This window comes from Ambystoma mexicanum, chromosome 3p, assembly GCF_040938575.1.
Source record: "Ambystoma mexicanum isolate Mex_15411 chromosome 3p, UKY_AmexF1_1, whole genome shotgun sequence".
Lineage (NCBI taxonomy): Eukaryota > Metazoa > Chordata > Amphibia > Caudata > Ambystomatidae > Ambystoma > Ambystoma mexicanum.
In genome coordinates, this window is record NC_090925.1 from 32,897,193 (window position 1) to 33,041,371 (window position 144,179).

The 144,179-nt window shown below is 46.4% G+C and overlaps 1 protein-coding gene and 1 pseudogene across 1 annotated transcript; both read right to left on the reverse strand.

Annotated features, from left to right (window-relative positions):
• Positions 1 to 17,116: 17,116 nt before the first annotated feature.
• LOC138579688 (trypsin-like) lies at positions 17,117 to 83,977 on the reverse strand (the record flags this gene model as incomplete). Its single annotated transcript, XM_069649928.1, has 5 exons — positions 17,117 to 17,272; positions 29,802 to 29,938; positions 32,433 to 32,686; positions 79,196 to 79,334; positions 83,929 to 83,977. Coding segments are annotated over 5 exons (735 nt in total), but the record flags the coding sequence as incomplete, so codon positions are not given.
• Positions 83,978 to 113,281: 29,304 nt separating this feature from the next.
• Positions 113,282 to 133,810, reverse strand: LOC138579465 (trypsin-like; annotated as a pseudogene).
• Between the last annotated feature and the right edge of the window lie 10,369 nt (positions 133,811 to 144,179).

Consider the following 144,179-nt stretch of genomic DNA (forward strand, 5'->3'; position numbering starts at 1 on the left):
CCCCATGGCCCCCTAACCCCCAACCAAACACTATGTCCCATGGCCCCCACCCCCAACCAAACAGTATGCCCCCTGTCCCTCACCCCCAATCAAACACTATGCCCCATGCCCCCCTCACCCCAACCAGACACTATGCACCAAGCACACTCTCAAGCATGCACCCATACAGACCCGAACCCCCCACCCCCCAAATCAGCACACTCTCAAACATGCACCCATACAGACCCGAACCCCCCGCCCCCCAACTCAGCACACACATTCTCAAGCACGCACCCATACAGACCCGAATCCCCACCCCCCAAATCAGCACACTCTCAAACATGCACCGATACAGACCCGAACCCCCCGCCCCCAACTCAGCACACACATTCTCAAGCACGCACCCATACAGACCCGAACCCCCACCCCCCAAATCAGCACACTCTCAAACATGTACCCATACAGACCCGAACCCCCACCCCCCAATTTAGCACACACACTCTCAAACATGCACCCATACAGACCCAAACCCCCCAACTCAGCACACAAACTCTGAAGCATGCACCCATACATGCATCTCAACATACAGAACACATACATTCAAAAACAAACATTCATGCACATCCGACACCCCCCACCCCCACATCTCAACATACACAACACAAACACTCAAAAACAAACATTCATGCACATCCGACAAACCCCCACACTTACCGGAGATGTGCTGGAAGTCAGGTAAGCTGGAACGCTGGCGAGGTAACTTGAATGGTACTACGGCTGGCGTGGCAAGCAAGGCTGAAATGCCTTCTGGCATCAAGCCTTACTGGCCACGCCAGCCGTAGTGCTGGCACTCCATTGGTGCAGCACACACGCACTACGTGGCTTGTAGGAGTGATGTAGTGCATGTGTGCTGAGCCAATGACGGCCAGTGTTTTGTCCAGCCCGGAAGACAACAAAAACTTTCCTAATGGAGGGCGGCCGATGCTGCTTGTGGGCCGTCCTCCATTAGGAAAGTCTTTGTGCCTCGCGGGCCGGAAAAAACAGCATGGCGGGCCGCAACTGGCCCGCGGGCCGTATGTTGTGCACCCATGGCTTACATGTATAAGCTGTTGCCGATGCCATAGCGTTTATTTGTTTGCTTAGAGTTAGTGTAGAGTCAAGGTAAATGCCTAGGGTTTTAACTTCCTTTGCAACCTTAATTATATTTCCATCAATGTTGAAAGTAGTCTAGTTGGTGTTAAGTCTTTTCAAATTGGCAGTAGATCCCAGAATGAGAAGTTCCGTTTTGTTGTCATTCAGGCAGAGGCCATTGGCTGCCATCCATGCCTGAATGAGGAGGTATTTACAAGAGCCATGTCTTTATTGTAATCGCCTGAAAAGGGCATGAGGATCTGGGTGTCATCTGCATAATTAGTGTAGATGATGCTCAGACTATCCAATGTGTCAAACAGAGGCTATGTATGCAGTCCTTGGGTATGTCACATGTAGTCGGGATGGGGTCTGCTGATGCTGATGGGGGAGAAGACTCTCATAGTCCTGTTATTTAGGAAAGATTGGACCCAGGATATTGCATTCTTAGAGAAACGAGCAGCAGAGGCCAGATGTTTGCGTAAGACTTCAAGGTCCACCAAATCAAAGGCGGCGGACAAGTCAAGGAGGCGTAGCAAAGCTGTTTTCGCTTTGTCCTTAAGCTCATCAATTTGAGTTTTTAAGTCGATTAATGCCGTTTCAGTGCCATGTTGAGGCCGGAAGCCAGATTGGGATATTGGGTGTTAGGAGTAGCAGTATTATTTAGTTTGTGGAGGGAATTGACTCTAACCGTATTTTTATTCGCATGTAGGCACAGATAAGTAGTACTGCTAATTCGTGGATCGTAGAGGCAGGTTAGTCTGGCACGGAGTCTATTATATCTTGAGGGTGGTAGGCAAGGTAAAGATGCTATATTGATCATTTTCTGAGTTTGCTGGTCAATGTTGTGGGTCCCTGTGTCTAGAGTCTTTTGGATGTCCATTAGTATAGTTGACAAAATTAGTGTCAACTTGTCAGTCATAAGCGTCATCTTTCAGTCCAAAAAGAGAAGTCACAGTCTACAGAGGGGCCTTCTATGTGGCAGTCATGGATAGGTAGCAGGTAGGTAGTGGTTGGCGCCTAAGTATGTGGCCATCAATACATTCACCAATGTAGTAATAGGCAGCAATTAAACAGCTGTGTATGCGACAGAGTATGCAACTTGGAACGCATATATCATAAGGGGACACCAGCTAGCACAGAACACAGCGCACAGGTCTGGAAGTCGAGCAATAACTAGCAACAATCATTTGGAGCACAGATGTAGTTCTAGGGCAGCAGTTAGGCTATGGCATATGCAACAGCCATTGGGGGCGCGGTTGAGGTAGTTCGGCAACAGTCAACAATCATATTGCACACAAATGTCACAATTAGGCAGCCTTTAGGCAATAGAGTAGGGCCGAGAAATAGACACTGAGCTATAACAATTCGGCAATGCTCAGGCTGGCATATTCATCTGCTAGGCATTTTAGGGTGGCACGAGGCAATCAGCGTGTCAGGAGTACATCGGTAATGCTTGGTAGGGACTGTAATAGCAGAGAATATAGTGTACTAAGTAGTAATGACGATACAGGATTACAAGGAATCATTTGATCAAGTTAGTCATTGGAATTGTATAGTTTACCGTGCGTGGGACTAGGTGATCAAGCACACTTTTAGTGGTGATGACGTAATACAGATTCGAACTCGGAAGGTAAGGCAGTATGGCAGCGTGGAAAGCCTACCTTTGTGGGTCGTAGTTCACAAAGGAGGGGCGGCACCGCGGACCAGTGCGCAAACAAGCACAAAACAGGGAATTTGCTTTGCGGGCCTTCGGTGTGGTGGGCCGGCTTCCGCCTCGCTGTCGGATGTGCGTCGGGCAATATTCAGATGGCGTTGCCTAGAAACGCGAAGCTAGATCAGCCGTAGATGAGGCGGCCATTTCAAAAACAGGCTCCCATTCTATGAACGGGCGAAAGGGTCAGAGAGAGGCGATTAAGTGGATTGAGGCATGGGCCTTTTAATGGCATTGACCTGCTCACCTTTGCATAGTGATGTTTGGTGGTTAAGCTGCTCCCTTGCTCACGTCTCAGATTCTTAGCCCCCATATCTGGATTTGTCCACTCTCTTGTGTGTGTTCGGTTCACAGGCTCTTCTCTTCGGTTCTTGGATTCTTGGGTCCAGTTCACAAGCCCCTCGTTAGCTCTGTTCCCATATCCTCACCAATCCCCAGGTCTTCTCTTTCTCTGTTGGGCCTCGATTTTGCCCCTGGACCTTTTGTGTCTGGTGTCCCTATCATATGTCTCACATTCTCAGGACTGTACCATGCGTCATCTCCATTGGGTGTCTGGCAATTTTACTCATTGTCCCCTCTTCACTGTCAGCTGCTGGGTCAGAGTCAGACATCCACCAGACATTTCATCTTGTATCTCCGGCCTCTTGATCTGGGACCACCATTCACCTGCCACGTGTTGTAGTGCTTCGGGGACTATGCATCCCAACGTGCCCACTTTGCGCCTTCTCCTGTGGTCCTTGAACTTATTGGAGTTCTGGGGCTCTCCCGCCATAGAAATGCCAGAAGGCTTCCTGTAGCATGGTAACATGTGCTGCACTGATGTGGAATCTACAGGGATTCTGGAAGGAGAATGTGGAGGTGGAAGTGGAACACTGAAGAAACAGTTGGAGAGACTGAAGCAGCTCCCTTCAGAGACTCCTTTCATATCCCCTTTTAAATATATCTATCTTTGTAATTGGAACATACAAATAAACCCCTTAATTATATTATACCTTCCTGCCTCCTCATTGATACTACATTTGGCGACGAGGGCGTTTTGGAGAGCAGTTACCATATCGAAAGTGAAGCAGTCTGAATCGACAGGTGAGTGTGAAATTACCCTGAAAGTATCCTGTCTTCATGCATATTTAAGAAGAAAAAAAAAAACTGTGTGTTTATCAGCATACTTATGTCCAATTGGACCCACGGTTGTTGTTTGATTGTGCGCGTGTGCATCTCGCGCTGCAAAGTGAATCATAACATCATCCGGAGCTTACCGCGAGCTTGCAGAGTTGAAGGAAGTCGAGCGCGAGCGCTTTAAAGTAAAGGACCCGCAACGTCGTCACGCGTGTCACGCAAAGGCGGCCATATTAGATTGGATTAGCGGTTGCTACGGCGATCGTAGATGGTTGTAGGCCAGAACCCGGCCCTCTGAAGAAACTGATAAAGTGGCACAGCAAATTATATTTATATTTATTACGGCAGCGCATGTGGAGGCGCTTATATGTAGCCATATATATATATATATAAAAAATAAATAAAAAAAATACATTTAAATGAGGATCTAGCAATTCGCTCATGCTCCTACTCGTCCCAGTACCTGTACAGAGCAGTAGCTAAGTGAGATACATGGTGATATTCAGGAAGTTGTACACAAAACACAAAAGGAAGTGTATTGAATGTGAAAATAAAAGAGCCTGGCAGTGATATTGCAAAGAAGTCTGCAGCAATCATTAGCAACAGGGGAGCAGGTGACCAGTCTGCAGCTGGCAATATGTCGATTCACAGTGTCCCGCCACCAGCCGTGTTTCTGCTCGAAGCTGGAGAACCGAACTTACCATGGAAGAGATGGTTGAAGTCGTTTGAGCATTATGCTTCAGTGGTTTGTGGAACAAACTACAGTGTGGAGAGAAAGAAAGCACTGTTACTTCACTGTTTGGGACCGGCAGGACAAGAAAAGTATGAGGACTTACCGGAACTACCTGATGATGAAGGGGATATGAATGAATACGAAAAATGTATTGCTAAGTTGAATAAACACTAGGAGAAGAAAATGAGTACAATATTGGAAAGGTATAAGTTTGGCAAGAGATCGCAAGAAAATGGAGAGAGTGTGGAGCAATTTATAACTGTATTGAGAAAATTGGCTAAGAACTGCAAATTTGGGCCACAACTAGATGAAAGGCTCAGGGATCAATTCAGGCTGGAGTGCAATAGTGCTAAAATTAGAGTGAGACTATGGGCTGAAGATGATCCGGATTTGGAGGTGGTATTGCATATAGCCAAAGAAGTTGAACACATGGAGAATTGTGTCAAGACACTGGAGGATAGGGTGAAGAGTACTACTCTGAAACCAGAAAACCCTATCAATGCAATTCAAGTGACAAAAGGTGATAATGGGAATAATCAAAATGCTGTGGTGAAACGGAAAGAAGAACCCAAGAAGCAAAACTCTTACAGATACAGTAATGATGTAAGGGGTAGAGGATTCGCACGACGTTATGGAGGATACAACAGAGGACGGTTTAGGAGCAATAGACGGCTCAAATGAGTCAAATGAACCAGAGAGGCAGAGGAAGGATTAGGACATGCTTCTGGTGTGACAGTTCCATGCACTTAGCTAACAGTCCTGATTGCCCAGCTATTCACATCATATGCAAAAACTGCAATGGAAAGGGCCATATGGCCAGATGTTGTAGGGTTGATAAAGGAAGTATGAATTGGATTGGAGGTCCAGAAGAATATGAAGAGGAAGAATGTGTCTTTGCTGTTAGTGATACTGTGAATGGCATGGAACTGGAGAGTCCCAAGACCATCATCATGATAAATGATGCTCCAGTAAGAATGATGACTGATTCAGGAGCAAAATACATGCTGTTGCCCGAAAAGATATGGAGAAGAATGGGTCCAAGATGGCTTAATGAGTCGGATATTAATCCAAGTGCTTATGGTGGTGTGAAAATAGACATTATTGGATGGTTCGAAGCGAAAATAGCATTTAAGGATAGAATTACCAAAGGAAAAGTCTACGTGTCAAGAAAGGGAACAATGCCCTTGTTGAGTTGGACACATCAGGCATGGCTGAAAGTCAGATTGGATGCCAGTGCTGAGGAGTCTATATATATGGTTGAATCTAAAGAGATGTCTACCGAGACAGTGAAGAAAGAGGTGTTCAAAGATGAAATAGGATGTGTGAAAGGGATTATGCACAAGATACAGCTTAGAGAGAATAGTAAACCAGTTGCGCAGAAACTGAGGAATGTACCCTTGTCCATGAGAGATGAGGTCAAAAGCGAATTGAAGAAATTAGAAGAACAGGGCATAATTGAAAGGATTGATGCTTCAGAATGGGTATCACCGTTGGTGGTGGTGAGGAAGAGTTCCGGAAAAGTTCGAGTGTGTATTGATCTCAGAGAACTAAACAAGTGCATCATTCCTGAGAGGCACCCACTTCCCAACATTCAAGAGTTGCTATCAACAATGGGGTCGGCAAAAGTGTTTTCGACTTTAGACCTTACCTCTGCATATAACCAAATCAGATTGCACAAAGACTCAAGGCATCTGACGGCATTTATAACCCCGCAGGGTTTATATCAGTATAGGAGGATGCCATTTGGTCTTATATCGGCAGCTTCAGTGTTTCAGAAGACCATGCATCGAATTTTTGATGGTGATGAGGGCATTATATTTTTTCAAGATGACATTCTTGTATTTGCTAAAGACCAAGTGGAGCATGATAGAATTTTGGATGGAGCATTGAGAAAATTGCACAAGATGGGCATGACGTTGAGCAGAGAGAAGTCGAAGATTCATAGAAAGGAAATTGAATATCTAGGTCATGTTATATCAGAGAAAGGAATTACACCTAAGCAGGATTTGATGTCTGCAATCAATAATATGGCCACACCGGGCAATAAGGAACAATTGAGAACATTTCTAGGAATGGCCGAGTATTATTCTAAATATGTTAGAAGATTTGCAGATCACACAGCTGTATTGAGGGATCTCACCAGGATGAATGTTAAATATGAATGGAGTGAAAATTGTGAGAAGGAATTCAATTATATAAAGAATGCTCTGACAACTGCACCTGCACTGAAGAACTTTGTAAGAGGACAGCGTATGGTGATCACAACAGATGCCAGTAATGTGGGTATGGGTGCAGTATTGGCGCAACTACATGATGGAGAGGAAAAAGTTATTGCATTTGCTTCACGTCTGTTAAAGGGAGCAGAAAAGGCATATGCAACTATCGAAAAGGAGGCTTTGGCTATTGTATGTGCAGTGGACAAATTCAGAAGTTTTGTCTGGGGGACACAATTTGAGATAAACACAGATCACAAACCACTTGTGGAACTATTTATGAACAAAGGTTTGGACAAAGTGTCGGCAAGGATACGAAGATGGGTTCATAGAATGCAGGAGTTCAATATAGTGGTTAAGTATATTCCAGGAGTGAGGAATTATGCTGCAGACTGTTTGTCTAGGCTTACGAATGTCCAAGAGGAGACCGGAAATGGAAGTGATGAGCATCAACAAGAAATGATATGTATGTTACAGGACACAGCCATTGATAAGGAAGAATGGTTGGAAGCCATGGATAAAGATGTAAAATTGCAATTTGTGATGGAAAATATGAACAATAGACATGTTCCTGTAAATAAGATCAAGGAGGCAGATGTGCAAGGATTATAGAGTGTCAGAGATGAGTTGAGCGTACAAGATGGATACTTGTTTAGAGGAGACAGATTAATTCCACCTGAAGATGTCAGGAAGAAAATAATTGAGTTGGGACATGAAGGGCACCAAAGCATTTCCAAAACCAAGTGCCGGATAAGGAATACATACTGGTGGCCGGGATGTGATGCAGAAATCGAGAGGATCATAAGAAACTGTATCCTTTGCAATAAGTCTGATAAGAGTTGTGTGAGTCGTGAGTATCCGATGGTTATGACTGATGTGCCGAGTAGACCATGGATGAAAGTAGGGATTGATATAATGGGACCCATATGGAGTGAAGGAAGTCAAACGTTTGGTGTGGTTATGATTGATATTTTAACAAGATGGGCAGAAGTGAAGATGAGGCCCAGTGTCACTACTAAAAATATTATCAGTTTCATAGAAGAGGTATGTGGTCGGGAAGGATATCCTGGAGTTATCCTATCTGACAATGGTCCACAATTCGTCTCGAGAGAGATAGAAGATTATTTGGTGAAGAAATCGATTAAACATGTGACTAGTGCAGTTTATCACCCACAGACAAATGGTGTAGTGGAAAGATATAACAGGATTCTGAAAGAGGCCATTAGATGGGCATGGGCTAACGGAATGAGCTGGAAAGAAGCAGTTAGAAATGTCATTATGGCACACAGGTTTACACCGCACACTTCTACTGGTGTATCACCATTTGAATTGAGCAGAGGTAGAAAAGCAACCACCAAATTATGTCCTGGATGGATGGGTGAGGTGGTAAATATGGGAGTGAGAACCAGTAATGCTGTTGATATGATTAGACAGAGACAAAGTAGAAATAAAGCATGGTATGATAGGAAAAGATTCAAGTGTAATGAGGCATTGGAAGTAGGATGTTTTGTGAGAGTGAAGTTGCCAGAGGCTTTGAGAGTAAAAGGCATGAAGTGGTCTGATCCTATCCAAGTTATTTAAACATGCTGTACGAACTAGTAATGGAAGACTATGGAATAATGGAAGAGTGATGGGAGTGAATAGGAAAGCTAATGGTGAGTGTGAGGATAAAAGTGATGTGGTTGAAAATAGAGATAATCAGAAATGTTCCTTACCAGTAAATTCCATATATGTACCAAATGGAATGAAGATGTCAGTATCAAGGTTTGGAAGAAGATACCAGAGACCAATGTACTTAACAGACTATGGAAAGTAACGACTTGGCTAGAAAGAAGAGGGATGTGTAGCATGGTGACATTTGCTGCACTGATGTGGAATCTACAGGGATTCTGGAAGGAGAATGTGGAGGTGGAAGTGGAGAGACTGAAGCAGCTCCCTTCAGAGACTCCTTTCATATCCCCTTTTAAATATATCTATCTTTGTAATTGAAACATACAAATAAACCCCTTAATTATATTTATACCTTCCTGCCTCCTCATTGATACTACACTTCCTTTGGCTCTACTTCTTTTCCCTGGAATATCTCGCTCTTCCCTTTCAACACATAACACATATGATAGTATATTTTACTGTGGAAACATTGTCATGGCATTTTTTAAACAATCATCAGTTTTTCCCAAGGCAAGGTAGAAGCATCTACATTGCGCCGAGAAAACAGATATGCCAGCCTCAACCATGCATTAGTTATGGTGCCCGATATAAGAGCCTTTCTTATGGGACATTTACATTGCCCCAGAATGACACCATTGCCTTCTGATTTGCCTCATGTTGATGTTATTACCCCCAAAACTGCCCTCCTCATTTCCCCTATGGCTTTCCCCACTGGGTCCCAATTTGTCCCATGCCTCTCTCATTGCCTCTAGACCTGCCACATGGCATATCCCAATGCACCCTCGTTTTTCCCATTGAAATCTAATTCCACCCTCAACTGCCTCATCGTCCACTAATTTGACATTGTCACTCTCCTTGCTCCTACAACAGTCCCATGATTTTCCCCATGTCTCTGTAATTGCACCCTAAATTCCAATATTGACCCCGGATTTTCCACCTTAGATGATCCACTGCACCCAATTTTCCCATGTACCACCCAACTGATCCGGTTACCTCTGATGTGCCTGTTGTCACTCTGGTTTCTCCCAGACCCTACCACCATTTGCCCTATGTCACATGTATCCCCCCAGACCCTTCCTAATGTCGCCATATTCGTGCCATGTCACTTTCTCTCCTAGTCAAACTGCTGCATGTCCAATCCCGTTCGTTCCAGATGTTTCATCATTTTCATGAGTTGTCCTCAGAACTCGCCTGCTGCGCCCTGATTTGACCCATGTCTCTCTCATTACACCAAGAAGGGTTCAAGACATGTCCTGCTGGTCCTAAATGTGCTTCACTTTACAGTCATACCTCCCAGAACTGCCCCGGAGAGCCTGATTAGCCCCATTGCCTCACAGCCTCACTGCCACCGAGCTCTATGAAAAGATGCCCCGTTGCCCGACTATTTGCCCTATGACATTCAGATTTCCCCCAGAACTGTTTTATTGCACCCCAAGTGGACTATTTCCTGCCCATATAACTGTCCCATGCCACCTCATACAGTCCCTGATTGTCCCTCGTTTTTTTTCTCCATCAGAATAGCCCCACGGCCCTGCAAATGGCCCTATGTCAGTCTCATTGCTCCAAGATGTGCTCCATGCCATTCTCTGTGGACTCCTTTCTTTTTTTTCTCCTTATGCCATTGTCAATGCCACAGACCTGTCACATTGACCTCTGATTTTCCCCATGGAATATCCATGTGCTTCCTGAATTGACACATCACTCCCATTGGCCATATAACTACCACGTGTCATAGCCAACTGAGCCTGAGGTTTCCCATGTGACTCCCTTTGTCCCATAATTATGCTATTGCCCCGGATGTTCCCTATTTCTTGACCTAGAACTGCCAAGTTGCCTCTGTGTCACATTGATAGCCCTGGAATTTCTCATTGTACGCCATGTACCACAGTGCAGGCCCTAGAACTGACTTAGTCACTACCAAGGCACTCTTGACTGCTCTATACCACACCCATTCCTGCTCACACCTGACCACCCTCACAATGTTATGCACACCTCCAAGACTGTGCACACATGCACACGCACACACTTGTTTGTTCTATCGTAATTTCTTCAAGTCATCAGTAGTCCAGGCCTTAATCTTTTCCCGCGGCTCCTGAGTAGTCCCTCCGCTGTCACCCATGGTAGTCATCAGGGAATCTGGACTGACAGTCCCACACATGCAAAACCCAATCAGAATGCACAGCTTGGCATAGCAAAGAGTTTCATCCAGTCTCCTGTGGGGCAGAGCTCTGCCCACCCTCAGCAACTATGGTGACTGCCAGATGAAGGGGAGGGAACTAAGGTTGGTTCTGCTATAGTCAGTTTGCTCACCTAGAATCTATGGTGTCCTGATCTGCTGGTGATCATATATATCCTTTTGTCAAAATAAGTGGCACGGAACTGAGGCAGTGCCAGTAATGTGATAGCCTGAGAGGTCAACAACAGAGAACGGCAGGGCACAATTTTGCCCCTAAAAACATTTAATCAGGGGCGTGACCAAGATGGCGGCAAGTGTGGGAGTGTCTCCACTGAGAGCCTTGTGCACTGGCCTGGGAGCGCGGTTCTCCATGGGCTCTTTGAGACCTAGAGCCTGCTAACAGACAATAGAAAGCCTTGGCATGTGAGCTGTGGTGTGGAGAGCATACAAGGAATGATCGCACCGGAGTGCGGAGCAGTGAGAGTCTTGGAGACTCGCTGAGTGCGCTGCCCACACAGGAGCTTCGAGGGGAGACCAAGCAGAGAGACAGTGAGCGAGGAGCAAGGGAGAGTGTGGGAGCCCCCCCAACCGACCTAACATTGGGACGATTGAGGGTCTTGGCATGCGAACCTAGTGGACGCGCTTCCCAGGCATTAGTAGGATGCCGGTGGCCATCTTTGATATGGGCAGTATCCCACATTTTACACATGCTCAACGAGGCATGAATGGGAGCGGACATTACTTATGAGGGCCGTCCTTTAAGCCTCCACAGACCAGAGCATAGGAAGAGAGCTGTGTAACACTGCAGCTACAGAAGCACAAAGCACCTCTGGAAGTAACAGTATGAGGACACACCACCACAGGAACGGACTACGGTTGGTATCCTATTAATCACTGACGATTTTCTTGAGCAAGAAGGGTGTGTACTCATTATCTGCAGCTTTGTGTATCTTATAACCCATGCAAAAGAATCGGTAAAATGAAATCTGGAAAACCAGATTACAACAAAGGGGCCGATGCAGACTTCTTCATGTCAAATAACAGGCAACCGAGTCAGGAAAGTATACAAACGTACTACCCCCCAACCCCTAGGATCTGGTAATTGCGGCCCTTGGGCCCTTCGAGGAGTCAGTATCTGGGCTGGAACACAAGTTTGACAAAATGAATGAGAAAGTGGCACGACTGGAAACTAGGACCAACACCCTCAAAGAAAGAACCTCAGAATTAGACCAACAATGCTCCTGAATAACCCCAATGGTGGAACGGATGGGAAAGGGGATGGGCGCTCTTAACAAGGGGAACAGAATTATGGAAACCAAGCTTGAATAACTGGAAAACGTGATGCAAGATAAGCAGATCAGAATCCTTGGCCTCCTGTCTGGCAAGGAGGGGGATGAGACAGTCACCTTTGTGTCTACCTGACTCCCAGACCTATTAGAGCTAGAAGTTGAATAAGACCCCTTATGATACAGAAGTCTTACAAGATTAAGATGTTCCTGTCTACTAAATCTTCAGAATCTATGTCCGGATCAACCCTCATTGTCAAGCTGTCAGATGGTAGGGATTAAGAGAGAATCTTAAAAACCGCTGCACAGAAAGACAACCTGGAATCCCAATAGCACAAGGTTGACAGTAAAGAGGAGGAAGAAACTCAACATGCTTTATAAAAAGCTCTTCTAGCCCAGGGCATGAAAGCAGGACTGCTCAGACCAGCTAAGCTGAAGGTTACATGGAAAGACAAAGTATATATTTTCTGAGACACTGATAGAGCCGAAGGCCTGTAGAAGTTGATCCCTGAGAAAGTTGCAGCTGTCAAAGATAAAGGATGAGGGGACTGGAGACTGGGCGTTATTTCCTTTAACTTGGTTAAGTGTGAAACAGAGTTCTAGTCCTACTGTTTAAAGTGAATGCTAGTTCCTTCAATATAGTGCTACAGGCTCACAGGAGTTCTACTGGGGGAGGGGAAGCGATGCAGATACAGGATACCATGCAACAGTTCGGGGGCGACCATAGAATCACTCTGGCCGATGGTTCGGGGTTCGATAAAGGGATTTGGTATTTATCGGCTACTATTACGTATTAATCATCTTCCGGTGTTAATGGTGAATGGCTGTGAACGAGCAATTCCTAAAGCTGAACGTTTCTGTCGGATTTGCAAAAGGAGAACTTTATTTGAAACTGCCAGACATGTTCTAATGTTATGCCCAAAATTGGGCTCATTATAAATCCACCTTATGGCAGTTACGTTCATGACCTGAATCACATTAAGGAAGATACATTCTGGTATATGTGCTTAAACACCTTGAATGCCAGTCTCCATTTAGCACTATACAGAGTATGGTGTAATGTTGATAAATGACTGAGTAACACCTAACTATTAATGCTACGAGGTCTGAATTGTCGCTCAGAATAGAAACTATCTACACCCATGGGGGCGGAGCCCTGTTTTACTCTATCTGGAAAAAGCAGTGAAAGATACCTGCAAGAGTTGAATATATGTATTACATCCCTATGATGTGAATAACTGAATAATTGATGGTTATGTACATATTTATTGGTTTGTCTGTTTGCCTAAGTAGTTTCTGTCTCCTCTGATATTTTCCTTTCATTATCATTATTTTAGAGATTGTGATTTATTTATATGTAACAAATAACATGTTCTTTTATGTGATTATTTGGAGATGATGAATTTGGATTTTAAGGAATGACTAATTGTGTTCATTTGTTGAATTATATGTGTAAAGTTTTTGTTTATAAAACTATATCACTTTAATTTAAAATAATCAAAATAATCAACATAGAATCATTTTAAATCAACATTCTGCATTGTAGCTCTATTTTCCACATCCTGAACACAAACTGAAAGACCCAAAATGCAATGTTACTGTGAGTCTAAAACACTCTTCTGTTCACACCACTATTTGTTCAGCATTTTAAGACATGCAAGAACAAGTTTTCTGTAATAGGGTTACCCACCTATAATAAATATGCTGCACAAATGCCCAGCTTGTTGTTAAGCATGATCTTAAGACAATTCGAATACTCATATAAAAGCAACCCCTTGTTTAGTTTTGGCTATAAGTTGGCTCTTATGTGCCATCTTTAAGCCAGACCTATTGGCTTGTAGTACAGCTAGGTGGAGGGGGCATCTGAGGAAGGACATATAGCTTGTGGGTGTTGTTTATTTACCCACCCATTGTCTGCCCAAAGCAATGCTGATCGCTATTGGCCATTTCCACCCACTTCATCCCTGCCCGAAAAACATCCTGCTGGGATATCTTTGTGGAAGCTCTGTCAAGCAGTAATATCAAACTTTGGCTTGCCTGTGTTATTCCTAAATAGCCAGCTGACACTTAATGGCTGAATTACAGTTGTAAATGTGCTACTAGTCTAATACAAATGTCTTAACAATGTGTGCATTTAGCCACTTTAAATCTGTTCAACAGATTTGAATTGTGTATCGCTATTAAATCGGAATTTGCAAGGCTCTGCTAGCATATGCCTACGTATCACACCATTTTCCAGCTGTTGCCATCACAGCAGCCAAAACTGTTGGCTTTGCCAATAGCTGTTGTATGTGCCAAACTAGTAGCCATTATGGATATAAACTAAGTTTTCAAAATAGTGTCCCACTTTTTATATCATGGAAGAGACACGGATTTGTTAGAAGCTGTGGTTCGGATTTCAGCTGGAAATGGCCCATCAAAGTTCCAATCGCGTAATCATTCACGCATAAGAAAAGGTGCGGTTGATAACAGAGAGGGGTGTCAAAAGAGTAATTGACAGGCCTTTGCTAAGGTGCTGTCCACGACGGTGTCACAGTCACTGTTTATCAGCAGTATCCTGTCCTCTGCTGAGAGGTCAGCAGGTGAGCAAAGTCCTGTCAGCTACGGCCCACAATATCCCGGCGCTAACGTCCAATTTAGCCCAAAGATGTTGGGCATCTGGGATGGGTCCCACTGGTGAATGCACTGACTGTTATTTTACCGGCTGCCTAATGCATTAGACATTTCTCTTGTTCTGTGAGTTGTTACCACAATGGGATATCTCTTGTATGTTGATCTGCTTTATTGCTCTTAAGTGTAGATTCAGGGTTGTCCAACTCTAGGCCTCGAGTGCCGGTCCATGCCAGGCTTTGACGATACCCCTCATTAATATTCATGGATACATTTGCAAACAATGATTCTAAATGCATGTACATTTTTCCTTATGAATCTTAATGATGGATATGCTTATAACCCATCAGGATTTCAGCCCTCAAGGTCGATCTATATAAGGAGCCCCCCCTACACTTTAATGACTAGATTTGAAAAGAAAATGGATAAAATCAGTTTACTAAATCATGCTTTCCCCCCTTCTCACAATGTTAGCTGCATTGCTGTATCCTGCACCATCTAAATGGGTCCTGTGGATGGTGCGGGGGATTGCAAAGAATGAGAAGACATGATCTCCTGAAATGTGCAAAGCATCTTAACACATTGAAAGAAAGGATGTGTTGGATGAAATACTTTCAAACTGAAATTGGCTTCATTGTGTAGTTTCATGAAAGCCTGAAAAGCTTGATGCACATGTTATCGTCTTCCAATTATAATTAAACTCATGGTAGCTATTGTCAACCCCCAATTTCTGGATACCTTGAATCAACTCATCTCATAGACCCTTTCCAATCTGGTTTCAGACCCCTGATGGGCACAGATTCAGCCATGATTTCCTTTCTGGACGAACCGGCTTTGCTTCAGGACTGCAGTATTGATTCTCCTTGACCTCTCCGAATGCAATGATACTACAGACCATGGTATCCTTCTTCACCACCAGCAAATGTCTGGCAATCCAGTTCTTCCTTATCCTGTTCCTCCTCTTTTCTCATGGATCGCACTCAAACGTATCTTGTTTTCCTTTTCGCTCTACGCCTGTAGCTCTATCATGTGATGTCCGTCAGGGATCCTCTCTTTCTCCTCTTCTATTTAATCTCTATCTTTGCCCTTATGTGACCTTATTGCAGAACCTGATGTGCTTTTATACACATATGCAGATGACTTCCCAGTTGCTCTTTCATCTTCATTCTCCTGAGTCTGGTGCTCCATCCGAACTGAGGCCATGTTCATCTGCTATTGGAGACTGTATATCTTTGAACTGTCTAAAATTAAATGGGGACAAAACTGAGATTCCTTTAATTGGCTCCCCTGACTCTAATAAGGCCTGGAATACTGAATACAGGCCTGCTTCTCTGGGGCCCTGTCCTGCACCCAGTGCATATGTCAAGGGCATTAGGATTAATCTTCTGCCTTCAAGCTCAAGAGAAGCTCAGATCGATTTGGTTTGTAACTCAGGTTTTCTTAAACTGAAACTTCTTAAAAAGATATTTCCTTTTATAGAGCCTGATCTTTGCCCTACAGTTGTGGCTTCTTCAATCATGGGATCTCTTGATTACTGTAATCTGGTGCTCTCTATCTCCAATCCAAATTGACCCGCTATACTCCTCTGAGATTCTTTTACCGGGCCTCTCAATTTCTATAGACAATTCTGAGATTTTGCAAAACACGAGCTGGAGGACGCTCCTTTTCAGATCTTGCCCTACCCTATGGAACTCTCTACCCTAACAGCTTTGTGAAATTACTGATCACTTTAGTTTTTGTAAAGCTCTTAAAACGTACCTGTTATAATTATTCTACGGCTTTTTGTGACATTTCTCAGTGCATAGATGCTCTTGGGCGACAGTTAGTGCTTTACAGATATAAACACACACATACAAGTTGCATTCATCATATCAAAGACAAAAGTCTTACAAAGCATACATTTCCATTCTACATCAATGGAAATGTGTGCAACTGAGCCCAAAATAGAATGACATCATTTTCATGCATTTGAAAAATCCAACTCTGACTTGGCCTTGTACATTCATGTGTGCCTCTTTCGAAAAGAAAGCAACTAAACATGATAGTTTTACATTCATGGCAGGTTTAGATTTGACTCAGTCATGAACCTTCTGCATGAAACTCCATACAGTCAGGACATGAATGGAGGAATTGAGATGGTAATGTTTTTGTATTTTTGTGAATGCCTGCACAGTATAACCAAAATTTGGTGTAAAATTCTCCGATAGTCCAGGATTTTCTAGACATTTTCGTGTGTATAAAAGTCACATTTCAAACTTTATTTGAGAAATTCTGTGATTTAAGTGAGACTATTAAAGTTGTTGACTGCACAAATCCACCATTTTAGATTCATATTTGAAGAATGCAAAAGATTTATTCAAGACTCGAAGTTGTGGACAACACACAAGCATTAACTACACAATCAAGAAATGATATACTATTTTATTCCATCTTCTGCATTACTCACAGCACACAGGCTGCTTGGAGGCTTGAGCGATATCCCCGAGTCTCCTAGATTGATTTAGCAGCGATGGTGTCCGCGATCCAGGTGGTGTAGTTGCACACCTTAGTGTACACTCCAGGGTTGTCCTTCAGAGCACACCCGTATCCCCAGGAGACAACACCCTGGAGCTCGCCCTTGCAAACGACTGGGCCACCTGAGTCACCCTGAGGAAGAGAAAGGAATTATTAGTGAATATTTCAAGTTGTTGTGAATGGTAGAGTTGAAATGGATAGATATTGCTTCATAGAAAATCTCTTTTCTTTCTCACTTGAACGGTCAGACAGTTATTGTGTTTCTGTCTCGGTCAAGGCAAAACATACTGCATTATATTGGGAGAAAGACTCAAACAGATATATTGATAGATCAGGGTCCTCTAATTATGTTTGTTAGATGGTTTTGTCAGCCACCCTTACATTGTAGTAGGGACAGAACTATGTTACCATATTCAATATGGTACAAAAGGTCCTGTTGTACTCGTTAGAAGGTTACATCCACCTTCCGTTAAAGCATTTCCCAACTTTTTAATGAAAAGTCCAACTAATGTCCCTTCTAACAATTTTGAAAATCAGATTTTCTTTTTTTATGGCTACTGAACACATTTTTTCTTTCTGCATCTTGTCACGGTTTATTGGACGTTCACTCTCAACTCGGGGAGTTTCCCCCCAATCAAATTGTCATACAACAATGCGTTTATCAGATTCTAATTTGGTTAGGTCTCCAACCTGTATAATACCACTCAACTGATACCCCCTGTATCACCAATAAGCCAGGAACCAGGCCAGTTTATAGAAATAACAGTATATATTTATTTACGTTTACACAATTGATAGTATGTTTTTTACAATAACAAAAACCACCAACTCTGCGGCACAATACAATAATCACTTGTGAAATTTGTTTGCATCAATATGAACACCATGTATTTTTGAATAAACTTTCAATTGCAATAACAACACAGATTGAAATGCACATCAGCACAATGGGATTCCTCTGCACTTTCACATATAAGACACTTTAAAAATGCAAAATCTTCACTTCATTCATCAACATGCTCCTGTCTCCCAGCGCCCCCTTAGGCATCAGTCATCTGTGACACCCCTGAGTTCAAAGACGAGGTTCAGGGAGTGGGAATAGATAGGGAATTGCATTTGGGGTTTTATTTGGAAACGCAGGGTTTTGGAAATAAACTCAATGGGAACATTTGTTTTGGAACACACTGGGGGTCATTACATGGTAGGCGGTAAGCAGTTAACGGTGCCGGTAAGGGTGTCAGAGCCATCAATGCCTCACCGCCTCATTACAAGTCTTCTCGCGGGACCCGCTAAGGACGCCTGGTTTTACCAGGCACCCTTAGGGGGTCCCACGAGCAGACCAGGGTGCTAACAACGGGCCCGTTGTTAGCACCTCCCCATTCCCATTGAGCCCTATGGGGGCTGGAATGGGAATGGGGATGAGTTCCTTGAATGAGTAATTACAGGGCCCTCCAAGGTCGGAATGGCCCGGTAATTCCTCATTCAAGGAACCCGGACCCGGTACCAGGTAAGGGGGTAGCCATGCCGCTAATAACGGCATGGATATCTCCTACCTTGTTATGACCTTCACTATATTCAAAATGACATGCAGGGCTTTTTGGGATTCTCGTTTGGGAATAAATGGGAAAATAGGGTCACCCACATACTTTATCGGCTATAGTGGCAGTAACACACTGGGAATGAGATATGCTAGTTTCAAATTTTAACAAAACTCACCCTGTGATCATTTCTATATCGGGATTAATTGAATTAACTTTAGTTAAATGTTCTAAGGGTCTACACAGTTTCAGCCCCCCCCACTCACAATTAAATGGAAATGATTAAGGCAGGTGGTTCCCAACACAATGGATAGCATTGTGGACATATCTACTTACATAGGACATTGCTATTTTCAACTCAGGAGGCCAGCCAGGTCTCAGACCCTGATTTGGAAACAGGTAGGCAGCTCAAACTTCAGGCCTCTGTCCACAGCAAGGTCCCACCAGCCACAGGACTCTCTCAGATAGGGCTCCCAGCTTGCCAAACAGAAGTCCCCAGAAAAAGTCCCAGGGTTTCCTATCTGTCTTGATTGTGCTTATATCTCCCTTATCTCCCTCCTCTGGTTGTTTTTTCTCTCCTTCTTTTGGTCTCTCCTTGTCTCTCTTGCTAGTTGTTTTTTTTCAGATTGAAACTGATATTGTATAGTGCTGATGACACATACACATTATCAATATTTCCACGCTTCGGATTGGACACTCTCTTCCCCCCTCCCATTAATCCCCTGTTGCCAGCCGATAGTGCAAGGAGTTTAGGAGGTATGGAATATGGATAATGAGGTGAGGAGAGAAATGCATCATTTAAAATGACGTTTTTGTTTTACATATTTGGTTTTCTCAGAATGTCATTACATGGAAACTATCTTCTCTTTTCAGATAACTCCATAAACATATATATTTTTGAATTCTACAATTTATGACAAATCAGGGGACACTAATTGTATTGTGGTCTGACCTTCCTGGGAGGAACTATCATTTTCTGTGGTTTATTTATGAACTGAAATAGTTATAAATATCAAACTTCACAAAACACACATACATTTTGCTTTTTATCAGTTCACTAAGTTTCTGATTTTTCTGATTTATTGGAGTGTCACAAACCCATTTTCTTCTCTAACTCAAATTACAAGCATGAGATATGGTTAATATTTACATAGAACTGATAGGCTTTTTATGATCTTCGAAATGAGCCCTGAATGAGCCCATATTGGTGTAGGTTTCTTCTATTATTAATGAAAAGGTGTCCAATGTGTTTAAAATAGTAGTCATTAATATAGAAGACTGCAGTTTAACATCTAGCTCACCCCCAATGAGTTTCCATTTCTCCAAAGTCACATGACTTGGACATCTGCTTATCAGTAATGTCTGTTTCTACACAGTCTTTGAAGATCCATTAGTTGCTCTGAGGGGCAGTTTGTTGGGGTCAAGACAGTCGTGAAAGGTCTTTTGGCTGCTTCATCTGACCCTTTCACAATTCTGATCTAGAATCTCTGTATTTCTTTGGATTTAACTGAAACGGACCTGTTTTCCTGGTGGGCCCCAGGCAAAGGTATTTGAGGTCAGAGTTCCAGGGACACAGCATTTTAAGTTGAAAAGTTGTGTTTTACACATTACATTTTGTATTGCATCTGGGCCGGCTCTCCATGAGTAAAGTTTTTCTTTAAAATAATAGTTGAACATACATGAGTGTCCCTTTCTGCATTGTTCACACATAGGTCACAGTTTACCATGGGAAACCAGTATTCACCTTTAAAAACAAGTAGGCCTTTCCTTTTGAATTATGCCATTTTGGATGTTGGAAAGTAAGTGTTTTTATTTGTGTCCAATGCAATATGCTCGGCTTCACTTAGATTCATGGATCACACTCTTATGTTGCATAGAAATTGGGCACATTCAGCTGTTTTAGGTTTTCAGGCACACTTTCCTTCACTTGAGTGCCTGTCCACTTTGGTAACGTTAAAAGAGGCCCATTTTTGTTCATTCAACAGGCCTTATGTCGGAAATCAATGTTTTGAACTGGCCTGTATATTCCAATGGGTTTCTACATCACCCAGCCACACTCTCACAATAGGGGCCTTGCATGGCCTCTCAGTTTCTGTCATTCTGGGGCTGTATTTGCAACCCACAATCTGGACACTTTACTTGTCTGCCCAATGATATCATTTTATCCCAGCTTTCGTAACTTTCATGTTCTACCTCTACTCACACTCTTGAATGTTTCTATGTAAATTCTTCTACAGGCATTTCCACTTTGACACGCATCCACGCTTAGAAATCAAACTCAGTTATTAAGCATGTTATAAAAAAACAATACAATTAAATTAAAATAAATCTACTGCCAGCACATCTATAATCGTTGCAGTCTGCTCATCACAAGTTTCCTGGGCTACTAATACCCTTGCACATGTTCATCTTCATGATGAACTTCTTGGTCTTTCCATCTTTTACTAGGCATGTCCTTGATTCTTCTCCTCTCCACTATTAGCTCATGTTCCCCTGCTCCAGACTTCTGTACAATGCCTCACTTTGCAACTCTTGCCTCCACTGTTTTCCAATGTATGAATACATTTTCTGTACAAAGGTCGCAGAGCCCCACCGAGAATGAACACGGACAAATAACCTGATCTATGGGTATATTACCACTTGCAGGGTATACAACCATGTTTTGGGTCACTGTACCTTTCACAGAGGAGAAATATCCATTTGCATATCAGTCTGGTCCCACCTCCCTGAGCAGCCCAGAACCGAAATGCTCAACAATTATCTTCTGAACAAGCATACCCACAGCAACCCCAGACATGTGTTTCATCCTTGTTGGGCCTCATCAATTAGGTGAAGCTATGCCTCTCTAAGCACAGTGAGCAAGAGGTCCACATCTGGATCACGCTGGGTAACCTAGAGTGAAACCCCTTATAGAGAACGAACACTGACACATTACGTGTTGTATGGGTATGTTCCCACTTGGGAGGCTCCACAATCATGTTTTAACTCACTGTACCATTCACAGATAAGATAAATGTATTTGTGAGGCTCAGATTCACCGCACTGAGGATGCCCGACAAGGCCAAAACACCTGTCAGGGGTTGCAGAATCTACTCTTGTTCAGAGGATAATTACCTAGCATTTTGGTGCTGAATTGCTCTTGTGGGTAGGAACAAACTGATATGCAAATGGATATTTCTATTCTGTGAAGGGTGCAGTCAACATATTGTGGGTGTAGACCCTCCTGAGTGGAAGACATTCCATAGAGCAGGTTATTTGAACCATGTTCCATCTCAGTAGAGGGGCTCCCACACCCTTGCTTAATTTGTAAAACTTTGGGTTTCAACCAAAGTAGCTCTGGGTAATCCAGATGTCGAGCCCATGCATGCTTTTCCTTAGAGAGGCTCGGTTTCACCTCACTGAGGATGCCCAACAAGGCTGAAACACATGTCTGGTGTTGCTTAAGGTACTCCTGTTCAGAGGAGAGTTGCCTAACATTTCGGTTCAAGACTGCTCTTGTGGGTGGGACCAGGCTGATATGCAAATTGATATTTCTTCTCTGCAAAGGGTGCAGTGAGCTAAAACAAGGCTGTAGACTCTCATGAGTGGAAGAGGTTCTATAGAACAGGTTATTTTAACCATGTTCAGTCTCAGTAGAGCAGCTCCCACACTCTTGCTTAATTTATAAAACTTGGGGTTTCACCATTAGTAACCCAGGGTAATACAGACTTGGCCCCTTGCTCACTGTACCTTACAGAGGCTCGGATTTACCTTAGTGTGGAGGCCCAACAAGGCCAAAACATGTGTCTGAGGGTGTGGATGGTACTCAGAGAATTGCCAAGAATTCTGGTGCTGGACTGCTCTTGTGGGTGGAACTAGACTGATATGCAAATGGCTATTTCTCCTCTGTGATGAGTGCAGCAAGCGAAAATGTCATTGTAGATCATCCTGAGTGCAAGAAATTCCACACAACAGGTAGCTGAACCATGCTCGGTTTCGTAGAGGGGCTCCCATACACTTGCTTAAATAATACATTTTCTAACACTCTCTTATCTGACTCTCAAATGTGTCTCACTGCTGGAACACAGCCTAGCTATTCCCGTGGTCCCTTCTTCTAAGTTACAGTTGTCTAGAAATTAATTTCTTGCCTTTATCTTTTCGTAATCGATTTCCTGTTTGAATATCCCTTTTTGTTTCTAAATTCTTTTCCACAAATGTTGGGATTCTCTGTTTTTGTACTACTGCTAAATAGTTTGTTAGCATGTTTTGGTGAAGATGTTACATACAAACATTAAAATAAAAATACATTTTGAACAGAATAGCAAGTTATTCTGTATAGTATTTTCTAGACAAAAGCTCAGGATGATAAACTGAGTTATCCCACTGGCATTCAATCCTTTAACAAAGGAGTGATATATTGAGCTCCACAGTGTGTACCAAAAGTTCTAAACTCTATAACGTTATCTATAACTCCCTTTTCATTTGTGAGTTACCTTTTACTCTTTGTGAACCCATAGATAGAAACATCACATGACACAACTGTGTTGCAATGTTTACACTTCACCTAAAATATATGTAGTAGTAGCAGATGCAGTTGCTGCAGTAGTATCAACAGCAGAACTATCAGTAGTATTATTACTAGATCCAACATTAGTAGTAGTATTCAACTACTGCATCTTCTACTAATACTACTAATGGTACTGCCATTGCATCTACTAAACTGCTGCATCTACTATTACTGGTTCTGTGTCTGCTGCTACTGTACTACTTCTACTATTACTACTATGGCTACTGCATCTACTAAACTGCTGCATCTTCTACCACTGGTACTACGAATGCTGCTACTGTTCTACTTATACTATTACTACTACGGCTACTGCATCTACTAAACTGCTGCATCTTCTACTACTTGTTCTACGAATGCTGCTACTGTTCTACTTATACTATTACTACTACGGCTACTACATCTACTAAACTGCTGCATCTTCTACTACTTGTTCTACGAATGCTGCTACTGTTCTACTAATCCTATTACTACTACGGCTACTGCATCTACTAAACCGCTGTATCTTCTACTCCTGGTACTACAAATGCTGCTACTGTTCTACTTATACTATTACTACTACGGCTACTGCATCTACTAAACTGCTGTATCTTCTACCACTGGTACTACGAATGCTGCTACTGTTCTACTTATACTATTACTACTACGGCTACTACATCTACTAAACTGCTGCATCTTCTACTACTTGTTCTACGAATGCTGCTACTGTTCTACTAATCCTATTACTACTACGGCTACTGCATCTACTAAACTGCTGTATCTTCTACTCCTGGTACTACAAATGCTGCTACTGTTCTACTTATACTATTACTACTACGGCTACTGCATCTACTAAACTGCTGTATCTTCTACCACTGGTACTACGAATGCTGCTACTGTTCTACTTATACTATTACTACTACGGCTACTGCATCTACTAAACTGCTGCATCTTCTACCACTGGTACTACGAATGCTGCTACTGTTCTACTTATACTATTACTACTACGGCTACTACATCTACTAAACTGCTGCATCTTCTACTACTTGTTCTACAAATGCTGCTACTGTTCTACCTATACTATTACTACTACGGCTACTACATCTACTAAACTGCTGCATCTTCTACTACTTGTTCTACGAATGCTGCTACTGTTCTACTTATACTATTACTACTACGGCTACTACATCTACTAAACTGCTGCATCTTCTACTACTTGTTCTACGAATGCTGCTACTGTTCTACTTATACTATTACTACTACGGCTACTACATCTACTAAACTGCTGCATCTTCTACCACTGGTACTACGAATGCTGCTACTGTTCTACCTATACTATTACTACTACGGCTACTACATCTACTAAACTGCTGCATCTTCTACTACTTGTTCTACGAATGCTGCTACTGTTCTACTTATACTATTACTACTACGGCTACTACATCTACTAAACTGCTGCATCTTCTACTACTTGTTCTACGAATGCTGCTACTGTTCTACTTGTACTATTACTACTACGGCTACTACATCTACTAAACTGCTGCATCTTCTACCACTGGTACTACGAATGCTGCTACTGTTCTACTAATCCTATTACTACTACGGCTACTGCATCTACTAAACTGCTGCATCTTCTACTACTTGTTCTACGAATGCTGCTACTGTTCTACTAATCCTATTACTACTACGGCTACTGCATCTACTAAACTGCTGCATCTTCTACTCCTGGTACTACAAATGCTGCTACTGGTCTACTTATACTATTACTACTACGGCTACTGCATCTACTAAACTGCTGTATCTTCTACCACTGGTACTACGAATGCTGCTACTGTTCTACTTATACTATTACTACTACGGCTACTGCATCTACTAAACTGCTGCATCTTCTACCACTGGTACTACGAATGCTGCAACTGTTCTAATTATACTATTACTACTACGGCTACTACATCTACTAAACTGCTGCATCTTCTACTACTTGTTCTACGAATGCTGCTACTGTTCTACTAATCCTATTACTACTACGGCTACTGCATCTACTAAACTGCTGTATCTTCTACTCCTGGTACTACAAATGCTGCTACTGTTCTACTTATACTATTACTACTACGGCTACTGCATCTACTAAACTGCTGCATCTTCTACCACTGGTACTACGAATGCTGCTACTGTTCTACTTATACTATTACTACTACGGCTACTACATCTACTAAACTGCTGCATCTTCTACTACTTGTTCTACGAATGCTGCTACTGTTCTACTTATACTATTACTACTACGGCTACTGCATCTACTAAACTGCTGTATCTTCTACCACTGGTACTACGAATGCTGCTACTGTTCTACTTATACTATTACTACTACGGCTACTACATCTACTAAACTGCTGCATCTTCTACTACTTGTTCTACGAATGCTGCTACTGTTCTACTAATCCTATTACTACTACGGCTACTGCATCTACTAAACTGCTGTATCTTCTACTCCTGGTACTACAAATGCTGCTACTGTTCTACTTATACTATTACTACTACGGCTACTGCATCTACTAAACTGCTGTATCTTCTACCACTGGTACTACGAATGCTGCTACTGTTCTACTTATACTATTACTACTACGGCTACTACATCTACTAAACTGCTGCATCTTCTACTACTTGTTCTACGAATGCTGCTACTGTTCTACTAATCCTATTACTACTACGGCTACTGCATCTACTAAACTGCTGCATCTTCTACCACTGGTACTACGAATGCTGCTACTGTTCTACTTATACTATTACTACTACGGCTACTGCATCTACTAAACTGCTGCATCTTCTACTACTTGTTCTACGAATGCTGCTACTGTTCTACTAATCCTATTACTACTATGGCTACTGCATCTACTAAACTGCTGTATCTTCTACTCCTGGTACTACAAATGCTGCTACTGTTCTACTTATACTATTACTACTACGGCTACTGCATCTACTAAACTGCTGTATCTTCTACCACTGGTACTACGAATGCTGCTACTGTTCTACTTATACTATTACTACTACGGCTACTGCATCTACTAAACTGCTGTATCTTCTACTCCTGGTACTACAAATGCTGCTACTGTTCTACTTATACTATTACTACTACGGCTACTGCATCTACTAAACTGCTGTATCTTCTACTCCTGGTACTACAAATGCTGCTACTGTTCTACTTATACTATTACTACTACGGCTACTGCATCTACTAAAATCCTGCATCTTCTACTATTTGTACTATGAATGCTGCTACATGTTATGAAGGTGAGTCACACATCAGGAAGATTGAAAGTTGATTTTTAAATGTTTTTGTTTTTTAAACTTTATTATAGGTAACAGGCAGACAGGTAGCACATGACATTCAATCTTTCTCATTAATACAATTATTGACTTTCTTGCAGGTGCACAATACGTGTATAAATCCAGTTGCTCAGTTGCATTTTATCACATTTTACAGCTGCGCTTCCTTCACGTACTCCTGAAATGGTCCTCAAATATCCTTAGTCCTACTCATTGCCGCTACTGTTCCGTTATATCACTCCTCCCTTTCATGTACATAGGTCAATTCTCTGAGCCATTCATGCATTGTTGGTGCTGATTTAGATTTCCACTGCAATAATATACACTTCTTTGCTATAACACATCCCATGTTCTATGCATTTTAACATTCACCTTTCCGATATCTCCCAACAGGTATTTAAGGGGAAGGAGGGTAGGGTGTGATCTCTGTCATTGCATGGAGTGCCTCATTGACTTCCCGGCAGAATAGCTCCCTCTGCTCGCATTTCATAAATTGTTCTGACACATCCCAGGAAAATCGTGCCACCTTCTCTGGGGTATAATGCCGTCTATTTAATGCTTTAAATTGCATGAGCCGTAGGCAGGCATTGAGAGAAACGTCCTTGGTTAGCCAGCAGTATCTCTGCCACTTCATCTCGTCTATACTTGCTGCACTGTCCCTCTCCATGTTCCCTTTGCTGCGTTGTGTTGCAACATGCTGTTCTGTATCACCCCCTACAGCCTTGAAATCAGCCCCTTCTGCTCACCTCCCAGAACTATAACCTCTATGCAATTGCATGCCTCTGCCTCCTGGGGAAACGATGGCCACCTATTTCGCACCGCTACGTGCATTTTAAAATATAGGTTATCTCCCATTTTTATTCCTCCTCAGTTATGAATCTGCCCTCTGGGTATAGATCTCCCAGCTTTATTACCTTCCATGGATCCGACGACATTTGAACATCTATATTGAATATTGGGTGGAGGCCTGGACAGTTCCATAAAGGAATTCTGCTACTATATGGAGCAGGTATACACTAGCATTTAAATATTCATTGCTATGCATTTACTGTCATTCTCACCGGATCAAACTTTCATGAATCGGCATAGTGGTCATCTAAGATGACTGCTTTAAGATCTGTTGGGGCCACTACAGAGTACTCCAGTGCTCGGTATCATAGACTGGTATCCAGCCGGTACCAAAATCCTGCATAATGAGCCTACACCACCAGATAGTATAATTCGAAATCTGGGGCAGCTAGTCCCCCCGCCCCGGTTGTATGGCTCGGTCAATGCCTCCCAACTCATGCAGGCCTTCCCACCTTCCCAAACAAAGTGTCTTTCCAATGACCGGAGCTTCACAAAGAATTTGCACCTCCGCTATATGTATCCCCCGGTGCCTGTGCTGGTCTATCATTTGTCGTGCAAGCGGTTCTATTGTTAGTGCGAACAGGGTGAGAAAGAGAAGCCCTGTCATGTTCCTTTGCCCACTGGATTTGACCCTGATATAACCCCATTGGTACGGACTGTAGCCATCAGATTAGTGTAAAGTAGTTTCACATACCCACTGAAACGATTCCCCAGCCCAAAACACCCCAAATACAAAGTTTCAAGACACAGGGCCTCATTATAAGTTTGGCGGTAGCCATGCCGGTAAAACCGGCAGGCTACCGGCAAACTTGTGAAAAAATCCAGCACCTGGCAATGAGGAATTACTGGGTAATTCCAACATTGCCGGATCCAGTAATTCCGACATTGCCGGGTGCCGGTGCCTGTCAATCCCCAAAAGTAGATTTTTTCTGATGTTTGGCAGAGCGCTCTCGAGGAAGCAGAGTTCTCTGCATGCGCTATTTTACTTAGATAAAGTTATACTTTTACTTTCACCCCGCACTTGGTCCTGGTCTCATTCCCTCCTGAGGTGTGTCCATTATTGACTCTCATTGGTTAGATTTGTCTTTTCACTGTATTTTGGAGGGGCGCCAACTTACAACAGCAAGACTTATTCTTGGCATCAAGCCCAGGGACCGCATCTCTCCTGTCCTAAAACCTCTTCACTGGCTGTACAGATTAAATTCAGATCCCTCTGCATCATCCACAAGAATGTCTAGGGCCGAGGACCATGCTATCTGCAACTCTCTCTTACTAAATATTCCTCCTCTAGACCTCTGCACTCCTCTGGCACCAACTCTCTGTGTGTGAAGCGTTTCGCTAAACAGAGGGCCGGAGGCCGATCACTCTCCTCATCTGGCTCCCTCTTATGGAACAGCCTCCCCCTCCTCTTCATCTTGAGCCGGAACTCCTCAAATTCCAGAAGCTCCTCAAGACTTTCCTTTTAACTTCCCCCTTCCCTTCTTCGCCCCTCTGCTAATCTCACAGTCGCTATGCTGGGTGTCCAGGGCCCTTATGTGTCCTCTGGGCCCCAGCCTCCCACACACAATCGCCTCAGCCTCTGCCCACACACAGCACTTGCCTAAGCACCCAATGGCCTATGCCACTGTAGGCCTGCACTTGCCTATTTATTGCAGCTCAACGCCCCCTAGCACTTACTTTACTTGTCACTTACATCTGCTGCTCACCCACAAGCACGGACACTCCAGCACTTACCACCCTCTTCCCTCTTTCCCTCGTCTCACTCTCTGCACTTGCATGTTCTGAATACTCACAAAACATAGTAGGTTTCAATCTCATGTTCCCTCCCTGTTGTCCTGTGGACACTTTGAAACACAATTCACTTACTGTATGAGCGCCTTAAAAATTAATAATAAAACATAAAAACATACAACTTGCTGTCCTTGGGGTTTCTGGGGGAGAAAAGGGTTGACAGGTTGTGGGCAAGTATTACAGATCGTCACTTCTTCAGACAGAAACCACAGCCACACTGCATCTTACTACTGCCAATGCACCCCTCTCCAGGGTTTCAATTCTTGATGCCCATTATAGCAATGTATATAACACCAGGAATTTTGGACTACAACGTCTATGATCTGCCACTATGGCTATTGCTGAGAGGCTTGATGTGAGTTGTAGTCTAAAACCTCTGGAGAGTCGAAGGTTGAGGAGGTTTGGCCTATAGCCGTGATTTCCTCTCCTCTCGCTTCTCCCCTTTCATTGGTATCTCTAAGAGACTTTAAGAGGTGAATCGCAATCCTGCTCAAGGATCTGGTGTTCACCCTTTGCCCCTGTTCACTGCATAATTGCCCTTATTTTACAATCCTCGCACACACTGAACATGGAAGTGGGATTCCCTCTTAGGGAATAGCCAGAAAGACATAGGTGGCATGCAGAATTCGTGGGTTACCTGGCAGGAATCTTTGCCACCCTCTAGGTATCCCACGCAGATCATGTTCTCAGTGATTTCACCAGGATAGGAGGCATGGCAGTCACTGTCGCTCAGGATTGGCGCGCACACGCACTGGAGGATATCGGGGTAGTTACCTGCAGAGTGGGATTTAAGGACACTCATTGTTGGGGGTGTATCAGTATCACCTCTGCGATGCCCGTGAGCCCCCAACCCCTCCCACAGACTCAGGCATCAGACGTCTGTTGGGTGCGGGGCACTGTCGCGGCCGGCCACGCCCCCTTTATTTATAGTGCACGGGGCGGAGTCCAACGTCACTCCGCCGCATGCTGAAGCCCTTAAAGGGGCAGCACCACACTCATTACCTTTCAGCACTTGACACACCACAGCAACATCAAATTCATTCAAAGGGGAAAATGGGGTTGACCCTTAAGCCTCTCTACATCTCGTACAGGGCTGACCCCGGAACATTCCTCCAGAAAATGCATTATAGAGCCCAACCTGTTTGGTGCAAGGAAGGGCACCTTGTCACACTTTCCTTAATAGCCGATAGCCTCTGCTTCCAAGTTAAATAGGAGAGTTCCTCGTCTGCTGGGGTGCACTCCCTCTTCTGTGGCAACTGAAACCATTCTTCACCTGACATTTTTCCGATGACATGATATGCATTTACTAGAATGTGTATTTCTGGGGTCCCTCAGCCATGGGCCGGTGTTTTATTTCCCCACGAACCGCAGAGCCTTGCAGCACTGTGGGAGTCAATGAATGGACTAATGTGACTGCCCATGAAAGCAGCAATTTAATTTAATCTAGTTTAGCCACACCACTCGTCAGTATCCCGCTCAGGACCTCTCTCTGACGAATCGAGAATTTCGAGGTTCACAAGTGTCCACATGCTGTCCCAGAGGAGACCGGAGCACTTTCTGAGCAACCAGCAAGAGCCTGAACCAGGTTTCTTCACCGTACCCAGGAACATCGAATGCAATGAGCAACATGAGTGCTCTGGTGCTCACACAGCGTGACCCAACACACAACTAAATCGGGGCTCACCTTCAATAAACCGCACATACCAGCACAGACAGCACCTCTGCCTGCCACCTGGCTCAACACCCATGAAGTCCTCCGATATCTCTGATCATTTTAAACATCCAGCTTCCACGTGTTCCTTTTTTCCCCTGAAGAAGGCCTTATGTGGCCCACACAGGCATCGTCACCCCAAATGGCCGAAACTCGAGTTGGCGTTAAACAATTAGTTCTGTTTTTTCATGAATAGTTTTTTCCAACTGCATGAGCATTATCTATAAGTCATAGTGACTTGGGTGTTATACTCCACGTTTTGCAGAGTGCCGCAGAGTGTTCATTACTAAAAGCGCTTGCTGGAATTGTACACAAATAAGGGGAGCGGATTAGGTTACTCAGCCTTCTACTAAGTTAACTTTCTATAGTTTTATATATTATTTTATCTTGTCCAAACTTCATTATTTGTACATGTTTTTTTCTTTGCCATATAAATGAGAGGGTGGTTGTGTGAATGTTGGCTGTTTGCAGTACCTCCCACTAAGCAAATTGTAGATCTTGTGAGGCTATGGCGGAGGGACAGTCAGAATGTTTTGTTCAAATTAGGAATTGCTTTGTCCCTCATGTCTGAATGTAATGAAATAATTTTATTTGATGGTTTGACTCTTTATAATTCCTTTTGAATAAAATCCTTGAATTGTCAAAATCATGCAGTGTTCTATATTTTACTAACATGATATTGTGAAACAGTACAGGGGCCCCACTTCCGTGTGTTACGCTTTTGTCCTTTTAGGCCCCTGTGTTTACGTAGTGGTTTGAACTCCATTTTTTGATGCTATTTCTTTCTTATGCCAGGCGGCTTTATGGGGGGGCTTGGTGTGTCTCATGGACCTTCTGATTCCCACTATATCACCCATTGACTGCGTGGCCCCTTGGAGCAAGGGGCTGGCTGTGCTTCACTGAAAGACAGGCTGGTGGCACTAGTGCACACACAAGCGGCTCCAGCAGTGGCCCCCCACCTGCAACACTCTGAGGGCCTCCATCATGCTATCGGAGGACTGATGGGGGATGTAGTCCAAAACATCTGGAGAGCCAAAGGTTGCAGACCCCTGAGAAAGGGTGATGAGTGAGATCATCACTCTTTGAGGGAGCTCCAGATACTTTGCACTCAGTAGGCCCCTGAATGCGCACCCATAGAGTTAGTTGTACAATAGGAGGACAACCTGTGAAATATTTTCAAATTAGTAACATGCCCATAATAGTTTGCTGATGAAACCGACGTGTCCTTATTTGTTTTTTAAGAAATTGGAATGACCTCATAAGTGGCATTCTTGACTACATCACGTGGTGCATTGCTTAGTTTCCTAACACTACTTAAGACTTAGTCAACTAAATTATTGCTGCGAGTACTTATCTTCATGAATGCAATACCGTTCGAAGAGGAGCTTCTGGGAATGTAATTCGCTGGCTGTAAAGGAGGAGTTGCCGTGACGAAGCATATTAAAATCTATGCTATATCTAAAAGACTAAAGAAACAAAAATAGGACTCTGGAAAACCCAGACCTTTATGGAAGATACATTAAGTATTTGTATATTTTATGCTTTGATGTTACTTACTGCCACTACTGAGGGTGTTGCCCCAGCCTGAGATCCGACATTTTGTTCCAGCCTCGGCGCATTTGGTGGGCAGTGCGACGGGCTGGATGCTAGGACTGAAGATGGCCGGTGTGGAGAGCTTGATGAGCATGATGTCATTATCCAGGGTCCTAGAGCTGTACTTGGGGTGTCTGATCACTTTAGCCGGGTAGATGAACTGTTCAGTTCCTTCCGGAACTGCAATGTTGTACTCCCCGAGTCTGACCTGGATACCGCTGTAGAGGGAGCGTTAAAAGACCAAATTATTCTCGTATTTGGGTTGCTCAACAGCCCTTTCAGCGAACTAAGACAACGTTTGGCACCTTTGATGCAAAGTTTTCATCAATTGAGAAATACTTTTCATGAGTGCAGACTTCCCCCAAATATGCTTGCTTGTAAAAATGAAAATGTGATTGCAGCCATTAGCAACTGGATTCACTAATTTCCCTTTTTTTATTTCTTTATTGTTTATCTAGTTTTAATACTTGTTAAAACCTTACATAAATACATCCAAAATGTCATGAAATAAAACACATTAATACAGTACATAAAACAAACCTCACATATCAAATGTAAACTATAATATAACAAAACTTTGTCTTTAAGACCATACAGAGAAACCACAATATTTGGCCTGTCACAAACCTTTAGAAGACAAGATAGAATTGACATCATCAGAAAATGAGAACTGAAAACGGTTTTGTCTACTTGATTTAATTCACAGGCTTATTCTAATTCCATTATTCTACTAATTTACTCAGACATAAAAATATCAACATATGTTTACCCAGATAGTACGGCAATTTTGACCAACATAATTTCCCTAAAACCTTCCTGGCATGGTTACCATGGATATTCATACATTTTTTAAAACATCTTAGTCTGTGCAACTTTAAGGCCTCACGATATAGAAATACATGTTCCAAAGTCTCTCTACTTTCAGCACAAAATCTACACAGCCCAGACATGTTTTCTTGCCTTTTCCATCTAACCCCATTTACCCTTGTAGGTAGGGAATCAATCCTGAATCTGAGTAACGTGTATCGTACTTTCCACAATGGATATTTACAAAGGTATTCGGAAACCACTCCTAACTTTTTGTAAGTTAGACTAATATTCTGGAATTTATGATAACCGCCCACCTTATCACACGTGCAGCACCATCATTTTTGTTTATAGCATCTAGTAGGGGTATTCCACAAATCTCAGCCTATTCAATGTGCCAGTGAAGATCCACTTTGCTCATAGCGTGTCATTTTCACAGAATTCCACACATTTTGTGTTAGGAGGACGAATTTTGAATAAATCACATAGCAGTATTCTTCTCCATATAATATGAGCCTCTAAGGACAGAAGTCCAAGCTCCAACCTAATAGCACTATTCAGAATAGATTTATGAAGCCTAAGGATCTTCTTCCAGGGGAAACCTTCCAAATGGAGAAAATCTTCGTGCAGTAAACATAAGTTAATTTCTGCCCCATAAATCAACCTGGAGATTATCTTTGATTTGTAAAATTTTAAGAGGGGAATGATAGAGAATTTACCTAATTTTATATCAACATTTCTCATTTGTGCCGCAGCCACTAATGCCTTTGCATAGAAACCCTCCATTATTCCCCTCCTTCTTGGGGTACTCATTATATCAGAACCAAGATACCTCATGCTGTTCACCTCTGTAACTTTCTCTCCCCCCCAGTCATAATGATTTCCTTTTTGCACGTGTCATAATCTGTGCTGGGGCAAGATTATGGCTATGTGTGTTATGATGGTGTCGTGATGTCACTGACATTCTATGTGGAGTGTGGTGTGGTGATGTCACCGACATTCTATTTGGAGTGTTGGTGGAGGTTTGGAGTGCTGGGTTCTACTGGTGTCAGTTGGACCTAATGTGCTGGGCTGGATGGATGTGCCAGTTCCGTCTCTACCATATAACTACAGAGAATAAACCTACATGTAAACCACTTACCTTCTGGTGTTCCTGTTCTGTGAAGGAGGCTTAGTTTACCACAGTACACTTCCCTGCAGTTAGGGTAATTAAATAAGTTTTATGTTTGTTTATAATTAAGCCATTTTCTTTACAATATTCTTCAATATTATTCAACATTCTCTGTATTCCCACCTTAGTACAATCTAGGAGCATAATGTCGTCTGCGTACGTAACACAATGCATTTTAGAGCCAAACACCCTTGGGGCAAGAAAAGAGGAGGACTTGAGGAGGTACTCCCCCAGGTCTGCCATGTTCGTTTCCATCTTAGAGAACAATGCTCCTTCATAGTTCAACCTAATTCGGAGGGTTGAAGGGTCATGCAAATGGGTAAGAGGAGCCAACAGTCCATAATAACCTCTTCCACAGTTTATTTGCACTCATTTCCTTGACACCGGATGCACAATGTATCAGTATTTTTTCAGACATTCTCTATTATGGGCAGAGAATAAGCCAGAGAGTCAGGTAGATATACTTTAAAGGTTCTACTTTCTGGTCTTTCCGACCACTAATTTACGATACACAAAAAGGGTTTTCTGTATATTTTAATACAATTACACTAATAAAACATCAATTCACACCCTGGGAAGGGTGCTCAGCTACAGTCAAATGTGGCCTACACACCAATATGTATCTTTTGTTTAGGAATACTGGTATAGTAATTTAATGGTAGTATAGGTGCGGGAGAGAAAAACACGGCTCTGGCACTACTCAAGAAGCTCACAGCATTATCACACAGTTTTCAGTGATTATAGCATTCAATCTATACAGTTCAGCTGACAGGCATTACTTGGAAATACACAACACCGTTTACACGACTCGTGACGCTCTCGCGTCAGACGTTCATGATGCAGTATAAAGAGAGGCTATTTTGGACCACTCGCTAATGGCGAACTGGTTAAAATCGGACAGCGGACTGCTCAGGTATGTGTTCTGTACTACTTTGTCTGAACTTTCCATTGGCAAATGACTACACTTCTCTACAACTCAACACCACAGTGTTCTGATCTTTAAATATAACCTTTTACAGATGGAGTGACCACCAGTACCCTGGAAGTTTATAAACTCCAGTGCAATGGTGAGTTCTTACATCAATTTCTCTATCAAATCACTACATTACATAGTGACAATCACATTCAAACTCCCCTTGTTCTTATTTTCTATTCATTATGAAGAGACCCTTGGTGTGAAACAACTTGGTAATCCCTCATATGCAGTAGCATAAGACATACAATGGATCAGCATATTTTGAACCCCTTTCAGGTATAATGAATTAGAACACACAATATTGTCCCAGGAGGATAGCTCAGCGGAAACGTTTCCACCTTGGAAGCAAGACAACACAAAGCAACACAGGTTCAATCCCCGGGTCTGCGCATAGAAACCTCTGGGTGCCTGTAACAGTGCCTCGATCCCGCGGGCGGGCTGTTCGAGCGCTTTAAAATAAATTTAAAAATTATCTATACTGATAGTGAAATATTAGAATAAGTACTATTTTCCTTTACATACATTTTTACAGTGTGATAACTGAAACTTAAGACAGGTCCAGATTGTGGGCTAGATGATGCTTACGACTACTTGAAAAGGTACCCAACAATGATTTCATGGTTCTCAAAGCTAAGGCAGTGCAATCCAAATCAGTTGAGTGACAATAATGTACTGTTAATTTGTGATAGGCATCTATTGGACCCTGATCTGAGTTCTGTGAGGGTAACGGACCAGCACAGACATTAGAACCACTCGCCAACCCATTGAAACCATTGAAGACAACAAGGTGATCACATTGGGAATCCTCCGTCATGAGTATGTGGCAATACAATATTCCATAAGATTCTATCAAAGTAACCAATGAGTGACATTTGTTAATTTGGTACTTATTTTTTTATGGATTGACTACATAACGCAGAAATATAATTCTCAAGAAGAATTTGCTCCTTAGGAAGGGCCAAGCCCGAAACTCGTCAAGCTCACAATTGTATGTTTTACTTTACTCCTATTGGTTAAATAATGTGCTTATTGAATGAAACACTAAGCGTCTTTTTTATAACTGTTTGCTGATGGAACAGTATGGTTGAAAGCTGTATATTATCTGTATTACCCTATGCACTATTGGACTGATTCCAGTTATTGAGGTGGGCAGGGGGCGGGAGTGTCCATAATCATAGGACACTGTTTTTGGGAAGGGTGCTCTGCTAATCAGATGGATGGAAAAGGGGGTGAAAACTGCCAGTGTCCATGCACGTTCCACCAGACACCCGTGCCCTTACCAGGGTGCATCCATCTTTTTCTCGATGTGCTGCCGCCATGGCCCTCAGTCCCGCCCTGAGCTCCTCTCTTCGTTCTCCCTAGGCCCCAACATCCTCCCCAAAGGCCCACCTTCCTCCCACTCTTACCTGCAGGCCTGTCCATGTACAGCATTGCCTCCCCTGCCTGCGTCGGACTTCTACAACAGAAATAGAAAAGGGACTTCGCCACTTTTCTATTTACTATGCTGGCAGCCACCCCCTTGTCAGAGGTGTACTGGGGTGGTAACGTTGCTGAGCCCTTGCCAATGCCTTCGCTTTTCTCAGGCATTCAGGCTCAGGTGGGAAGCCATTAATGCCCACATGCACACCCCGACATGGGGGTGAATTGTTCATTTGCTGCATCATTTAAACAGCGCGGACGATTGCCTGAAACTCGGCACCCCTATAAATATGGGTCTTGTTTCAGCGCTATAAAAAGTAAAAAATAAAACTCATTTTTGGTTCCAGGCCAACTGATATGTGTGTTACATTAATCAAAGTTCAGGTACTTTGTAACACAGATTTTTCCACGAGTGAAAAAGTAGTACCTTCAACTTCTGCTCTTGTATTTTATTTTATTTATTTGTATTTATAAAGGGCACTACAGCCCACAGGCATTCAGGTGCTGTTACATGAAGTTGTAAGTGTGCGTGAATTCGGTTCGATTGGTCTTTGGTACAATATGTTGGTCATTTGTACATTAGTATGTACACACAAAAGGACTCACCCAGCAGTCCCACAATCTGCATGTGAAGGTAGTGTTACAGTCACATGGTAGAAGTGGACTAGGAAAAGTGGGAATTCCTAGGGGTACGGTGGGAGAGAGAGAGAGAGAGAGAGAGAGAGAGAAGGAGAGAGACAGAGAGAGAGAGAGAGAGAGAGAGGAGAGAGAGAGAAAGAGGGAGAGGGAGAGAGGAGGAGAGAGAGAGGGAGAGAGGAGGAGAGAGAGAGAAAGAGAGAGAGAGAGGGGGGAGAGAGAGAGAGAGAGAGGGGAGAGGGAGAGAAAGAGGGAGAGAGGGGGAGAGAGGAGGAGAGAGAGAGGGGAGAGAGAGAGAGAGAGAGAGAGAGAGAGAGAGAGAGAGCAGGAGAGAGGCGGGGAGAGAGAGGGAGAGAGAGAGAGAGAGCGGGAGAGAGAGAGAGAGAAAAAACACGTTAAAGTGACCCTAGAAAGGGCTGTGAATGCAGGGAAGTTACACATGAACATCCCAGCTCGACACTTTAGATGAGAGATGTGCAAGTGAATGAACATAAAGCAAATGTGTTATCTGCGCGAATGTGTGGTGTCAAATATTTTGGAGTGAAGGAAAGTTCTAAAAACATTTCTTGCACATGTTTTTATTTGTCAGGTTTCGCGTGAAGTAATCACACCCTCCATTAAAGTGTCATCGTGTTTGATCACTAATTGTTTTTGACAAGATGTTCCTAATAATGCTACCTTGACTGATTTCTTTCTGGAGACTAGTTCATGGTGCTGCTGAGAAGGAGCTGACAGAGTAGCTAGAACGAGATAGTAGTGTGTGGTCGGTCGTGTGCATAGTTTAAAGCAGTGGGGCTGCTGGATGTCGGAGGGTGTCAATATTTAGAGGGCCCGATTCATAGAATTCAGTGCAGAAGCAGCACAAGTGCTGCGCGCCGAGAGTGAGCGTGCGCCGCGCATGAGCCAGCCGTGGCGCAAAGCATCAATTGCGCGCCACATGTATTCATGGATTTGCAGAGGCATTACTAGCTGTGGCACACTGAACAACAAGCAGCACCAGTTATGCCCACGTGCGCATCAAAAAGACCAGGGAAATGCCCAATACAGCGCAAGGCCCCGCACCATCCCTGGCCCAGCACACAGCCCCCATCGCAATAGCGTGGAAAATGTACATGTACCCCACTTGCATCAGCCAAATCACGTGTAAAGGCCCGTGTGTACCCTGTCCAGCAACCCAGCGAAATCCTGTACCTGCTCGCTCTAGTCAAAATCGCGTGGGAAGGCCCATGCGTACCCCATCCAGCACCCTAGCGAAATTGCGTACTCCGCTCACGCTAGCCCAATCGCGTAGGAATGCCCACACCTACCCCGCCCAGCTCCTCAGCCAAATCGCATACAATGCTCGCACCAGCCAAATCGCGTGTAAAGGCCCACGCCTACCCCATCCAGCACCCCAGCGAAATCGCGTACCCCGCTTGCGCTAGCCAAATCGACTAGGAAGGCCTGCGTGTACTCCGTCCAGCACCCAAGCCTAATCGCGTATCCCGCTTGTGCCAGCCAAATTGCGTGGGAAGGCCCGCACGTACCACATCCTGCACCCCAGCCTAATCCCGTACCCCGCTCACACGAGCCAAATCGCGTGGAAAGGCACGCCCAATATCCCCTGTAAGCAGATGCCATCCCATGGGACAGCTACACCCTAGCAGCAATCACCCGTGGCCATACCCCGTAGGCAGTCCACACCACATGGGACCCCACATATCAACATACCCTACAGGCAGCCCACATCACATGGGACCCCACATATCAACATACCCTACAGGCAGCCCACATCACATGGGACGCCACCCATCACTATACCCCGCAGGCAGCAATCCACATGGGAACCCACCCGTCAACATACCCTGCAGGCATCCCACATGGTACCGTACCCCGCAGGCAGCCCACACCACATGGGACCCCACACATCAACATACCCTGCAGGCAGCCCACATCACATGGGACCCCACTCATCAAAATACCCCACAGGCAGCAAACCACATGGGAACCCACCCGTCAACATACTCCAAAGGCAGCCCACACCTCATGGGACCCCACCCGTCAACATACCCTGCAGGCAGCCCACACCACATGGGACCCCACCCATCAACATACCCCGCAGGCAGCCCACACTACATGGGACCCCACCCATGAACATACCCCACATGCAGCCCACATGGTATCCCACATGCAGCCCACATTGTACCATACCCCACAGGCATCCCACACCACATGGGACTCCACCTGTGCACATACCCCGCAGGCAGCCCACACCACATGAGACCCCACCTGTCAACATACCCCGCAGGCAGCCCAAATCACATGGGACCCCACCCATCAGCATACCCCACATGCAGGCCACATGGTACCATACCCCAGAGGCAGCCCACATCACATGGGACCCCACCCATCCACATACCCCACAGGCAGCCCACACCACATAGGACCCCACCCGTAAACATACCCCGCAGCCAGCCCACACTACATGGGACCCCACCTGTCAACATACCCCGCATGCAGCCCATATGGTACTGTACCCCGCAGGCAGCCCACACGACATGGTACCCCACCCGTCAACATACCCCACAGGGAGCCCACTCCACATGGGACTCCACCCGTCAATATACCACGCAGGCAGCCCATACCACACCCCACCTGTCAACATACCCGACAGGCAGCCCACACCACATGGGACTCCACCTGTCAACATACCCCGCAGGAAGCCCACACCACGTAGGACCCCACGCATCAACATACTCCGCAGGCAGCCCACACCACATGGGACCCCACCCCTCAACATACCCCGCAGGCAGCCCACACCATATGGGACTCCACCTGTCAACATACCCCACAGGCAGCCCACACCACATGGGACCCCACCTGTCAACATACCCCGCAGGCAGCCCACACCACATGGGACACCACCCATCACTATACCCCCATGCAGCCCACATGGTGACCCACATGCAGCCCACATGGTACTATACCCCGCAGGCAGCCCACACCACATGGGACCCCACCCGTCAACATACCCCGCAGGCAGCCCACACCACATGGGAACCCACCCGTCAACATACCCCGCATGCAGCCCATATGGTATGGTACTGTACCCCCGCAGGCAGCCCACACCACATGGGACCCCACCCATCTACATACCCCGCAGGGAGCCCACACCACATGGGACCCCACCCATCAACATACCCCGAATGTAGCCCTCATCACATGGGACCCCACCCATCAACATACCCCACAGGCAGCCCACACCACATAGGACCCCACCCGTAAACATACCCCGCAGTCAGCCCACACCACATGGGACCCCACCTGTCAACATACCCCGCATGCACCCCATATGGTACTGTACCCCGTAGGCAGCCCACACCACATGGTACCCCACCCGTCAACATACCCCACAGGGAGCCCACTCCACATAGAACTCCACCCGTCAATATACCACGCAGGCAGCCCATACCACATGGGACCCCACCTGTCAACATACCCCACAGGCAGCCCACACCACATGGGACTCCACATGTCAACATACCCTGCAGGCAGCCCACACCACGTGGGACCCCACGCAACAACATACTCCACAGGCAGCCCAAACCACATGGGACCCTGCCCATCAACATACCCCACAGGCAGCCCACACCACATGGGACCGCACCCGTCAACATACCCCGCAGGCAGCCAACACCACATGGGACCGCACCTGTCAACATACCCCACAGGCAGCCCAAACCACATGGGGCTCCACCCATCAACATACCCCGCAGGCAGCCCACATGGTACCATACCCTGCAGTCAGCCGACACCACATGGTTCCCCACCCGTTAACATACTCCGCAGGCAGCCCACACCACATGGGACCACACTCCTCAACATACCCCGCAGGCAGCCCACACCATATGGGACTCCACCTGTCAACATACCCCGCAGGCAGCCCACACCACATGGGACACCACCCATCAGCATACCCCGCAGGCAGCCCACACTACATGGGACCCCAACCATCAACATACCCCGCAGGCAGCCCACACCACATGGGACCCCACCCATCAACATAGCCCACATGCAGCCCACATGGTATCCCACATGCAGCCCACATGGTATTATACCCTGCAGGCAGCCAACACCACATGGGACCCCACCCGTCAACATACCCCACAGGCAGCCCACACCACATGAGACCCCACCTGTCAACATACCCCACATGCAGCCCATATGGTATGGTACTGCACCCCCGCAGGCAGCCCACACCACATGGGACCCCACCCATCAACATACCCCGCAGGGAGCCCACACCACATGGGACCCCACCCATCAACATACCCCGCAGGCAGCCCACACCACATGGAACCCCAGCCATCAACATAGCCTGCAGGCAGCCCACAACACATGGGACGCCACCCGTCAACATACCCTGCAGGCAGCCAACACCACATGGGACCCCACCCATCAACATAGCCCACAGGCAGCCCACACCACATGGGACCCCACCCAACAGCATACCCCGCAGGCAGCTCACATGGTACCATACCCTGCAATCAGCCTACACCACATGGGTCCCCACCCGTTAACATAACCCGCAGGCAGCCCACACCACATGGGACTCCACCCTTCAACATACCCCGCAGCCAGCCCACACCACATGGGACCCCACCTGTCAACATGCCCCGCATACAGCCCATATGGTACTGTACCACGCAGGCAGCCCACACCACATGGGACCCCACCCATCAACATACCCCACAGGGAGCCCACACCACATGGGACGCCACCCGTCAACATACCCCGCAGGCAGCCCATACCACATGGGGCCCACCTGTCAACGTACCCCACAGGCAGCCAACACCACATGGGACCCACCTGTCAACATATCCAACAGGCAGCCCACACCACATGGGACTCCACCCATCAACATACCCCGCAGGCAGCCCACATGGTACCATACCCTGCAGTCAGCCGACACCACATGGTTCCCCACCCATCAACATACTCTGCAGGCAGCCCACACCACATGGAACCACACCCGTCAACATACCCCGCAGGCAGCCCACACCACATGGGACACCAGCCATCACTATACCCCACATGCAGCCCACATGTATCCCACATGCAGCCCACATAGTACCATACCCCGCAGGCAGCCACACCACATGGGACCCCACCCGTCAACATACCCCGCAGGCAGCCCACACCACATGGGACCCCACCCATCAACATACCCCGCAGGCAGCCCACACTACATGGGACCCCACCCTTCAACATACCCCGCAGGCAGCCCACACCACATGGGACCCCAACCATCAACATACCCCACATGCAGCCCACATTGTATCCCACATGCAGCCCACATGGTACTATACCCCGCAGGCAGCCCACACCACATGGGACCCCACCCATCAACATACCCCGCAGGGAGCCCACACCACATGGGACCCCACCCATCAACATACCCTGCAGGCAGCCCACACCACATGGGACCCCACACGTCAACATACCCCGCAGGCAGCCCACACCACATGGGACCCCACCCATCAACATAGCCTGTAGACAGCCCAGACCACATGGGACCACACCCGTCAACATACCCTGCAGGCAGCCCACACCACATGGGACCCCACCCATCAACACACCCCGCAGGCAGCCAACACCACATGGGACCCCACCCATCAACATACCCTGCAGGCAGCCCACACCACATGGGACCCCACCCATCAACATACCCCTCAGGCAGCCCACACCACATGGGACCCCACTCAACAGCATACCCCGCAGGCAACTCACAAGGTACCATACCCTGCAGTCAGCCCACACCAAATGGTACCCCACCCGTTAACATACCCCGCAGGCAGCCCACACCACATGGGACTCCACCCGTCTACATACCCTGCAGGCAGCCCACACCACATGGGACACCACCCATCACTATACCCCACATGCAGCCCACATGTATCCCACATGTAGCCCACATAGTACCACACCCCGCAGGCAGCCACACCACATGGGACCCCACCCAACAGCATACCCCGCAGGCAGCTCACATGGTACCATACCCTGCAATCAGCCCACACCACATGGGACCCCACCCGTTAACATACCCTGCAGGCAGCCCACACCACATGGGACCCCACCTGTCAACATGCCCCGCATACAGCCCATATGGTACTGTACCACGCAGGCAGCCCACACCACATGGGACCCCACCCATCAACATACCTCACTGGCAGCCCATACCACATGGGACCCCACCTGTCAACGTACCCCACAGGCAGCCCACACCACATGGGACCCCGCCCATCAACATACTCCACAGGCAGCCCACACCACATGGGACCCCACCCGTCAACATACCCCACAGGCAGCCAACACCACATGGGACCCACCTGTCAACATACCCAACAGGCAGCCCACACCACATGGGACTCCACCCATCAACATACCCCGCAGGCAGCCCACATGGTACATGGGACCCCACCCGTCAACATACCCCGCAGGCAGTCCACACCACATGGGACCCTACCCATCATTATACCCCACATGCAGCCCACATGTATCCCACATGCAGCCCACATAGTACCATACCCCGCAGGCAGCCACACCACATGGGACTCCACCCGTCAACATATCCCGCAGGCAGCCCACACCACATGGGACCCCACCCATCAACATACCCCGCAGGCAGCCCACACTACATGGGACCCCACCCGTCAACATACCCCGCAGGCAGCCCACACCACATGGGAACCCATCCATCAACATACCCCACATGCAGCCCACATTGTATCCCACATGCAGCCCACATGGTACTATGCCCCACAGGCAGCCCACACCACATGGGACTCCACCCGTCAACATACCCCGCAGGCAGCCCACACCACAAGGGACCCCACCCGTCAACATACCCCGCATGCAGCCCATATGGTATGGTACTGTACCCCCGCAGGCAGCCCACACCACATGGGACCCCACCCATCAACATACCCCGCAGGGAGCCCACACCACATGGGACCCCACCCATCAACATACCCCGCATGCAGCCCACACCACATGGGACCCCACCCGTCAACATACCCCGCAGGCAGCCCACACCACATGGGACCCCACCCATCAACATAGCCTGCAGACAGCCCACACCACATGGGACCACACCCGTCACCATACCCCGCAGGCAGCCAACACCACATGGGACCCCACCCATCAACACACCATGCAGGCAGCCAACACCACATGGGACCCCACCCATCAACATACCCCTCAGGCAGCCCACACCACATGGGACCCCACCCATCAACATACCCCTCAGGCAGCCCACACCACATGGGACCCCACTCAACAGCATACCCCGCAGGCAGCTCACAAGGTACCATACCCTGCAGTCAGCCCACACCAAATGGTACCCCACCCGTTACCATACCCCGCAGGCAGCCCACACCACATGGGTCTCCACCCGTCTACATACCCCGCAGGCAGCCTACACCACATGGGACCCCACCAATCAATATACCCCACAGGCAGCTCAAATGGTACCATACCGCGCAGGCAGCCCACACCACATGGGACACCACCCATCACCATACCTCACAGGCAGCTTACATGGTACACCTGCAGGCAGGCCCTGACCCATATGCCCCACCAGTGATGGCAACCTGCAGGCAGGCCCAGACTCATGTCCCCCCAACCCCACCAGTGACGGCAACCTGCAGGCAGGCCCCGACCCATGTCCCCCCACCCCCACCAGTGACGTCAACCAGCAGGCATGCCCAGACCCATGTGCCCCACCAGTGATGGCAAACTGCAGGCAGGTCCTGACACATGCCCCCAAAACATTGTCCTTACATGCAATCATGTAGCATATGTCCACCAAAATGCCACCACACGCTGCCCCCCACCCCCACAGTGCAACACAACACCCATCCATTGGTCCTACTCCCCAGTACATGCCCCATGGCATGGGAATCACAAATTCACACATGCATGTTTGCACACACATGACCAACATTGCTCAGCAGCAGGTACACGTAACAGAGCCAAAGAAGAGTGAGGCATGCACAAAACCATTGAGAGCAGACACCAATTTTATTTTAAGGTATAAAAATGTATTAATGTATAAAACTCACACTAACTAAAAGACAACCAGTAAAATCAACATGGATCGAATGGAAATGAAAATGAAATTGAAAACAAAAACAAATGTGATGTTAAAAATTGTTCAACTCAAAAAAGTGATCCATGTCCATTGATGCTCCTCAAATTGCAAACAGAAATCATAACAAAATCATTCCTCCATGGTGAACAAAAATGTGTAAAATTAAATGTGTCCAACTATATACAAAGGTCCAGGGTCCATGATCCCAAAACAGAAATTACCCTCCTAAAGTACCCTAAGAAGAAAGAACTATTTACAAGATGTGGAGCAAAGTCCATGAACTCCAAATTAAAAAATAAATAAAGGAAACCTACCCTTAAATAACTATTTGCAAAGGCAGCGGGCTAGTCCTACGACTCACCATTTCCCCCAAGAGTTCTGGCCAGGGCATCATCGAACTCTGCGTCAATTTCCCTGAGGCGGGTCTGTGCTCTCCCCTCGAAGGCCCGCAGGGACTCCCCTGTGCTCCTCTCAAACTCCCTGCGAGTCTCCTCGAGGAACTTGGCCCGCCTCTCCGCCCGACGCAGGGTGTTCTCCGACCTGGTGATGGTGAGTCGTGCCCCTGTGCCCGCTGCCACTCTGCTCCGATATGCTGGCTTGTTTGCTGCAACACGGAAGACATCCTTGTGTTAAGGTCAACGTTTCCCTCCTGGCCGATACCTGCCCCTGTGATGTTGAGGGCCCAGAGTCCTGTCACTTCCTACATTGAGCCTGCTGCCACTGAACAGCGTGGTGCTTGCGCCTCCGGGACAGCCTCCAGGATGATGACAACCCCCGGGGCTGTCGTGCATGTGCCCTGCTGCTTGGTGCCTGCACTACCTCCATTGCCAGTGGTCCTTTTGCTGGGGTGACCACCTCTGCTGATCCTCATTCGACTCCCGACTGTGGCAGGGATGTGGTCTCCACCAGACTGGCCGCCATAGTTGGGACAGGTCCACAGGGGGCCCTGGTGGTATCTGGGCCGGAAGACGTCAGGGAGGATGACTGGCGCACAGTGGAGGAAGAGGAGTGGGTCGCATCAGTGGACAGCTCATGAGGCGACAGACCTCATCGTGATGATGTCAAGCCCCAAATTGGAAGCCTGCACATCATCCCGAATGGCACCTGTACGCCTCACAATACACCCTGTCAAGATTTGCCTCATCTGCAGGTAGTGGAAGATCTGTTTCTGTGGCTACATGTGATACCTGCGGATGGGTCAGGCCTGAGACATGCCCACTGGTGCATACTGGTTCAGGTGCAGTTGCAGGGACAGTATTAGGCACAGGCCCCTCCATGGTGACCTGAACTGCCTCCGGCCCCTGGACTGCACCAATCACACCTACCTCATCACCCCTGCCGGGCCGCATGTGCTGGGCTGATTTGGCCTCCTCCTCCTCGTCCACAACCAACCTGGATGACTCCCCATTGTCTTCCGCATCGGATTGCCCCTGTGTGGGCTCACCTGTCCCTCCTGCTGCCGAGGTGCCCACAACCAACTTCACCCTCTTGGGCCTCCCCTCAGCAGCTGCGGCCATTGTTGCAGACGCGGCACCAGCGCCTCGCTCCCGGAAGATGTTGTTACCTGGGAGGATGAATGGGCCCTGTGTCTGTGCCTGGTGGAGGCATCCCTGCTGCCGTGCTCCACAGCGCCTTCTCTGCCCTCTTCCTCCATTGTCGCCGTTGATAGAGAAACATAGAACACAAACATCAGGCTACTGAACATATGTGTATCTGTCACAATGCAAATGCGCATCAGTGTCACTGTCAAAGGTCACAACCATCATCATCCTCCAATACACACAGGGAAGTGACATTCACAAACATGTCTGTCATTCACAACATACATCCACATCCATGGACTAGGCACTGACACAAGATCATAATTGTGTATTCAGCTTGCACACACATCATGGGACGTACACATCTCATCCACACACATCACATGGCAGTCATGAGTCAGGCCATGGAGCTATGACTTCACAGTGTACTTGAGTGCAAATTAGCAGTATGAGGCAATCACAAATGAAGAACTCAAGTAACATACACACAGAGTGTTGTGTAGTCACACAGTCACCACTCAGACACACGCACATGTACACCATGCATGTCCATGATGGTGACATAGGCACCCATGTGTCACACCTCTCGCACGCCCCAGTCCAGACACAGGCATGCAAACATGTGCACGTCGTTACATGCCGGTGTACATCGCACATTGCAGCACAGACACCATTGATGTGGGACACGCTTGAATGGACTCACATGCAGCACTGTCAGGGACAATCACACAGACATCTGTACAGGAGGGTTGCCAGACATAAGGCCAAGGTGAACACTCCAGCCACACGTCAACATGCACATGCACTATGCTGGACAAGAACACATGGACACTTACCAGTCGGCTCTGGATGGAGCTCCAACTCCACGACCTGGGTGTGCAACACTGGGTTGATGCACTCCAGGACCCTCATCTCATTGTTGGACAACCGGCCCCGGGCCTTTTTGAGGGTCCTGGACCCGAAGTCTTCCCAGCGCTTGTGGACATGTTGGTGGTTGCCGGGTTCCACCCCATCCGCGTTGATGGCACCCATGATGTCTGCCCAGATCATCCTACGTCATTCATTGCAGACTTGCGATGGGCCGTGGAAGAAGCATTATAGTGCCCCAAGACTAGCTCCAGGACTAGCTCCACCAGGATGCCAACTTCTCTAGGAGAGAAGCTGACAGCCCTCTGCCTCTCTGCTGGGAGGTTTCCACTTGACTCGGATGCTGTTTGGTCGGACATCGCAGCCCCCGAGGCAGGTGTAGGTGGGCAAGGTGGTCCTGCGGCTGGGCTGTGGAGCAGTAGTAAGGCAGTCGGGAGTCTTTTGGATCAGCAGATGGGGTCACAACAACAGGATCACTGTCAATGGCTTCAGTGCAGGCACCAAAATGCAGGGCACATGAGCAGCAGGTGCACAGAGTGGGCTGGCAGCAGCAGATGGCTCGTTGGAGGCAGCCTGGGGCAGTTGGAGGCAGGTAAATGGCCTTGTGGGCAGGAGCGTGGGTCTTCCGTGTTCATTCACATGCCCAGCCGGAAACAGCGCGTTAGCGTGTAATCAGAGGAAAGGCCCAAAGCACGTAAGTTACATGATGCGCGCTGGACATTGGGTGTTGCCGTTCAGTACGGGTTAACGGTCTAGGTGGGACAACAGTGCACTGTATGTGCTTTTCGTGGGCACCGATGTGTGAGATTCATATTTTTGTGGGTTCCCACGCGAATTGTTCACTACTGTGACAGTGCGTACTTCTTGTTTTGGCAGGGGAGTTGCCTATGTGCACATGCGCATGTGTTTTTCTTCATTTTTCAAGGCAGATGGTGAGTCACACATTCCTTTTTCCCATTGTGGTTGCCCCTGTGTGTCGCATACCCCATTTCTAAGGACATAGTAGCCTACTTGTGCCTCGCGTATGCATTTTTTGTGTTGCTGTAAAGTGTACTGCAGAAAATGTTTTCCTCGCACATGGGCTACCGAGGGGTTGCGTACACTTTCATTTTTGTTTTTTGGGTGCCTGAGCGTTGCGTGACCTGTTATTTTTTCCCCAGGGGTCACATAGAGCCTTACTGGAGCACAGTGGTACGTTTTAAAAAACGTACCCAGTCCCTCATTCCAATTGCCCAGGACAATTGTTGGCTGCCCCTCCCATTATGCTAGTACATCAGTGCCATGACTGGGAGGGCAACAAGTGGTAAGGGAAGCAAAGCTGGGCAACCTCCCAGAGGTGGCCAAAGTGGGCGAGGTAGCCAGGCTGGCCATGGTGGCTAAGGTGGACAAGTTGGACGACGTGGCCAGGGTGGACAATGTGGGTGACGTGCCAGGGTGGTCCACGAGGGCAAGGTGTCCAGGCCCATGCAGGGATAGCTATGCCCCCCCCCCACAAGCGGGTCAGGGAGATGCAGCTGCTGCTGACACCCCCAGCACCTGCCGGACCCAATAAGCAGTGCCATCTGCTGTCCCAAGCAGCCAGGGTGTGGAAGCTGCAGGGGCAGCTGCAGCTACCATCACCCAGGCTCAGGGTCAGCCAGCCCGGGCTGTAGTGGTCCCGGACCATGCACTGGGTGACTCAATGGCCGATTTCCGTGTCCGGATGGCCAAGCCACATGTGGTGCTAGTTCCTGGCACCAGCACACCTGGATCTGGTGCAGCAGTTCGGGGTCCGCACCCCCTTGCAAGAGGCAGTAGCATGCTCCAGCGGTACAGGCTGGTACCCCAGACACGGCTCAGGAGTCCCACACATCAGGGAAGAGGAATTTCTGTAATGAGGAACTGGACTTGTGGACTACGTGTTGGATCACGGCCGTGACATGCTGGTGCAGGCAGGGAGCTGTAAGCGATATTCAAACAACACTACAGCTAAGTCAATGCCTAGTCTGGGATGCTGAGGAAAACCCTTATTGATGTATTTTTATATTCAGTTCAGTACTCTGGATGACAACCCTTGTATAACACCCCCCTCTTAGAATCCCCCTGACCCCACTGAGCCAAGAAGTAGGTTTGTTTTGCAAATTAAAAGGTTTATTTGGACAATTCAAAAATATATATCTATCACACTTTTATAATATATTAATATCTGATAGTACACTGAGACATATGATGTGGATCCACAATGGGTAATGTTACAGTGGTACACTTGATTACTTAGGAGTAGTATAGAGGATGATGGTAGCTGAAAATGCTTTATGGTTTCAAGGAAATGCAATGAGGAATACAATGCAGTACCGAAATACTTGATATGATTTTAGCAAAAGATAAGATAATCACTTTTTCTCTGGCAATTCACCCCCCTCCCCTATGCAATGTAAGAAATGGAAGGAGATGGAAAGAGGAGCACACAGTTCTCAGGAATGCAATCAAATACAATACAAAATTCAGTTCCCCCCCAGCAAGGAAACAGGTAGGAGTTTGAAACACAGGCAAATTACTTTAATGTGGTTTGCAAGGAAGTGAAAAGGTGCTAAAATTGCTTTTAATTCCCTCTAGAGGTTCAGGGTAGGTGATGGCTACTTTATATTAGTTCAGGCTCACTTTAACAATGCTCTATGAGTTATTACCAAGTTGCAAATGGATTTTAACAAAAGAAAGAATGGAGCTGCAATTTTGACAAGTGGAGAAATTGAGCCAAAATCGCAAATCGTGGTAAATTTCGCGAGTGCGTGAATCGTGATTGCGGCAAAAGTATCAGGAGTAGGCTTGTTGGAAAACTTAGATTCTAAACTTTCAGAGGAAATCTCGTTCCTAGCCCAAACGGTTCCAGAGATACGGACGATTTAATAAAGGTAGTTTTTCGGATTTAAAGTAAAACTCAAAATGACAGGTGACAGCTTGCAGCTGCAGAATTGACAGGTGACAGTTGTGCAGCTTTAAAAATGACAGATGACACGATTTCTAGGAGGCAGTTCTACTTAGGTTAAAATAGTTTGGATTAGATTATTTTAACTAAGAGATTGGTTCTGCACAGTTCTGCTAGGTACTCACAATATAAATTTGAACTAGGCCTCGTCACGGATCTGGTCAACACGTCCGGCTGCGGTTCTGTCTGCTCGGCGGGGCAATCAGGCACCGGTTCTGCTCACAGCGATCTGGGTCAGCTCTGCTCTGCTGGTCTAGCCTCTCTGGATTCTGGATGTAACACTGCTTTCTGGGTACTGCTACAGGTTCTTGCAAAAATTCTCGGCAAAACTTCAAACAGCTCGCCCGGCTGTTGAATAGTTTGGTTAGTTTTGAGGCCTGCCGAAGAGGATTCAGCTGGTGGATTCAGGCCTCTCTGCTACAAATTCTGGAGTTAATTTCTGCTACAGGTTCTGGAGATTGATGGATTTGAAGTCTGGATCTCTGGATGTGAAGTCGTCGGCCAGCATGCTCCGCAGCTAATGGAATTGAATGTCTCTACCTGTCCCAGCAGTCTCTTTTTATGTGTTTTGAAAATGGGTGTGTGCCTGGTCATAACTAAACCTGCCCCTCTCACTTATCATTGGCCAATTCCTCCTCTCTCCCTTGATTGGGGGAAGGAAATGTGAGTCAGAGTGATGCTGTAGGTTTTATGGTCAGAGGAACCTCCCCTTGTCAGATTGCACACAAATCTATTTCTGACCCAAATACATATTTATCTATGTACCATTTTTCTAATATTATAGGTCCAGTTAACATATTTTCTGTAGCACCAAACCATCCGATCCCTGTCTTTGTACGATGTCGTGTCCACTGATGACAGAATTCTCCCCTTTTCATCCAGATAACAACCTCTAAACCTTTCCAGATTTTACACAAATGTGCACCAGGGATATGGGTTACAGATGATAAAGTGTCAGATTTTTAACATGCATACATTTGGAGTGAGACCCTATTTTCCGCTAGCAACCCCCCAGAATACACCACAGGGTCCTAACACCTCTTAAAATGTTCACAGAAAAATCACAAAAATAATGATATTACTTATATAATTCTGACAAGTCCGCACTATGAGTTATCTATCTTTTTAAAATTATGCTCTGGTCAAAAAGGGGTGTGGCTTCCCACATCACAGGGTGGAATAACTGGTTTATCCACTTCCCCCAAGCCAGCTTGTTCACAGAGGCACAGCTGCCCCCCAGTTTCTCCCAAGAGGAAGCTATTTTATGACGCCCCCAATATAACATTTGCCTGAGTCAAGGAAGTTGCATTGTTCTATCCCTTCCAGTTCCCAAGTGCTTCACCCCTAATCTAATCAGAGAGGTGAACTCCTTTTGGCAAAGGGCCGCAGGATGCAGCTAGGCCTGGGAAGAGTGGCTGTTGATCCAGTTTCAACTCCTGTCGGGGGTAGTTGTCAGGCAGAATTCAGTTTCATTAAGCCAGGTTTCAGCTAAATGTCACTTTTTGTTCCCAGTTTTCTACATTCAAATCAAACTGACAATTTTTACCTATACATCAAATAATTACTTCCTTCAAGTCATTTCAGAATATAGTTTTACATTGTATCCACCTCTTAGCAAGTCTTTCATTGGTCTGGTTTTGTTTCATTTGTTCAGTTTTACACAAAGGTCTGGTGGTTTTAAAACGCCGGCTTTCTGATAGTGGTGAGTACTGGTAATGCATCCATTTTTGGGATTAAGAAAATGAATTCCCCCCAGTTCTGAATTGCTTTTTGGCAATCAGCATTGCCATTCCCAATGGTTTCAGGCTACTGTGTGTGTAGCCCAATGGTGGTTTTAGGCAGGGCCCTCCTGTGCTCACAACATAGGCAAAAATGGGTGGCAGCCTGTTCTTCATGTTTTCCCTCTGCACTCTCTGGGGAGTTCTGGCCATCATGATGTTTTCCATGCCAGTACTGCCCAGTTTTATGGTAGGGCTTGGATGCATGGGTAAAAACATCCCACATAGCACACATACGCCTGCTCAGCATATTGCCCACTGGCAGTGCCTAGTGGACCGTATCAGTGCCTTGGCACATGAGAGGCGCACAGCTGCTGATGTCGTTAAGCGTTAGAATGACCTCCACTGCTGAGAGAAAAACAAGCTGGCAGCAAAGTTCACCTCTACTCTGGTGACTGGCAGTGGGACACCACCAGAGGACGATGATCTCACTGGACATTGCGAGATCGCTGGTGATTTCATCGCAGTGGAACAGGTCCAAGGCATGGGAGACCTGCCAATTTATGAGACAGTGTCCAGTGAGTGGTGATGCATGTGTGTCCAGGCCATGTGTATGTTGCTTGGGTAATTTGTTATGATTGTCTGCCAGTTCAGGTTAAATTGACATGACTGCCATGTATGACCCATATGATGTTGGACTGATACGCGCTTGTCGCCATGCAGACTGCATACAAGTCATGGGTTGCACACAGAGGCAAACCTCATCACCACAGCTGCTCCCTCCTTCCATGACAATCTCTATCCAGCCTCTCTTGGCACTATTCTTGCTCCAAACTGTGGTCGCAGATAGCCTGTGATGATCTTCCACTCAACACTCACCTTCTGTCGTCACATGACTGACGTCTCTGTGAGGTCACCCTGCAAGCTGATCCTCCTCAGAGGCATTCTTCCTTACCTCTCCATCCCCCAGCACCTCACTGTCTGCAGGGGACTGGTGATTCCTATGGTGGACTACTGCAACGGGCTTCACCCACATTTCTGGGAATTTAGAGTCTTCTCTCTGCAACTCTTCCAGACCTGGACTGTGTGGTACATCCTTTGGCCTTGGTGCATAGTATCTCACTAGAACTGTGATGATGGTACAGGCGCACAGTGGCTATTAGATTGCATTACTGAACCCTGTGCATTCACAGCAAGTCCCTGTGGGTACTGGGTAAGCAATACATTCAACTCCCTCCCCAGTATTTGCTTCCTTCTCATGGTATTTGATTATCCCTTTCCTGCTCACTCAGGGTGAGTTGCTCCTCATGGCCATTAGTTTGGGGTTCTCGTCTGTTTTGAGCTGCAGCCTCCCTCTGGTACAGCCTGCCTGCTTCTATGCAACTGCTGTTGTAGCTTCTCCTGGTCTGGGATGCTTCCTCATGTTTTGTGCTTTCTGTCCTCTCCTGTGCTGTAGTCCCAGATGACTGAGAGAATGCACTTTACACCTGCCCACACTGTGTGCTACAACACAGGCCTCTGCACAACCATTTTGACCCATGCACCTCCTCCCAGCCATGCCCCGCCCTTGGGAGTGGGGTTTACTGTATCCCTACAACCCACTAACAACACTTTACACATGATGACTGCACTTGCCCTTGCACTGCCATCATGCCACGACATTGACATGAATGGTTCTGTGTTTTGATTGACGGTTGAAGCCATTCACATGTACTGAACCCACATACTTCTGAACCCTGTTCTCCCCATCAACATGCCTATTCAACTGCATGATGTCAATGTGACCTAGCATTGTTGAATCTGTGTGCCTGCCTTCACTGTATTACAACACCCTAGCGTTGTTGCACCCTGTGACACGTGTGTTTTATAACAGTGAATCCCATGTTATCTCAGCTGACATGCATTGTACATGGATCATGGACAGTAGTATTGAACTTCCACCTGGGGCTGGTTGACAGTTCAGGCATGGCTATGCTATGGCTACGTGCCATCTGTGTCTTGCCATCAGTCATGTTTGTGGAAGGACTATGCCAGTCACAAGTTTGTGTGTGATGCAGGTGCTATGCACCATGCAGTACATGTGTCATTTTGCCCTTTGACACACATGTATGTCTGCTTTCAGGCTCCCCTCCGATTTCATTGACACTGCGTGCATGCATGAGTTTGTGCCATGTGTGACATGGCTGGTTCATGTGTTGGCTGTCAACATTGTGATACCTATGTGTGTGGGCTATGTTGTTAACATATGTGTTCATGTCTTCTTTTGATTTTTTTCAGGTGGTGAGGCACCTGATGCAGATGGTGGAGGGGGTGATGTATTCAGAGCCCCAAGCAGGCACCAGTGGAGGCTGTGGTGTGGTAGCCCATTAAAATCCATCCTGGCCAGGGGTGTCTCTGAGTACACCTCTGAGGAAGCCTATGCCTCTCGTGCGGAATCGGACATTGAACCCTCATTGCTGTCGCAGGTACGTGATTCTGCTGTGGATGCTGTTCTGTCTGACACACCTACAGAGGGGTAGACCCCTCACGGGGCCAGTAAGTGTTGGTACGTCCATCTGTGGTGGTTACAGGTGCAGGGTCACACTCCACACTATTTGCTCCTGTTCCTGGGGCAGCTGAACAAGGGAGGAATGCCCTTGGGCCCGGCAGGTATGGGATCCGGCAACACAGTGGCCATGTGCCACCCAGAAATACTGTGTGGGAGAATTCCATGTATGCCATTGCACAGCAACAGGGGGCATCATGTGAGATGTTGGCTCAGGGCATGGAAAGGGTGGCCAATTCCACCCCCCACTCCCGAAAGGCAGATGGAGCTCCAGCAGCAGGCATTGCAGTCCACATGCCGCTCGCACATGCTGGACATGTTGGCCAGCAACAGGGACCAACAAGCTGAACTGGGGGTTCTGCGCACAGCCATATCTGCAGAGGCCCACATGGATGCCCTGAGACAAGAGAACACCTCCCTCAGATCTACTCCGGCTGCACTTGAGTTGGCCCACAGTAGGTGGGTGGAACAGCAGATGGAGCAGCTGAAATACAACATCTCTGCTGAACTCTGTACAACCCGTGAGGTCTTGCAGGCAGAACTCTGTGCACCATGTGAGGACTTGCAGGAAGAACTCTGTGCATGACGTGAGATGCTGCATGGGGACCTCCGGAACATCATTATGCAGAATCAGAACTTTCAGGCCCGCATTGTCACTACCATTGAGGAGCAGACCAGGGCTATACATGGTCAGCCTCCTTTACCACGCACACCTTCTAATGTTACACCAGAGGGTGATGACAGCACTCCCGCTGTAGGCTACGGGTTTTTCTTTTTTTATTCTCAACATCCACGCACCTCTTCCCTCCTGGGTGCATTCCCCCTCCCCCGGTCCACCATGGCCATTATTGAATTTTTTTCTTACTTTATTATTTGTCTATTGTGCACTCTGTGTGGCATCCGAAGGCATCCACTGTGTGCTCCGTCTGGGCCCATACAGGCTCGTCTCGTGTTTGTGTTTGTGGCTTGGGGTCCAGACACATATGCCACTCCTGCTTCCCCTTTCCATGGGCTTGCAAGGAGGGCAGCATGTGACAGTGACTTACACAGAGGCATTGGGCTGCCGTCATTTCTGTGGCCAGTCTGAAGTCCAACCTGTGTATACACCCCATGTGGGGATTCATGATTGTTTGTGCAGTGCATGCTTAGCATGCATTTTTCTTTGGATATTGGTAAATGTGTATTTTGTATGTTACATCTTCATGTATTACCTTGCCTGTCTCCATCATTGATACCCTTCATGCTGTATGTGTTACCCTGCCCCCTTTAGCTGCTTTAGCTAGCAGAGACACACTCAAGGTGGAAGGGGCCCATGTGGTGGCTTTGTCACATTGCGGCACTTGTGCTATTGTGATTGGGCACTGTCTGACATTGTCACTGTTGTGTCCTGTGTTTATGATATGTTATGCTGGTAAATGGATGTTCCTGTGTACGGTGTCATGTTGATGTGTCAGAGGGAATTGTTTCTGACCTATTTCCATTTGGCAATGTGCACTTTGTGACAGTTGTGTCATGTGTTGTCCATTTACTTTGGACTTTTTACATTGCATGTCATGGCGTGGTGTGTTGGATGGATGACATGGGGTTTAGGAGGGTTTAGGTGACATACGAGTATTAGGATGTGCTGTTTTCCATGGGGGGAGTGGCATACTGCATCTTCAATGTTTTCCTTTTGTTCACACGGGATTGGGTTGATTTAAGTAGCTAAGGATGCACAAAGTGTCGCACTTCCAAGGACACATTCTCAGGGCGGCAGGGTTGGGACAGTTGATTGTCCCTTTGTCATCATCGATTGTGACCTGGAATGTGCCAGGCCTGTGTGCACTCCGCAAGGGTGGGATTTTAGGTGAAAAATTGCGCCATAGGCTGGGTACGGTCTGCCTCGCCACGTGCCCTTCCCCCTCCCATGCGCAGCGGGCGTGCATGTGGTTGGGGATGTGGGGGCACCACCATGTCCACCGGTACGCCCCGCCGTGTTGCAATGTTGTGCAGGAAAAATGCTGCCACAATGATCCTGCACACTACTGGTGTTGCATATTGTATCTGTCCACCGGAGTGGCCAAGGGAGCGGAAGCGTGACTTTAGCACTCCGATTGTGCGCTCTGCTATGGCCCTGGTTGCAATATGGGCTGCGCTGTATCTTACCTGGGGAGGTGTGGTGGGGTTCTGGATTGGCGTCATCATGTAGGTGCCAGAGGGTAGGCACTGTCTCCTGGGGAGATGAGAATGGTTGTCATTAGTTGGCTTTGTCTATTTGCCAGTGTGTGACATGCATGCATGTGCACAGGCATTTGTACTCACCCAGGAGCTAGGTGTCACCATGCTGCCCAGCTTCCAGGTCCCGGTTTAGGGTTGACATTCTGTAAATGAAACTGTCGTGGGTGGACCCTGGATAGTTGGCATATACTGAGGTGATGACTCCCTTGGCATCACATACTACCTGTACAATGATGGAATGCCAGTACTTGCGGTTTTTGTAGATGTGCTCAGTGGCCCTAGGTAGACGTAGGGCCACATGGGTGCAATCTATGGCACCAAGCACTTTGGGGAAGTGTGCCACCCTGCAAAAGTCCTGGGCCACGGCCTGCCTTTCTGCGGGTGTTCTGGGCATGTATATGTGCCTGTGGACTGAGGGGCGTGCAGTCATTATTGCCAACACCTGGTGTAGGCAGCGTAACTGCGTCGGCTGTGAGAAGCCCCCAACTATGGCAGTTGTCCGCTGAAATGACCCAGTGGACAACAAATGCAGGACATTGAGCACCTTTTCCAAGGGGCGCAGTGCTTAGGAGCTCAGGGTGGGTGATGTGAGGTCATCCTCCCACTCAGTGACCAGGTCTAGGATGATATGAGGTGGAAACCTATACCTGCCATAGACCTGGTCATCAGGCATCCCAGAACGGCTGGTGCTGGGTAAAAAAATGTGTGCCTGGCTATCCTCCTCCTCCTCCAGTGTCCTACGATCACTGCTGTGAGGAATGGTACATTCATCGTAGATGTAAATGCGCATTTTTTGTTTCGCACGCACTTTTATGCATTGGTTTTGGTATGCGAAGGCGTTTACGCCAGCTTTCACGTGGTGTACGTGTTTCTGGGGTTGCGCGTCTTTTGCCTCGCACCGGTGAGCCCTGGTCGATTCCATGATTATGTGTTGTTAGCGCACGTGTGAGCATTGCGAGGATTTGACTGAGGTACTTCCCCCCTGATGCCCACAGTTTCGCTTGTTGTTCCCCATTCCACGTGTTCCGCCCCCTTTTTAGGTGTGTGCGCTGGACAGTGTGCGCCTTCACTGCCGGCCCACTGATCTAAGGACCACGGAAACAAGGACCTGAACCTGTACCGTACCTGCCCTCACCCTCCCACAGTCAGCGTTGCATCTCCAGAGGAGCAGGAGCTACTATCAATGCTGGAGCAGTGACCCCTACCTCTCAGATGCTTCACTATCTGAGGTAAGCCAAGGGGAACTGCTAAAAAATGCATATTTTCTCTGAGCATACATTCCACACTCCGCTACAAGTGAACCGTGCCTAATTTGCACTGCTGATATTGCCGTGCAGCCGAAAATATCCTGTGCCATTTGCCGTTAACTTTGCATGACCACCAGCAGACAAGTACCAAGGAATCCATTGGTACACACGAGGCCCGGACCTGCTTCAAGATAGCCGGCCTCGCTCTGCTGACCTGAGCCTTCCTTGCCTATTCCACCTCAACCGAGGCTTCTGCCACCGATTGGCTGAGGACACACATATATTGCCCAATCATACGCAAGTGAGGCGTAAGCCGGCCCACTGATCTAAGGACCACGGAAACAAGGACCTGAACCTGTCCCGTACCTGCCCAGACCTTGCAGACACCAGCGCCACAAAACTCTGTCGGCCGGTCCTCTATCTCGTGCCATTATAACACGCACCCTCCTCGCAGTAAGCATATGTTGTTCCCCGATAACATACTGTATCCCTTCTATGTTCGTAATTCACTGCCGCCGTATTCAGCTCCTTGCCTGCCATATTTCGTCCTGCATTCTGGCTTCATATCGCACTACCATTAATCAACACCAATATACCGCTCTTCAGGGCACCGTTAATTCACAATGCCTGACGACGGAATGACCAACTTGCGTTGCCGCACTCTCCTAATATCCTGAACCTATGATTGTCCCTATGAGCATATTTACAGCTTTCCACGAAAATGACACTGAGCGAGATTTCAACCCCCCCTCAGCATCCTTCCCATTTTTACTACTGCAGTGATCTGGCATTGCACACGAAAGAACTGTTCACTATTATCCGGTGCCTGCTCTCATCACTAGTAATCTATTTGACAGCTTCTCTACCAATGATCTGCCTGATCTAGCTGTAACATGCATCTAGGCCAGCAAGGCCTGCTTCAGCTGTGTTTTGCCTGCCTCAGGTGTTTTGCATTTAGCCATAACACTGCCCAATCTGATTGCTCATATCTTCTTTTACTGCCTGATTCAGTTATGTTTTGCCTGATTTAACTGTAACTTGCATCTCATCTAGCCTGCACGGCCTGCCTTAGTTGTGCCTTGTACTTAGCCTAAACACTGCCCACTCTGATTGATTATACTTACTTCTGCCCGACTTAACTGCCACATGCATTCTATCCAGTTAGATGCCACATGCATTAGCCAACTTGTGTATTCTCGAATCTAGATGCTACCCATTATACCTTACCTAGCTGTGTTATTTCAAACTTATGAGTCACCCCATTGCATTTTAGCCAATTTGTTTAATATTGAATCTAGATGCTACCCATTATACCTTACCTAGCTGTGTTATTTCAAGCTTAGGAGTTACCCCATTGCATTTTAGCACCAACTTTGTGAACCTCGTGCTGCATTGTATTGCTTTTGGCCTGTGACACTACCTTGTGGAAGATATTTTGCATTGTTTGGTTGGTCTTTTGCCTTGTACCACCTTGTGAACCTCGTACTGCATTGTATTGCTCTTGGCCTGTGACACTACCTTCGGAACTCTTTTTGGCATTGTTTGGTTGGTCTTTTGCCTTGCACCACCTTGTGAACCTCGTACTGCATTGTATTGCTTTTGGCCTGTGACACTACCTTGTGGACTATATTTTGCATTGTTTGGCTGGTCTTTTGCCTTGCACCACCTTGTGAACCTCGTACTGCATTGTATTGCTTTAGGCCTGTGACACTACCTTGTGGACTATATTTTGCATTGTTTGGCTGGTCTTTTGCCTTGCACCACCTTGTGAACCTCGTACTGCATTGTATTGCTTTTGGCCTGTGACACTACCTTCGGAACTCTTTTTTGCATTGTTTGGTTGGTCTTTTGCCTTGCACCACCTTGTGAACCTCGTGCTGCATTGTATTGCTTTTGGCCTGTGACACTACCTTGTGGACTATATTTTGCATTGTTTGGTTGGTCTTTTTCCTTGCACCACCTTGTGAACCTCGTGCTGCATTGTATTACTTTTGGACTGTGACACTACCCTGTGAACTCTATTCTGTATTGCGGGCTTGGTTATTTGCTCTGCATTACCTGTGAACCCCTAATTTCACCGCGCGGCTACTTGCCAGTATTGACTGATTGCCCATAATTGCTATGTTGACCACTGCATTGTTTATCTACCATGTGCGCGCATATTGAGTAACTGATAACCCGCTTCTTACTCTCCCGCTACTATGCATCACCATAGTGTAGTATACACCTCCCTTCAACTTGCATTTTGCCCGTTAATCAATTTCACAGCACATCTAGACTCAGCATTATCTTGCCCAAACTCCCTCACAGCTGCACCATCACAGAACCACAATCACATCTTCCTGTCATCCTTCTGTGCATCACAACAAACACCTAACACGGACCATCCTGAGCACGTACAATGCATCAGCAGTACCCGTGATTACGCTCATCAACAACTCCCTTTTTGCTTAACTATGGATGCCCTACTGGCTAATCCCTACCTTAACAATCCAGCGCTCTGGCTACAAAACTTCACCAGGATACCCACACCCAACCAACCGTTCCCTACATCATTGAGAAACCTTAGACTAGGATCCAGACTGTCACACATCGCCTACCATCTCTCCGTCAGCACCCAGTATACCAAACCTTCTGACATCAAGCTTACAGCTGCTCCCACCCCCTCCTTGGACTCACCCTCGCTTGACCCTACCCCTGATTCATATACCTTACCGCCCATTACACAACCCTCAACAAGTATCAAAGCAGCTCTGATCAATTCTAGGTCTCTCACTGCCCATGCCCTTGACACCCCCCCGGCCCCATATCCACCTTCACTGAGGATCTCGCGCATACACTGTCCGAAAACACCAAGACCACTTCTCAAAATCATCGTATTAGGTGATTTCAATTTAGGCCTCCTCGACCCTAATGACGCACCTGCCCATGATGTCAATAGTTTACTACTCAATCTAGACTTCACGCAACGTGTTACTGCACCTACTCACTCTAAGGGCAGAATCCTAGATTGGATTGTTGACCTCAATTGCGACGCCAAGGAAACTCGTTGGAGAAGCCACCCGACTGAATCTAATAAAGCAAGCATGGCATTAGCGCCGCAAAACTATAAAGAAGCCATACTGTCTGCTAAAAAAGAGACATATAATAAACGTATTGAACTTGCCCAATCTAATACCAAGGAGCTCTTCAAAATCCTAAAGGAATTGGAATCCCCCGCCTCTCCTCCAGACACCTGCTCCAAAGACAGCACCTGGTGCTCTAACATCCAAGAGGCTCTCCTGGGTAAAATGACCATGCTCCAAACCAAAATTAATGGAAAAAAAATAGCCTGCACTCATTTATATCACAGCTTGCTCCTCAGGTTAACCACAAATCTGTATATTCCAAGGGTTGTAAACACTTAATATATAATTCGTAAAAATCATCTGAATTACAGGTAAGTAAAAGAAGTAGTAATACACTACTAAAAATGTCCTTATTAGTAAAAGGATACTATGTCATTAGCGTCAACATTTTTTTATGTAGCAGTCATGGCTAGGAACGAAAATAGCAAGTAAAATAGAGCACCTTTCCCAAACCAAAATGGCGCCTAAACGTGATCACGCAACGCAGCATATCACGTGAATTGAAATTAGCTATAGGATCCATTATGGTCACGCGTTTGCTAGCGTGAGTGAAAACGAAACAAAGTTAGAAAGTGCTGCATTAATTAATCTCATTCTCAGAAAAGGAGGAGTGGTCAGGTGATAGAAGCTATCACATGACCGCTACACCGACCATATATAAGAACGGCAGGAAAACCAACAGACACATCAGGTTATCAGGCCATAAGAAGAACGCTGAAGAGCAGAGTTTGAAAATATCTACCAAAAATCAAGGTAAGCTCAGGATCTGATTAGATATTAGGCATTGATTGATTAGGGGCAAGCCACACAACATTAGCTAATTGAAGTGTCCATCTTTTCCTAGCCCAGAGTGTGCAATTTTCAAATTGGAACTACTGCATAGAAATTAAGATGTTCAAATCAAATGAACAAGATTGAGAGAAAATTGTGAGTTAGTATATTAGCTTTACATTAGTGTCTGCAACTCATACAGAAGGACATTATGCTGAAAATATGTTTTTTTCTTTATTCTTTAGATCCAATTTTGAGAAACAATTGTATAACGAACAAATATGGAATTCATTTCTTAGTTATTCCCTCCTGAAGATCTGTCTGAAACCTAAGACAGTGAAACACGTGTAGAGGGCACACGAATTGGAACTTTAAGTGAAAAATAAACTGAGCTGAGGGCGCAAACTATTTGGTTTCTGTCTTTTTTTATTTAAAGACAACAGAACTATATTGAATTTACAGCTTGATCAGCTTCAAGCCAAAAACCAACAAGAGCTGCCCAGCAAACTTAGAGAACAATACTAAAAATATCAACCACTGGCTTGCCAAGGAATTGCGCAAAAGCTGAACATAAGGGGCCAATTGGACCTGGAAATTTTGTAACCACAAACCTAACACTGCATCCTTGCAACCATTCTGCTTCTCACCTCTCTTCACCTTTGAGGTTGAACACATCATCAACAGCCTTAAGCCATCTAATTGTCAGGGAGACTCCTGCCCTGACACTATTATCAAGGAGGCCTCACACAACCTGGCGCCTTTCATCACCACACTCATAAACTCCTCCTTCAGAACGGGGATTGTCCCCGACAACCTCAAGGACGCCTGGGTCATTCCTCTTCAGAAAAAAACAACCCTGGACGCTAACATTCCCACTAACTATAGGCCAATCACCACTGTGCCATTCCTCGTAAAAATTCTTGATCGAGCGGCATACCTGCAGATCCAAGATTATCTCGAAACTAACAACCTCCTGGGTCTAAGGCAATCGAGCTTGAAACTGCGCTGCTAGACATAAAAACGCGAATAGAAGACTTAAAAGACAAGGGAAAATTGGCGCTCTTACTCTTATTAGACCTTTCCGCAGCATTCGACCTAGTCAACCATCAAATCCTCTGTCATCACCTCAAAACTGCAGCCAACTTCTCTGAGAAAGCTACAGCCTGGATTACCTCCTTCTTGGACAACAGATCCATGAGGGTCTTCTCTCCTACCGCCACTGCAGAACCTTCCCCTGTCACATGTGGAGTCCCCCAAGGATCATATGTGCCCCGACACTTTACAATGTCTTCACAAAACCCCTATTTGACATACTGGACCGCATGGGCGTCAGGTAGACTAACTACGCTGACGACACCCAAATTCTTATTCCCATTACAGGCGATTACAAAACTGACTCCCTAGCTATCAACGCCATTTTTCAAGTCATCCAGGCCTGGATGGCGCAGCATGAATTGTGCTTAAACGACGAGAAAACGGAGCTCCTCATCCTAGGTTCACCCCATAAACTCAGTAAACTTGACCCCTCATTCAAGTCCTCTCCATCGATGGTAACTCCATCAAAGTGGCCAAGGACACTAAGACACTAGGTATGTACCTTGATTCCACCCTCTCCTCAACTAGACAAACCAATGCAGTCTCCTCACCTGCATTTTACACATGCAAGCTCATCACAGCCTGCCACCCCTTTCTGTCACCAGCCAACAGTACTACCCTAGCCAGGACCTTGGTCCTATCCAAAATTGACTACCGCAATGCCCTCTATTTAGGTACCAACCAATGCAATATCAGAAAACTCCAAATTATCCAAAATAATGCTATTAGAGCATCCGTAGGACTTCCCTAGAACTTCACACATCTGAGAACACAGACGTAACCTCCGTTGGCTTTCAGTTACCGAAAGAATCTCCTTTAAAGCTCTGACACTCACACACAAAAGTATCGCGAACCAAGCCCCCAGCTACCTTTCCAACGGGTTCAAAATTCATTCAGCTGCGAGACCCCTCAGAAGCACACACGCTAATTGCCTTGTTATCCCACGCTTCAACCTCCAAAAATCTGGTGGTCGTAGTTTCCCAGTCCTCGCGGCTAAGCTGTGGAACACTCTACCCAACCCACTCAGAGCTGAACCTTCGTTCCCTGCTTTCAAGCGTGAGGCTAAAGTTTGGCTGTCTACCCTAGACTAGGCTTGACCTTGTCTAGAACTTTCATCTCAGCATGTGAGGCCGCTTTTGCATTATATCTTGACCTTATATTTTTCTCAGACTGTGTATCCTGTACACCTCTGTTTATGTATCATGTATATTTTGTATATTTTAAGGTAAATATTGTGTATGTATGTAACCTGCCTGTAACTAAATAATGCGCCTGGTTGCCCTCGGGGCCTTGTGCGCTATACAAATGAACAAAATACAAATACAAATACAAATACTGGGCGTATCGTGCAAGGCGTTCGTGGTGTCGCAGTGACATGTTGGACCCACGCAGATTCGACGGAGGTCTCAGGTAAGCCACGCGCAAAGGGTTCCATGAATCGGTAAACGGGCGCATGTGTGTGTTTTGCACGCGTGCGCCACGTTTTCGGCGCACATTTATTCCATGAATCACCACCTAAAGCTTGATCATTCAATTAGGCAACTGCGCGTTTGTCTGCCTGCATGTGTTTGTGTGTGCACATGACGGTGTATGCGTGCATGTGCGTGGCTGCATGTGTGTGTGCATGTGCGTCGGTGCGTGCGTGTGTCTGTGGGCCTCTGCACGTGTGTATGTATGTGTGAATAATATAACAAGCAAGGTGTCCAGTCCCAGTGAGACAGCCTCATGACTGCAGACATGTGTGTACCTTGCTGATCACAGATGTACAGCTCAGCGTTAGTGCAGTGGATGCTCGACCCAAGAAGCTGAGACCCATGTGATGATGAGTATAGGTTGCTTGTAGAGTGTCTTATCCTATCACAGATGTCACTATTACTCAATTATACTAAAGGCTTAGGCCGCCAGGAACGGACTACCTGACCCCCATTTACTCACAGATGAGGGTCTTTTGTTCTAGACGTGCTAATTTCACAGGAAATGTGTCATATTTATTAAGCTGCAAATATATGTTCCATTCATAAAACAATACCCAAAGAAAGCCTGGAGACTTGGCAGAGCACCTGCTGGTGCAGGTGGTGTGGACGTGTGCATGCTGGGTAGCTCTGCTTACCCTTGTGCCCCCTCCACCCCCAATCTACTAACTTATCTTGGAAGGCCAACACATTCCTAACGGAAAAGTAAATATCGAAGGGGCACCGCCTTCAGCTGTTTTCTTCCCCAGCCCACACCCTCCTGCCTTGATGGGCCTTGCCGTGACCAGTGGGAGGGGCAGGCGGAAGGATTCATGAGCGTGGGTGGGGTGGGTGTAACTTGCCGTGACCAGTGGGAGGGGCAGGCGGAAGGATACATGAGCGTGGGTGGGAGGGTGTAACTTGCCGTGAGCAATAAAATGAGAAGGCGGAAGGATACATGGGTGTGGAGTGTAAGTTGTTATACTTCCAAGAATGGACTCTGTTCCTCACCAGAGCTAAAAAAAAATATTATCAACCCAATGCTTCTGATACGGATTAATGTATGCCTTGAATTATTACCTAATGGAAATCAGTCTGCTGCACGTATCCCCTGCTTAATCATGACATCTACTGATATTTTACAGGACAAAGCTTGAGTCGAGCACTCATGAGCCTTTCTGACTTTATACAGTGACTCCACTTTTGGATTTAGTGGCAAATTCATTTCTCTTTCAAACCCTGAATGTTTTCCTTTGATTCCATACATCATGCTGCATTTCACTGAAAAGAAAGGAACACTTTGCAGAAATGTGTGCCAGATCCTAGCCAGACCAATTCTGGGAGACACAGAAGCTCTTTATTGTCAGGGGAAGCCTGATTGTGAAAGGAACGTTTTCTGCATTTATAAATGACTGCTACACACAGAATGTGTATGTTCAATTCATTTTATATATGTGGATTGCAAGACCAGGATTGAAAGTAAATTGAGCACAGCACAGCTAATATTACTCTAATCTAAAGGCTACCCCTGGTGTGTTTACATGTCTTTAATTTCCAAATATGAAGAGCTACATGTGAACAGATAGTCATATTAAGGTTCACTTTCTACGAAGGTTGACAGACCTATCTTAAAATAGGGCAGCACCCCGCTCAATTAATTATCCCACTTCCCTTGGACCCTCTTTTTCTTAAACTCAAGTCATGAAAAAGGTAAGTTTAATCTAATTGCATGACGACATAACATGATTATGGCCCTCATTCCAACCCCGGCGTTAACCAATGCCGCTAACTTAACGATTCCGCCATGGTGAAATGAGAATTAACACCCCATTCCAAGGTTGGCGGGGCGGTAATTCCCCATTTACCATTGGCCCTTCCCCATTCCCATTTTTGCCCCATAGGGCTCAAAGGGAAAGGGGAAGGCGGTAATTACGGTACCACAAATTGTGGTACCGTAATTACCTTCAAGGTCCCTACCTTAACGGCTGGTCCAGACCATGACTCCATACCCGCTTATGACTCCATCTCCTCATATGAGTTGATACCCTCTTATGAGTCCAAACCTTCGTATGCCTGCATACCCCTTATGGCCTGTTCCCACTCATCACACCATACCACCTCATGACAACATACCCTCTTATGACTCTATACCCCCTTATGACTCGATACCCACTTATGACTCCATATCCCCATGAATGCAACCCATCTCCCTTTCTCTGCAATGCTGTGCAGAGCTACCATCGTGTGCTTTCTCCCGGAATCCCGGCATATTCTTTCCACCTATCTATCCCTAGGCACTGCAATGATGGCTGATCCATTTTCCATTGTATTCCACTGCTACCTGATGAGCCTGCTCCGCCTCCCATTGCCTGGGTTGGTCCTACTTTAGCCAATCCCAGCAACCGGGAGGCTGGAGTCGGCCTGTTCGAACTAAGACCTGCAATGAAGACCCTGTCTGTTACGCTGTCCATTGCCTGGCTTGTCCTGGGGACCTGGCCTACACCCTCCCTTGAGCACATGGAGGCTGAGGAAAATAGCACACGTTCTGGTCACACTAACTGTAGCGAGCTACTATCATTGAAGGTTAGTTCCCTTCACAAATCTTCATTTACTCTCTTCCTTACACCTGGAACTGTCTCACCTCTCACTCCACCCTATATGGACTCCTACCTTCCTGGCTATCCTCAGCTGCTGTGTGTGCTTTTTCCTTGCCCTGCCAACATCGAATCTGGCTATGCCCAGCTGCTCTGTGTGGGCCTCACCTTGCACAGCCAAACTGAATTTGGCTGTGCCATCTGCAGCTACTACCTCCTGCCTCCTGTTCCTCCTCCCCTCCCCTTGCTGCACTACCCCACCCTCTCTGCCAGCACTCTCCTCTTCTTCTATCCTCCCTGTATGTGATGTATTGTCCCCGCTTTCTGTTTTAACGCCCCATTCTCCGCTCCCCCACCCTAATGCCCACACCTTTTACCTTACAACTGCTTAACTACCCAGAGCGAAGTTATTCCCAGCAGTCCACCTTCCCTACACTCCTCTCCCCCTTCCGCCCTACCCCTCCACTGTATGTATGTCACACCGCTATATAACTGTTTGTTCCACTTCAACTTAGCGTTGTGTAGCAGCCTGTCTGTTCTACCCTGCCCCCCTCCAACCCACCTTTAGCCAAGTTGTGTAAGGCACTTGGAAAAACTAAGGACTATTGTCAGACATGAAGGAGTTATCTGCACTGTTATATATTTTTAATTGCACTTAACATGCCCTGTGCAGGCCTGTATCATTCAGAAATTCAAGGGATCTGAATGACTGTTGTGTTCTCCCATTGTTCACCTCCCCTCCTTGAGCACTTTGAAGCACTTGTCTATGTTTAGGTGCTATACAAATAAACAATAAGATAAAATAAATAAATAAATAAATTAAATATGAATCCATCTCCTCTTGTGAGTCCATACCCTCTTATGACTCCATACACCCTTATTACTCCAAACCCCCTTATGACTCCATACCCTGATATGACTCAATATCCTCTTATGGGTCCATACCATCATATGACTCCATAACTCTCTCACCTGGCATCAGAAACTTGGAACACCCTCCTGAAAGACATACGCAATACAAAGGACCACCTAAAATTCAGGAGACTACTCAAAACCTGGCTCTAGACAGAATTGTGAAGATTAGCAATGTGTCACATCTAGACAGAATTGTGAAGATTAGCATTGTGTCACATCTAGACAGAATTGTGAAGGTTAGCATTGTGTCAATTCTAGACAGAATTGTGAAGATAATCAGTGTCACATCTAGACAGAATTGTAAAGATTAGTGATGTATCTTGCTCGCCAGCAAGATGTGCCTTGGATCAGGAATGACAAGGAGCAGGAGCCAGGCTGACCCAGGTCAGTTATAAACAGACAAGATGCTTTATTCTTCTTAGTTCCATAGTTACAGCTTAAATGTTGGGAGAGAAGGTCTTTAGCATCTGCACTGGTCCCTGTCCATACTCCAACTCCCCAACCGTCAACTTGAGAACCCCCAGGCCTCCAGCACTCCACATTCCACCCAGCATTCTAAGAGGCCTACCTTGCACACACAGTCATAGACATACATTCCAGATACCACAATTAGCTTGTGTCGCATCTGGACAGAATTGTGAATGTCAGCTTACACCACACCTCGACAGGATTGTAAAGATTAGCCTCCCTCACATCTAGAGAGAAATGCGAAGATTAGCTTGTGTTTGGCTACTAACTGTGGCTAATGTCCAAATGTAGCCCTGCCACATGGTTTTTGGCTTGTCCTTTGGACTGTGAACTGTGAAGATAATCTTGCCTCACATCTAGACAGAACTGGGAAGATTTGCATGCGTCAAATCTAGATGGAATTTCGGAGATTAGCATGCATCACATCTAGATAGACTTGTGGAGATTAGCATAACTTGCATCTGGGTAGAATTTCGGAGATTAACATGCGTCACATCTAGATAGAATTTTGGAAATTGGCATGCGTCAGTTTTGGATATAACTGTGAAGATTAGCACGCTCCACATCCAGATAGAATAATGGAGATAAGCCTGCTCCACATCTAGATAGTGATGCCATTAACCAACCCTACTACAAATCTCACCCCTCTGCATACACCTCTCATACTCAAACCAAACACAACCATTCCTCCAAGCACAACAAACCACACGCACTTCACCACACCACAACAACAAAACACGCCACACATCACCTCGCACAACAGCACATGATGGCAACCAACCGAAAAGCACACTATAAAGCTCAGTGAACGGTGTTAACCGAACTGATTCTGCCAACAGCACCTCACCGCTCTCTTGCTCTTATCCCGCTCAGTCCTACTAACCAACCCCACCTTCTTTCAGATCCGCCAGAGCGCCAGGGGACCACTATAGTAGTGATAGCGTGCAGTATAAATATCCCTTAACATAACATCCCCTTATAACTACGCACCCTTGTATGACTCCATATCCCTGTATGACCCCATACCCTCTTATGACTCCATACCCTCTTATGAATCCACACCCCCTTATGACTCCACACCCACTTATGACCCCACACCCTCTTATGGCTCCAAATCCTCTTATGAGTTCATATCTCCTTATGACTCCACACCGCCTTATGACTCCATACCCTCTTATGACTCCATGCCCCCTTATGATGCCTCCATATCCTGCTATGGCTCCATGCCCCGGTATGACTCCATAACATTTTATGACTCCATGCACCCTTATGCATTCATACCCTGTTATGGTTCCATGCCCCCTTATGACTCTGTGCCTATTATGACTCCATGCTCCCTTATGACTCCATGCCCCCTTAGGACTCCATGCTCCTGTTACACTAACCTGGTCTCTGCGGGGGTGCTGAACGGGTCTGGGAGTGGTTTCGGCTGGATGTTGTGTCTGGTCCCTCAGGTAATGAAATCTGTGTGAAGTCTGCTCCTATGGGGGCAAGGAAGGGGTTAGGGAAATGTCAATTCTCAGATAAGCCCTTGCAACGCTCTCATGTCTTTCTCCCAAAGGTTTGACTCTCTCTCTCTGGCTCCTCACCTGGTGCATATGTTTGGTGAACTCTCCGTCCTGCTGTCTGTGCATGTGTGCTATTGCAGGTTCAGTCTTTGAAGGGCCCAGTTACTTCACTGGTCCTTGTATCTTGAGTTGTGCCTGGCCAGCTGCAGCAAAGACCTGTGGTTCCTGCCTTGCGGTTTAAGTTTATGTGTCCGATTGGACTGTGGCTGTCTGTTCTGCATGTGTTCTGTTCTTGCATGCGCTTCTCTTCTGTGCTTTCTAATGTCCATATGCCCTTTCTTGCATGATCTTCTCTTCTATGCTCTCTAATGTCCTTATGCCCTTTCTTGCATGCATTTTTCTTCAATGCTTTATAATGTTTTTTGTATGCCATCAGACTTATTTGTGGTTTCTCTTTCTTGCAGGTGCTGTATGGCGGCCTGGCGGTCACAAGACTCACAAGCGAATCCTGCAGTGCGGTGGATGAATACGGGAGGTGCGGTGCCGTGATTAGCTGGGTAAGTATCAGGTGCGCGGAACACTGCGGCTGTTCTTAGGCATATCTAACCTGTTGTTTCCTGTTGCAGGTGTTGCTGGATTGTCGCTCCGGGAGGATGTGGAGGCGCACAGGAAGCCAGCCGAAGATCCGGGGCCGTCGCAAGGATTTTAAGGTAAGCACTTGCTCTAATCTTCTCCTTGTTTGTCTTGTTGCAGTTTGGTACTCCCGTTCGGGAGCTCAAGAATGCTGAGCACAGCCGGGAGTGATCGCGGTGAGCGTTATGCTTCGTTAAACAGAGCAATGCAAAGCACGTTTCCAAGCCCGGGTGGGGCTTTTATAGACTTGTCCTTACAAATCGACTTCAAGAGAGAAAGGCAAACAAAGAAAAACACGGTCATTATCACCGTAATCAATGCACGTTCTTAAGTCCCCCTCCTTCTTAGGCACGAAGAAGAGGGGAGAGTCCGCAGAAGACTTGGAGGGACGGATAAAACCATTTGCCAGGTATTGATCCAGATACTTCTTCAAATTGAGGTTTTCCTGTTCGGTGAGTGCATAGATCTGACTGCAGGGAATCTGAGCACCGGGCACGAGGTTGATCTGGCAGTCGTAAGGCCTATGAGGAGGTAGAGTATTAGCCTGTTCTTTTTGGAAGACATCCTGTTAGTCTCGGTATTCACTTGGTAGAGCACCCAATAGACCCAGAACCACTTCTTTGGTTCTTGTCTGTTCTCTGGGAGGTGTTTTCACCTTGTAACATGAGTCAACACAGTCATTGGAGAAGGTCAGACATTTTGCGCGCCAGTCAATTTGAGGATTGTGAGCCTCCAACCAGGGTATCCCCAAAATAACTTGCAATTGAGAAGCGCCGACAAGGTCAAAATCAATGTCGTCCCGATGGCCATCTTGACACAGAAGAGTAACTCCCGGCGTGCAGTGTGTCACAGGAACTGAGGATATCTGGGTACTGTCGACAGTTGTGATGTTCTCTGTTACTAATTTTTGGCAGAGGGGAAGACCTATCCTCTTTGCGAGATCCTGGTCTATATAGTTGCCAACTGCTCCGCTGTCTACCTATGTTTCCACAGCATGCATTCTAGACGGCTGTTGGTGACTGAGCAGGATCACAGGCACAGCTGGTGTGAGGTCTGCAATTGCTTCTCACAGCTCGGCAAGTGGACCCGTAAACTTGCCGGGCTTGGAAGTTTTCTAAGTCCCGTTCGACATCATCCTAGTCAATTACTCCAACTGTTTTTCTTGGGGGTTTCACTGGACAGTCCCAAATGAAGTGGCCCGGTTTTCTACAGTACAAACACAGTTGTTGTTGCCTCCGCTTATCCCTTTCGTCCTTCGTCAATGGACTTAGCACAACCCCAATCTGCATGGGTTTCTTTGAATTCTCAGATGGACGAGGTTGGTTCTCCTTGGGACGCACATATACAGCTCAACCCTCTGATCAAGCCTGGTCAGTCTTTTGGTCCTGCAGTCTGTGATCCAGCTGTACTGCCAAGTCGATGAACTCAGCGCAGTCCCTTGGCGGGTTTACAACTTGAGCTAGGACATATTTTAGTTCTCCTTACAAGCCTCGCTTGAATAACGTGGTTCTCTTCTCCTATGGCCAACCGGCAACTAGGCGATTCAAGGTGGCTATGTACGTCAGCAAGTCCTGACTGCCCTGCCAGAGGGACAGGTGTTCATTGTCCAAGGCCTGACCCTGAGTATGCCAGGCGCACAGCTTCTCCAGTTCTTTTGAAACCCCCCAAAGTCCTGCAACAGGGGGTTGTCACGGTTAACCTATGGTACTGAGCAATCTGCGGCACTGCCCACCAGATATGATAGCACGAACGCGACCCTCGTCTGGCCGTTTGGGAATGCTCCTGGTCTACAAAGAAAATGCAGGCGGCACTGCTTCATGAACACTGCGTATTTTCTAGGGTACACGGCAAAGCGCTCTGGTGGGGCCAAAGGAACTGCCCCAGGAAGAACTAACTGCACTGGAGTAGCTGATGGAGTGCGGCGGACGGCACCGTACCAGGTAATAGGGCTTGGCCGGCTTGCGTCTGGAGTAATTGTCTGGCTAACTCATCGGTGCGGTCCTTGTTCAGTATTAACTCTCTCCTAAGGACGTTGATTTCCTGCCGGGCAGCATGTACCTCGGCTCGCAGTTCTTATAGTAATTGGGCTAGTTGATCGGTTTCTTATGTCTCCATGGCACCCAGGCAGAGGATTTAGTAAAGGCTTTGCATTCTGTTATGCTCACCTGGTCTACGCAGGGGCGCTGAACGGGTCTGGGCGTGGCTTCAGCTGGATGTCGCATCTGGTCCCTCAGGTAATCAAATCTGCGTGAGGTCTGCTCCTATGAGGGCAAGGAAGGGGCTAGGGAAATGTCTATGCTCAGATAAGCCCTTTCCACCCTCTCGTGTCTTTCTCCCAAGGGTTTGACTCTCTCTCCCCGGCTCCTCACCTGGTGCATATGTTTGGTGGACACTCCATCCTGCTGTCTGTGCACTGGCGCTATTACAGGTCAGTCGTTGAAGGGGCGAGTTACTTCACTGGTCCTTCTATCTTTAGTCCTGCCCAGGCCAGCTGTGGCAATGACCCTTGGTTCCTGCCTTGCGGTTTTAGTTTGTCCGATTGGACTGTGACTGTCGGTTCTGCATGTGTTCTGTTCTTGCATGCGCTTCTCTTCTGTGCTCTCTAATGTCCTTATGCCCTTTCTTGCATGCACTTCTCTTCTATGCTCTCTAATGTCTTTATGACCTTTCTTACATGTGTTTTTCTTCTATGCTTTATAATGTTCTTAGTATTCCTTTCGACTTATTTGTGGTTTCTCTTTCTTGCAGGTGCTGGATGGTGGCCTGGCGGTCAGAAGACTCACGAGCGAAACCTGCAGTGTGGTGGATGAATACGGGAGGTGCAGTGCCGTGATCAGCTGGGTAAGTATCGGGTGTGCGGAGCGCTGCGGCTGTCCTTAGGCGTATCTAACCTTTTGTTTCCTGTTCCATGTGTTGCTGGATTGCTGCCCCAGGAGGCTGTGGAGGCGCGCATGAAGCCAGCTGAAGATCTGGGCCATCGCGAGAATTTTAAGGTAAGCGCTTGCTCTAATCTTCTCCTTGTTTGCTTGTTTGTCTTGTTGCAGGTTGGTGTTCCGGTTCGGGAGCTCGTGAATGCTGAGCACAGGTCACAAAGCCGGGAGTGATCACGGTGAGCGTTACGCTGCGGTAAGCAGAGCAACGCGAAGCACGTTTTCAAGCCGGGCTGTGGCTTTTATAACCAGTCAGCCCGTGCGGCCAACCACACCCAAAACACCAGTCTGCACATACTCAAGATAGGGCTGTGGCATCATACTCCTCCATGTTAGTTGTTCCTAGGCAATGCTGACTCCAATGTTTGCTGCTATTCACTGATGATGAGCCTGGCACCAAAGGCGCCAGGACATGGACCAGGTAGTATGGTTCAGTCTTTTGGAGGTTGCTGAAGTAGCCTTCAGATGCAGTGCCCCTATTGTGGGCTGGGGGTAGTGTCCCAGATGTCTTCCATGTCCACTGTCCATGACAGCTCCCTTATGAGTCCATGCCCCCTCATGCCGCCATACCCTCTTATGGCTCCATATCCTCTTATGAGTTCATATCCCCTTATGCTTCCACACCCCCTTATGACTTCATACCCTCTTATGACTCGATGCCCCCTTAGGCACCCATACCCTTTTATGGTTCCATGGCCCCCTCATGCCTCCATGCCCCCTTATAACTCCATACCCTGTTATGGATCCGTATCCCCCTATGACTCCACGCCCCCTCATGACTCCATACCCTCTTATGACTCCATGCCCTCTTATGCATCCATGCCCTCTTATGCATCCATACCCTGTTATGGCTTCATGTCCCCGCATGCCTCTATGCCCCCTTATGACTCCATGCCCCCTTATGACCCCATGCTCCCTTATGACTCCATGCCCCTTCATGCCTCCATACCCTCTTATGGCTCCATGCCCCCTCATGCCTCCATGCCCCCTTATGACTCCATGTTCCCATATGACTCCATGCCCCTTCATGCCTCCATACCCTCGTATGGCTCCATGCTCCGTCATGCCTCCATGCCCTCTTATGGATCCATATCCCCTTATGACTCCACATACCCTTATGACTCCATACCCTCTTATGCATCCATACCCTGTTATGGCTCCATGCTCCTTCATGCCTCCATGCCCTCTTATGGATCCATATCCCCTTATGGCTCCACATCCCCTTATGACTCCATGCCCTCTTATGCATCCATACCCTGTTATGGCTTCATGTCCCTGCATGCCTCTATGCCCCCTTATGACTCCATGCCCCCTTATAACCCCATGCTCCCTTTTGACTCCATGCCCCTTCATGACTCCATACCCTCTTATGGCTCCATGCCCCCTCATGCCTCCATGCCCCCTTATGACTCCATGCCCCTTCATGCCTCCATACCCTCGTATGGCTCCATGCTCCTTCATGCCTCCATGCCCTCTTATGGATCCATATCCCCTTATGACTCCACATACCCTTATGACTCCATACCCTCTTATGACTCCATGCCCTCTTATGCATCCATACCCTGTTATGGCTTCATGTCCCTGCATGCCTCTATGCCCCCTTATGACTCCAGCCCCCTTATGACCCCATGCTCCCTTATGACTCCATGCCCCTTCATGCCTCCATACCCTCTTATGGCTCCATGCCCCCTCATGCCTCCATGCCCCCTTATGACTCCATGTTCCCATATGACTCCATGCCCCTTCTTGCCTCCATACCCTCGTATGGCTCCATGCCCCCTCATGCCTCCATGCCCCCTTATGACTCCATGCCCCTTCATGCCTCCATACCCTCGTATGGCTCCATGCTCCTTCATGCCTTCATGCCCTCTTATGGATCCATATCCCCTTATGGCTCCACATCCCCTTATGACTCCATCCCCTCGTATGACTCCATGCCCCTTCATGCCTCCATGCCCCCTTATGACTCCATGTTCCCATATGACTCCATGCCCCCTCATGCTTCCATACCCTCTTATGGCTCCATGCCCCCTCATGCCTCCATGCCCCCTTATGACTCCATGTTCCCATATGACTCCATGCCCCTTCATGCCTCCATACCCTCGTATGGCTCCATGCTCCTTCATGCCTCCATGCCCTCGTATGGCTCCATGCTCCTTCATGCCTCCATGCCCTCTTATGGATCCATATCCCCTTATGACTCCACATCCCCTTATGACTCCATACCCTCGTATGACTCCATGCCCCCTCATGCCTCCATGCCCCCTTATGACTCCATGCCCCTTCATGCCTCCATACCCTCGTATGGCTCCATGCTCCTTCATGCCTCCATGCCCTCTTATGGATCCATATCCCCTTATGGCTCCACATCCCCTTATGACTCCATACCCTCGTATGACTCCATGCCCCCTCATGCCTCCATACCCTCGTATGGCTCCATGCTCCTTCATGCCTCCATGCCCTCTTATGGATCCATATCCCCTTATGGCTCCACATCCCCTTATGACTCCATACCCTCGTATGACTCCATGCCCCCTCATGCCTCCATACCCTCGTATGGCTCCATGCTCCTTCATGCCTCCATGCCCTCTTATGGATCCATATCCCCTTATGGCTCCACATCCCCTTATGACTCCATACCCTCGTATGACTCCATGCCCCCTCATGCCTCCATATCCTGTTATTGCTCCATACTCTCTGGTGCCATTAGACACAGAGTTATTTCCACGTCTAAATTATATAATGCCTGCAGTTGTTTCGTAAGGGGATTCACTCGCCTCTTTGAGGTTTGAATTCATTTTAGGGGGGCTATTTAACACTTATAGTTCATAGAAATAGTAGTATTTGTATTTCTATGTGCAAAGCCAAAATGGAAAATAAATGAGAGCAGCACTTGTAACATTATTGTGAGGCTCCTGCAGGAGAGGGCGGGACTTCTGGAGATTGACAGCATCTTTGCTTAGGGGCCTTCCTGACTGTGCAGGCTCCGGGAACTTGCTACTGCACCCGCCATGTGATGGCAGCACCTGCCAGGCTACACATTACATGTGGGCATTCATCAGACACACCATGGCATCTGCAGTTGACATACTGGGAGCCGATATGATGACGTAATATGGGCTTTTGGGGCAGCACTGAATGCAAATGCGGCGAAACATAGATTGACTTTGCCAAAGCTTGACGGTGTTGTCCTCAGAAATGGCACTAATGTTGTTTGGGATGGTGTACAGTGTTTATATCGAATCCTATATATTGAAATACCCATATATCGAATCTTTTATCTTGAAAACCTTTAAAGTGAATGTATTTAGGGTGGAGTAGAGCGTTACATTTTTTTGACAAACGGTCGTGATGGGTTTTTAGGCGTTGGAAAACCCACCACCCCAAAAAAAATGTATAGGATTCGATCTAAAGAGATGTGCTGTAACAGGCACTGGGGTTGGGGCAGCTGTGTAGGGGCTATCCTGCATTCCTTCTCAGGCTGTGTGTCGAACGTCTAAGAGATGTGCTGTCACAGGCACTGGGGTTGGGGCAGCTGTGTAGGGGCTATCCTGCATTCCTTCTCAGGCTGTGTGTCGAACGTCTAAGAGATGTGCTGTCACAGGCACTGGGGTTGGGGCAGCTGTGTAGGGGCTAGGGGCTATCCTGCATTCCCTCTGAGGCTGTGTGTCGAACGTCTAAGAGATGTGCTGTCACAGGCACTGGGGTTGGGGCAGCTGTGTAGGGGCTATCCTGCATTCCTTCTGAGGCTGTGTGTCGAACGTCTTAGAGATGTGCTGTAACAGGCACTGGGGTTGGGGCAGCTGTGTAGGGGCTATCCTGCATTCCTTCTCAGGCTGTGTGTCGAACGTCTAAGAGATGTGCTGTCACAGGCACTGGGGTTGGGGCAGCTGTGTAGGGGCTATCCTGCATTCCCTCTGAGGCTGTGTGTCGAACGTCTAAGAGATGTGCTGTCACAGGCACTGGGGTTGGGGCAGCTGTGTAGGGGCTATCCTGCATTCCTTCTCAGGCTGTGTGTCGAACGTCTAAGAGATGTGCTGTCACAGGCACTGGGGTTGGGGCAGCTGTGTAGGGGCTATCCTGCATTCCTTCTCAGGCTGTGTGTCGAACGTCTAAGAGATGTGCTGTCACAGGCACTGGGGTTGGGGCAGCTGTGTAGGGGCTATCCTGCATTCCTTCTCAGGCTGTGTGTCGAACGTCTAAGAGATGTGCTGTCACAGGCACTGACCACAAGGGATACATCTGTCTCTTCCAATTTGTCACATGCTATAATATATTTGATCAACTAGAAATTTCCAATTTTATGACATTGGGACAATTGTCATATATTTTCATCAGGCAGAAAAGAGTGCAATACAGCGGTCTACAGACAGGAGGCCCGATTTACAAAAATGTTTTCAAATGTGGAAGTCCCATTGAATAAAGGAAATCGGGTCCATGTTGTAAAAAGCACTTAGACAAAACCTGATTGGCTGTGGCTAGGATGATGCAGTTGGGTGATCAAGTTAGTTTCCAAAGTAGGATTTGTTCATCACAGTTAAACAATGGCAATGATCAATTGGTTTAAGAAAATAGAAATTAGAAGCGTGTTGGTGCCTGTAAGTCACATTTTGTATGCAATGATTTTTTGAAAAAAATGAACATAACAAAACACTTTTTTAAAACCTACTTATTATTCTAGGAGGCACACGTCTTACGTTTTTGTGTTGCTAAAAATGACATTCTATCGATGTTTTAGAATTATTGCTCGCTCGCTCCAGATTGGTGCTTCTGTCTCCAAACGGGTGAGCCGAGGATATAGATTCATTGATATATCCTGAGCATTTTCTGGGTTCAACATTTACTGCTCTTGGAGGCAAACTTTACACGAGCCTCACCTCTAGCTAAATAATCACACAAAAATTGGAAGTGTGCGAAACAACCCAGGTGGGTAGGTCAGTTCTCCCCTTGTGTACCAGATTCTTTCGATGTTAAACATGCTGATGGCAACTTACGGTTGGTAGCAGTGGGCAGCAGACAGGACCCACTCGCTGTGAATCAAGGACCCTCCACAGTAGTGGTAGCCGATATTCAGGGATGCCTGGTAGGGGACAGGTTTAGGGCAAGGGTGCCCCCCCACGATCTTGTCATCATCTAGGAATGGGTAAGCAGCTGGAAAGAAAAACATTCAGGGTGTAGAGTTGGTCATTTGAAAATGTTGAAAATACTTTCTGCCTGCCTCTCCAGTAAGTGAACTCCTTTCCTCTCCATGCGTCAGCTGGAGTGTACTGTACTGTGATGCGCAGCCCTTTGAACCTACTGTGTGTGAGTCGTCCTGCACCAGGTAGGGGTGTGAACCATGTGTTCCCAGACACCAGGGAGCAGTCCTCTTCAACCTGTGGCTCACCAGATGTTTTGGACTACGACTCCCACAATCCCTCACCATTGACTCTGCTAGCTAGGCCTACTACGAGTTTCAGTGCCCAAAAATCTGAAGTGCCAAATGTTGCAGACCACTGGTTCAAAAAATGGCCTCATTTTGGGTGGTCCTCTGCTGACTTTACCAATACTGTACTTCTGTAATTGACCCTGTGCCTTTGAAGTCTAGCGGAATAATGATTCAAAAAACGTACAAAAAAAATAATCCTAACGGCTAAATAATCACTGCAGCGATTTGCACAGTAAAACAAGGCCTATTACATGCAAAAGATATCAGCCAACCCAGTAGAACTGAACTGGCACAGAGCTCGTTACATCCCATGGAGTTACAACTTATATAGTGGGAGAATATCAAATTTGATCATATAAGTGACAATGTTATCCCACTAGCCTCATTGGCTGCCACCTATAGAACATACTAATATCCCCCTATAGTCCCGAAACCCACTCCCCTAACACGTGACCTTTTTACACCGTCACTGTCAGATGCAGGTATGGCATTGGTTACTTCGAGTATAAAGGCATATTGATAAATCGAGACTGTCACGTGATGTGTACCCCTCCATTTCAGATGAGTCCGGACTTAACTGGTGAGGACCAATCTGACTTCATAAAACAATAGGCCTTCTCATTATACCCAACGCCGAGGTGCACTCAAGTTGCATCCCTGACCTTGTACTTCATTTTCTGGCATCATCTCCGCCACTCCTGTTCCAAATCACAGTACGTTCCAGACACAACTCCCCCCTTTTCTCCTTGTTAGGTTAGATTTCCACAGAGTTGGTAAATCTTCCTTTCCTGGTTCAACCCCAGAACGTTTTGCTTTTCTAGAGGGATATTTTTCATGAATACCTCAGTGAGTGGGAACCTTTTTCCACACTCACCTAATCTTTAACTCTTTTTATGGGTGTCATTTTTAAGACTCTCCATAGTGTCTTTTTTAAAGTTATCATGTTTAGCAACTTATTGGCAATAAGTGCCTGTTGTTGCTGGGTTGCCCTAGGGGCTCCCCATTTAACTTTCTTGTGCTAACTTTGAGTGAACTACAGTTCCCAAGGGTAGAAAGGATCTTTGGATCCCTTTTACATTTTGTTAGGTGAAACCAGCACACCCCACCTTAAGTGGAGTGCTGGGGAGATACAGTTTTAATGTGAAAGGGGATACATTGTAACAATTCTGTTACAGTGACAGGCTTACCTTTAATGGCTGGTGGCAGTGATACCTTTTATTAATTTGGTGTACCTTTAGCATGGGCTGTAATCGCAGCTGCAGTAAAGGCACCTAAGGGTGCTCATTTTACCAAAATGGGCCCTGTCTTCTTTTTCTGCCATTTTAGTGTTCCTTGTCATTTTGTGTTCCTTCCCCTGACATCCAGGGTGGGAAATTTCTTTGTGTGAGTTTTGTCTTCGGTGGGAGTCCCCTGGACATCCCGCCCAGGCTCTAGTCAGTCTGTAAGCACAAGAAGTGGGGGAGGAATCCAAAAATTCCCCTTCCTTTGTCTTACGCCTTGCTTCAACTGGGAAAAATCCCAGTGGGGGGCTGGCTCTCCTGATTGGACAACCAGACGCCCCTTTCTTGTAAAATGCGGGGAGAAAATGCAGAGGTTGTGCTGTAGTTCCTGATAAATACTGGAAATTTGGAAGCTGAAGTCATGTCGACCACTGGAACTTAAACCAAAGAGGATGATGAAGAAAAAGCAGTGGAGACGATTTCCAGCGACCGGAGAGCCTGCTGTGTAACCGGAGCCTGCTGCAGCCCTTCCTTCCAATCGACCTGGGGTCTCCGAAAATGATGACCCGAACCCAGAGCCTGGTGAGACCCTCTAGACTCAAGAAGACCTGCATTTTAATAATAATAATAATAATAATTTGGCATTTATATAGCGCTACGAACCCTTAGGTATCTGAGCGCTGCTTAATTATTACCCACGGTGTGTGGTGCTCATTTATCGACCTCGGAAGGATGAAACGCTGAGTTTGGCGCTGCCGGGATTCGTACCTGCGTTCGCAGGCTCTGCACTGATGTCAAAGTGAGCGCTCTACTCGCTGTGCCACTTGACCGGTAAATTGTGATGATGTTATGACATCGTAGGTGATGCAGTTTTAGTACTTAAACAACTGTTTTGTATTAACACTCCGAGAGCCACGAGATTGTAATGCCTTGCACGTTGCCTATACATGCTTTGAGTCATGGTTGGATTAACTCCAGGTACTCTGGGTCTGTTTGGATCTTTTGGGACTGCCTTTACAGGGTAAAAGTAGAAGGGCCCTGTACAAACATATCCTTCAATGTATGTATGTGATATTTCAATGCAGGCCCTTCATCAAATAATTATTTATAGCTCAGCCGCAACGTTGGAAGCAAGACGACACGAAGCAACACAGGTTCGATCCCTGGGTCCGCGCTTAGAAACCTCTGGGTGTTTAAGCGCTACGCAACTAAGACAAAAATAATTATGCAAACTAAAAAACAAACAATTCCTGTAACAGCGCCTGATGTCCGCGGACTGTGTCAGCGCTTTAAAAATGTAAAACAAAAAGCAAGTCCATAACAAAATAAATGTGTATTTTGTTCTGTTATCTCAGGAAATATTTGCTGCACAACATACTATCAGAATTCTCTACCCGGCAAGGACCAGATGTAAACATTGCCCATGTCCAATCAGGGATAAGTCAGACAGTTACAAGAAAATATGTGTCTTAAGTAAATGACCAGAGTGTTCAACTATCTTCTTCATGTTTAGTTTTGGCTCAGAGTAACCCATTTACCTGAAACTATTGCACTGGATTACACTTAGGAGGGCTATGGCATGCGAGGAGGGACAAACAGTTTGTGAGTGTTCGGCTATTTACCCACCCTTTGACTGCACCTGACCATGCTAATCCAGGTGGCCATTCCAACCCATTACCTGCCCTCTCTGCCAAAGATATACCCTCCTGGCATTCCTTTAGGGATCTCTATCAAGCAGTACATCAAACAGTGATCTGCATAGCATCGGTCAGGTTTATTTATCTGCAGTTTTCTGTTAACTAATGGCTTAATTGCGGCTGAAATGTGTGACTGGCGAAATAACAATGTATTTTCCAAGTGTGCCTTTAGACTCTGCATTTATAAACAGTATATGTCCCCCCGCACACCCACATATGTTCCATGCATTGGACTCCTGGTTAAAGCATACATTGGTGCAGCAATCAGTTTTGGCTTTTGCATAGGAATTAGCTAGGCAGTTGCCAGGCACTAGCTTTTGCTGTATTATTATGGCCATGTAGTACCATTACTCGGAAGGATAGCTTAGGAGCAACATGCTCGCCTTGGAAGAAAAATGACACAGAGCCAAACAGGCTCGATCCCCGGGTCCGCACTTAGAAACCTCTTGGTATTAAGTGCGTTATAAATAACCCATCATATTATGGAAGTGCCTGGCAAGCATCCATCCTATGCCTACCCAAAGGAAGTAGCCTTTTTGGTGATGGCATGTGAGGGCACAGTGTGGCCTCAGGGGTAAAACCTGCCCTCTTTTTCTGCCATTCTGGCCACATCACAGTGCATTGTGTTCAGGTGCATGCAGTGCTGGCACACCCTGGCATGATTTCCTGGCTGCACCATTGTGGACTGCCTATGTCCTCCAATGGGTATGCAGCAACATGTTCACAAGTGGACGTTCCTTGAGTTTCCGCCACTAGATGCCAATGGCAGCCGGCTGCCACCCTCACAAGTATTACCAAGGTCAGCATTAATCCAGGAATCCTGATGGCACCCCTCCTCCAGAAGTTAGTGTGGTCTGTAGGGTGACCAGATAAAAAAAAAAAAAGAAAAACGGGACAAGCCATAGATGTAGAAGTAGGACTAAAGTAAACACAAATAAAACGGCAGTCCTACTTTTATGTTGCTGGCCTGTTGCAGGGGTTGGGGGTGCATGCTCACAGGCACACTCCTCTTATTGCCGGGGAGTGAAGGGGAAGGGAAGGAGGAGGAAATGGGGCGTGAAAAGCATTCACGCCCCCATTCACGTGCAGTAAGAGTCACGCCAGGCCTGATTTCGAAATCGGGTCCCGGCAAAAACCGGGACCGTAGCCACCCACCCTTGCAATCCCAGGATGGGGTTTATAAAATGAATACACTCCCGGTGTCAAGATTAGTCAGGCGAGTACAAAGGCAGCGAATATGGCAAGGGAAATGTGCACCCAGGAACTACGACTCAGGTATGCTAGAACCCAGGAGTGCAAATAGAGTGTGACATCAAAACCAATATATGAAAAGGGATGTGGGGTAAGCACCTGACCGCGAGAAAAGTCGGCAAGCGCCTTACCCCCAATTGCTGTTACAGGTACTGACAGCGCTAAACCCACGTGGAGGGCAAGCAATGACAGGATCTGTGTACTAACACTCTTAATGGTATTACATAAGGGAATTTAAGAACTGTACTCACGAGGACGAGATAAACCTCTTGAATGTCAGCTAGCCCACGAATCCTGTTGAAGAAACTGGGACCCCGAAAGGCTAGTACAGCAATGGAAGGAAAACTAAATACCTAAGTGGGAATAGTGTTTACAAAATAGTGAGGAAAACATAAGCATTCACACAGGAGCTAGCTACTACCGCACACCACACCTAATAATCAAAGGGAAAATAAATGCAGAAGTGCAGTGGAAAACATGGAATGGATCCTCTAGAAAGTAAGGATCAGGGAAAAAACGAAATAACCTATGCAAACTTCTCCCTACCCCTCCAAGGAAAAGACAGGAAACTAAACTAAGAGGAAGGCTAAGGCAAATGGGTAACAGCAGCAAAGGACAGAGTCAAAGAAATATAGAACACAGACAAACTGGGCTGCATCTAAAAGGGGAAAGCACTGAGAATTGCTGCCTGCAAACAGAGGAAGACAAAAAGGGAAATCAAGGGAGCAGAAATCAATTAGCGCATGAATCCGAAATTCAGGGCGGAGGAAACAAGAAAACAGGAACAAGGAAGTAGGTACAAAGGCAAGGAACCAGAAACCAGGGACTAGTCAAAAACAGGAACACTGCAAACGATGACCAGCGCTGGACTGAAGTAAGACTGAGGCTTTTAAAGCTACTTAACGAGCACACGCCTCGGGTGTGCTGATTGCTGCACCTGCCGCCACAGCTGTTACCTATCCTCCACCCAACCTTGTGTTGCAAGGGTGGAGGTGGAGCAGTGGGCCAGGCATTCTGGGAAGCATAGTCATTTGGTTAAAGAAGCATGCTGGCTGCCAAAAACCTGGAATGGATCCGGAAGGGAAGTAGCTGGGAAAATAGGGATTTAGCGCTCCCAAATCATCACAGCACTGTAGCATAAAGTTCGGAGGAAAAGTCCAGTAGGGAATAAACCCCAAATCATGCCCCCAAATGGTGGGAACGGGAGCGAAGGGAGCGAGTCGTGACAGTATACCCCCTCCTACGGCCGGCTTCGGGTGCCCGCCACCCGCACGAGACATCTTCTTTCCATGATGGGAGTGCTTTTTCTTTGGAGGTGGCACTGATGGAAATGGTGGCCTGTGGGCAAAGGCAGATGGACTTCCATGATAGGAGTGCTTTGTCTTTGGAGGTGGTACTGATGGAAACGGTGGCTTCTGGTGAGGAAGAGACTCATGGTTCGAAGAAAGGCATGAAGGACTTGCAGGACCAGAAGCAGAGTTGGAAGGTCCAGGAAGCTCAGTCACTGGGAGTGGACCCTTATAAGTCTTTGAGGAGGGAGGCAGGCTGGTGCAACATGCCTTAGGCAATGGTAGAAGCTCTGTTAGCCTTTCTGCCGAGAGTGGACATGCGGGAGGTGAGGAAAATGCTGGCTTCAGGAAAGGTTTATGCTCAGCCATTAGAGAAGGTGGTGGCTGAGGTAGAGGTTCAGATTTCCTTCTGTCATCCATCTGGGAAAAGGCTTGTGGTTGAAAGTGACTAAGGTTTGACTGCACATGTTCTACGCCTTGGAGACCTGAAAGTCCAATGGGTTGTACAAGGCTAGTACTCCTGGTGACCGTCGTGTAGCCACTTTGTTTCACGCGGGATACAACAGCAGGGATGTTTGGCATACTGATAGGAGTGATAGACGCAGTACTTGGTATTTCAGGCAGACTCGCAGAAGGAGCAATAACAGACACATCTTGAACTGCAGCAGTCATTCCCTTCCTTTGGCTACTAGCACCCGACTGGTGCTTCTTGGCGGAATTCTGTTGCACAAGTCCTGTAGGTAATACGCCGGTCTGCACCACCCCTTGTGCACACCCAAGTGAGTTGTTCTGACTCACCACTTGGTCCAGCTTGATGACTCTGAAGCGGGAGCTGGCAAAAGTCTCAAACTCTGATGCTGCATCTTTAGGAGGCTCTGATGCTAAAGTGAAGCAGTTGGGAGAATCGTCTTGTGGAAAAGGCAGGCATTCTGGTGCTCCTCCTGAAGCAAAAGAAAGGCAGGCTAGACGTTCATCGACTGTAAATGGTTGGGATTCAGGAGGAATCGCTGGAGCAGAAGAAAATACAGCAGAATCTGATGGTGTAGACAGGTATACCTCTGATATTGGCAGCGAGGCTATGCAGGATACAGGCGTCTCATGAACTGAAGGCAAATACTCAGTATACTCTGGGACTGAAGACATGCTCTTTTGATGGACTACCGGAGGCTCTAAAGCTGAAGGATCATCTGCAGGATGAGTCACTGTAGCTGAAGACAGGCAGGTCAGGGGAAACCTTGAGGCTGAAGGCATGCAAGCTGGAGCAATCTCGGTTGCTGGATACAAACATGTCCAGGTCTTTGGGACTGGCTCTTGAGTAAATGGCAGACATGGCAGCGGTTCATTGGTTGAGGACAGGTGTGCCAAAGATGACTGCAGGGCTGTGGATTGAATCATAGAAGAGTCAATGGTTCTAGGAGGACAGACAGAAGTCTCAGAAGTTGACAGACCCATCGGTGGCTCAGGAATGAACGGCACCTTTAGGGCAGTAGACTCCTTGGCACCAGTAACCAAAGACTGAGCTGTACCCTTGCAGTCCCTTTCTTTAGTGGGTGACACAGAGTCTTTTTCTTTGTAGAAGTCAAAATCAATCAGTGGAATCACCATAGTAAAGTCTCTGTTAATCAGGATTTCGTCTATTGTCCATTCCTCTGTTTTAGCTTCTGAAAGAGGCAGATTATCAATCAACAGTTCAGGAACCGCCTGACGGTTCTTTGGTTCAGTATACTGTGGAATGAGTCCATCAGAACATGAAATCTGTACTGTCTCTGACTGTTCGTATTGATCAGAATTGGCAGAAGGAAGAGTGAACCCAGAGGTAACATCGTTTTCCACATCAGCTTTAACATCTACTTCAGTCTCAGCAGCTGTATCAAGAGCAGGGCCTAAGCCTACGGTAGTGACTGAATCTGTGTATGCCACCATTGTGGATTGTGTTTGGAAATCAGAAGCTTGTATGTGTGCTAGCTCAGAATTATGACAAACTGCTACACAGGGTATTTTTGGTAAAGGAGTGGCTTGTAACTCTTCAGCTAACTGCAATCCCTGATAAACAGCAGAACAATTGTTAGAACCTGTGCCTAGATTAAGCGCTGTGCTAGACGAAAGACCTTCACTCCCAATAGATCTAACATATCGACAAATATCATGGTTTACCAAAGTCTCTGCACTCAGGGGCTGAACAGTGTTCACTTCCTCCACATCAACAGATAAAGTCTGAGGTGTATTCAGTAAAGAGTGTAAGGTTTTATTTTCCTCTTGTGCAGAAATGAGTTCTTGTCTTAACTCCTCAAGTTTAGCTCTTAGCATGCCCTGCATTAACTGTACATCACTATCAGTAGGCACAGGGGGAAGCATAGTGGCATCAGGGCTGGATCCTGCACTAGCAATCTGGATGTGCATCGATTGTACATTGTCCTCTACTGCTTGCAGGTTCTGTGATTTATGGTTTATCTTTCCAACTTGGTCTGTGTTTCCCTTAAACAAACTATTGACATTAGACCTCTTGGCATTAGGGACTACAGTATGTACCTGTGCAACGGAGTATGCGTTAGACTGAGGGTAGAAAACAGAAGTTATGCAAGAAACCCCTCCATTCTTTATGTTGGTATCATGAAACTGTTCTATCTGAGGTGAAGCACAACTGGAATCATGGGGTTCAACAGCAGAGGTACTCTCGTATAATAAGTCTAACAGTGTGTTGTTTTCTGCGGCTAAGGCTTGTGCTGACATAGAATCGGGATCAAAACCAAAGATAGAACTAGGATCAGGCCATGTAGGATGTGCAATCCTATGGGAAAAATACTTTGCACGTAAATGCCCATTCGTGACAAGGAGTTCATTGGAGTCAGGACTAGTGATTTGATTGTCACAGGTAAATGTAGGGGAAGCTTTCTGTACAAACTTGTTAGAGGCCTTGCTGCCTTTCTTTCTTAAACTTGCCATATTCAATGGGAATTTTGGGCTGGTCATACTGTCAAGATTAGTCAGGCGAGTACAAAGGCAGCGAATATGGCAAGGGAAATGTGCACCCAGGAACTACGACTCAGGTATGCTAGAACCCAGGAGTGCAAATAGAGTGTGACATCAAAACCAATATATGAAAAGGGATGTGGGGTAAGCACCTGACCGCGAGAAAAGTCGGCAAGCGCCTTACCCCCAATTGCTGTTACAGGTACTGACAGCGCTAAACCCACGTGGAGGGCAAGCAATGACAGGATCTGTGTACTAACACTCTTAATGGTATTACATAAGGGAACTTAAGAACTGTACTCACGAGGACGAGATAAACCTCTTGAATGTCAGCTAGCCCACGAATCCTGTTGAAGAAACTGGGACCCCGAAAGGCTAGTACAGCAATGGAAGGAAAACTAAATACCTAAGTGGGAATAGTGTTTACAAAATAGTGAGGAAAACATAAGCATTCACACAGGAGCTAGCTACTACCGCACACCACACCTAATAATCAAAGGGAAAATAAATGCAGAAGTGCAGTGGAAAACATGGAATGGATCCTCTAGAAAGTAAGGATCAGGGAAAAAACGAAATAACCTATGCAAACTTCTCCCTACCCCTCCAAGGAAAAGACAGGAAACTAAACTAAGAGGAAGGCTAAGGCAAATGGGTAACAGCAGCAAAGGACAGAGTCAAAGAAATATAGAACACAGACAAACTGGGCTGCATCTAAAAGGGGAAAGCACTGAGAATTGCTGCCTGCAAACAGAGGAAGACAAAAAGGGAAATCAAGGGAGCAGAAATCAATTAGCGCATGAATCCGAAATTCAGGGCGGAGGAAACAAGAAAACAGGAACAAGGAAGTAGGTACAAAGGCAAGGAACCAGGAACCAGGGACTAGTCAAAAACAGGAACACTGCAAACGATGACCAGCGCTGGACTGAAGTAAGACTGAGGCTTTTAAAGCTGCTTAACGAGCACACGCCTCGGGTGTGCTGATTGCTGCACCTGCCGCCACAGCTGTTACCTATCCTCCACCCAACCTTGTGTTGCAAGGGTGGAGGTGGAGCAGTGGGCCAGGCATTCTGGGAGGCATAGTCATTTGGTTAAAGAAGCATGCTGGCTGCCAAAAACCTGGAATGGATCCGGAAGGGAAGTAGCTGGGAAAATAGGGATTTAGCGCTCCCAAATCATCACAGCACTGTAGCATAAAGTTCGGAGGAAAAGTCCAGTAGGGAATAAACCCCAAATCATGCCCCCAAATGGTGGGAACGGGAGCGAAGGGAGCGAGTCGTGACACCCGGGACCCCAGGATTTAGGGCGATTTCCCAGGACTGACCGGAGAAAACCGAAATGTCTGGTCACCCTAGTGGTGTGACATGCTTCTTTCCCCATCTTTTCAATTTTTTTTATGATTTTGGTGAAGCTGTGTCAGTCTCAGGGTGAGTGGAACGTCAGGCAGATCGCAGAAGATCACACATGGCGATGCTTTGTCTATTATTGCCGATGTGGCCTCCAGTTCCCTGGGCGTGGCTTTTCCAGCTCATGCCTTGCTACCTACTACTTCACTGTTCCCCATTTGCCTACTGTGTCCCGCTTGCCCACCTCTCCTTTGCATGGACCAGTAGCAGGGTGGCGTTAATGAGGACCCAGCAGCCAGGTGTGGATTACTGGAATTGATAACTGTACCTCCCTATAACTGTAACCATCGCCGAGATACCTTTGTGTTCTGTGCATTTATTCGACTGTTGCTCTTATTTTGCCTGTTTGTACATCCGATGTTGCCCCCCCATACCATGAGGTTGAGACTTTACGGTCTGTGCATTCATACAATTGCCTCTATGTATGCCTTGTGTACGCCTGATGTAGCCCCCCAGTAGCATGGGGTGAGGCTTCACCAGTCTGTGCACCCTCAATCTTCCATACACTGTAACAATTTGCTTGGTCCTGCACTCTGGGGAGTTTGCTGTCACACTTTGTCCTGTAACTAGCGCATAGATGCCTCAGGGCTCTGGGAGCTACTATAAGTGTACAAATAAACAACAAAATAAATGCTTAACCTTGTGTGTTTTGCTCACAAACAGTGATTAATTTGTGGCCAAGACCGGATCATGTTTGCTTGGCGTCTCATTTGTTAATTTTGGAGGAAGACGTACATTTAGGACACTCCATCCAACACCCACACTATTTGTGCAGCCATTTGCACATCTCTCCACACACAGTTTTGTTCATTCACATTATCTTGCAAGAAGTGGCAGATGTGATCATTTTATTGGCGTATAATTGCGAAGGCCCAAGCGTTCCTGGCCAAAAAGCCATACTTTTAAGATCTCAGCCCCTGGTCTATTGCAATACCCGTAAGCTCAGTGTGTTGCTTGCCTGCGGCACTGAGAAGTTAGTGGAAAGTTGATAATTAGCTGGACTCTCAGGAGTTCTCAACCACCTGGAACTGAACAAACTAGGGCTACATTAACAAATAGCAACTATTGTTAATGTAGGCGAGTAAGGAGTTTATTCCAGAGAGTGAAGGCGCAACTTTGCAAGCTAGACACACCCGCTCTCTTAGCGTTGAACCTTGGGGTAGTGAGACAATGTTTGGAGGTGGATCTCAAGGTCCTTGCTGGGGAGTGTCTTCTGAGCCTATTTGCAAGATAAGATGGGGCGTTGCTGGAGAGACCTTGAAGTTGATTCTGTCCTTTACCGGGCGCCAGTGGGCGGACTTTCTCGCCTCTGTGATGTGGTCACGCTTCCTGATGTCAAGTGCTGCTTGCAGAGCATTGTTCTGTATTGTTTGGAGTTTGTTTAAGTTCTTGGTGGAAGTGCCACTGAGCAATGAGTTGCAATAGTCAAGTTTTGAAGAAGCAAGGGCGCTAGCCACTTCGAGCTGATTCTTGCTGGACAAGAAAGGTTTGCTGGAGGTGATGAGTTTTGTGGCACATGCTGATGTGGGGGCGATTTGATTAACCAGGCGTGTCAAATTGAAGGAGGCGTCCAAGTAAACTCCAAGGGTTTTTACAGTGGTGGCGAAGGGGATTTTGCAGCCATTGATTGTGAATGCTTTGTTTGCCTGGTAAAGTTTCGCTAGGCGGGATGGAGGGCTGATGAGGAGAAGCTCTGTCTTTTCATCGTTCGGACATAGGCTTTGCATGTCATCCAAGCCTGCATGGTTTCATAGATTGAGTTAATCCTGCGTGTGTCCTGTGTGTAGTCGCCTGTGAGAGGGACAGGGATCTACGCATCATTGGCATGGTCTGTGTATGACATGCTTAACGAGTCAATGAGGTCAAAAAAGGGTTTGGTGCATATATTATATGGGTAGGGGAGATGTAGGAGCCTTGTGGTTGGAAATGTGATGTGCGGGGGCTTTGCCGGCAAAGACCCAAAAGGTTCTGTCGGCTAGGAAGGAGATGATCCAGTTGGCTGCATCAGCCGAGCAGTGGGCTGCAGAAGTGAGGTTCTGGCAGAGTGTTTGCTGGTGAACCAGGTCAAACACTGCAGAGAGGTCTAGGAGTAGAAGAAGGGAGAGGTTGTACTGGTCGATAGACGTGTCTAGATGGTTCTTGATCCAGTAGGGCAGTCTCGGTTCTGTGCTTTGGCCGGAACTCAAATTGCCGATTACCCAAGATGTAAGGGGATTCTAGATATTCCTGGATTTGTAGGTAGGCGACTCTATCAATGATTTGTAGTAGGAATGGGACTGTAGTGATGGGTCGGTAGTTGGTGGGAATGGACGGGCAGAGGGAATGTTTTTGTAGAAGCGGGGAGATCCATGATTCTTTGAGGGTTGGGGGGACAAAGCAGGAGGCAAAGGAGAAGTTGGTGATGGCTGTGATGAGTGAGAGCAGCGGTTCAGCACAGTCTTCTATTATAGAAGCTGGGCAGGTGTTGCCTTTACATCGGGAGGGTTTAAGGCCTTTGATAATGTGCCAAGAGTGGGGATACTGGTGTGTTGAAACATGAAAGGAGAGATAGTTTTGGGTTCTTCTGGTAGAGGGTTGAGGGGTGAAACTGCCGGGATACTGGATCGTTTGGTTGTGATCTTCTCATGCAGAAGTGACATTTTGTTAGTGAGGGGGTTCTGGGCAGTTTCACACCAGGAGTTATATTTGCGTATGGTGGCGGGGGGCACTGAGGGGGCCGCAAGCTCACGAAGGATGGAAATAACTCACAGGATCTGGAGGGTGCCTTTGAGATCCTGTCGTTGGAAGTGGCTGCTTTAGCAGCATGAAGGGCCTGTCTGTAGTGGCGGGAGGCTCTAATGAAGTGCTTTTTATTCATAGTGGTATTGAAATGGTCACCATATTTTTAAATTAATTTATACTTGCTTTTTCTTTTATCTTCAGTCTGCACACCATGCATGTCGTTGGAGGGACACTCACATCCAGTATCACTGTAAGCCGTGCAATGGTTTTGTCCAAAAAACTAGCAATAGTTGTGTTTTCTTACCGGCAACCAAGAGGTGCATGGTAGTTACATATAATTCTGCGGCTTCGCATGCATGATGCGTATATTTGCCAGAAAGGGTTCTGAATGCGAAGCATGCAGTGTGAGTGAAGCACTTGTGGTCAACGATTCAGTGTGACAGCTGGAAAAGATGCCTACAGTTTTGCATTGTGTATGCCTCCTAATTCCTACTTCCTTCCAATCCGCAGGCATTTCCCCTGGAACCGTAAAAACACATGGGGTAAAAGAGAAACATATGCAGTAAATGTGCCTGTGTGCACAGGCCAGCTCCAACACACTCCAACACACTCCAACACACACACACACACACACACACACACACACACACACACACACACACACACACACACACACACACACACACACACACACACACACACACACGTTTCAAGGCTCGAAATGTATCACACGTTTCACAAAGCCTTCCTCTAGTCATCACATGTATCACAAAGCTTCTGCTAGTCCTCACATGTATCACAAAGCCTTCCTCTAGTCATCTCGTCTATCATCACGTCTATCACAAAGCCTTCCTCTAGTCATCACATCTGTCACAAAGGCTCCCTCTAGACATCACATGTATCACATAGCCTTCCCCTAGTCCTCACATCTATCAGAAAGCCTTCCTCTAGTCATCACGTCTGTCATGAAGCCTTCCCCTAGTCATCACCTGTATCACAAAGCCTTCCTCTAGTCATCATATTTATATCAAAGCCTTCCTCTAGCCATCAAATGCATCACAAAGCCTTCTTCTAGTCATTTCCTCTATCACAAAGCCTTCCTCTAGTCATCATGTTTATCATGAAGCCTTGCTGTTGTATATCACGCCTATCACAAAGCCTTCCTCTAGTCACCCCGTCTGTCATGAAGCCTTTGCCTAGTCATCACATGTAGCACAAAGCCTTCCTCTAGTCATCACGTCTGTCATGAAGCCTTCCCCTAATCATCACATGTATCAGAAAGACTGCCTCTGTCATCACGTCTATTACAAAGCCTTCCCCTAGTCATCACATGTATCACACAGCCTTCCTCTAGTCATCACGTCTATCTCATAGCCTTCATCTAGCCATCAGATGTATCACAAAGCCTTCCTCTAGTCATTGCCTCTATCACAAAGCCTTCCTTTAGTCATCATGTCTATCACAAAGCCTTGCTCTAGTGTATCACGCCTTTAACAAAGCCTTCCTCTAGTCATCACGTCTATCACAAAGTCTTCCTCTAGTCATCACATCTACCACAACGCCTTCCCCTAGTCATCACATTTATCACAACGCCTTCCTCTAGTCATGACATGTATCACAGTGCTTACCTCTAGTCATCACATGTATCACAAAGCCTTCCTCTAGTCATCATATCTATATCAAAGCCTTCCTCTAGCCATCACATGCATCACAAAGCCTTCCTCTAGTCATTGATTGGATATGCATGACAATATAAATTAAGTTTGGTCTAGAAACCATTCCCTGGTATCCGCTAGTCTTTCATCTGTGCAATGAACTCCTTTGTTGGCCACTAATTAATGATGAAATGCATGTTCTAATTGTTGCTTGTGAATGATGGTTGCCTTTGAGAGAAACCTAACCTTCTTCCCAATCATTTATTGAAATATTTTGATGGTTTCATTTGATTATATTTGAAATAATATTCCGGAAATACATATTTCTTTTCAGATCAAACCATTTTGAATCTAATTTGTACCAAGAGGTGCTTATAATTTGAACGTCAAACCGGGTTGTAGAATGCACAGCCGGAACTCCCTAACGAGTCCACTTTATAGAGGGCTGGGTGATTCAAGGTGACTCAAACTATCATGTCAATCATTTGATCCATGATTTGAGTTGAACTGTAGAAAGATTGCCCAACTCTATTGATTACCAGCCTATGGAAAAGGAGTTCAACTCCTAATGCCTCCATCATAACTGCGATTAGTTAATAATAGGTTACGTGTTCATAAAGCGTTCTGAAGTACTATTTCTAAGGTATCTCAGTAGTAACCAGGCACAATACTGGCTGTTTTTTCAACTAGACTGGTTGTGTCTATACATCGAGGTAGAAGAAGGCATAGGAGAATATTTAACAGCAGATAACAGTCTGGAGAAGAAGTCATGTAACCACTCGAACTCCACCAACTCTCAATATCCTCCACCACAGGCACTCTAGGTGTTCTGGACTACGGCTCCTATGATCCCTCGCTGTTAACTATAAGGGCTAACGCTGATGCAAATTGTAGTCAAGAACATCTGGAGAGACAAAGTTTGCAGACTCATGTTTCATGCAATGACATCTTTGTTCACTCACCAGCTGCTCCCAGGAAGGCGAATAGCAGGAATCGGCGCATGGTGGCTTGGAGTCTACCAATCAGTGGAATAATGAAGTTGAGGCCACAGGCATATTTATACCAGAGGAATTCTCATAAACAGATCAGTCAAACTGTCACCCTCCTGCTCAGTTCCCAGATTGTTGACGAAGTTTGTCTACATTCAAAATATTTCATGTTAATGACTTTGATAACATGTGTCAGAGTTACCAATCAATAGTCTTTATCTGAAATTAAAGAAAGCACCTGGGATGGAAGAATGTTATGTGCTTCAGTTTCAGACTTGATAAGCAATGTTGTTTCCATGACAGTCATTACTTCGAAGTAATTTACTTGTAATTAATTCAAAATCACTTAAAAAAAAACGCATGTAATTGTGGGTTTATTTATTTTTGTATTTATTTATACATACATTTGTAATGTGCAACAAAACCCACAGGCATCAAGGCTCTAGTTGCGTGGGGGGGGATGGGGAGGGGAAGTTCAAAACCAGAGAGGTTCATGAGTTCATAGTCTGTGGAAATGTCTGTTTTTTAGCTGTTTCCTGAAGGGTCAATAAGAAGGCTCAGAAAGCACGGGAGGAGGAAGATTGTTCCACAGGTGGGCAGCAATACCTGGGAAGCTGGAACCCCCAGCTCTGGTGCATCTGAAGCACTGGACGATCAGTCTGAGACTGTAGATAGGTCTTGTAGTTCTGGAGAAGCCATTATTGGTGATTTCCTGTGGTAGGTAGGGTGGAGCAGATTTTGAAGACATCGCTGAGTTATGATGAACATTTTGAAGTTCATGCATTCTTTGACTCGAAGCCAGTGTGCCGCTATTCTGTGAGCTGAAACATGGTCACATTTAGATAGGTCCATGGCGGCCCAGGTGACATTGTTCTGGATAGTCTGGAGCTTGCCGAGGTTACGCTCGGAAGTGGCGGCTAGAAGGTAGTTACAATAGTCCAGCCTGGATCCAGTTACTGCTATGGCTATGGTCGAAGAGAGGAGGTGTTTGGTCACATTCAAGAGTTTGGTAGGACGGGCTGCTGACGATGCGATGGTATTGACATGTCAGGTCAAGCTGAGATTAGAGTCCAAGTAGACGCCAAGTATTTTGATGGTGGAGGAGGTGGAGATGGTGGAGGCATCAATGGTGAAGGAGTGGGATCCTGGGTCAAGTTTGGCTAGGTGAGAGGGGGGCCAACTATCAGGATTTCTGTCTTGTCATCATTAAGACAGAGTTGGTTTGTCGCCATCCAGGCTTAAATAATGTCATAACGTTTGTTGTTATCGCCGGAATCTTGTTCATAGATGCCTGAGAGGAGGATGAGGATTTGGGTATCATCAGCATAGTTAGTGAATGATATACCCAAAGAGTCGATGTAGTCGAAAAGTGGTTTTGTGGAAATGTTGTATAATGTTGGGGAGACACAGGATCCTTCTGGGATTCTGCAGGGAACTTGAGTTGGGTGGTTTTGGTGAGAAGGTGGACCCCCCCACCAGATTTCTGGGGTCCCAGGTATGGGAGGCCCCAACACCTCCCATTTTGCCCAAAATGAATGCAGCAGAGTCCAAGCAAGCAGCATGTTCCAAACTGTGATTTATTTCTTGGCAACAAACAAACAAACAGGGATTTGTGCACAAAGAAAATTCAGGCACATTCTGTCAGAAGGACTGGCCTGCAAGCCAGGTTTGTAACACACCAGCAGGCATGCTGACATCACAAAATTGGGCCAGCTCCCAGAAACCTATCTCATCCTGAGATTGGCTGCTGAGTGGTTGGTCACATATGCCGGTCCGATAGCACAGCGAGTAGAGCGCTCACTTGGACATCTGTGCAGAGCCTGCTGCTGCAGGTTCGAATCCCGGCAGGGCCAAACTCAGCTTTTCATCCTTCCGAGGTCAATAAATGAGCACCACACACTGTGGGTAATAAAAAGCTACCTGAGGGTTTGTAGCACTATATAAATGCTAAATTATTTTTATTATATAGTTCCCTTATAGAAACCCTGATGATTGGACCTCTGTTGTCAGGGGGCTGGCTTGGCTGTTCTTCCCCATTACCTAATCCTAATAGTGTTGATTTGTGAATGTGTTCCCATCATTTCATTTGAGCAAGGCTCTCTGCCCCTGGGCCCTCACTGGTGATTGGCCAGAGCTGAGCCATTCTTGTTACAATTATGTTTCAAATGATATCTGGATCTTGCGAAAATGTCTTTCGTTCCCAGAGCAAAACACTGGGCTCTGGGTTTTCTGCTCTAAATTACTCGTATTTATGAAGAATTAAAAATGTTTGTCTGCCAGAGTTTACTGTCTTTCATAGAAGAGAATCTTATCTTGCTGCAAGGCCTTGAGCCGCTCCTGGGCTTGCGAGGCACATTCCTGAAGCCAGCACTGCGGCTGGTGTTCAGTGAGACAAGTGTACATGGCTGTAATTATCCTAAAGCATGGCTTTACACTGCACCATTTGATAAGGCATGAATTGATGAGTTATAGTGCTTTTAGGTTGATTCATGTGAGCACCTGCAAGCCTTTAAACAGGAGTTCTTGTGTTTTGTAGATTCTGCATTGCGGTACTGCTGCATTGAGGCTAATATAGCATGTCTGCTTAGCGCTTTTAATCAATACTGTCAATTGAAGTGTCTCTGCTGGCACCCAGAAGCTCTTCATTCACTCTGGGCAAGGTTTGTGTTACTTTTAGGTTGCAGTGTTGGCGAAGTGGGTGTCTTTCAGCATAGTTGTCACCCATGGGTGCACCGGGGCCTGATGCAGAATGATGAGTGCACTCATTATCCTTCCTGCTGTTCTTTCTGTTGATGTGCCTGGGGTTAGGGGGGCAGGAGTTTGATCTCGATGTTTCCTCTTCAGTGGGCAGCTGTGCTTCCCGCCTAGGCACAAGATGTTCTGTCAGGAAAGAAAGAGGCAATCCATTTGGCATCCATGGGCGATAAATTGGCGGCTGTGGTAAGGTGGCGGTTAGAGAGTTTGTTGGTTGACCAAATTAAATGTGGCCAAAAGATCAAGTAGTAGGAGGAAGGCTAGGTTGCTGGCATCACATATATCGCCTAGGTGGTCTTTAAGGTCAGTATCCAGTCATTTTATTGCAAACAAAACAAAGTGTTACATTTCAGAGCAGACAATAACACTGCAAAACAGTGCAAACATTAATTAAATAAATAAAGGGTAGTGGGGTAAGGGGTTAAAATGGGTAGGGATGGGTTGGGGTGGTGTTAAAAGGTAAACAAATGGGGGGCTTGGGAGAAGGAGCCCCCCAAATAAAAAATAAACAAACTTCAGGCCCTGATTCATGGAACTAGTTGCGTGTAAAACAGGGATTTGAGTACCATTCTGCGCGCAAATCCCTGTATAACGAATGGCACGCAAATCCCTGTTTTACACGCACATAATTCCATGAATCAGGGCCTCAGTGTTTTTCTGTGTTTTGCCCGCAATTACATTTACCACTCTGTAATTATTTGCAGTAAGATCACATATAAACATTAAGGTCCAGCAAGGTTGACTCTGTGCCTTGACCTGGATGAAACCCGGGCTGCCGTGGGCTGAGGATAGTGTATTGTTCAAGGTAAGTTTGAATCTGAGTGTATGCAGCATGGTCCAGAATTTTTTGTAGGAAAGGTAAAGTGGTAATTGGTCGATAGTTAGTGGGAATAGTAGTATCAAGGATGGCATTTTTAATGACTGAGGAGATCCAAGCATCCTTAAGAATGGGTGGGACAATGCTGTTGGTGCATGAGGAGTTGGCAAATGCGGTGATGATAGGTACAAGGGCCTCTTCACATTCATTAATAAGATGGGCTGGGCAGGTGCCACCTTGGCATTGTGAGGGTTTCAGACCTGCAATGAGGTTGGAGAGGTCCACTTCTGTGACAAGGCAGAAGATGAAGGTCGTGTTAGTGGAGGGGGATGGGTCATGGGGCAGGGATCCCTTTTACGTGCCTTAATGAGACTAGAGGCTTGCGTCTTTTTCTTGGAGGATGATAATTTTGTTGGATATGTTGGCACCAGGTTTCATCTTTGGTATAGTTAGCAGTTGGTGTGATGGGGGTTTCAAGCTCTTGTAGGATGGAGAACAGTTTGCATGATTGGGATTGGGCTTACAGGATTCGTTTTGATAGGGCAGTTGCTTTGGCTGTAAGAATGGCTTCCTTGTATTCCTTGGAGAAGTTCAGCAAGTTGGCTTTGTTGGCTGCAGATGGGGATTTTCCTCAGCTGGTTTCTATGATGCGCTTCTTGGCGCACACAGCTTGGAGACAGGGTGTAAACCAGGACTTTATATGCGTAGTTGGTTTGACTCTGCAAGCTTTGAGCCGGGCGATGGAATCGATGGCTGATAGGATGGAAGAATTTTAGGTGTCCATAAAGTGTAGGGTAGGATGGCTCGGGCGAGGGTGCGGTCAGCAGTGAGGGGGTAGAGGGAGGATGTTAGTTGACTGGACAAGGGTAGTAGGTAACGTGAAGGTGATAGTGTGGTGGTCTGAATAGATATAAAAGGAGGCAATAAAGGGGTGGGGAGGTTTGGGAGATTAGGGGACGCCCCCAAATAAACAAAAAAAAGAAGTAACATTTTAAAGTCATCACTTCAAATTAAATTTCTTCAAAGTAATTACTGTCATTGAAATGACATGGAACCTTACATTGAATACAAATATAGATTTAAGTAGAAAGCATTGATGTGTCATCCTCTGACAAGGGTTAGAGGAGGGAAAGGGGCTGGAATTCACTTAGACCAGTTTTCAGGTCCGAAGCGAGCTTGGCTGCTCTGTTATACTCAAGGACTGGACAGGTATTTACAAAACACATTAACTTGCTAAGCGTGAATCTACCCTCTAGAACTAAAGTCCAACCTTTGGAGACTAAAAACGAAATACAATCAGTAAATACAGTCTGAAAATAGATTGATGTCAAATCGGAAGGAGCTACATTTAATGGTGAGGTAAAGAATCTGGTTGCGACTCTCCTGGGATATAGGCCGGTAGAGAGGGACTCCCAGGACCCCCCTTGTTTTTGCATATTAAGTAGATTTGGGTTTTCATCCTAAGTTAGTAGGATAATCATGGACCACTTGCTCACTGTTCTTAGAGAGGCACAGCTCCACCTCACTGACGAGACCCAACCAAGCCGAAACACGTGTCTGGGGTTGTTGTTTGTACTCTTGTTCAGAAGAGAATTGCCGGCATTTCGGTGCTGGACTGCCCTTGGGCAGGAGAAAGACTGGTATGAAATGGAAATTTCTCTTCTGTGAAAGGATGGTGAGCTAAAGACTTTGGTTGAGACTCTCCCGGGATATAAGATATAGACTGGTAGAAAGGGACTCCGAAGACACCCTTTGTTTGTGCGCACTAAAATAAACACACCTGGAATGCTAAAATATTGGTATGAATGAAGAAAATTATCTAACATAAGAAGATAACTGAAACAAGTGCAAGTGTTGAGATACACGTTTGCAGGTCTAAGAAAACCAACTTGCAGCAAACGGGTTGGAGGCTATTTAAGAGTGTAAGATTTGAAGACACTTTATCTGATGTCCCGTGTCACTCTTCCAGAGTTTGGCATTACAGCAGCTTTGCACCAGCATAAGTGAAATTAGAGCCCTGGGGTAAAAAAAAAAAACGTTACACTGGCGAAAGCACAAAGAGCACTACGACTAACATTTCCCTAAGGAAAAAAACATCCACTGTCAGTGCATTTTTGGACCAGTAAATGACTATGACTCAGTTAGGCATTGTCCTGGTGCAAAATAATAATAATATTTTAGTCCAGGTTTTCTACATAAATCATGAATCCTAGTCACCCTACTGAGAAATGCATGCACCTGCCACAGAAGGTTGATATGTCTGGACTGGGCTTTGAAGGGGAGGGGCCATAACAAGGAAGAGCTCTTTGGCAACCATTGGAATGTACAGCACAAGACAGGCGATCACGTGAAGGCTACATTTAGGGAATGATTGGATGGGGAGGGATTTAAATATTTCAGGCGCCGCTCGCTTCGAAAACAGAACACAGTGGTTTGCACAGCCTCTAAATAAGGACTGGACTATGACTCCCATGATCCCTCAACATTGACACTGCTCACATGGGGTGACTTGAGGTATAGTCAAAAACATCTGGAGAGCAAAAGGTTGCAGAGCCCTGAAATAAGATCAGCCAGTGGCTACTTCTTAAGGGTCAAGACTCGGGTCAGTTTCCAGTCAGGGAGATGGGGTTAGGCCATTCTAAACTATTCCATATGAGATATGTTCCTGTTGCATCTGTTAGTGGAGACAGCCATTTTCTGTGCGTGCACTTCTATCTGTCACGCAAGCACCACAGTACCTGTTGGTTGGGCTTTCCCTACTCCTCCTGTTTAAGGCTGCTCACGTTTCGGTTGGGGTTGTCTTGGTTTCTGGTCTGGTCTGTGTGCCCTGCGTCCCTGGCATGATTTGGGGCGCCAGCAGCTTTTGTTGTTGGTTGGATCCCATTGTTGCTGGGTTTGTTTTATTCACTTATAATGCGCACCAAACTCGAAGGTAACCGGGCGCAACGGTACAGGATATGCGCAGTGTCTCGGCCTGCTGCCGTGTGGGGTGCAGAGGCGCTCCGGCCTCGAGGCACCTGGAGATGCAGTTTCCCGAAGTCCCAAAGTCTTGAAGCACAGAGGTCCTCCCACATCAAGATATCAAAAAAGTATCCGTGGTTGTTAGAGGATGAGGAAGGAGGCGCGTTGTACTTCGATGATTCCTGCCACTTGATTTACAGTGTAAGCCTGGGCTAGTTAAGGAAGGTGACACTTTGCAGTTATTACTGAGTGTATACGTGTACGACATGGTTGAACTGAAGTGAAAGCACGAATTGTACATTCTACAGTTAACTCTGGACGAATTGCAGGGTTCATTGAGCCAATCAGAACGTGCCTGTCAATCAAAAACAGGCAGTAGAACCAGAGCCTCAGCAGCACATTGTAGAGTATCATAATATTTCAGGTTTTCTAAAAAAAAAAGGTGAACTAACTGCTTTTAAATAGACAGCCATATGGGTGCCTCTCCCAAGATGGATGCCTCTCCCAAGATGGAGGCATGGGGCATGCGCCTCTTTTGCATGCAATAAACAAGCCAATCATGTCTTAGCAAGAGAGCCAGCAGATACCCCAGTTAGCTGTGTATTCCTTGTTGGGCTTTCGGCTGCATATCAAGCTACAGAGATTACCTTTTTTAAATCAAAAACCTTTCATAGACCATATGTAATCAAATGTTATCTTCTTAAGAGAATGTTTATGTTACACTTTATATTGTCTTGCATTCTTGAGTAAACCATACCCCACAGATTGCCTGGTTTGTGTAGCGGAGCGCTTGCAACAATTGTATCAAGAGAGTTGATTGAAAAGGAAAAGCGGCGCGAGTGAAAATAACTCCAGTGTCTGGAAGAAGGAGTGGTCAGGCGAGGGATGAATGCTAATTCGAAGGTCTCAGTGAAATGTGTTGTGAGCTGTGAAAGAGAGAGATTGTTTAAAAGGCTTGCGCCCGACCGAGGGAAGTCTAATTGAGTTTTGGGTTTGAACTTGGATTACAAAACAAAAGCAAGGGGAAGGGCACCCCAATCAACCACCAGAAAATAGAACAACATAGTTTGATCCCGGATGAGTGAAACTAAACTGAAAGTGAACCATTGCGTGAGAGTGAACAACAAGGACTAGAAAGCCTTGCTAGATCTGAGCCCTACTGAGGAAGATCTGAGATATGAGCCCGACTGAGGGAGATCCGGGGTGAACCAGGAGTCACCCGAGAAAGAATATCTTATTCTGCGAACATTGTATTAAGAGGATCTGAGCCCGGATGATGGGTTTCCAAGTTAACAAACATTGTGTTAAAGGGATCTGAGCCCAGCTGAGGTGTTCCAGGCTGAATAGTGATTTACCTAAATTGAGTACTTGTGAAAATCTGAAAGAGGAAAATAACTTATTGTTTATTTGGTCACATCAGGCTCTCTGAATGAAAAGACTTTGATAAGCAAAGAAGCTTGAGCACAGAAGGCTCTGATGCCAATGATTGAAAAGTATTCTCATGCTAACGAAGCCAGAGACTGTGCTGCGCTCGAGTGTAGCACCTTGTCCCATGCTGAAAATGTAGGGAAGAGAGGCCAACTGCCAGAACATTCTGACATATCATTTGGTGAACACATCTTTCTTTTTCATAACACTGTTTCCCACACTATTTGTATTTAGCGGTAAGGATTGGCAATAAGTTTATCACTACAGGCCCTTTTATTTTGACAGGACACCACTAGGACTGCATTGTTATAATTTGATGGTCGTAGCTTGCTTCCATCTGTAGATTTAGGATTAGATGGGTGTTTTTCAAACCCTTTTAAAGTTAATAAGCACCCTCGAAATGTGTGTATTCCCCTCATACCGGCTGTCTCTGCTGAACCCATCAGGACTATAGTCATGGGGGCTGCCTCTCTTTGATCCTTTGTGAGGTCGGGTAAAACCTCTCTTCAGCAAGACACCCCCTCAGCAGGAGCCTTCCTAAGAAACAAGAATCAAAGAGCATACCCTACACAAAAGGCCTTGCTTCACGAAAGGGTGTTGCACACCAAGGGGCTTTTACATGTGTCTGAGAATTGGACAGGATTAGTGTAGCCAAAGGGAATTGAAAACAAGTGGAGAAGGGTTACACCATCTTGCTTCTTTCTGTACCTCTCCTTCCTTCTTGTCTCATTCACTTCTTTAAGCAAAATCACTTTGGGTATGATGCAAGCAGACAAAGCTCATTTGTCACAAGAACAGGGATTGGGCCCCTTAAACCAGGTTTTCTTGTGTCCAATCACCTGTGGACATGTGCCTATAAAAGAGGGGGTCTTCCACTCATTTATTGATTCAGTTTTGGATAATCCAGGCAGAAGAAACACTGTATTTGGACTTCTTTCAGGAGAGTTGATTTGTCAAAGCCCTTAGCCTTTGAGATAAAGGATTCCCAGGCATAGGAAAGTTCTGCACTCTACCCACTCCCAGGGCACGTTGGGAATGACTCTTGCTGAGGACCAGGATCTGCCACTCTGGACCAAACCTCCTTAGTTTGGGAGAGCAGAACCTGAAAAAACTCACCTCGAACCGCTGCCTCCTCAAACCCTGCATTAGATCACCGAGGTCATTGCATCAAACTGAAGCACCTCAACTCGCACGGGTGAAGCATCACAATCACACAAACAAGTGGTTACCAATGTCTCAAACTGATTCGACCCTCGGCCGAACCTGGTGAGCCATCCTAATTACGCAACCCAAATGCTGCACTTGATTGCACTGAGCACACGCTTGGAGCTGACTAGATACCAGCTAGCCGCTTGACCTAGCACAACTCGCTGCACAGGAACATGGTTTGACCGCAATGCAGTACAGCTCGAAGCCCGTTTGGACACTGTTGAACTGCGAACATTACATTCAGGTACTTTAAATTGATCTGGTCCAGTGGTGCACCTTTTGATGCCCTAGAGACTGTCCCTTTTGCACTTTTTCCACTGAACGTCATATTCCTATTGCATTCCTTGCACATTTTTTCCAACCTGCATAAATCCCAGAGTTCTGCATCCTGTTACGCTCACCTGGACCCCACAGGGGTGTCGATCGGACTCGGACAGCTGAGGTCTCCGTCAACGTGATGCGTAGTGCAGAGATGACTGTCTGGACTGGCCCGCCTAGTCTTGTCTGCTGGACCCGAAGAAGTATTTTCCTGCAAGTGGAGACAGGGATTAGCCACCTGTGGGTTTTAGTGATGGCCTCCCAACTGTTCTCGCTCTCCCCCACTAATCACCTCGGATATCCCCTTAGTAACCTCACCTTATATTTGTAAAAGATGAGCTCTCCATCCTGCGTGTCTTGCAGAGGCGCGTAGATATTAGTTACTTGACTGGTTTGAAGGCGTTGGGAGAGTTCCGGTAAGCATTGACTCTGAAGTCCCATGCGGGATTGGTAAGTATCAAGTTCAAAGAGTTCAATGTGCCCAATGTTCACTCTTGTCCCCTTCCTTCCTTAAGTTGCAACTGAGTTTGTGAGAAGAAGGTCTCATAGCTGCTGCTGGCGTTCAGGTAAGAGTCTGTGTTACCCAACGCTGTCCGGTAACTATTGCATGCGTTAACGTGTTGTTTTTCTCCCTCTTTACAGATGCGGCATATGAAGATATGGAGAATAAGACCGCCGGTGGTAAATCAGGTAAGTCTATGGTGGTAAGAGGTATTTGTTGATTCCCTTGGCTCACCTTGTTATTCTTGTGCCCCTAGGTGCCGGAGTACGGCGGAGAAATGATGGAGACAGTGCCAGATCGAAGGATGCTGTGAAAACTGGTGAGATGGCGCCATGCTTTCCAGGTCAGGAGATGAAATGGATCCGGAATCAGGTGAGGAATATGAAATAAGCTAGTTTTCTAACCTTGTCCTTTTCTTCCTCTTTATTCTAGGAGCTCCGGATTCGAGGCAGGCGTGGCAGAAGACTGGATGCTGGCTGTAGGCACACGGGCGTGGCAGAAGACTGGATGCTGGCTGCAGGCAGGCGGGCGTGGCAGAAGACTGGATTCTGGCTGCAGGCAGGCGGGCGTGGCAGAAGACTGGATGCTGGCTGCAGGCACGGTGAGCGTCACGCTGCTGGATGCAGAATAACACAAAGCATGTGCTGCTGTTCGGGCGTGGTTTAAATAGCCTCCAAAGTAGTCCCAGGAAAGAAGTTCCCCAGGACCACACCCGAGTAAAAAATAGTCCTTGTAGTAGCCCCCCTTCTCGCACCTCCGCTCCGTAGATCAATTTAGGAACCAAAATTTGATTGTACATTTTCACCACTGATAAGAGGGAGAGACACCTGCATTTCCTATCCAAAACATGTAATTTAGTTGCTGCTGCAATTGCTTCGAGCTTGAGAGCCTTGTTCGCTAGACACAGAGACCTTTTAGCTTTCAAGAGAACACCAAGATATTTGATTTTGGAAACCTCCTCCATTCTGGAACTATTTATGTACCACACAAACTGAGGCCTGCATACAAGAGTTATATGCTGATTCTTAACGAGGATCTTAGACTTCGGCACATTTATGTCCAAGCCCAAATCCCCAAAACCGTCATCCACCATCTTTAGAGACCTTTGGAGGCCTATTGATGTGCAGTACATAAAGACAAGATCATCCACATATAGCAGATATTGCAGCTTTAGAGAACCCAATCCAGGGGGATTGGCCACAATAGGTGCCAGCGCTGCCCCTATGCCAAGAATGTAAAGATAAATAAAAATTGTGAGAGCACACTTCCCTGTCATAAACCCAACTCGACAAAGGTCCATCCCGAAAATGGTCCAGCCTGATACAGCTTAACCTTGATTTTAATATCAATGTGTAGATGTACAAAATGTTCACCGAATGTTCAGGACAGTTCCATTCCCTTAGCATCGCCCACAACCTGGAGCGATCAACAGAATCAAAAGCCTTTGCAATATCCAGGAAGGCTGGATACAAGGTACATCTATTCTGTACTTCCTGCTTTTCCAGAAGCTTAATCAACAAGAAATTCAAGTTTGTACCTGTTCCCTTGCGGAAGTCTGACTGGTTTGGGTCAAATCTACCAGAAACCTCAGCCCATCGTTCAAGGGCCTGCAGTAGAAAGCATGAGAAGATCTTATAAGAGGCATCGAGACGGGAGATCGGGTGGCAATTCACAAGTTCCGACCTATCTCCCTTCTTGAAGATCATGACTAATATTGCTTCCTTCCAAGACTTGGGAAACTGATGAGTAACAAGGATTTTCTGGAATAGGACCAAAAGGACCTCTGGCCATAGCTGGGGAGCAGATTTTAAACTAAGGTTAGAAAGGCCTTCTGACCCAGGAGCGTTTGTGGACTTAGCCTTTTTAATAGCTAACAAGACACCCTCGATATCTATATCCAGAATCTCCCAAGGTTGAATCCCATTAGGAGGGATGCTGCACTGCATCGTGCAGATGACCCTGAGGGCTGATCAGCATCCACTGCATTGGGCAGAGGACCACGAGGGCTGAGCAGCATGCACTGCATCGTGCAGATGACCCTGAGGGCTGATCAGCATCCACTGCATTGGGCAGAGGACCACGAGGGCTGAGCAGCATGCACTGCATCGTGCAGATGACCCTGAGGGCTGATCAGCATCCACTGCATTGGGCAGAGGACCACGAGGGCTGAGCAACATGCACTGCATCAGGCAGATGACCGCCGAGGGCTGAGCAGCATGCACTGCATCGGGCAGATGACCGCCAAGGGCTGCTCAGCATCCACTGCATCGGGCAGATGACCGTGAGGGCTGATCAGCATCCACTGCATCGGGCAGAGGACCACGAGGGCTGAGCAGCATGCACTGCATCGGGCAGATGACCCTGAGGGCTGATCAGCATGCACTGCATCAGGCAGATGACCGTGAGGGCTGATCAGCATGCACTGCATCGGGCAGAGGACCACGAGGGCTGAGCAGCATGCACTGCATCGGGCAGATGACCCTGAGGGCTGATCAGCATGCACTGCATCAGGCAGATGACCGTGAGGGCTGATCAGCATGCACTGCATCGGGCAGAGGACCACGAGGGCTGAGCAGCATGCACTGCATCAGGCAGATGACCGCCGAGGGCTGAGTAGCATGCACTGCATCGGGCAGATGTCCGCCAAGGGCTGCTCAGCATCCACTGCATCGGGCAGATGACCCTGAGGGCTGATCAGCATGCACTGCATCGGGCAGAGGACCACGAGGGCTGAGCAGCATGTACTGCATCAGGCAGATGACCGCCGAGGGCTGAGCAGCATGCACTGCATCGGGCAGATGACCGCCGAGAGCTGATCAGCATCCACTGCACCGGGCAGAGGACCACGAGGGCTGAGCAGCATGCACTGCATCGGGCAGATGACCGCCGAGGGCTGAGCAGCATGCACTGCATCGGGCAGATGACTGCCGAGGGCTGAGCAGCATACAATTTTCCAAAGTATTTGTATTGTATTCATTTTATTTTATATACCACCTTAATCCAAAGCGCTTTACAAGAGGAACAAGCGAATACCACAAGCAATAGGTAACAATGAATCTAAACCAGAAAACAGTACAACTAACAATTTACATTCATGATGACGCTAAGTACTAATAGAGGGATAGAAGGTAGGAGGAGAGGGTGGAGGTGGGTTAGTTGGTGAGAGAGGAAACAATTGGTGCTAGGGGGGAGAGTGGAAGAGATAGGATTTTAGAGAATCGCGAAATAAGGGATAGGAGGTGATGGAGCAGACGGGAAGAGGAATTCGGTTCCAGTGGAAAGGAGCAAGAAGTTGGAAGGAGCAGAAACGGGAGGGGGCGCAGGGGGGAGGTGGAGTAGAGAGAAGGAAGAGATCTGCAGAATGGAGAGAACGTGAAGGAGAATAGAAAGAGAGAAGGGAGGAGAGGTACAGAGGGGTAAAACCATAGGGGGCTTTGAAGACTAGGCAGAGGAAGATACATTTGAGATGGGAGTGGAATGGGAGCCAGCCTAGTGAGTTAAGAGAAGAGGAGATGGAGTCGTGAGGTGTGAGGAGGCAGAGGGAGCGAATGGCAGAGTGGTAGACAGATTTAAGGGGGGAGAGATGAGAGGAGGGGAGTCCAAATAGAAGAGTAGAGCAGTAGAAAAGTCTGGAGAAGAGGAGTGAGGAGATGAGTTTAGTAGCTTGGAAGGTTAGGAAACGGTGCATTTTGCTGATGTTGTAGAGGTGGAAACGGCAAGATCTGGCAGTGAGGGAAATGTGATGAGAAAGAGAGATGTGGGTGTCAATGTGCAGACCCAGGTTACGGGCATGAGGGGAGAAGGGGAGTTGGGAAGGAGGAAAAAGAATGCGAGGAGGAGGGGAGGGAGGAGGAATAGTGTTGGCAGGGAAGAAAAGGAGTTCAGTTTTATCTGCATTGAGAGTAAGGAAGTGAGAAGACATCCAAGATTTAATAACAGAGAGGCAGGAAGAGAGTGTATGGTGGATGTCAGGAGAGAAGGAAGAGAAAGAGAGGAAGAGCTGGGTATCATCAGCATAGAAATGATGTGAGACATCAAAGGAGGATATTAAAGGAGAAATGAGGGAAGTATACAGTGAAAAGAGAAAGGGGACAAGGACAGAACCTCGGGGAACGCCATCGTTGAGTGGAGAGATTGGGGAGGTGGAGCCACCCCAAGAAACTGAGAAGGTGCTGTTAGAGAGATAGGAGGAAAACCAGTTAAGAACTGAGTCTTTAAGGTCGAATGAGGAGAGAGTGGTAAGGAGTAGAGGATAGTCGACAGTGTCAAAGGCAGCAGAGAGGTCCAGTAGGACCAGAATAGAGGAGTGCTTAGAGTAGCAAGCAGAGAGGAGAGAGTTGAGAACAGAGGTAAGAGCAGTTTCAGTAGAGTGAAGAGGGAAGTAGGGACTCCCAAACCCAGGGAAGTAGGACTCCGAGGGAAGTAGGACTCCCAAACTGAGCCGGAAATGGGCTGTACCTGCAGGATAGATTGCACATGGCCCCCTCTTATTAATTTCGAGAACAACTTATGTTCTCCATCTCTTTGAAACAGTATGTGTCTATAACCCCTCACCCAGTTTCTGTAGACTAGCATGGATCTGATTATTGGAATTCCAGTCTCATCCAACATCCTTGCTTTCCAAATCTCTCTTCTAAGTGGTTTCTTCCTTGAACTGATCATTATATTATATTTATTAGCTAAAGGAATGCTTCTCAAGGACCCATCTTGGCATTTTACGAAAGTGAGCCCTCGAAGAAGAACCTGTACATAAGAACCAAAGGACTGGGACGACATTAAGGAGAAAGCACCATCAAACAATGCCTGACCAACCTTAATAAAAAAGCGCGCAGCTGTATTAGGTCGCCATAAAATTGCATCGTCTCTGGATCTCACCTCAATTGGAACTGGTACATGTGTCCTTAAGATAAAGACACAGAACCCTCTTAACCAGAACAAACATTGGGAGTGATCACGACACTCATTAGCAACGGCTTCAAAGAAACCAAAGCTAGAAAATAGGGCACTAGAACAGAGTACATAGTCTAGAGTGGTTCTCTTAAAGCCTTTCGTCCATGTGTAATTAGGTGGTATATCACCTTTGACATTGCTGTTAAGAATGTTCAAATCACATGTGTCAAAAAGGGTCCGAAATTGAAGCCCTCGGGCTCTTGATAAACTAGAGTGCAGACGGGTAGAACCCCCATCATAGCAGTGACCACGTAAACACTCTGAGTTAAAGTCTCCCATAATAATAAAGCGAGAATTATTAAGTGACCTGTGGGAGTCGATAATATTGATTTTAGCAAGCAAAGAATCCTCCAGGGATGTCGCAGCAGGGTTAAAATAGATATTCAACACTATTAGGAACCTCCAGGCGCTTACACCCATGTCCCTCCATAGATCATGAAGAGATCCAAAGTCACACCACCTGCTCCTGGAGAGTCCATGGGGACAGATTCCCAGAAGAGGTTATGGGAATCCAGCGAGAAAGAGACTTTGGACTACTGGATTGGACATTCCGGTTGTATATTTGCCCACCTTTCTTTCACCCTTCAAGGTGCAGAAATGATAGTGCTCGGGGCGCGGCAGAGAAGTAGACACCCTTTTGTTGGGAAGATTATGGAAACGGTAGCTCTCTCCAGTATCTAATCTATATTTATGAAACTCCAAAAGTGTTTGTGGGTTTGTATGTTCCTCAAACAATTCCACACCGTTCCACCAACCTGCTCCGAATTGTGCACAGTTACCTGTTAAGACCCTCTGGACAACACCGGCTACATTACATGTGGAGACCCCAATCCGTACCCCGGATTTCAGGCCCTGCACACATGAGACGGTTTGCCTGGAAGTGGGGGAACATCAAGGTGGTCATTAAAGGACTGGACAGAGCTCATTGCAAGCATCTGGACACGAGACACACAACTCAAGGTCCTTATTGGACCTCCAAAACCACATTTCAAAGCCCCAGGGTGCACCGTTCTGAGATATGTGCACACAATGCACTGCACCACGCCAGGGTGAGGTGGCAGGTGTGGAGAGCGCTCAGAAGGTCCCCATATGCCGCAGCACGCCAACTCTCGCCTCCACTGCACGTCTGCTCCGGGGTATGTCAGCCACTAAAACACGCCCATTCTCAATGTAGTTCACTTCAGAGTGCAAATCACATCAAGGGATAAGTGACTTGGGACAGCGACCCACAGAATCATTGATTTTCAACAATGGATGAGTGGTATCATGTCTGTCTGCAGATCCCGTGCAGAGTGCGGTCTTTCTGCTAGTCATATACCTGAACACATTCTTCTGCTCTGTTAGCAGTCTGTTTTCAGTTGTTATCGCAGCATGGCCTGTATGACTCTGCATGTTCTTGATGACATTTATTGCATCTTGGATTCCAATGATGCATGTTGCTTGTTTCTTGGTTCTATCCTCCACATTCGTCACAACACCACATCAGTCCTGACGGGGAATTCTGCGTCATCGCTTGGGACTCGATGAGGAGGTATTGCAGTGCTGCTGATCCTGTCTCTTTGAGACAGTCCTCCACCTATGTGGGTTCCTCTTGCTCGTCACAATTAGTGGTCCCTATTGGCATACCCCAAGGATGCACCCTCTCTCCTATTCTTTTTAATCTTCATATTGAACCTTTGGGTTTATTATACATAAATATAAATGTAATATTCATCAATATGATGACAGCACTCGGTTTTATCTGAAAGTGTCTCCTGGAGTGAATTTCGTTCTCTCAGGCAGTGTGTAGAGAATATCACATCCTGAATGTCCCATGCAAGTGTGGAATTCAAACCCTATAAAACTGAGTATACCCTATTTGGTAGCTCAAGTAGATTGCTTTGCGTTCAACCCTGCTTCCGTACGCCATCCGCTTATAATGGATCATTCAAAATGACTCAGCTGTTAAAATCTCTTGCTCTTCTATTGTTGATAAATTGACCATTAAAGTAAGAAGCTGCTAATTTTCAAATAGCCGTTCTCAGAAGAATGAGACTGCTCCTTACCCCTGAGCCTTACCATGCTGTGGTTCAGACTGGGTGAGGGAAAAGGGCCTGAAAAGAATGAGGAAAGACTGCCCCAAACTTTGAAGAGTATGCTGGTCTCTTGTGATGCCTTATGACACTTCTTAATTGTGAAGCCCTGCACTTCCACGTGGTATTCTTTATTGTAACTCTCTAGCATGCATGGCCACTTAGACATGTACTTATAAATGACCCTATGCAATAAATGTAATAAGCAATGTGTGCTTCCCCCTATATTCCCTTATATTCATGACAATATGTCATGTGCAGGTGATACATATTGGCATTATTGTAAAAGGCAGAGAGGAAGAGTCAGGCTAAGTGGACAATTCTCTCAAGCGGACTCAGTTTTTCATGGACATTTTACAATAAAGTCATGCAACCATACAAACATTTCTTGTACAACAATCCAAACTTCTTCAGAGTAAATGCTGTCTTCAAACAGCAATTATGAGAAGACATCAGCCCACTGCACCCACACAATTGAAGATTTTGGCTACATAGATGGAATTTCAAGCAGCAACAAAGATGTTGACTTAGGCCTTGTCTTGGAAAAGAAATGAACACAATCTACAAAGATACACTAAAGATACACTAAAGAGTTAATTAAATGGTTATATGTATTCCTCTGAATCATTCACCAAACACAGACTGTTTGAGAGATATCATAGATTGTTCACTGTACACAGCCTGCTTGAGCGACATCACGAAGAGTTAATTAGAAGACAGACTGTTTGAGAGATATCATAGATTGTTCACTGTACACAGCCTGCTTGAGCGACATCACGTAGAGTTAATTAGATGACAGACTGTTTGAGAGATATCATAGATCGTTCACTGTACACAGCCTGCTTGAGCGACATCACGTAGAGTTAATTTGAAGACAGACTGTTTGAGAGATATCATAGATCGTTCACTGTACGCAGCCTGCTTGAGCGACAATTAGTAGAGTTAATTAGATGACAGACTGTTTGAGAGATATCATAGATCGTTCACTGTACACAGCCTGCTTGAGCGACATCACGTAGAGTTAATTTGAAGACAGACTGTTTGAGAGATATCATAGATCGTTCACTGTGCGCAGCCTGCTTGAGCGACATCACGTAGAGTTAGTTAGAAGACAGACTGTTTGAGAGATATCATAGATCGTTCACTGTACGCAGACTGCTTGAGTGACATCACGTAGAGTTAATTAGATGACAGACTGTTTGAGAGATATCATAGATCGTTCACTGTGCGCAGCTTGCTTGAGCGACATCACGTAGAGTTAATTAGAAGACAGACTGTTTGAGAGATATCATAGATCGTTCACTGTACACAGCCTGCTTGAGCGACATCACGTAGAGTTAGTTAGAAGACAGACTGTTTGAGAGATATCATAGAGTGTTCCCTGTACACAGCCTGCTTGAGCGACATCACCCTGTACACAGCCTGCTTGAGCGACATCACATAGATTTAGTTAGAAGCGATGGTGTTTGTGATCCAGGCGTTGAAGTAAGACACCTTGGTGTACACTCCTGGGTAGTTTCTCTGAGCGCAGCCATATCCCCATGAGGCGACACCATGGAGCTCGCCATTGCAAACCAATGGGCCACCGGAGTCACCCTGAGGGATACAAAGGAATAACGAGGGATTTTTAGGAACTTTACGATGCAAAAAACCACAGATTTGACATTGTTAAATGCATTGATTTATTTAATACATCACTGTCCACTCTAAGGTATCTTGGCCTTGCATGGGCACCAAACAATTGGGGACAAAGAGTTCATCCTTGGATGGGAGCAGTAAGATTTTGAAAGCCTTCCCGGTGGCTCGGTGTTCGCCCAAGTAAACGCTGTGGGTAGGAGACTGCGGCCAGAGCTCCAAAGGATCCTCAGCTTTTCTGTGTGAGGTGGACTTCAGATGGAACCAACAGACCTTCGTTTGCTGGTCTCAGAGTTGTGCTTGTTCTCTTTTTTTTGGAGTTTGTCAAGAAGGAAACCATGTCTGTGTCCAGTGCAATATTTAAGCTACCCCTAACTGTTCCTTGTTTTTTGCCTTCATTTCAAACCTTGGCAACATGCCTTGTCACCAATTATATGTTTAATATTTGTGCTTTGATTAAAACATGCAGTTTTCCATTTCACTCTGTGTCCTTCCTTTCGCAAGATTGTTAACTTCTTTTACATACTTGATGCAATCAATTTTACACACATTTCAGTGGCTCGCGTCCATAACAAGGATTGAATGCACCAGTGGAGTTGTGGTGTTGGGATCCAGGCATTCTAGTTGAGGAGCTTCCAATCGTATGAAGAATGTGGTCATTTTCAGTGTCAACATGTTAGCCATCAGGATTGACATCCTTGCTATGTGCTCTCCAAGGTTGGGTCGGACACGGGTTGGAGAGCAGTCTATGATGAAATGTAGGCCAATAACCCATAGAGTTCACCACATGTAGAGTGCAGGTCCATATGGTAATGGTGATCGTGATAGCACGTAGCAGAACATTAGACTTGGGGTATGTTCACAGGTAGGGGACGGTGCAAGTCACACCGTCTGCAGTTGCAAAGCTTTTTAGTTAGAGACGACAAGGTGTAGGTGAGGATTAATTGGGGAACACATTAGGGAGTATATAGGGGTGTGTTCTAGCAGGCCAGTGGGTGCATCAGTTACCGGTATGCCAGGTGGCCTGGCATATATTAGGAGATGCAGTGTTTGGTTGATCAGATGACTATGCCGCAGCTGGTAGCCAGATTGTCGTCAGTAAATCATACTTCCTTTCTGACCCCCCCCCCCCTCGGGGCACAGGCAAGGCCAGCGGCGTTCGAGGTGGTGTCAAGGGCTGCGCAGTGATTGGCTCACGGTGCAGCAGTATCCCTGGCTTCGAACAAAGAACAGTACACTCACTGAGCAAATGAAACCCATCGAGTGGTGTCTTCGTGGTCACATGCTCTCATGGGAGGAAGGGAAGGATGGGTCCTAGAGATGCAACATGTTTCCAAACAGGATGGGAAACATCAGGGGGAGACGGGGCAGGCAGGGGGGAACGTTCTGGTTGCATGGAATTAGATGTGGTATCTGCAATTGTGGCCACACTGTTTACACCTCACAGGGATTGTTGCTTCTGAGGTACGAAACACACCTGGAGAGACTCAAGGGTGAGTTGCTTAATGGGGAAAGGGTCCCGATGCGACAAATGTACTGAAAACTACCAGCCAATGGGCAAATAGAATTCTGGTGGAGTCAGACATGAGGTCATAGACAGAGAGGCTGGACTTGTGAGGTGACAGGGATAGATTTGAGCCAATAGGGTCAACTAATGTATGGTTTTCTTCAGGGGAATAATGATGCACCCAATGAGAGGGTAGAGATTTACATGTTTCTTGCAACTGTTTCAAAGTCATCCCTGTGGTCTTTTCCTCTATAAAGCGACATTTTATGTAGGCGTGTCGAATGAAGCTTGTATTCTTACCAGCCGAAATTGCACGTAATAAAGCTTGTTTTTCTTGCAATGCGTGCACTCTTTATTGATCTTTGGATAGTTTTTGGGTTTGTTCGGGTTTTGGGCCTACCCTACAGTGGTGTATTTTTTCAGACAAGAACATAGCTCGAGTTCTCCTCGACAAGGTCACAACCCAGTACATGGACAATACCTTATTGTCGATGGCCTCTTAATCGATGATTGCATCACCTCCTCCAAGCAACAACGCAAGCATCAAATCAAATGTGATCATATATGTACAATGTTCTCTCTGCCATCCCTCCACAACTCCTCCAAGCCCCACCTCTGCCTTGTGCCTTACAATTTTCTACCAAATCAATAAAGCTACCTTATGACAACCCGAAAAGACAAACACAATACTTTGTTTCCCCCATTAACTCTCCCGGCTCTACCCATACGTTGCACCCCTATATCCTTTGCTATGACAGTGTAGGGAGAGGTGGGCACCACACAGCCGTGATGCAGTCTGAGTCGCTGTTGAATTCACATCTGCCATTCCCTAGGTGTCCCTGGTTCCCAGATACCGGGGGCAGTCGGGACAATGTGGATCCTGGTGTCCATCGATTAATGGCAAATACAGCCATGGGCAGTGGCCCTCCATCTCTAATGATTTAAGGTGTGTGCATGGCATGCACAAGAGGACCCTGGTAATCCGCAGCGAGGCTTTAGCTATAATATACATTCTTTATATACATTACACATAGTGTTTTCCCGAAGTCCTTACAGGATAAACATACAGCAGCAATATGAGGGTAATGTACATAGCCATGATATGGCATGTTAGAGTCAAGCAGCTTGAGTTCCTTCATAGCTCCAAGTGATGTCCACTTACTGCAAAGCATACCAGTGTCATTGCCACTTACCACATAAAGGTGCCCCATTGCTGTTTGCCTTGCATTAAGGTGGCATACCCACTTGCTGGGCTAATGACACAAGTGGTGCCAATCATTCTACTTTGTTGAGGCAGATGCCGCCTCTCTAGAACTGCTTCACTCCAGGAACTCATGGCTTCACCCTGGGCCTCACTTCTGATGATGACTCAAATACATTAACACTTACCTACCTGCCGTCAGGGTTGGGGAATGGAGTTATTCTCCGCCCCACCTTACGTCTACCCAACACGCTCTTCATGGCCTCTATCATCAGCATGGCACCCTGGAGACCCACATATAGTTAAGAGGAAAGAGGTTGGGTAGGGAGGCACACCAATAGGTCCGAAGTACTCAGATAAAAAATAATAAATAACCCATAGGGGGTCGACAATATTAGTGTAGGGTATTAATTCCTTTTTCTTCAAGTGCAGGAGGGAGAAACTCGAGTCCCAAGAGGCATGAACTGTGAATTTGATTTAATGTGTTTTCTCTGATCCTCATGTGATCCATTTCATGTGTTTAACAGTGTTTTAATAGCATTATGATAGCTCAAAAATATGATTACAACTGTCACATCCAATCACCACGTCACATTTTGGCGAACGAGAAATGTGTCATATATTTGATTTTCATAACACAGCTGTCACATGATATAATTTGTATTGACCTTGCCGTTGAGACGGCAGCACTATGTATACGAGACTGTAATCTTTCTGAGATTTAACTAGTTGAGCATGGTGATTGTGAATCTCGTGACCTGATTCACTTCTATTGGACAAAAAATGAGACTGTGCACGGCGACTCAGCCGGGAGATTTTAATTTTAATTCTTAATATGACACGAGTGAAGGACAGTGTCCCATGTTAGGCTCATTAATTAGAATACAGAACTTGACTGAGTTCCAACCAGCTACAAATTGAAGATCTGAATATCAATCACGCAGGATAGGTCTTGGCAGTTTGCCTCTACTACCCTGCTTATGATTTTTGTTATTCTTCAGTAACTGTGCGGGGTGAGGGGCGCTAGGCAGCCTCCCGCTGCCGACACGCCCCTCCCCCCGCCGTCCTAACATACAAGGAGGCTCGCCCCCACATCCACCCCCACATCCACCTTCTATCTGAACTCTTTCCTCCATTCTGATCGGAAGGAATGGTTTCCAAGTACGAAGCAGTCCCAATGCCCACCTTTAATTCGCCGTTCTTTTTGGGACCGAGGATCACCCTCGTCCGATTTTTGCAAAGATCTGCAGGGAAAGCAACACACACTCGGAGAACTACGCAGGCGGACAAGCGTCCCTAGCAACCCAGCACGTAACGCGCATGCGAAACACGACGTGCTCAGCTGATACAACCTGTAAGTGGCTGTACTCACTTCAACAGTGCTTCTACACCCTGATCGCACCATGTACCCGAGTACGGCTCACCTCCTGTTGGGCGCTACTTTATCTAAAAATTGGTTATTGACAGTTTGTCAGATCGTACTTGGGACTGGCAGTCCCATACCAAGATGGCGGCCGCCGCGGGGACGCGACTGCGCGGCACTCCCATGGCAACGTATTTGGCTTGGGAGTGCCTTGCAGCGCGCCCTTGCGAGTGGCGGCTTCCTCATTTCACCGTGCAGCTCACCTGTGCGAGCGGCTGCTTCTCTACTTTGGAGTGTTGTGGGCGATCCTCGCCATGTAAGTAGACATTACTCCTATGAATGCTCACTTCTTGATCACACTCACCACGTGATCTTAGTAAATATCTTCCATCTTTACATATACTTGGTGCATTAATCTCAACTAACGCCCTTCTCGGGTGTTATTGACCCATCTTTATGGGTTTACCCTATGATCGGGGAAACGTAGCTTCAATATTACCTAGAAATCCACGGTGTGTCTTTTACTATGCCTATAGAACGCATATAGTTATATACCTTAGTTGCCAGTAACTTTGATTCTTCTCCATGCCTCTAGCTACCCAATTTCGGCAATCCCGCCTGACAACACCCCTGAACCCGGCGAGACACAGCTGTCTTGTGACTGGGTGAGTACTGCCATTCAACCATAGAGGATCATTTTATGTGTTCTCGTACATAAGGTCAAACTTTTACAAGTGGTGATTGAAAATGTCTTTACCATTCTTGTGATTATGACTCGATTCTGCTTTACAAGAAGAGCAGGTCAGTGCACTTCCTTTTTTTTAGTGAGTTAAATGATAGAGTCCTCTTAATAGGTTCTAGGTCTAATTAGTGTATCCTTATACTTTGTAGGAATTGCAACTGAACATTGATGAAACTAAAAACACATCCTGCCCTGAAGATGGATTCCCTAATCCGAAACGCGTAGGCACTGATTACCCAATAAGAGTGTCTTTAGGCACTCTGAGCAGAGTGAATGTAACTGCTCAGGAGCAGAGCAACACCATGGTGGGGTAGAGCCTGCATACGAATGACCGTACCATTTTTGTTTCTTAACTAAACAGGTTATGTTTGAGTACTGGGTTCAGCTCAAATCTAATTTTGCCTTTTGTTGTTGATTTACCAATTGACCTGTACAAATTGCTTGGTTTAGACGACTACTGCTAACGCACTCCCATGGAGTATTTTGTTATAAATTAAAACTGATTATGTTTGGATTTATAACCTTATGGGCCTATTGTTTTATCTGTTTATCCTCAGCCTGATGCTTTCATGTTTGTAGATTCACAGATTAACGGAGCCCCTGAAATACTATCTGCCCTTTGAACATTAGAGAATATTTATTATTACCTTGTTACATAGTTCTGACATTTACCCTTGTACCTCAAATACTCCTGACTTGGAGTCTTGAGTATTTACAAGGCATGATCACCATTTGGGACTAGCTCCCGCCAGGAGTGCAGCAGAGGGTTACCGACTAGAAACAGTCGGTGTGTGTTTTCTGGTTGACCCACATATAGGTCCTCACCTAAGGGATTGGCTGGGCATGATGAGCTCTTGCACTACCCAAATGAAGATGGCTGCACCCCCTGGACTAGACTTCCCGTCACTCCGGCACTTTGATTCTGGAGCAGAGCAAGCACAGCTGTCTGTGTTTATACTCTTGAAGTGCAAACCTGCTCCTTTCTGGATAGGATCACCCTATAGCGGGGATCTATGATGGTACCTGCTTAATAGACATCCCTCTTTCATGAGATTCTGAAGCATCTCCCCCTACTGAATGGTAGAATACGTGTACCTCTTATGGCTGCTAGAAGTTCAAGATCTTATCTACAATGTGTTTGAAACCAGAATCCCATTGCCTCGTCTTCATTTTGCTGCACTAATGTTTGATTAATTCTAAGTGATCTCTACTGGTGCCATTGTTACTTTCGTGGCGACCTACCGGGACAGTAGAAGGCCTATTTCTGTGGTTCCTCTGGGTTCTGCATGCACAGTGATTTGATATGTGTATTTGCATCTCTCTAGCCTCCAATATTGAGTCCTGCTGCTGCCTTGCAAAGAACCACAAAGACACAGGTTGCATGCATGGTGGTCGGTTACCTGGCAGGAATCCTTGCCGCCCTCCAGGAATCCGGCGCAGATCATGTTCTCAGTGATTTCACCAGGATAAGATTTGTGACAATCGTTATCACTCAGGATTGGTGCAATGAGACACTGGAGGAGTTCAGGATAGTTACCTGTGGGAGAGGGTTATAGGAACATGGATTTAATTCTCATGCATGAAATATGGAACCCAATAACATGTTCATCCTGCTCTTTCCATATTGTCTGTGCTTTGTAGTCAATGTCTGGAAACTGTGGTGAAAAAGGACAATTCCTGCAGATGAACACCGATAAATTCACAAATGGCCTTTATGGCTCTGCGGATGACACTCAGCTCCTTGTGGAGCTGAGTGGAACCACAAACTCGATTTAGTAAAGCTCATCTATATCCATAGCCTTTTTAAGGGCTGGATGACTCAAAATTGGATGTGTCTGAATCCAGCCGAAACAGAATTTAGGATCTTTGGTGGAATACAAGCTAGAACCAAACTAAGCTCAGAATATTCTCATATGAGCGTTAAAAACAACTGCATAAAAGTCAAGGACAAAGTGAAAACCCTTGGTGTACACATGAATGTGTCTGGGAGTTCCCAAGCTCATGTTGATGGTGTGGTGAGCGGCACACAGTATCATCTTAGAGTGCCGAGACAGCCGAAGCCACTTTTGTCTCCGAAAAAGCGGACAGCGCTGGTCGGGGCAATCATTATGCCCCATCTAGATTATTGCAAGGCCCTCTTGGTTGGCACATGAAACTGCAGCATTAAAAGACTGCAGATATTACAAACCTAAGCTGTGCGCCTCATCTGTGATATTCCCAAGAGAGAGAATATCTTGTGTGATAGGAATAATCTGCACTGGCCGACCATATCTGCAAGAATACGCTTTAAAGCACTCACTTTTAAGCCTTCTCTGGTTTCTCTGATGACAAAACTAGATATTTAATAGTCAGATATGGAAGAATATTTACATCAAACCAACAGATATTTTGGTGATGACATCATGTGTCATTCTAAATGATACAATCAGGGCCGGGAGGATAGTTCAGGGGCAATGCATTTGTCTTGGAAACAAGACAACTCAGAGCAACCAGGTTCGGAATCCCGGCCCTGCGCTTAGAGACTGGTCTCCGGCACATTATAAAACATGAATTAACTTAATGAATCTGCTGTATTAAGAATATTACTCCTTTGCATTGGGTTTGTGCCTTCTGTATTGGTGCGAAAACGAGAAAAGGAAACAGGGATTCATGGCGGCCATCATGAATTCAATGCTTTCCATCTACCATGTTTAATTATTAGTATCCATTAAACAACTGCATTAGATTCAAGCATCATGTGAGTGTTCTATTTAGAAACTCCTTTCTATATGTTTCGGAACCTGTTTTTATTTTTTTTTTTATTCGGATTTGTAGGGCGCACAGCAGCCCGGGGGCATCTTGGCACTTGTTACAGACACTTCTTAGTTACAGATAAACATATTTACAATATACTGTATGGTTGCTTTAGTTACAGGCAATTTATAGTGATAGGTAAATAACAACAATTGCAATTCACAATACAGAGAGTGAAGTTTTGATTTTTCTTCAGAAGGCAAGGAAAGAGTTTTCTGCTCTAATGTCTGTGGGTAGTGCAATCCAGGATTTGGCGGCAATGTAGGGGAAGCCTAGTCCACCAGTTTTGTCCTTGTTTATTCGAGGGATGTGATACCAAGTTGGTTGGTGCATTGTGTCCTTGTGGGTCGTGTGGAGGAGGATTTGGTAATTGTATCAGAGAGGTGTGATGGTGCAGAAAGGGTAAGGCATTTATGTGTGAGGGTATGGATTTTGAGGGTGATTCGCTCTTTGACAGGGAGTCAATTAACTGATTGTCTGGCCTGGGAAATATGCTCCCTTTTTGGGATGCTTAGAGCTGCACGAAGTGCATTGTTCTGCGTGACTTGTAGTATGTTTAGGTTTATTTCAGATGTACCTGCTAGTAAAGCATTGCAATACTCTAGTTTAGCACCAATAGTTGCTCTGGCTATTGATAGACAATCGGATTTGGATAGGTATTGTTTTATGGCGTTTATGAGCTTGGTGGTGTGTGCAGATGAGGATGTGATAGCGTTAACCTGTCTAGTCATGGAAAGTGTGGAGTCTAAGTAGACCCCCAGGGTCTTGATAGTTGTAGAGACGGGGATGATCGTATTATCAATGGAAAAGTTGGAATATAGTTTGTCAAGTTTGAGTAGAATGTTTTTTTGTCCTAGTATAATTATTTCGGTCTTATCCCCATTGAGGCAAAGGCCATTAACCGCCATCCAGGCCTGGATGGTGGTGTAGATTGAGTGGAGTGCCTCAGCGTCTTTGTGGTATGCGCCCGAGAGGGGTAGGAGTACTTGAGTATCGTCAGCGTAATTCGTGTAGGCGATACCAAGTGAATCGAGCTTGTCGAAGAGAGGTTTCATTAATAAGTTGTATAGTGTCGGTGCTGTGCAAGAGCCCTGTGGGACTCCACAGTGAATATGGTGAGGGTAGCGTTGGCTATGTTTAAGAATACCTTCATTGCTCTACCTTCAAGGAAGGAGGTGACCCAGGTAGCTGCTTCTTTAGAGAAGTTGGCTGAGTGTGTAAGGTGAGATGTGGCGGTCTTATGGTCCACCAGATCGAAAGCAGTCGAGAGGTCTAGGAGTAGCAATAGAGCTGTCTTGCCTTTGTCCATGATTTGGGATGATCTGATTTTTTAAGTCCACCAAGGCTGTTTCAGTGCTGTGTCCTTTTCGGAACCCAGATTACCTAGTCCTGAGGATAGAGTGGGTTTCAAAGAAGTGTTGGATTTGTCTATGGGCGGCTTTGTGCAATATCTTAAGGAGGAATGGCAGGGTGGTTATGGGTCAGTAGTTATTCGGTTGTAGAGGGTCGAGGGTGGGCTTTTTTAGGAGGGGAGGACCCAGGCTTCTTTCAGGCTGTCGGGGATAATGCCAGTTCTGAAGGAGGCATTAATGAAGGCCGTCAGGAGTGGTGCGAATCGGTCTGCACAATCCTTGATGAGCCTAGGCGGACATATGTGCCCACATGGTGGGTTTGAGGTTTTTGAGGAGGTTCATAACTTCTAATTCAGTGATGTCACTGAAAGTGAAGACGGGTTTGCTGGAGTTAATTGGAGCAGGAGTTGAATTAGTTTGCATTTGGCCGAGATGAGGCGGTAGGGCTTTGCAATGATCCTGGATTTTTTTTTTAAGGAGATTGATTGTGTTTCGCATGGCGGATTAAATACTGGCACACCAGGCTTCCTCTTTGACGATTTTGTCTGGGCTGTTGGGTGGTGAGATGAGCTCATTGAAGATAGTGAAGATTTCCTTTGAGTGTGATTTGTCATTAGAGATGCGTACATTAAATGTGTTGGCTTTGGTGATGGCTGCTTTGTATTGGCGGGAGATTACTTTGAAGCTGTTTTTGGTATTGTCATTAGGGTTAATTTGCCAGTTTTTTTGTGCCTCTCTTTTGCAGGAGCGCAGGAACTGTAGTTCTTCAGTGAACCAAGAATTGGAGTGTAGGGATTTCTTTTCTTTTTTACATTCAAGTGGTGTTATTGCATTGATGGCTTTGGAGAGAGTGACCTTATAAATGTCTGCTAGGGAATTGGGATTGTTGGAGAAAGGGGGGGCTAGCTCTGGGATATTAAGGTATGGGCGAAGGTTATCCTCATTGAGTTTCTTGGAGCTTCTCACTTGAGCTGCGGGGGCAGGGGTGAGAATTGTGTGGCTTTGGGTGATAGGTAGAGTGAATTCAATAAGATTGTGATCAGTCCATGGCAAGGCTGTATTGGAGGTGATCGAGGTGAGGCAATTTTGGTCTGCGACCCAGTATAGGGTACGGCCCTTGGAGTGTGTGGGATGCAAGACTTTTTGTGTGAATCCTAAGTCGGTAAGTTCCTTTGTGAGGGTATCAGCAGATTTATCTTTGGAATCATTGAATCCTAGGTTTAGGTCTCCTTGTCGCAGAATGCTTGTACTGACCCTCCCAAGACATCAAAATGTGCACCCAAAAGAGAATATAGTGTTACTGATGTCATCAGAGAGCGTCAGAAACCTTATCCAAGATTCCTTCAAAGTGAAAACTGTGATGTTATCAAATAACCGTAGCTTTAAATTTTGAAAACAACACTTTTGCAGATATATATTTCCGGGCTTTGGTTCAGTACAAATATATGGGCACCAACACAATGTAACCAAAAGTCAGTCACAAAACTTTGCTTTGTGACCAGCTGGTCGGAAGAAAAGTCTTCCATCAAATGAAAAGTGAAAATTCTCTTTGCATGGAGTTGGCTGGACCAGTAAATGTCCTCCGCCTGTCACAGTGGAGCCAGTGTGTAGCTTCAGTGCTGCCTGCCGCCCGCCATTTTCCTGATAGGGAGCGAGCAATGGGGCTGCACCTGGCCGCTCTTTGGACCCTGCAGAGGAATTGGCCTGAGATAGCACGAGGTACAAGATTCAAAGGTCAAACTTTGGAATCAGGATCCCAGGAACTGGTGATCAATTATGGTTAATGGCAGACTCGGCAGGGTGCTGACGCCATGCCAGACCAGGGGTTGGTGGTGATGGCCTCGGAGCTGCAGAACTATTGAGCCATCTATTCAGCCTCTGGAAGCACAGCGTCAAGTCGAGTGCCTTTGGCTCTCGCTGTGCAGTGGGTAAAGGTTCTAGGCCTGGCAGAACTGTGGCTGCGATACTAAAGATGGGTGAGCGGTAAATATTGTTCTTCTCCTCTTTATCTCCCCTCTGGGAATGATCCTTTTTCACGGATACCATGGCAGGAACATGTGGGCGTATTCCCTGAATCACCATATCTCAACCAGCCACCCAGTGTTGCATGATTCTGGAGGACTTTCTCTGTGGGGCCTGGGCAAAGTGACAGCCTAGATGTCTCTGGGCTAGGTGCGCTGTATAAATGTTTTAATAAAATAAAATAAATAAAGAGCCCAGCCCGCGGAGGTCTCCCTCCCAGAGAGGGGATTATCCCCTTATGCCCCCTGGAGGTCTCCCTCCCAGAGAGGGGATTATCCTCTTATGCCCATGGGAGGTCTCCCTCCCAGAGAGGGGATTATCCCCTTATGCCCGTGGAGATCTCCCTCTCAGAGAGGGGATTATCCCCTTATGCCCCCTGGAGGTCTCCCTCCCAGAGAGGGGGTTATCCCCTTATGCCCGTGAGAGATCTCCCTCCCAGAGAGGGGATTATCCCCTTATGCCCGCGGGAGGTCTCCCTCCCAGAGAGGGGATTATCCCCTTATGCCCCCTGGAGGTCTCCCTCCCAGAGAGGGGATTATCCGCTTATGCCCCCTGGAGGTCTCCCTCCCAGCGAGGGGATTATCCCCTTATGCCTCCTGGAGGTCTCCCTCCCAGAGAGGGGATTATCCCCTTATGCCCCCTGGAGGTCTCCCTCCCAGAGAGGGGATTATCCCTTTATGCCGAGGGGATTATCCCCTTATGCCCCCTGGAGGTTTCCCTCCCAGCGAGGGGATTATCCCCTTATGCCTCCTGGAGGTCTCCCTCCCAGCGAGGGGATTATCCCCTTATGCCTCCTGGAGGTCTCCCTCCCAGCGAGGGGATTATCCCCTTATGCCTCCTGGAGGTCTCCCTCCCAGAGAGGGGATTATCCCCTTATGCCCCCTGGAGGTCTCCCTCCCAGCGAGGGGATTATCCCCTTGTGTTTCATCAGTGTTTCTTCCTGAACGGGCTGCATTGTCCCGGAGGTTCTTTCTCTATAGTCGGCAGGTCTTTTTAACGCATCTAATACCGTATTTTAGTTTGGTTTCTAAGATCGGATCCGGGATTCCAACCTCTGTCGCTTTGCCTGGTCTTGCGTTGCCCCTGTGCTATCCTCCGTTCACTCTGTCTGAACGAAGGATAGCACAGGGGCAACGTGCTGGTCGTGGAAGCAAGACTGCACAGAGCAACAGCCCCTTCCATGGACTCTAACTTTCTGCTGGACCATCTGATGGACTCTTTCTGTCACACCCATATTGGACTGTTTCTGATATTTGGACCTTTATGTCTAAACCTTTGTTTTAGTTTTTTCCCTTTTCTCTATTTCATTTGTCAAAGAGGGCTACACCTTCTTGCAGATGGCTTGGACCTGCCTGAGGCCTAATGTGGGTGAATGAGTGCTCTGTATTATGACCTACCATCCCATACCATACCATACCATACCATACCATTGATATGGGCATGGAAGACCAGCACAAAGGTCTGTGAGAATAAGTGTGCTATATGGAACCTGTGCACTAACCTTATTTGTAACCAATGGGTGATAATGTTAACTTCTAAAGAAGTCACTATTTCTGGTAGGAAATGTCGAGCTGTCATCAGTGGTGCTGTCACCAGACACCAGCGTGATAATGCCAAAATATGAATCTGACGGATATGTAATACGTGTGCCTATGCACAAAGAGGCATTGCAATGGAGTGGGTGGGGCTCATGGATATGCATCACTCTGTTTTACATACTATAAAATGTTCCCCCAACCCCCCTGGGAGATGTCTTATTTACACACCCACTTCGCTCAAAGATGTGACTCTTTCTAGAATTATTAACCTGCAGGAAAGATTTTCTCTGGGAAAATGTTTATCTTTTGGGTTATGAGTTATCAAGATGCTGGTGTTAAGCTCCCTGCTGCTGTATCCTTCAGAATATATCACGTGGCTCTGCATTTGTTTTAAAATCCAAGCTTAATTGAAGCCATTCTGATTCTGCTGAAGATCAAGCATCAGGAAATTGAAGAGGGTGTGAATGGTTCTGTGTGAACATCCTGTTATCTGTTAAGTGTTTGTGGTGGATTAAGTTCATATTGTTCCAGTAAAAACATTAACAGCAAAGAAATCATGAGCAACACGCCAATTCATTTTTAGAATTAATCCTTCAAAGATTTCCACCTAAAGAATGAACAAATTGTCCTGAGAAACATTTGCAGTAAGAAAAGTGAGCACATGTTTCAATCAATTTCACCAGAAAGTTCCATGTGGCACAATTATGATCTGAAAAGATTGTGCTGAAAGAACCTCAGAATCCCTCAGATGTCTTTCTGTTATGACCTAGTATACAATTTAGAAAATAAAGTCATAGAACACTAAAATGTGAATAAGGAAAATAGGAGGCACTGGTCTCATGTTTGAAAATGTCTAAACAAATATGTATGCCAGCATGTGCTGCGTGCTGTGCTGTTACTTACTGCCACTGCTGAGGGTGTTGCCCCAGCCTGAGATAAGACATTTTGTTCCAGCAGCTGCGAATTGGGTGGGCAGCGGGACGGGCTGCACGTGAGCGCTGAAGGTGGCTGGTGCTTCGAGCTTGATCAGCATGATGTCATTATCGATGGTCCTAGAGTTGTACATGGGGTGCCTGATCACTTTGGCTGAGTTGATAATCAGTTTGCTTTCCTCCAGAACTACAATGTTGTGCTCCCCGAGTCTGACCTGGATGCGGCTGTGGAGGAAAGGGCAAAGAGTCATGTCATAGAACATAGAGGCTTAAAATAATAGTGATATTCCTATAGGTGTATTGCGTAAGGTTGTCATCAAATGAGGAACTCTTTGTGGATTTGTAGAGCATATATTTACTCACATGTAAAGAGTAGCATTTACCATCAATCTAGCCAATAGGACAGCTTCAAAAGGTGTGCTGTCGATCAGCAGTATCCTCCAACAGGAAGCAGATCATAAGATGGCCTCCTCTAGGCTTAGCAGAAGAAGGACGCCCTATCCCTGAATGTATTCAGTTAAGAGGATGTTTTGGGCTGGTTACAGCAATCTATATTGCCATTTAAGGTACATGTGGAAGGGCGGAGTGTGCCGTTCCTCGGGCATGTCCTCAGTTCAACTCTGAACAGGAATGAATCTCTGATTTCTGTGTCATTACTGAATATATTTTAGGACAGACTAATCATGTGAAGGATTTAGCAGCTGACCTATTTATATTTTGATCTTAAGTAAACCTAAATAGATTCTTTTTTGAGAAATGTGTATAATTTCGTTTTTGGATTGGTGTTTTTTTTGCCATAATTGATGGCTAAACCTCAAAACACTTATTCTATAATGCATTCTGCTTCTGTCAAATGCCCATATTTTACCAAAACGAAGTGGAGAGTTGCTTGTGACGTCAGTCTAACTTCAAGAGATGGATGTTTGAGAAAAACCAATTCTGGTTAGAAATTCCAGGAACTTTGGAGACTTTAGAGCAGAATGGATTAATCAGTGAATAATGAAGCCTGGATGAAACGGTCAGGTTAATCGAAGAAGAATTTGCCAAATGTGTGCCAGTCACACACAATATGTGGTTTAGGTAATTGCCTCAACACTGCATGAGCAGACTACAGATTCTGGGGGCAGCGCCCACATCATAAGTAATACAAGCCAAAGTGTCAAATTGTCAGACTTCGCCCGTGGAGCTTGTGGAGGACCTGGAGGTTATGGCCCCCGGTCTAGTCCTCACCCAAGATGGCGGCTGCAACTATAAGATGAGACCACGCCCCCTCTTCGGTGCGTTGTATCTGTCCATGTTTTTCGTACGCTGTCAACGCTGTGTTCTGCTGCTGGTGTGTCTGGATCCCGCTCCGAACCACCCTTGCCGTTTACTTGCTTCCCCTTACCTAGTTTCTATTCCTAGACGCTCCCTGCGTACTCCTCTTCCTTTACTTCTTAGTTTCATTTCTTTTTCATCCTCCTTCCATTAGCGTCCGGGAGCCTTGCTCGAACGCTCCTGTTTAGTTTCCGGTTCCGCTTGGTAAGCGTCTCCGGTAACTACTGTCTTCTTCCTCTTGGTCTCATCTCACGGTAGGTGTTTCCGTTGTTTCCTTTTGGTTTTGGGGTGTTTCCTTTCTCCTCTAACCATCCATTGCTTACCTTTCTTCCGTGACACTATTTCCGGGTTTTTCACCCTTTCTTCAGTTTCTGTCTTTCTCTCCCTTGTCTCAGGATCTACCCCGTTCCTGTCATTACACCACGCTTAGTTTTGCTCTTTGGGCCATTCCCTGTATCCTGTTTATCTTTTGGACTTCTGCTTGCATTTATCCTGTTTCCCGGAATTGCCTCAAGACTAAAGGACAAGGCTTGTGAAGTCAGCCACTTATTCATCATTACAATTCACCCAGGGTTTTTTGGTGCCCGAGAGGCGTTTTCCCTGGTACTTTGGGGGTCTAGCTCCTCGGGGTTCACCTTTGATAGGTTACACTTCCTGTCAAGGTGGCCTCTGGGGGAGCTAGGCCCTATTTACACGACAAGAAGAGGCAGTCAAAGAAGGGACAGTCCTCAGAAGACCGGCAGTTGTGCAGGAAGACCCCCGCCAGTTCCAAGGACAATTCTTCTGAAAGTATCGGTGAGGAGGAGGTTGGGGAGGTCGGTCCTTTGTTTGACACTAATGAAAAGTGACAATTTAGTGGAAGGACTCATGCTGGATGCCTAGATAAAACTACAACTCCTTCTGACTATAAAGCAGCATCAAGTTGGGTAACACAGCAAACATTTTTGCAGAGGATCCTTGCCCACGAATTTGCTGGATTTCAAATTTGAAATGAATGATTGATTGAAGTGTTTAATTATGCTCTTTATTTTACATACTTCTTCTAACAAAAGTCTGATTATACACTCCTGAGAACTGAGCAAACATAGCTGTGTGCTTAAAATTATAAATTGACATTTCTTTATGTTAGGATATGAAATGTATTTTTCAATTTCATTGATAGTTTAATGGATGCTTTTGGTTCCCTTTCGGTGAACAAAATGCGTCTAATGACATGATTTGCAAGAGGTTTCTGATCTACGGTGTCAACTTACCATTTGTAGCAGTGGGCAGCAGACACGACCCACTCGCTGTTAGTCAAAGCTCCACCGCAGAAGTGGTAGCCGGCGTTCAGGGATGCCTGGTAGGGGACAGAGCAAGTGTAGCCCCCACAATCTTATCATCTCGGAAAGGGAACGCAGCTGTAAACAAGAATGTTTATAGGTAAATGTTTGACAAAGAAGAACAAATCATCAATTTGTATAGCCTTCTAGACGAAGGGAGGGGTCATTATCATGAGATAACGACTCGCCAGCAACTTCACTGCAGCCATATGTTAGGGAAGGGTAGTTACAAAGCGTTAAGACCCCTCCCGAGGTCTGTAAGGATAACAGTATATAGTGGTAATAGGAGTGCATTCTTCAGAGTTTTGGTGGTGAAGTAGACCATGTTACTTTAATACTGGGTAAATCAAATAAGTAACTCAGTAAATTACATGCGGTTTTATTTTGTAATATTTAAACATTTCTTCTCATAAAGTAAGCACTTTTAATTGCAAACTTGGTTTAACTGGAAGAGGTTTCACATGAGCATGCATTTGCTGTCACGTGAAAGTAAACGGTTTCTGCATAAGAAAGAGATAACACTTTACCGTAATGTAGTTTTCTCTTTCATGTGTTTAAATAGGGCGTTGCAGCAAAAAAAGATCCTCTTGGAGATGAAGTGTGTTGTTCAAAGAAATATTGCCAGGAAATTGCATTGTTGTTTTGAAGACAGAATGTTCAGAGTGCAGTCATTACAGGTAGTTTTTGACTGCACTCTAAAGATTCTGATTGGTTGAGAGGAGCTTAATAACGGTCTCAATGTGCTAGTGCACCATATTTACCTCCAATAATACCTTTGCCTAGATGTCTATGTGTTGTTTTATTTGCAAACTGCATTTCTCCGATTTCCAGTGCAATTTCAATTTGTATTAATGATTTCAAAATAATCGACTGCACGTAAGCTAGACATGGTCAAATAGGTTCCTGCAATGATGTGTGAGCCAGTCAGTCGCGTGATTGACCCTGTCACGGCCCCACACTCTGACATTAGCAGAGCCGCCTTGTCTTAGGATGTAAACACATTGAAAGCCGTTGGTAGGTTGACTTCTGAAACACGCTTTGCAGTTAATTTGTAACAATTATTAGAGGCTTGTAGACATCTGTTGTTTCCCATCATGGAGGGCACCATGCCACCTGGGCAAAGGTCTCCTGGTGAGTTGCATTTGTTTTGCTTCTGATGAGCGCAAGGAGCAAGTCCAGCATGCAATGACATGAGTTCCACATGATTGAAACATGACCGCGGTGGGTGCACTACTTCTAATTTGAAACATGGCAAAAAACCAGCTCCTGCCCAGGCCTCGCAACCCGGAGGGCGGCGGGGAACAGGGTGTGTGAGGTGGGGTCCCTGCAGGTGAGGTGCATACCTGTACCACTCATATATCCCCCAAACGGTGCATGACGTTAGAATCCATGTGGAGAACCATGTGGCAGTCCTGGCCCATGTAGCACAAGGCAGAGCTTGCATGTCTGTGACACATGCAGATCCACAGCATCTCAAGGCATGTGGTCCTGAGCGTGACTTGTGAAAGGAAGAACACAAGTCCCCAGTGCATATTTCATGACCTGACCGGCTGTCCTGAAACCCTTCAATGGTAACATACAAGCTACCATCAGACTGTCAGGTGTTGTATACTAGTAACCAGAGTGCGCCAGTCAGAGCGAAGGAGGACCGGGGCTGATGTGTGATTGTGTGCAAGGAGTTGTAAGGAGCCAGGAATGAGGGATGGACACAGAGAAGCCATGATTACGGTCACAACGTTTTATTCAAAGTAAAAGCAGATTGGAATGCTTCATTATCGCCACTCTAGGAGGTGGTTCCCTTCGTGAACCAAAACGAAGGGTCTGTCCTTTGTCAAGGTGTCCAAAGCAAAAATGTCCTGTGTCTGGAATCCTATTCTGGCCCTCACATTCTAAAAGTAACTGTAAGGTTTTAAGGGTAATTAGTTTGGCCTTGGAAGTGCGCAAATGTTCCAATTCAAAAGAAAGGTGTAACTCTAATTCAAACGTTCCCAATGGATAGTATTCACAGCCCCAAGGAATGGCTCCCTTCCCCAGGTTTCTCTTCACCCATATGATAGATCAACAAAACAACAAATGTTCCTTAGAGCCCAAGAGGATAACTCCTTTCTTTTGGTGTTGCAATCCACTTCTACGAAGAATGTCTCCCTTCCCCAGATCTTTTCAAACGTTTGCAATCCTGAGGGTATGAGTCTTCCTTGGGATTCTTTATTGAACAAAACAACTTGAAAACAAAACAACTTGGATGTGGGGTTGCAGGACACCTGGTATACACCCCTGCCAGGGTCATTCCACCATTAATGCAATTTGACTCACAAGCTTATCTTTTCCTGGTATACTTTCACTGCCAGGTCTTTTCCATGTGCTTCCCTTTTTGCATTCTTAAACTTGACTTTGCCTGGTACACTCTCCTGCCAGGGCCTTTTCATATGATTCACTTTACACACTTGCATACTTGACTTTACTTGGTATACTTTCCTGCCAGGGCATTCTCACACAGTTCAGTTTATACAGTTGCAAACTTGACTGTTCTTATTTCATACATTCACTTCCGATATTCTTTCTTTTCCAAATTCTGGATCTTAAATCCCTTTCATTTACTTTGCTTGCTCTTTTTTTCCTTATTAGCATTGTAGAAGTGCCTTGGTGTTCCACCTTCCCTTCCTATGACTCGCCACATTTTCGTGGTTCTCTCCGGTCCTCTCACATTAAAGGTGAAGAAGTTCTCTGATGTTCTGTCTCCACTTCAAAGGCTCTCAGGTTTCACCTAGCGGCTTCCACATCCTTCTCGGCTCCTGTTTTGCTGTTGAGTCCCTCTCATTGTTCCAACGGCGTTGGAACTGCTTTCCGGTTCCCATGGCCATCAGGAAGGCTTCTCATCACTTCCTGTTTTGGTCCGAGCACAGCAACCCTGCTTCTGTAGTCTTTCTTCCTCTGCTGACCTCCCAAGCCTTACGGCTCCAGGGTCTCCTCTGCAGCTCAGCAGTCCCTCAGTCAGCACTGAGAGGATGAAGCCTCTTCCGACAATGTCTCTCTGCTTCATGCTGGTTTGGTGTTTTAAATGTCATGCTCTCACAACCACTAGAGCGTGTCCTGGGCTTCTTGGCTTCCTTGGTCTTCATTGCTCCATTCAGCCTCCTCATCCCAGTGTTTCCATATGAATGGGAAGAATAAGCAGTTTTTGGTATTTCTTTCCCAGAATACTGAAAGATGTTATTAGCAAATGTTATGGTTGATTGAGGGGGTTAACCACAGTATGCCATAAAGGCATGAGGAATTGAGAGGATATCCCTAAAAGGGAAAGGGGGATACATGTTTTCATCCAATGACGCCGGGCCATTCCCTTAAGGGTTGAGTCCCTGCATGTGGTCTTTCCTTACATAAGCACCCCCAGAGTCAGGATTTGGTAGTGGCTGCCGTCCCCTGGCCACGATGGAACAGACTACCCCTAGGAAAGGAGTGATCACAGAGTGGACTGGGGGTTGAGTTTGGTAGGGCGGGCCGCAACGACAATGGCCTGCATTCGCATGTGAATTAGTGTATGAGAGTTTTTTGATGATTGATGTGTGAAAGGCAGGCCACCACGACAACAGCCAGCATCTGATGCAACATGACTTGTTGGTGTTTCGATGAGTCAGAGGTTGGTGCTTGTGAATGAGGAAATGTCATGCGACTGAAGAGAGAAGAGGAGGTTTTTCACCAAATTGTATGTTGTATGGCAGGGCAGCGAGGCAGTGTGGCCAGGGGATTGGTTGGGGAATGAGAGCGGTTTTGCCACATACTAGGATTTGTGTTTTGTCGAGGTTGAAGAAGAAATGGTTGGTCGTCATCCAGTGGTCATTATCCACAAGGCATGATGATAGGTCCGGGTGGGTAGCACCTGACGGTTTGGGGATTTTGAGGATGATCCGGGTGTCATCTGCATAGTTGTGACAGATGAGGTTATGAGATTGGATGAGAGCGGGGAGAGGGCTAAGGTAGATATTGAGGAGGACGGGAGATGACGACACTCCCGTCAGATCAGAGGAATGAAAAGATAAGTCAGCACTGCCACAGGATTCAAACTTGCCAAGGGCATGCAAGGCTGCTTGCGTGCCGGAGACCAAACTCTGCCCATGTAGCTATCCACACCTGGCACTACCTTGGCTGTAATTACCAATAAACATGCTACAATACCTTGACTCTACTCTCAATACTATGCTCTGTTAACTCACCGGCTGCTCCCAGGAGGGCGAATAGAAGGAGGCACTGCATGGTGGCTGGTAGTCAAGTAGAGGCTTGGAAGAAGTGCTACACGTGTGCCACATTTATTCCAGTGTAATAAACGTATCTGCATCTATCAAGGTCTTCCAGCAGCTGGGCGGTCTCCAGCCTGTTGACTCTTTGTCTAAATTTAGCAGTTGTTCATGGAAACACTTACAAGACCATGTATCAAGGTGAGCAATTCATCATGTGTATTGCACATGCTGCAGAAAGTGGCGAGCACCTGGGAAGGGGCCAGCAGTGTTAACTTCTATATGAACACAAATTAATAAAAAAATGAATGAACACACCATCTTTGTATATTGCTAATTTTGATAAGGTGACCAAACACAAATATGCCCTTCAGACATTCCCTTTCTATCTTCAGATAAAGTGGCACTATTACTAGGGAATTGTTGTCCAACAGCTTCTTCTTGATGTCTTCCAACATGAACTCATCAGATTGTTGGGTGTCCAAGCCCCTCGCATGACCAGGAGGGCCAGACCACCCAAAGTCCACGTAAAATGGTGCAATAGAGAATTGTCTGACATGAGTACACTGGGCAAGAAGCTGGAGCGTAAATGGAAGAAAGGGCACTTTGCAGATGAGAAGAGGGCTCAAAAGTACCAAGTGAGTGCTTGGCATGAAGAACGCGTGTCCACTGCTAAACCAAGGATTTCTTCCAAAGACGAATTGCAAATGTTCTGAACAGAAACAGGGATCTTTTCAAAATGTGGAAAGATCAGACACCTTCAAACGCTCTGAAGTCAAACAGAAAGACCCACATGGAAGTTGATGAATGAAATAACTGACTTTTCTATTTACAGAATAAGCGTCTGACATCTGCAACCTCCTTGAACTCATGGACCTTGATGTGCTCACCATCATGGAGACGTGTCTCAAGGATTGCTCTGTCACAAGCTTTGACACACTCCTCCCCTTCGCTACAAAATCCTCTCTGCGCCCAGGGCAAAGAAAACAGGCGGGGAGTGGTGCTGATCTTCCCAGAATGGATACCTGTGTTAATCTTCCCTACTCAGGTCTACTCCTTCTTCGAGTGCCTAGTCTGAAGGCTCTCATTCTCTCCTAAATCTTCTCTCCTTCTGGCCACCTTCTATTGGCCACCAGGACAGTCCACTCTGTTCCTCTCGGAATGGGCTGATCTGGCCTCCTCTCTACACTCCTCATCCTCTCATCTCCTCCGATGGGTGAGCTTAACATCGATCTGGACTCTCCTGACTCCTTAGGACCTTTCTGCAACCTATGCAACTCTCTCTCTCTTTCTCTCTCTCTATCCTACCCTCTAGCTCCACGGACACTGCGGGCCACACCTTGCATGCTCTCATCTCTACTGACATCCCTCTCTCTATGGAACTCGTTGGGCGGACCATCTGACAGACTGGCCCGCCGCCTCCTTCAAAGGCAATATCGACTCTACATCCACTCCAAGAAAAGAGCCTTTATTAAAACCTGCAACTCTGCGGCATCAAACAACACAGCCAAACTTTTCAAAGTCTGCAAGGAACTGGCCAATCCTGCAGCAGCCTCTTCTTCTGTCACACCCACCCAGGACATTTGCACAGCCCTGGCTGCACACTTCATCACAAAAACCTAAGACATCCTTTCCTCCCTCTCTTCCACTCCACAGCATACACCAACACCGGAGCCTCCCTTGGCCCCCCTCCACTTACCCTCTCTTCTCTCTCACCCGTCACACTGGATGAGGTCACCAGACAAGTCCGGTCTATGAAGGTTTCATCCAAACAGGCGGACCCCTGTCCCTTTGAAAGCGTTAAGGGCAATAGTGACTCCTTTGCCCCAGTCTTGGCTGATCTATGCAATCTCTCATTTTAGACTGGAGTTTTCCCAACTGCCCTTAAGCACTCCCTTGTGCACCCTCTGCTCAAGAAACCCTCTGCTGACCCCTCCATTCCTGCAAACTACCGCCCTATCTCCATCACTCCTTTCCTGGGCAAACTGGAGAAGTTGGCTTTCGCTCAGCTGACCCTCCACATTGAATCTATTGGTTGCTTCCATGAACCACATCATTCTGGCTTTAGAGCATCCAGAGGCACGGAAACTGCTCTTCTGAACCCCTGTGAAGACCTGCTCTCAAATCTTGACACTAATACTCCCTCTGTCCTCATTCTCCTTGACCTCTCCTCTGCCTTTGGCATGGTTAACCACAACATCCTGATCGCACATCTCCATGACACCCTGGGAATCACAGGTCAAGCTCTGGCCTGGTTCACATCCTTTCTCTCAGACCTCCCATCCCAGGTAGAACTCAGAGCCTTTCTCTGAACTATAGCTCTCTCAACCTGTGGCGTTCCCCAGGGATCTAACCTATCCCCCTGGTTCTTCAACATCTATTTGGCTGCCCTGACACGTGTGATTGCCACTTTCACCTCTAACTTCTAGTGTTACGCGGATGACATGCAACTTTCTTTCAGGCTACCCTCAGCCGCCTCCTCCAACTCGCTCATATCTGACTATCTGTCCACTTTTCAGTCATGGTGTGCTGCCTTAACGCCAGTAAGACTGAGATTGTTCGCATTGCGACCCCTGCTCCCGCTTTCCGACTTTCACTCTGGCCTGTCTCCATGGGCCCTGCGCCCGAGCCCACCTGCGAGGCTAAGTACCTTGGGGTCATCTCGACTCCACTCTCTCCTTCTCCTCCCACATTTCGGACATCTCTAAAACATCTATCAGCTACACCTCCCAGAGGTACTCCACCTTTTCTCACTTTCCCCCAGTGGCTCACTGTCCCCAGAGCCCTGGTTCTCTCTAGGCTGGACTATTGCAACAGCCTCTTCCTCAACCTCCCTGCCTCTACCCTGCGCCCTCTGCAACTCATCCAGAACAAAATTGCGAGACTTATCCTTGGACTGAAGCCCAGGGACAGCATCTCTCCGGTGCTGAAATCCCTTCACTGTTTCCCCGTGGCTGCAAAGATCAAGTTCAAGACCCTCTGCATTATCCACAAGGCTTTTTGGGGCCTGGGACCTACCGACCTTCAATGCTGCCTACCCATATACTGTCCCTCACGAGCCCTCCGCTTATCTAGCTCCAACCTTCTGCGGGAGAGCCGGTTCTCCAAGAAGAGATTTGGAGGGACATCTTTATCCTCAGCAGGCACCTCCCTCTGGAATAGACTCCCTGCCGCACTCTGTCTTGAGCCTCGGCTTCTTAAATTCCAGAAACTCCTCAGAACCTTCATCTTCTCCTCTTCCTTCTCTCTCCCTCTACCCTGGTGACCTAGCTCTCTGCTCTTTCCCTCTCACCCTCCTCTTCCTTACAGCTTGCTGACTGGCCACCTGGTGTACCTCAGAGTCTCACAGGTCCCGGGCATCCCAGCGAGTCCTCTTTCACACTTGCCTCAGGACTCTACACCCCACATACCTTCACTGCACTTGAGAAATAACCCAAGAGAGCGGCTATCTCTGCAGTTACCCTAGTCTCCACTGACTGGGTGCACTTGGACCGTCCCCTTCCTGCGACCCGCATGCACTTGCACGATCCATACACACCACGCCTGAAGATCGTCTGACTTTTCTCCCTTGTCTTCATACCTTAATTGCGCTGGTAAAACTGCAGACTCGCTGTCAGGCCTATTTGCTGCGTCCCAACTGTTAAATGTTTTTTATGCACTTACTTTGCCCGTGCAAACTACTATCGTCTCAGAATTTCAAGGGCTCTGAGCGACTGTTTGTTCTTTCCCCATGTTCCCACCCTCCTTGAGCACTTTGAAACACTTGCCTGTGTATAGGCACTTTATAAATAAACATTAGCAATACCAAAAGCAGATCAACAAGTCTAACACCAGTGCTGTGTCTCCAGATAAAAGGATCATTAACTCCTCACCATGTTCAACACCTTTCAAACTATCCTTAAGATGACATCACGAACATAGCCTCTGGTATGATGTCATCCTTTGCTTAAAGACACTAAACTTTAGAGGGGAATCCCATAGCGTCCACCAAAGTGGAAGCTCTACCTTATAATGGGTAATTGGAAATTATCTAAACAAGAGGTAGATAGCTGTATCAACAGTTACAAACATTAAATCAATACTGTTACTTTTTACATATATTCAATTTATTCAAAAATTACATATAACTTTCAATTTATCAAAAAACATTAAAGATTAAAACACTGTAAAAATACAAATCAAGGGTGACAAAGACAGCCATCTGGAATAGGCAGTTATCGAAGTAGATCAGGTATTTACTGACAACTGATAATTTAATCAATGTATCAGTGTAATATATGTTCTTAAATTGGAATTTTAAATCTAAATAGTTAATTCATTGACCACATTAATACACTGAATTTTGAAATTGAATTGTATATGTAATTTTTGAATACATTGAATATGTGTAAAGAGTAACAGTATTGATTTAATGTTTGTAACTGTTCAAATACACTGCCTTACTCTCTTCTCAAATAGCTCTCTGCACTCTCTCTTCTTTTGCAACTTGTACACTGAAGCAGGTGGTGAGCATGTCATTCTTTAGAATTAAACACCCTACATCCTTCCCCAAAGTATGCCACAGTGATACCCTCCCATTAAAAGCAAGATTCTTCGAAATAACTGAAAGTCAAAGTTATAGAAAAGAAAATCCCTTCTCCATGACTGTCAGAAAGATTTCACAAGGGGGACCGGGTTAAGTGTGGTGTCGTTGAGAGAGGATCTACTTTACACCTTGGACGACAACAGATTTGAGCTTTCTGCTGATTTTACTATTGTTGATGTGGGAGGCACTCATATGTTGTAGATGTTTCTCCAGAATAGCGCTTCGCTTCTAAAACAAGGACTGTCCAGTACAAGCATTGGCCTGCACCCTATGGAATGGCCAGGGCCTCCTTGATTTGACCACAGGCTCACCAAGTGCAGCCAACTAGGCCAGGCTAAGGATTTAATTCTCTTCCCAAAGGCATGAAAGCAGTGCAGGTAATGTATACGTGTACTTTGCAGTAGAACAATAATTGAAGAATAAATTCACTACTTAGTCATCATCTCAGAGATCTGCAGGCTAATGCTGTCATGACTGGAGATTCAATGAAGGGGCTGTGCTTCAGTGTTCTGGCATGCGTGCATCCCCGGAAGAGCCGGAGAAGATATCCACGGCCTCTGTAGGAATGGTGCCGGTTGCCTGGAGTGCTGTGCTGAGCCTCAGCCTCTCAGTTTGTGTGCAGGGTAGCCCGCCCCAGAGAGATAACCTGGCCTTGCTATTGAGTGAAACTTTAGCTGCATGTTGGCTTCAATGGCGGGAAGACATAATGGTTCAGCCACACTGCCTACTTGCAGTTCTCGCAAACCTGACAACACTTTTGAACCACAGACTCATGACAAGTCTAACAGGTGCCATCTAGGCGTAGTGTTTTTCGGAGGACAAGAGAGGCAAGGGAAGGTTCTAACAAGCAGAGCGACCTTTTCTGATCTTGCTCTGATATTGGTTTCTGCTTCTCTTGCTCTCCCACCGGGGCGGCAGCTGGCTCTGGTGCTCAGGCCCAGGGGGGTCAAATTATATATGTCCTATCGCAGAAAGCAAGAGGAGAGTTGCTGAAGTATAACCATACTCAGAGCCCTTTTATCCGATGTTTATTCTGTGAAACATTGATGCACAACTGGGGGCTCCAGTCACATCTGGATTCCGTGCTAGTTCCCTTAAGATGTTTCACATCTGGGTCACTTGAATCTCATGCCACTTATTTGTGCCCTGATTTTTGTCACCCTCCATCCAGATGCATTGTGTTCTCTATCCCCTTGGGTTTATTCTTCTGTTATAATCATTGATTAGAGGGGTGGTGGGGGTTCGATGAGGTTTCTACCTGAATACAGTATTGCTGAGTTACTGTTATGGTGTGTGAAGAGGCACGTCAGGAGGCGGTTGGGGGGGTGGTTTCCTATCAGCACAACAAGATTGGTTGGTCGGTTGTCGATGAGGATGGTCAATCCATGCTTGCTGAAATTGCATAAACATTATGAACTTGATTCTGGGTTCTGTATATGGCCAAGTGTTTACAAGTGGGCCCCTTATCAGGGAACAGTTGTGCAAACTCATCAGCCGACAGATGATAGGGTTATCTTAAGTGTTGGATTCAAATCATACATGGATAGACGCAGGGATAGGTCCCCTGACTCTAGTTTCCTTTTGGATGTGGCATGCAGGAAGCTGAAAAGCTAGGTTGAATCTCATGACCTGGCTGATGCGTAGAAGACACGGCACCCGAATGACAGGGAATATTGCTCATAACTCATTCTCAGCTTGAATATCTGTGTGTTTTGACAGGATTAGTAACCGTGTCTTTGGTACTGTGGTACCGGAGACAGGAATATCAGACCATGAAAACATAGTCTTGACCTTCAATTTAGAGAAGAAAGGTCTAAAGATCTAGAAGTAGAGTTTAACAACTGTGGTCTTATAGGATAAGGGTTATGTTGTCACCCGGAGGGGTATGATGAATAGGTATGTTGACACTAATCTGGGATCTCAGAGTTTAATACTGTTTTAGATGCCTTCATGCCTATTGCATGTAGGTATGTTAGAAAAAAGGAGTACCAATGTGTCAGCGTAAAGGATGGCACAGAGTAATCCATACCCCCTCCCTAACCACAGACGCTGAATAGAAAATTACCCTCTCAACTTGGCTGGCATGGGTTCCTGATCTTGATAAGAAAAGGGCTCCAGGAGGCAGCCAATGGGGGGAAGAAAGTTAGGGAGAGGTTGTCGTAGGGAAGGAAGTTTAGGAACACCAGAAAGAGTGTTAGGATGACGTACTGGATGAGCATGGGCTATGAACAGGGAAGAACACATTCACTTTGATGTACAACCTTGAGGAATGGTCCCCCCCCCCTGTTATGATGCCCACCCTTGATTGTTGTCATGAATTTCTAGCCTGCCACCTAAACCTACACCCCTAAAAGCTATGACAAACTCCACATCACGCAATGTCTGCACCCTAACATAGAGCATACAAGTGCCTCACAAAGCAAAGCATAAGCAACATACATGGTGAATCATTAACACACATATAGCAGCTGGAATGGTGTGACAAGTCCCAGAAGCAGTTGCACATGCTTGTAGCTAAACATGGCAACGTATAGCTGGCTGTAGCAAGTGACTGTGGAGGTATATGTAATCAAGGAAGCCAACAGTTCCAGCCAACAGCTCTCAGGGACCACAATCTTGTGATTACCTGTTTCTCCTCACAGGCTACTTTTGTAGCTGCCACCCTGCTACTTTTCCACTCTGGAAGAAAAAAGTAACAGGTTATCGTATTTATATTCTGCACCCATTCCCCACACACTCAACTGTCACTGCCTATCTTTGTACCTGGAACCCCCGACGGAAGTTCCCAGGGCTTGAAGTTCACAGCATCTGCGAGAAGCTGCATGCTGGAGCTGCATGCATGGAAATAACACCATCACTGTGGTGTAGGTAAGCATGACTATCTATTAGTCAACAAGCCATCGAAGAGGGAAGTGCGGGTGAGTAACACTGCTGTTGCGGTGTTGGTAAGCATGATGCAGGTGATATACAGAAGCGGGAGTGTAGTTAAATAACACCACTGCAGCAGAATAGGGAAACGTGCTGTCGGGAGGCCACCAAACCAGGAAGTATGGGTAAAGTAAAACTGCTGCCGCTGTGTAGGTAAGCGTGTCTTGAACGAAGAAATACCCAGAGCCCTGCCTTGCCCATGAAGCGGGCATCCATTACCAACAATGGCACGGCCAAGGCGGGGCCTTAAATAGAGCCTCTAGTTGGCGTTCTTCAGCTGCTGGAGGTTCTGGGAAATGTAGTTTGGGGAAGTCCTGCATCACCACAGCTTGTTAGCCTTACCATGATGTAACATGCCACAACAGGTGGCCCCAATCCCCCTTCACCTATAATCTGAAAGTACCCCCCCTTTTATGGACTAAAAAATCCCACTGGGTCTTTCAAAAAGCCCTCAAAACCCTGCTCTTTAAATAACCTCCCCACCCATACCACATTCTCTCCTACCCCTTATCTACCTATCTCAGGATGCTCTAAATGACTAATGTGTATGTAACACTATTCACTGTGTAACCAATGTATCCTTGTGTGTGCAACGGCACCTCAGTGCCTCCAGGTTGTATGTGCGCTTTACAAATGAAATAAATGAATGGGCCCTGCCAGGGCAGGGTGTCCAGGGATATCTTTAATGAAATGCCCTTACCAGGCGAGGTGCATGGGCTGTGGAAGCAGGTTCCCAATATCGGCCCTCTTGTCCATATCCCTTCCATTCCACATAGAACCAAAGTTGTTGTTGCTTGTACCGTGAGACCACGGTAACTTGAATTATTCCTGTCTGTCTTTCATTATAGTAGATGGTTCTTGGTCAATGCGGCCTGTGCTGTGGGTTTGTTTTGGAAGCATTAGTCAACAATATCGTTGATACTGTGATACAGGAGATAAGCATATCAGACCAAAGATATATAGTCATGATCTTCAATTGAGAGAATCCAGGGCAAGGTTCTAGTAGTGGATTTTAACACCTTTTGTGTTACAGGACAGGGATATGTTAGCACCCTGAGGTGTATGATCGATAGTTACTTTGACACTAATCTGGAATCCCAGAGCTTCATACTGTTCTGTTTCAGATGTGTTTATGGCTATTTTATAAAGGTAAAAGTATAGATCTGTTAGCGTAAAGGGTGACACAGAGTAATCCACAGCCCCTCCCCAACCACAGAAGCTGAATTGAGATTGATGGCCCCACCTTGGTTGCCACAGGTTCCTGATTTTGTCAAGAACAGGGCATCAAAGGCAGCCAATGGAGGGATGAGGGTTAGGGAGAGGTTGTGGATAGGGAAGGAAGTTTAGTTACAGCAGAAACAGAAAGAGGGTTAGGGCGTTTGTGGATGTGCATGTGAGTAGGCAAGGTCAATTGCATTGCATAGGAATAATATATGGACCTATATATTTTGGTTTGAACTTTCTTGAGGCTATGAGGCTATGAGGCTATCATTTGTAGATTCCTTGTGAATCACAGCACTCTGTTTCCCACTTGATAATCGGGAGCAATATTTCTCTTTTTATCAGCCTGCCTTTGCATTCTCCAGATGTGGTCTAGCTCTCGTCAGTTTCTCAGGAATCACCAGATTGCAAACTGACACTGCCGGTACATTATCAGGGCCTGACAAATCTTCTGGTGTAAAGTTGTTTTCAGCTCCTTGTTGCACATGTGGGCTGACATTCCAAAGGATGCATGTTCCATGTTGTTATACAGAGATTCTGCCAACAATAGGGCTTGCAAACAGGAATCAGTGGCTTCTGCCAGTAGGCACTACAGTTACTGTTCGATGTTCTCATTGAACCTTTCCATTTGCATGTCTCTTTGAGAATGGTAACTGGTAGACAGGGCACACGTGATTCCCAACATGATTCAGAAGGCCACCAGAACCTGGATGTAAACTGGAAACCACAATCTGACACAACACTTTTGGGTATGATATGCTGTAGAATCTATGCCACCGATTTTGCAGCACTGGGAACACCCTGGCAAGGGATGAATTGTGCTTGTTTGGTGAGGTAATCCACCAGTACCATTATGGTCTCCAACACTTTTTCCAATGGCAATTCAGTGAGAGAATCCATAGATATATGTAACCATGGTACTAGCGCAGTCGGAAGTGGTTGTTGAAGACCCATCACTTTCAAATGATCATCCTTGTTTCTCTAACATAAGTCACACTTATGCACATAAGTGTATGCACATGTTGACCTATGTGGCCACCAAAAATACCAACATCTGCTTAGCCGTTAGTTCCCCAGAATGACCAGCCAAGGTTGCATCATGACCATAGGGGTTTATCTGGTATTCCCTGAGTAGGTAGGAGCAACCGGTTTGCATGATAGGGTAATCTAGTCTGCATGGACCTCTTTCTGTCCAATGCAACCCAATGATATAATATGATATGATAATTTATTTATATAGCGCCTATACACAATGTGTTTCAAAGTGCTTCAAGACAATCGAGGGTACAAGGGAAAATACAATGACATTCCTACAGGCCATGAACAGTAAGGATGTGAAATTAACTATCGTACTCGGTCTGACGACATTTCAGATAGTGCAAGAGCTAAGACATAGATAAGGAAGGGAAGGGGAGAGTGGGAAGGAAATGGAAACAGACAGACGACTACCGTACTAGGCCTGACGACATTTCTGGTAGAGCCTGGTACAATTGCAGAAGTCAGTAGTAACACATAATGTTACAAGCCAGGATACAAGATGAAGATGGGAACAGCATGATTCAGGGCTACCATGAGTACAAGATGCAAAGAAAGTCCAGCCTGATAGTTGAGAAAGGGTGACGCACCGTGAATCAATGAAGTCCATAAAAGTCAA